The 143,001-nt window shown below is 48.7% G+C and overlaps 2 protein-coding genes, 1 long non-coding RNA gene and 1 other non-coding gene across 21 annotated transcripts in view; 3 read left to right on the top strand and 1 right to left on the bottom strand.

Moving 5' to 3' along the window:
- MAPKAP1 (MAPK associated protein 1) overlaps positions 1 to 31,159 on the top strand; it is a 211,318-nt gene extending 180,159 nt beyond the window's left edge. For 8 of the 9 annotated variants that reach the window (XM_036022232.1, XM_036022231.1, XM_036022230.1 and 5 more), the window contains 3 exons: positions 8,436 to 8,573; positions 26,605 to 26,702; positions 30,725 to 31,159. In XM_036022232.1, the coding sequence (XP_035878125.1) occupies positions 8,436 to 8,573; positions 26,605 to 26,702; positions 30,725 to 30,850 (362 nt within the window). In that variant the 3' untranslated portion in view covers positions 30,851 to 31,159. The remainder of the gene's footprint in view (positions 1 to 8,435; positions 8,574 to 26,604; positions 26,703 to 30,724) is intronic. The other variant, XM_036022234.1, reaches the window with a different exon arrangement.
- On the top strand, positions 19,544 to 19,670 carry LOC114514553. The gene has a single exon (XR_003686078.1). It is a non-coding gene; the product is annotated as a small nucleolar RNA SNORA38 (small nucleolar RNA).
- Positions 31,160 to 79,995: 48,836 nt separating the features above from the next.
- On the bottom strand, positions 79,996 to 142,680 carry GAPVD1 (GTPase activating protein and VPS9 domains 1). 10 transcript variants are annotated; one of them, XM_028505821.2, is made up of 28 exons: positions 142,504 to 142,653; positions 138,105 to 138,213; positions 120,435 to 120,652; positions 118,818 to 119,661; positions 116,330 to 116,416; positions 114,895 to 115,029; positions 114,561 to 114,750; positions 112,929 to 113,009; positions 111,549 to 111,709; positions 109,000 to 109,129; positions 107,588 to 107,713; positions 105,221 to 105,394; positions 103,018 to 103,158; positions 101,807 to 101,941; positions 101,223 to 101,342; positions 98,520 to 98,597; positions 97,692 to 98,062; positions 95,649 to 95,736; positions 94,581 to 94,661; positions 91,072 to 91,194; positions 89,896 to 90,025; positions 88,225 to 88,334; positions 87,804 to 87,963; positions 86,780 to 86,967; positions 86,087 to 86,300; positions 84,161 to 84,233; positions 83,142 to 83,339; positions 79,996 to 81,918 (listed from the first exon to the last, which is right to left on the bottom strand). In XM_028505821.2, the coding sequence occupies exons 3-28, from the start codon at positions 120,617 to 120,619 to the stop codon at positions 81,778 to 81,780; spliced, it is 4,464 nt and encodes a 1,487-aa protein (XP_028361622.1). In that variant the 5' UTR covers positions 120,620 to 120,652; positions 138,105 to 138,213; positions 142,504 to 142,653; the 3' UTR covers positions 79,996 to 81,777. The 10 variants fall into 10 exon arrangements, 9 of the variants coding, with proteins under 9 accessions (XP_028361622.1, XP_028361631.1, XP_028361642.1 ...); XM_028505830.2 differs by lacking the exon at positions 112,929 to 113,009 and having other exon boundaries at positions 142,504 to 142,680; XM_028505841.2 differs by lacking the exon at positions 112,929 to 113,009 and having other exon boundaries at positions 109,063 to 109,129; positions 142,504 to 142,651.
- LOC118499812 lies at positions 106,763 to 123,130 on the top strand. Its single transcript, XR_004902348.1, has 3 exons — positions 106,763 to 107,342; positions 117,944 to 117,953; positions 123,120 to 123,130. It is a non-coding gene; the product is annotated as an uncharacterized LOC118499812 (long non-coding RNA).
- Positions 142,681 to 143,001: the final 321 nt, after the last annotated feature.

The following is a 143,001-nucleotide window of genomic DNA, read 5'->3' as shown; positions in this document are numbered from 1 at the left end:
ATGCAGACTTAAACACGTGGACAGCACGGGACTACGAGGGTGAGAGCGAAGCTTGTGGCCTGGACCTGATGGCCCACCAGGCTCACTCCGATGCCGACCCCAGCTCTCCGCGGCCGTGTGAATGAAACAGCGCCCTGTTCCTTCCCGACGGGGTGTCTGTGGTGTGCAGTTCGTGTGACTACGTGACCTGGAAACGTGTGTTTCTGACAGGTGGACTGGTCTTCCTTCCACATTGCTGTTTCATTTTCTTTTCGAACACTAAGGAGCTAAGCCTCCTCTAGTCGAAGACACTGAAATGATCCTGAGACATGCATCGTGCTCCACTCCGAAATCCCTGGGACCGCTGAGTAGTTTGAGGATGGCAATTCCAGTATCAAATGACTGCTCTGTCCCTCTTGTGGCGACATTTTCTGGCCCAGGAGCTAGAATAGAACTTAAAAGGCAGTAATGAACTTGTGCGTACACGACAGGAGCTGCCGAGACTGCCTCCAGAAAACCCCCTCACCCTGTCAGTGATGGGTGCAGTGGCGGGGTTGCGAGGGGGAACCCCTCACTCGGGTGTCGGAACCCTGGGGGCTTTCCCCAGCTGTGCACTTTCCTCTAGCTGCCTGCTCCCAGGTCTGCTTTCTTGAGAATTCCCGATGACGACACGTCAGGGTCCTCGGGTGGCTGAGAGAGCACTGAGAATTGGAAGAAGCTGAGAACGGCCACCGTCGGGGAGTGAGTGGAATAGGATGTCTGAGAGGTGGTCAGGGTCCTGCCCACTCCCACCACTCCCTCGTCCTTGGCACTCGGGCTCCAGCAGTGCGCCTGCGCCTGGCGTGGGGGAGACCTGGGTTTCCCGCCCTGTGAGTGACGTTATAAATTACCTTAGGCAATGGCATTACTGCTTCCTAACTCACATTGTAAGCTCACCCAAGGTGTCTATGTACCAAGGCAATACTTCATTTGGGGCTCTAGCTGCCCCAGCACAAAATCTTTGTAACTGCCTTCTCTACAGAGAGAATTTAGCCCTCACCTGAGGACAGGTGTTACTGGAATTAAACCGTCCCAGGTCTCAGTCTGTAAGCTCCGCCCTTATGTTGAGGGCTGTGCAGGGCATCGCTGTATGTTCACGGCCTCACTCGTGTTCAGGCCATCCCTTAGTTTGCATCTAAGGACACTGGTCTGGTCCAGTACACCTAGATTTGTCACTGACCACACGTTGGGATTGGCAGCTTTTAGCTGGGTTCCCAAATGGTTCCGGATGCTTACCCCCTCGAACGGAGCCGGTGACCCTGGGCCCCAGTGTCTCACTTGATCGGAGGAATGTCAGGCTCTGCTGGGTTTCATTGTATCTGTGGCCCACAGTATGCCTTGGCCATCTATTTTGGGCTTGTAGATATTGCCAAGGCCGTGGTTTTTATACTGTGATGCATTTGATCACTGTGAATACACCCACTGTACAAACTGCACAGTGAGACAGGGGAGCCGGTCCGTTCAAGCCCTGGCCAGGGAGTGTGGGGACAGGAGTTACGTGTCCAGCTCTGTCCTCGGAGGGTGACATCACACAAGTCCTGTCCTTGCCCTGAGCCCCAGTGTCTCCGTACAGAGAAGGAAATCCCCGGGCGAGGTGATCGGGGAGGTCTCATTAAGCCCAGGCAGCCTGTGTGTCTGATCCTGTGTGTAAATTCAGACAAGTTTCAGAGGCTTCCCTGGCTGCGCCGTGGATGCTATTGATCGGCCATGCGGCTTCCGTGAAATCCACTCTGGCCAAGAGTCACTCAGTGGCACTCCCAGGGGGGCTTCTCCAGGCTTTCCTGGGCTCTGGGTAACCCAAAGACGAGAGATTGTGGAGTTGTATAAAAAGCTACTCCAGGATTTAACAACAGTGGGGATTTTGTGGTCTTAGATTCAGGGTGGTAGGAAATTGATGAATGAACCACAGCTCTCGAGGTCTGAGCAAATAGACAATAACTCAGGAGATACACTGAGGCATGGAATGTCATGTGCCCTAATTTCTGCCGGGCTGGTGTTTTAGCTTGCTCAAGGGGCGTTTTAAGTGTGTCTCACAGAAGCTGCGCCTCCTGAGAGTGAGGCAGGCCCCTCTGGGGCGCTAGGGAACAGGAGAGGGGTCGGCACACACCAGACCAGTCCGGGGGGGGGGGGGGGGGCTTCAGCCCCAGCTCTGCTGCCTACTAACTCAACTGACGCTGGGTAGAGGCGCTGTTTCACCTTTCTGAGGTCCATCGTCAGTAATAGTTTCCGGAATAACTGATGGAGCCCTTATTACATGCCAGGCACTCTCCCTAAATTTATTACAAGCTCTTGCCACTCCGTTTTCATGAGACCTCAGGCGCCGGTTGTGTCGTTGCCTGACTTTACAGAGGAGGAAGGTCGGGCTCCTCGAGGGAGAACACGGAAACATCGTGGGAGTGTGCAGGCAAAATCAGGACCTCCGAATCCATACCCAGGAGGCGCCGTGGGAGGGGCTCCCCTAGCACACGGGTCTGCACAGCTCCAGGTGCGGGAGCGCACCTCCTGCTGCTGACTCGAGCTCTTGCAGGTCACCGGAAGGAGGCATCCCCAGTGGCCCTGGTGACGGGAGGTTACTGTAAGGACTCAGGGATGTGAGGGCAGTGGTCTCCCAGCTGGACAGTCGTCGTGAGCCCCGGTCCTTCCCAGGCTGGGGTCTAGAACAGGCCCCAGGGAGACTTCCCCTCACCCCCGGTCTGGGGCCAGCAGGTCCCTTGTTCCCAGCCCTCCCGTGGCTGCCTGAGCTCTGCCAGTCTGGCCCTCAGCACGGAATCTGTGTCGCAGCCCAGTGCCTCCCTCTGGGTAACAGTCGTCATGAGAAGTAGCAGTACAGGTCACTAGCTGTGAGCTAGTCGCTCTTCCATGCACTTCCCAAGTCTTATTTCACTTAACCCTCACAACAAGCCCGTGAGGTCGGCACCGTGAGGCAGCACCATTTTACGGCAGGTCGGCCAGTCACGTAGTTAGGGGATGGGAAGGCCAACATTTGAACACAGAGCTCTTGGTCTCCAGAGCCCCTGCCCCTCACCCCTCTGCCCTGCTGCTGCCCTCAGGTCTGAACGGGCTCCCGCCCCCCCCCCCCCCCCACCGACAGGCTGCGGTAAGCTCTCAGCCAGCCTCTACACCCAGCGGCCCAGCCCTGGGGCCACTCGGAGGAGGACCGGTCCGTGCTAGCAGGAGACGACACACACAGCGCTCATTTCCGTGTATGGAAATCGCTGGGTTAGTTCCAACAGACGAGGGTCTCCTTGTGAACGCCGCAGCCCGGGACAGACCCTTCCCCGGGGAGCTGTGTGTGCATTAGAGCTGCGGTTTTGTTTGCTTTGAGCCGCCTTGTTAAGGAGGGATCGGTGTGCTGGCGGCGGTGCGGGACCGCGGTCAGGCGGGCTTTCCTGCCTCGGACAGGCGGCGCAGCCGGGCGCCGTGTCTGGGATCTGTCGGAGTGGGAGCATGAAAAGGTCATGACGGGTGGGCGTGGGTGAGGAGGGGTCGCGGGAGACCTGCAGAAGGAGACCAGTGGCCTCCCCCGTTTCCCAGGATCTTAGGCCAGCCCCCATGCTCTCCTTCTCCGGACGCGCAGCCGCTGGGTGCCACCGTGCAAGGGGCATTGGCAGGGGGTTGGGGCAGGGGCCCGGGGCCACCCCAGAGCCCTTCCCAGCAGCCCAGGCTCCTGGTCGCTTGGGCACTACTAGACGGACGCGACGTTCAGTTACGATGCCTTTTCGCGGTTATCCATTACAGAACTCAGCCATGCTAGATTCTGAAATAGAAACTGAAAAGGGAAAAAAAAGTCAACTTTTAAAAAGACTTGGATTTATTTGGGGTGAAGTGTTTATTTTGGAAAAATACAGAAAAGGGGAGGACACGGTCCCTCCAGCCACAGCTGACCACCGACCAGTTCGGAGTGTGTTCCTCTCGTCTCTTTTCTACAGATGTTTTTTTGTCCTTTTCACGAAACGTAAGAATTTTTCCAAGTCAAAGCCTTCCTCACACGTAATTCTTCATGGTCCTGCTGTGTTCCCTCATGGCTGGATTAACGAGTCCTCAGTTGTTTGGCCGTTTAAGTTGGAGAAAAGTAAACTTAACAAAAGCCAGCTTCCCTTGTCTCTGAAACGTGTGCTGATGACTTGAATTCCTGACGAATGGCGCCCGGTGACACGGTCAGCAGTGGGAGGAGCAGCGCTGTGCCACTGCGGGACGCGTCAGCAGTGCCTCTGCCTTGCTCTCGGGGCTTCCCACGAGAACTTTAGCCGGGGAGATTGAAACCGTGCTCAGTGGTCCAGAGATGATGAGGATGATGATGATGATGGTGATAGGATTTCATGCTCCAGTTTCCCATGTGTGAACACAAACAAGTGTGCCTGTATTGTCACACTTGCACGTCTGTTCCGTGTTGAAGACAGAGAGGAGGCTGAGGGCGGGGCGGGCAGGTTCCTCGCCAGGTCCTCTCCGATCAGCGGACGGAGTCTGAGCGGAGCAGAGCGGAGCAGAGCGGAGCCCAGCACCGTGTTTGGGGACCGGAGAGCTGTGGGCGTGGGAATGGCTCTTCCACTTAAAAGCTCTCCAGCCTTCGACAAGCACCTCACCTCTCCTGGGGCAAGTTACGGAAAACCCCAGCACAGCTCTGGCAGAGGAGCGTGGTGGCCGGGAGGCCGCACTCTGGAACCAGACTGCCTCGCTTTCTCAGATTCCAGCTTTGCCACTTTTTAGCTGTGTGATCTTGGGCAAGTCCCTTGACCTCCCTGTGTTTCCTTCCATTTCCTCATCTGTAAGATAGGGATAAACATAGTGACCAACTTGGTACGCCTGTGAGACTTGAACCGATGCACACAAAGGATCTCTAACCATGCTGGCACGTAGTTGGTGCCAGTTACCGTTCACTTCTCTTTGCCCTGGCCTGGCCTCGAGTGTGGTGCCAGCCTCCCGACTGGTCCCCTCTCCACCAGGCTGCCTCCTCCTCCCAGCCAGAAGGACGCCTCAGACTCCCAGGCCCGGGGCAGAAGAGGGCTCTGTTTGTTTCCAGGCTGGATTCTGTGGACTCTCGGTAGCAGCGGGGTCTGGGTGTGCCCCGGAACCTGGGCTCCTGCTGTGGACTGCTCCGCCAGCCCCCTGGACCAGAGGCGGGGGGCCGCCACTTCTCCAGGAAGAGCAAGTAGGGTCCTGGCGGGCCACGTGCCCTGCTTCAAGAAGCTGAGACTTACACGCATCTCAAGTAGGATGAGACTGTTTAATCTACAAAAGCAGTTTTCCCATCAGGACAGACTCCCCTACAGGCTCCTTTAAACAGTGACTCCTCTAGGCAGGCAAGTGTTGTACAGATCATTAACTATTTGACTGAAAGCCTGCAGGGCAGAGAAACTTAAAACTAAAGTGTTGAGGGCCCCTGCCAATTACAGATCAATCCAAAATGAAGATAAAGTATCTCTGGAACCAGAAGTCAGTGGGGAATGTGATTTGATTCAGAAAAAAATCTGATTTACGCGCAACTTTTTTGGAACACACCAGTCGTTTAAATGGCGTTCCACCTGCCCGCCCATCTCGAACCCAGTGCATCCATCTCCCCCGTCTTCGCCCCCACACCCCAGACTCGGGGTTCTCCTCAGCGCGCAGTGCCTGCACCGTCACCCCGGGAAAGGGCGTCATTGGGAAAGTGTACCTTTGGTGGTGCGGAGCTCAGGCAATTGATGTGGAGATACAGCCTGTAATTGATGAACTATACAGTAACAATTTGCAGATAAAAATAATAGAAGTTAAAGTGTACTTTACATGATAAAAGAAAGATGAAAGAGGACGAGAGTCTGTTACATCTGAGATGGCTACGAAAGTCCCGCTTTGTGGAGTAGGCTCTGTTGAAAAGATTGATGCAACGGGGAGTGACCTTGGCTTGGAGCAGGAGCTGGTGATGTATGTATGAGCATCCCTCTGCTAAATGGACCCAGATTTGTAGCACTAATATACATGGGAGCCCAGAACCAAACTCAGTACAGCAATAAATCAACAGCCACTTTGGGTGTCATTTCTGGTTTATATTCCACTGTTGTTCTATCACTTTAATTCATGTCACTATCATCTTTTCATCTGGAACAGTTTTATATAATTTTCCAGTGGAGTTACCTGACAAATCCTATCAAATTAACAAGGTACATTAACAATATTGACTGACTACGGCTTCAGGAGTCGCAGGGCCGTAGAACAAAATTTTAAAACCGTGTCTCTCTGGTGATGATTTTTTTCCCCCCTCTCTCGCTGAGAAAGAAATGTGGGCAGGATCTATTCCACATAAGAGATATGCACATTTATTTTGCTCTGCTCTTTCTGACTTTTATAAATGTCAAAATAAGAAGCAGAAAGAGAGGGGACCAAAAAAAAAAACCCCACTTGCTCCCAACAACCATGGCGTAAGTAATTTTCCTCTTTCAGGGAACTGTAGAAATGCCCAGACCTTTATCAATTAATGACCAAATTGGAGGGGAGAGTGTAACTGGGTGGTCGTAATCTATTTTAAGTGAAATGTAATAAAACTGGTCTCCTGATACATTCTCGCCCTCCTGAAATCGTCTAGCCCTGAATTTCCAGAGTCCATTGGACTTATGACATCATGCCTAATTGAAATATGGTGCTCCTGAAATATGTCTAATGACAAATTCCAGCATTCGATTAATAAAAAAAATACCAATTGTTCTTCTTTTCCGAAGACCACTGAGTAAGGACCAGGGTTAAGTAACCGAACTGCCTCGCCTCCTCCGCGTAGTCAGCCCGGCGTCCCCTGCCTTTGTCTGGCCGTGCGGGGATCCCTTTATTCGTACCACACAGTAGAACCAAGGGACGTGCGCGGCACACCTGATCACTAGAATTTTGTTTGTATGTGTTTTCTCTTTTAATTTTAAATTTGCTCACTGACTGTGGTTATGGTGGGGGCGCTGTGTTTTTGTTGTTGCTTTAAAGATTTTATGTATTTTTAGAGACAGGGGGAAGGAGGGAGGAAGAGAAGGAGAGAAATAATCAATGTATTTGAGTTGCTTCCCACACGCCCCCACCTGGGGACCTGGCCCGCAACCCAGGCATGTGCCCTGACTGGGGATCCAACCAACGACCTTTGGGTGCGCAGGCCGGCACTCGGTCCACTGAGCCACACCAGCCAGGGCTGCTGCTGCTGTTTTAATTGAGCTGTTTCTTTCATCTGCTTTTTCTTCTGGCCTACTAAGTTTTCCTACATCGTATTGAAAAATTTCTAAGGATGATCCATAGAATGAAATATATTAACTCTGATTGTCTTTTCTGTTACAGTGTGTGCAGTTGATTGTTTTATTTCTTATACTGCTACTTCATTTTGCTCTTTTCACTTTGACCCTGACCTTTAAACTATGGCCTGAAAATTAATTACTTTCAAGATTCCATCTGGGGCCCACTCTAGAAGGCGTATTGAAGGTTTTTGTCTCACTTTGTGAACAGAAATCCTCAATTTTCAGCAGGAGAGAAAAAAGAGAGCATGTAGCCGGGGACCTGTGTGTCGGGCTGAGCATGCACTGCCCCGGGGACACTGGGACGGCAGCGCGGTGCCCCGGCACAGGCATCCAGGCCACCTCCCTGCCGGGCGCTACCTTTGTTCCCCGGGCACCTTTGCTCCCAGTCACTGTGCCGTGTGTCAGTCTTTCAGAGTCCCGAAAAGGAAGCCCGAACGCCAGCATGCGGCATCCTGCCGCAGAGTCCTGGTATAAAGTCTCGGCTGCACGCAGCTCACACCCACTGCCGTCTCCCCTCCGTGGAGAAGTGACCCCCCAGCCGGAAGCCAGGCCCCAGGACTTCAGCTCCGGAGGTTCTGTGTGAAGGACTCTTTGATCCTCCAGTGGCCTCCTTTAAATATAGCCTGGGTTATTCTTTAATGTCAGAGAAGGGAAGACAGATTTTGCCTATTTTTAGTTTGTAAGATTTTTCTAGATCAGAAACTCTTCGTTGGTAGCTTGGCTTTTTAGGCACAGGTGGCATTACAGATTTACCTGTCCGACACAGATCTTGCCCTAAAGCAGCGACAACAAAAAGACCTCTGACCATAATTGGCTTTTAAATGAACCTTATGTTAGAGTTTATTTAATTATAATATAACGGTACTGTAGGATTAACACAATGTAGGTAAACTCTATATTGTATCTCTGTTATGTCTAAGAGGTGTATTTCTTAATATTTTTCTGGTTGTTCACCCCCTGACCTCGCCCGCCCGGGAAACCAGACCGTGTGACTTCTGCGTGCCATTCGGAGCCTCCTTATGTCGCTGTTAAGCCACGGCGTTCCCCCGAGCCCTGAGAAAGAGCTGATGCTCATCCAATTTATGATTTACAAAGCAGGTCAAATGATTACACTGAAATCACTTACACCTTCCACTTCTTGTGGCTTCTTTTTTTGTCCTCCCCTCGGCCTTACAGGTATCTCTGGAGACAAAGTAGAGATAGACCCTGTTACGAATCAGAAAGCCAGCACTAAGTTTTGGATTAAGCAGAAACCCATCTCAATCGATTCTGACCTGCTCTGTGCCTGTGACCTTGCGGAAGAAAAAAGCCCCAGTGAGTAGTCCCTTTTATTTATGTCTCCTTTCTCTCTCCCCCCTCTCCCCTTCTGTGTGCTGGGTGCCAAGAGAATATATTACCACCGTGTCCTTTTTTCCTTGGGTCTGTTTAATTCATTACCAGAAATTTCTTTTAATCAAAGGGGATTGTATTATGGTGCCCAGAGTCTGACATGGGGCCCCGTCCTGCTCAGTCTTGATGGCAGCAGGGAACCTCACAGCTCCTGACCCCAGCAGCCTCCCCAGGGGTCGGGGTGGGGGAGGGGCGGAGTGCTGCTGAGAATTTGCAGCCACCAGAGCCCTCACTTCACTCTGAGCTCCCTTCCTCCTCCCTCTTGTGGGGCTCGGCCAGTGAGAGGCCAGTGAGACCCGGACCTGCCTTCCTTCCATGCCAGACCAAGGGACGCCGGGGCGGGGGTGGTTCCCGTGTGGGCCGAAAACTAGATTTAGACATGCATCCCGCCGGAAGTGTCACCACCCTCCGGATTACTGGCAGTTGTTCGACCTGCCAGCTCGTAATCAAACTCCTGCCTGGTCCTGCAGAGGAGACCCCTGCAGATTGGCAGTCCTCTGCTTCAGTTATGAAAGTAGACACCGTCTGGTCGTATATTTTGGCATATTACATTTTTGCAGTTAAGTAATGGAGTGTAGTGGTTAGATCGATCATTTTTAGGACTTCAGTCACATCGAGGGAGAGGAAGGACACGGATCACACTGAAATCCCTCCGTGGAAGAAGAAAGTTTGAGCTGTATAAGGACCCGTTAGTCAACTAGAGAGGGCCGTGGGGCGGTGGTTCTCAGGGTTGGGTTCCTGTCAGCACTGCCTGCGGAGTTCATTGAACGTGCAGCTGCCCACGGCCCGGCCCAGTAGATTCTGATCTGGTAACTTGGAGTCCAACTTGAACATCTAACTTTTCTTAATCTGTTTTTTTTCCATTGTCCACTAATCGAGAACAAATGTTACAAGGAATGATAAAAGGTGTAAAGGCCAGCACGTGTTGAGAATATGGTTTAAGTTTTTGCGATCACATTGACTGAACGGGGCCTAAAGCAGCACAGAGCCCCAGAAGGAGGCCTACAGACTGGGCACAGGCCACACTGGCAAGGAGGGAGAGCTTGGAGATACAGGGGGAAAGAGGAAGGCCAAGTCCACCCACCTTCCCACCACTCCGGTCAGCCCAGTGAGGCCTCTGCTCTGCGAGGGCAGCCGGAAGGGGCTGGTGAGACTCCTGCCCGCTGCCCTGGGCCCCTGGCCCCAAGGCTGCCCAACTCCCTCGCCTTGAGATGAACACCTTCTTCCTAATCTCTCTCGCTCCAGCTTGTTGGTCAATAAAGATGTCATTGTTCTAGCATCCTTCTTCCCAAGAACTCAGGATGCATTGAAAAGTAACATCTTACAAATTCTCCAAGTGTCTGAGAAACGGAAGACAGCCACATACACGTTGGATACAGGGAGAAGCTGGAGTGGGAAGGGTAGGGAAAGAACCAGAAGCAGTACTCAGGTTTCCCGTGCACTCACCCCCACTCACTGTGCCAAGGAAGGCTGTGATTCGGGCCCTGGAAGGTGTGGGGAGTGAAGGAATGATGCACTACCACCACCACCCAGGGGTCATTCAGTCACGAAGTGGAGACGTCTCCATGAGTGAGGCCAGGTTCCAAGCATGGAGCTCCGGAGCGGACGTGGGCCCCACCATTTCAGACCTACCGGGTGGTTCTGTGTGAAACCTCACCGCAGGTCTTACAGAGGTCTCCCCCTCTCGTACTCTGGTCCAGAGACCCGGGACTTGTGATGCTTTCCTGGACAGAGAAGCACACTGCCGCAGGAAAGCCCTGCCTCAGCCCCTGGCGCCTGCCAGTGTGCCTTCCAAACCATCTTCCTCAGAGCTCCAGGCTCTCAGGGCCCTCATGGGCGTGTGTCCGTGCACATGTGCACGGTGGGGGGCACAGTGGGGCATTTAAGCCTCCCCTCCAACCAAAGAAGCTTTACTTTCTTCTGGTTGGGGATTCTGCGTTCAAAAAGTCAACTGATAAAAAACGATTTTTGAATCATCTTTTATTTTTCATTTACAGTTGACACACAGTATTGGTTTCAGGTGTACACCCCAGTGATTAGACATTATATAACTTACTAAGTGTGATCATCCTGGTAAATCGTGTACCCTCTGACACCAGACACAGTTATTAGAATGTTATTGACTATATTCCCTGTGCCATAGTTCTTAATCTGTTCGCCTTTCTCACCCACACCCCTAACCTCCCTCCCATCTGGCAGCCGTCAAAATGCTCTGTATCTGCAAGTCTGTTTCTGTTCTGCTTGTTTCTTTATTTTGGGTTTTAGATTCAGTTGCTGATAGATATGTATTTATTGCCATCTTATTACTCATATTTTTTATCTTTTTGTTTCCTTTCTTCTTAAAGAAGACCCTTTAACATTCCATGTAATACTGGCTTGGTGGTGATGAACTCCTGTAGCTTTTTCTTGTCCGGGAAGCTCTTCATCTGTCCTTTGATTCTAAACAATAGCTTTGCTGGGTAGAGTCATCTTGGCTGGAGGTCCTTCCTTTTCATCACTTTGAATATTTTTTGCCGGTCCCTTCTAGCCTGCAAAGTTTCTGCTGAGAAATTCACTGACAGTGTTACGGGAACTCACTTGTAGGTAACCACCTGCTTTTCTCTTGCTGCCTTTAAGATTCTCTTTTTGTCTTTAACCTTTTCCAATTTAGTTATGATTTGTCTTGGTGTGGGCCTCTTTGGGTTCTTCTTGTTTGGGACTCTCTGGCTTCCTGGACTTGCCTATCTATTTTCTTCAACAGATTAGGGTAGTTTTCTGTCATTTTCTTTTTCAAATAGGTTTTCAGTCTGTTGCTCTCTTCTCCTTCTGGCACTCCCACGATGTGAACATTGGTGCACTTAAAGTTGTCCCAGAGGCTCCTTACACTATCTTCATTTTTGGGGACTTTTTTCTTTGTGCTGTTCTGATTGGGTTGGGGTTTATTGTTGTTGTTTGTTTGTTTGTTTGCTTGCTTGCTTCCTTATATTCCAAATCACTAAACAAATTCTTGAGAGTTACAGGCTTACAGAATGAAATTCAGACTCCTCAACATAGCCTTTACAGACACTGACCACCCCAGGCTCATAGCCCACAACCTCCCTTTCTGAACTTGGCTGCAGTCACTGTGAACTGCTTGGATACAACATGCCGCAAATTCTGTGCTTCTGCCTGGAATACACCTTCACCCTGGTCGTCTAACTTATGGACACCTCCATTTTCCTGTGCCCAGTCACCCCTTTTTCAAGATCCAGCTCGTGTGTCAAGCCCCCCTCTGTAACGTTGCCCCCAGGAGTTTGCACACAGTGCCGTATTTATCTGTTTGGGGTTTGCCCCTCGCCCCTACGCCCTCTCCATGCCGAACTGATCAGCCAAGGACCTGGTTTCTGTAGCACAGTGCTGCCTCGAAATTGAGCCTAATGAAGCAGCATTTAGAAACCCGAAGTTACTCAGCATAATTTATGTTGTAAAGTGCCCAAACAAAGATGTATTAAATGAATCAGCTTGATGCTGGGTTTTTTTTTTTTATGATTTCCAGTATCTTCATCAAATTAATTCAGTGAGTTAATCTATAAAAAGTTCATCTTCAAGACCATCATCAGACCACAGAATTAATCTCCTGAGCTGCTGCTTTTTTTTTTTTTAAGGATTAATGGTAACCTTTTTATCTTTTGTGTCTGTTGAACCTTAGAAAAAAGTTATTTTAACAGCACTAAAAGAAATGAAGGTCACTATATTTCATAAGTTTAGCCTGTGATTTTTATCAGCATAGTGATGTATGTTTGTAGCTGTGTTTACATCAAAAATTATTCTTGGGGCCTTCTTGAATGAATTATGGCAAAGAGAGAGAACCTAGAAGTAGATAAGGTTTTTGATTTCTGCAATATATTTCCTTTTTCATGTTTTTATCTCTCGTAACACAAGTGTCTTGCTGAAGACTGGAACCTGTGACCAGCGAGAATAATTTAGCTGCAAAAACACAGCAAACGTTTATTAAACAGCCTTCTCTACAGAAGGCGTTAAGTGTTGGGAGGGTAATGAAGTTGTTCCCGGCTTACTTGCGACGTGTTTGTCAGAATTTTGAACAAAAAAAGAAATGGTTTTTAAAACCTTCGAATATGGCCAGTTTGCAGTGTTTATTGAGAAAGCTGCTGTCAGACCATTAATTTGGTCGTCATCAGGAACACACACAACTCGAGTTTAATTGATGCCGTATCCAGAAAGCACGCGAGCGGCTGACTTGGCAGTGGGACCGCGCAGTTACCCGTGCTGCGGAGTCAGAGCGACCCAGGCTCCGGAGCCAGGCTCCATAACTAGCAGGTCCGGGGCTCTTTCCTTCCCCAGCGTCTCCCTCGTAGGCCATGCTCTCAGGGGGAAGATTTATTGCCCTGGCCCTGTGAGTGTTTAAGAATCTGGAACTTAATGACTAAATAGATGCACGCCTTTAAAAAAAACTGGACATATAAATATGGACTCTTACAAGAGTTAGTGGAGAAAATCCGGGTATCAGAGGCCCTGAGAAGGTCAGAATAAATTCCGCCTTTCTAGATTTTTTTCTTAAAAGGCATACGCTGCCATTATTATTCAAATCAGTGATTTCTCAGTCTGGTTTTGCCACTCCTTAGGATATCTTTTGCTATTTTGAAGGATGTCACAAACCTCTAAAAGATGAATTAATTTTAATTCATTGTAACTGAACAAAGATGTTTATGGCACATACCAGAGGGAAATGTTTCCGTATCAGAAACGACGTGGTTAAATGGTCATAGAGAAATAACTCTCCATCATTACACAGGTCTAGACACAGGCTTTGAATGCGGTGGCCTCCCTTTTTAAGTGCTAGCCTCGAGTTCCAAGACTGAAACAAAGGCGAGGACTTTTCTGTGAAACTGGCGCCCATCAGAGACGCTCGGCTTTAAATAAAGTACCAGACCCAGCCCCGCCAGGTCTGGTTTTGTCGTAAGAAGTCTGTGCAGGTTTAGGGTCTTTGAAGGAAGCAGCCTATCATTAAGAAATCAGATTTAAACCTTAATAAAGTAGCTGTCGTCTTTATAGCTGAAAAAAGCTCTGTATCTCAATTAAGTATAGATAATATAAAATCTTAAGGAAGCAGCATAATAGAGGTAACCTGATTACATTCTCTTGCAATAGTATAATTTAAAGGAAATCTGATTTTGTTGATGCTGGTTATGTTGGTGGGGGATTGTTTGGGTTTTCTGTTTGTCTTTTGTTTGTTTGTTTTTGTCCAAAACACTGTTCGGACCCAGGACAGGGACTTGGGCTATGAGTTAACCCCCATCGTTCAGCCCTCCTCGTGAATAGCACCCACCGAACATTCGCAGTGGGAGTCCGTTCAGGTTGTGAGTTAAATTAGCTGGGCTTATTGGAGACCTCCCGCTTAAATGAATCTTTCTTTTCATAAGTACTTGACAAGATCTGTAAAGTAGTGTATTTAATTTACTAATTAAATTAAAGCTCCTGAATAATGATTTGTCCACATTGATTTAGCTTAAACGGGGAAGATCGGCATTGTTGCGATCTTCGGGAACCTTAATGGCCGCGCCAGAGAGACACAAAGGCCTCTTGTGTTTTATAGGTCAGAAGTACATAGGTAAGCCCGGGCTGTAATTGAATTGCCTGCACTGCACCCTGCAGTTGCAGATTTCCTGCGCCTTCCCATTCCATTGTTGCGCTGGGGCTTAAGAGAATGTTAACGCGGTAATAGGCACAGGGCCTTCCCCATTATACGTCTGGCTATCGAGCGGTTCTGCATGACTAGTTAAAGAAGATGGCAAGAAGATTAATGAAAGCAAGGCTAATACAGAAGGGGGTACTTTTGCAAGACTTCTGCTGAGGAGATATTAGAGCTGAACCAGAGCTTGGCTTTTTCTTTATCCTGTGACCTTTGAACCTGCCTTACTGTTGAGAGCTGCCAGGGAAGTCGACATTTTGATTGATGTTGGTACACGAGTCAGTCTTTCCCATTGAATTCCACATCTGCACGAAAATAGCTTTTCCAGCAGAATTCATACTGGCTAGAAGTGATAGCCAAATTGATGGCTGAAATGCTTTTATGTAGTTTTCATTTAAACCTAAAGCTATTTGATGTTTTAATTCAGTTTCCAGTTTTCATAGATTATAAGCATTCACTTATATGTCCTTAATGGGTTCGTCAGCTCGTCGAGAAAAGCCAGTATTCGGAGTGTTCAGAGGTTTGCGAACAGAGCTGCGAGGGGGCTTTAAGGGGGAGTAAAAGCACTCGTCAAACAACCCCTTCGGCATTCTTAAAGAGAAGAAAAATCAGACTGCCGAGAGCCCAGGCAAACCGACTTCAAGGTTTTTGTAAATAAAGCAAAGCGTCTGTTTCTGGACAACTGTAGACGAGGAACTCTGAAATCTCACCTGTATCCCCGACCTGAGCCCCAGCTCAGAAGTTCCCTTGATCTACCCAGATGCTGGGTTCCCTAACCTTGACCTTGGGACACTGGCATTCCATCTGAAAGAGATTGTCATGGTCTGCTTGTGAGACAGCCCTGTGTCCTCACTAATTCCATTACCTTGTTTGTGGAGCTGCGGGCCCTCAGTGTGTGTGCCTGTGTATGCATCCTCTGCCCCTCTCCCGGCAAAGAGTGGCAGAGGGACTCGGGTTTTGTGACTGAAGTTGACTTGGGTACACCCCAGCCCAGGCATCGAATTTTTTGACCATCCAATTTCTCTCCTCCCTGCTTGACAAGGGTAGTTCTACCAGGGAGAACACACACGTGCACACACTGATGTGACAGGTGTTCCAGGTCCTGAAAGGGGAGGTGCCCAGGAATGTATTCTCGAAGTGTTCGTGAAAATGTGTGAGAGGGAAATGAGGGCGATGGCAGCCACCGCGGGGTGAAAGAGCTACACCAGCGGTGGGTGGCCACGGCCATGTCGTCAGACTGTGGACCCAGGAAGCAGGGCACTTGCATTTATGCTCACAGGGACCTGTAGCCCAGAGGGGCGCAGCCCATCCTCGGGGACTGTCGCTTCCCAGGACATCCAGACACTTCTAACCCTAGGTGGGCAAGCTCTGTCGCGTCTTTATGCCCTGACAAGGACTTACTGCATAGGTTCCAGATCAAATACGGTAAGTACTGCCCGACTACAGAGCACAGCGGACTCTAACATATTAAATGCCCCAGTTATTGAATTGCCTTTTCATAAGAGTACTCTGGAGCACAATCAGGAGCAGGCAGTGCCTCATCCTTTTAACAGATATGTTTCCTAGCCCTATTAAAAGGGGTCTTCATCTATCCTGTCAAAGAGAGTCTGCTGGGGTTTTTTAGTTTAATTACACTATCCAATTAAAACTCCTTGCTGCATTTGGATGCGCCTCTCCTTGGGCCTGAGTGGATATGACATTTACAAGGCTCGCCTTTCAAGCAGACAATAGTGTGATTGATGAGGTGCACGTTCAGTGAAGGAGGCGAGTGCCTGTGGAAGTGCTGCTTAGTGCATTTTGATTTATTTATCATCTTCTTCCAAAACAAGGGAGCTGCCGGGAGATGGGTTTAGGCAACCGGGGGGACCACCTCAGTTTTTCCAAGTGTGTGGGAGGGAGAGACCCTCAGCGCGCCACCGGATAGCGGTGAGAAACACCACAAACATGGGGCCACCTTGTGTCGGCCGATGCCAGCCTGCGTGCTTAAGTGTTTTGACTCAGTCGGGTTGCCAGTGACCTCCAGCTGCAGTCTGCTGTTAAACAGCCTATCTCTGTGTTTCCAGGAGCATTTCTCTGGGGCTAGATACCGTTGGCCAGGCCCCTGAAAACTTAGCCTGTGGGGGCCAGCCCTGCATGTGTCCCATTGACCTGGGACCTGGTCACTAACTGGTGGCACCTGACGTTTGCACCAGGCGTGCCTCTTTGTGCTCCCAGCAGCTTCCTCCAGCAGTCCGGCAGCTTCTGTCCAGGGGCTGCGGTCAGTGCTCGACAACCCTCTAACTCTGCCTGGGCGCTCTGAGCACTTGAAAGTTGCTTCTGGAATTTGGAATCGGCCATGAGCAAGTGAGGCTCTTCAACAAAGAAATACGGAGGGACAGTGGAGAACTTTTCAAGGTTATAGCGAGAAGATGAACCAGCCTCTTATTCTTAACCTATCATTGCTGTCTACCCTCAGCATGTGACAGGTGGGGCCAGTGTGTTTGTCTCCGTAGTTCCTGGAAAAGAGGTGTTTCGGTAGTGCATGGCGTCTTCGGAAGGGTCAACACGCTGAATGGAGAAGGCAGGAGACTCTTCGCTGAGCCCCATCCAGAGGATAAGAACATGGCACCTCTTGTGTTCATTGTCAGGCTCTACGGCTGCTCCTGGGGGCATGTTCTCTGACTGTGAAACATGTAAGAAGGTGTTTGTGATCAAAATTGGCTAGTGGGTTTTCTTACATTTCCTGTAGACTTTCTTCATTTTTCCATAGGACTTACTAATAAACAAGAAAGAATTTACTTGCCTTGCACAAAATATTGGTATTTGTTAGAGCAGAAAACATTTGGAGGGTACCAACTCTTTTTTCCCCCCTCAGAGAAGCATTCTTTTTGCTATTAAGTTGTCCCTTCACTGTTGACCTGGACCTATGGACCCATAATAACAAAACAGTTATCCAGGGATAATGAAAAATGTGATGCATTTGCATTTTTCTAGATTTACATCACCATTTCCTCAAATTCTTTCTCTTGATTTTAGCATCAGAAGAGATCCTAGTTGAGAAGAGGATAAGGGTAGGGGCTGTTTTCCACTGAAAAACTCTGTATGAAAGATTTCTCAGCTGGATAAATGATGGGGAAAAGCTGTTTCCCTTGCCTCCTGCCAAGCTCCAAATTGTGTTTTCATAATAAATAAATGGAGTGCTTAGATTTTAAGTTATTCTTATAGACATGGAAAAAGTAAGCCATCCTTTCATTAAAATCAAAGTGTGTATTGCTTACAAGACTCCCATAGGCTACTTCCAGGACAGGGTAACTGCTAACAGATTAGCCCTGCTATCATAAATGACTGGCAAGCTGCACAGGATAAAAGAAACTGTTTTCGAACCCTGGCAAACAGGCAGTACAAGACTATGAGCCCTGAGAGAAAGGAAACAAATGAGGTGAGACCTACTATCACTTCAGCTTTCTTCCAGGGCTTCCCAGGGAGAGTGCAGCCGTCTCAGTGAGCGGGGAGGCAGAGACCAGAGCCGGAGGAGGCTGCAGCTGCTGAAATTTGCACAGTCAAGTTTGTGGAGGAGGGGCCCGCACCGAGAAGGAGCTGCAGAAAGAGGCCCTTGAACCTGTTGCTGTGAACTGAATTCTGCATGCCCAGGGCGGGGCCTCACGAGGCCAGTCAGAGAGCAGCTGCTCGGGCACGCTGAAATTGAGTTCTGGCCAACCAGAGGGGCGCATCCAGAGCATTTAGTAGTGACCCCAGAAAGGCTGCATCTCAGGAACATGGCTAAATTGGCGCTGTATTAAAGACTGCTCTAATCTTGGCCTAGTAAAGCTGTAGAAAGAGCAGACTGGCCCAGAAGTAAATTAACTACCTGACAGAACAAAGCTCAATATTCTTTAAAGGAAGGCAACACAATACAGACACCACACAATGTAATGTTTATAGTGTCCAGCATCCAATCAGAAATTACTACACATGCAAAGAAGCGGGAAGATGTGTCCTATAACCAGGAAAAACATCATCAGTAGAAACAGAGCCAGACACGGCACAGGTGATAGAATTAGCAGATAAGTACACCAAGTCTTCAATTAGTGTTGTCAGCAGGCTCTCGGAAACTGCAGCTTTAAGCAGAATGGTACATAACGAAAGCAGTTTTACCGTGGGCTAATTGATATAAACAAGCATTGTTACTACAGCATATTTCTGGTCACAGAAATATCAGCAAACTTCTCAATAAAGACCCAAAACACTTCTAATACTAAACATTGAAGTAATTGTGAACTATACATACATTTAAGAAAGATTAACAAAAACAGGTAAGATAATTATTTCCCAGTCCATTTATTCCAGTCCACTCTCAAAGGTGGCCAGAACCTGTCCTGGCAACTCAGGGCTCAAGGCGGAATCCAGCCCTGGACAGGACGCCCTCCCGCTGCAGGGCTCACTCACGTGCCCACACCCAGACAGTTAGACACCCAGGAGACCTGTGCGCACACCTTTCACATGCGGGGGCGAAGCAGAGGACCTGGAAAAGCCGGTGCGAGCATAGGGAGAACATGCAAACTCCACACAGACAGGGGCCTCCGCCAGGAATCAATTTTGTGTCTCATTAGCATTAATGAAAGAGTGTTGAGCAAAATGCTATTATTCAATGACTTGATGTACTTTAAAATAGCTATTATAAATATGTTCAAAGATTTAAAGGAAAACAACTCAAAAAGAAAAATGGAAACCATTAAAAAAAGAATCAAATGAAAATTCTAGAGCGGAGAAATACAATACCTGAATCAAATAATTCAGTGTTGGGAACAGATTAGGAATATTAGTTAAAAAGATCTGTGTGTTTTCTCTTGTTGCATAATAAATTACCCCAAAACTCGGTGCCTTAAAACAACAACAACATTTGTTATCTCCCAGTTCTGTGGTCAGGAATGCAGCACAGCTTAGCTGGACACCCTCACTCAGGGTCTCCCACAAGACTGCAGTCGAGGTGCCGCCCAGGGCAGGACCTGCCTCCAAGCCCACTGGGTGGCTCCTGGCAGCGTTTACTTCCTCGTGGGCACCCTTAGCTCCTGGCCACCTGGGCCTTTCTGTAGGGAAGCTCATCAGGTGGCGAACAGCTGGCTTCATCAGAGTAGCCAAGAGCAAGAGGGTACCGGCAAGGAAGAAGTCACAGTTGTTTGTAACCTCGTCTCAGAAGTAACATCCCAACAGTTTGGCTGTGTTTTATTCATGAGAAGTAAGTCTCTAACCCTTCCACAAAGAATGTCTGGTTCCCTGTCTTGGGCCATGTAAGAATTGGAGGCAAAGAGAGGTCGACTTGGAGAAGTCTGGGGCCAGTTGTTCCTTGCAGGCTGAGGATCAGCTGTCCTGCCTAGGAGAAAAAGAAAGAAGTCTCTAGGTCTTACCCAGAAAAAGGTTACTCAAGGGTGTGAAAAGCAGGAGGTGGGGTCACTGGAAGTCATTTTAGAATGTGCCTACACAGTCAGTGAACTTGAAGACAGGACATAGAAACTGTTCAGACTGAAGCACACAGAGAAAAAATGGATGAAAAGAACAGACACTATAGAATAGTATCAGTTGTTCTAACATATATATAACTGACTTCTCGGGGCTGGAAGAGAAAGCTTCCGAATTTGATTAAAAATACTAATTCACTAATCTTGGAAGCCAAGTGAAGGCTAAACAGGATACATATAGAGAAAACCACATCAAGGTGCATTGTAATCAACTTGCTGAAAACCAAGGATAAAGAGAGAAATCTTGAAAGTGGCAGGAGAAGCCAAGGTAAGAATGATTGCTGACTTCTCATCAGAAATGATGCAACCCAGAAGACAATGGAGTGACATCTCTAACGTGCTAAAAGAAAACCTGTCAGCCCAGAATTCTGTACTCAGTGAAGACATCCTTCAGAAACGAAGACGAAATAAAGACATTGCCAGACATTGAAAAATAAAAGAATTTGTTGCTATTAAACCTTCACTATAAGAAATGTTCAAGGCTACAGGGGGGAAAATACCAGATAGAAATGTGGATCTACAAAAAGAAATGAAGAACACTCAAAATGTCACCACTAGCAACTGTGTGGAATGAACCAAGAAGAAGGGAATAAGCAAGAGAGACCCCTTACTGGGGACCAGCAAACTGGGGCCCTCAGGTTCAGGCCAGCCCGCCTCCTGCTTTTGTATGGCCTGTGAGCTAAGAACTGTTTTTACAGGTGAACGCTTGCCATTGGCTTGGCGATCGAGGACACCAATTTTGAATTTCATTTAAGTGAAATATTATCTCCCCCCACCAAAAAAAAATCTATCTTTCTCATTAGTAGACCTGTATTTCCCCCACCAAAAAAAATGCATTTGACTACTACATTTTTAATTTTGTCAATTAAAAATGTGGAAAATTTCCCCCCTAGCTATATAAGTATCTGTAAAATATTTTAAATTTTGCCTCTTGGCTTGCAAAGCCTAAAATATTTCTGTTGGGTCCCTTATCCAGGAAAAGTGCGCTTGTCTTAGAGAACGGAGGGAAAAGACAAAGAGGCTGCCGCAGGCCAGGCAGCGCCCCGAGGGCCCTGTGCGCACTGCCAGGCTCTCCCAGCAGCTCCGTGGGGTGTATATGCACGTGTCCTAGAGTTGCAGGGCGGTTGGTTCTCTCCCAGCACCGACTCCATGAGGCTGGCACTAGTCCCATGTTATAAAGGGGAAGCTGGGGCTCAGAGAAGTTAGGTGACTCGTCCAGAGTTACATAGAGATGATGGCAGAGCTTTTCATTTGTCTCTCCGCCCCTGGCATGAGGCCAAGGCCCTTAAACTGCTTCTTTTGATGGAAGAGTATCCCCATCCCTGACTCAGAGTCTACAAAGGCTTTTAACAAATGTCAGCCGTGCCTGGTTATCTGGTTTCTCTTCCTAAAGGATATTAAATGCAGAAAATGGGAACAGAGGCGGGAGAATGATAGAACTTAATAAAGGCAGTGGGACGTGAAAACTGACAGAAGTTGACCAAAGATGAAAGAAAACAAAGCAAAGACTATGAAAAGGAGGTCTAAGAACTCAGTAGGCACGGTAGTGTGGCCGAGTGCAACTATTTTGTGGCAGCAACAGGAAACCACGACACACTCGTGCTGCGCACGGGAGCAGAGGCCTCGTCCCTGGGAAGGCACTTGTGTGAGTGTCAGAGTCGCAAGCCGAACCAGCCCTTCACCTCATGGGCCACCGCTTCTGCTCGGGAGGACAGGTGACAAGCTGCGGTGGCTGAAAATGAAGGAAGCGAGCCTATCGCTTCAAGAAAAACAAGTGATCATATTTGATCCCAGTGGTGAAATTCAAGCTTTTGGGTGACAGACTTTTGGGGAACTTGTATCCAGCACTGCGAGATTGGCTTCTCCTGGCGTACTTTTCTGATGAGATCAGTCGTGATATTAATGACCGTGATTTTTTTTTTTCATATCATGTAATGAAATGTGCGAACATTTGGAAGACCTGCACAACTCAGTGAACCAGCGTTTCCCAGACTGCTACACGGCGTGGCAAAACCGTGTGAGCATACAAGGTGCATTTAAAGTGCAAGACAGACCGATGGGTTTTACTGTAGATACAATACGTTTATGAATGTGGTTTTAGATCCCACATTACAAGTAATCTTTAGGAAACAAACCATTTATCAAGCTCAGTGTGGCGTCAAAGAGGGATGTTTGCAAAGAAGAGTTGAAAATGTACCTCCCTTTTCCAAACCGTCTCTCTGAGGCTGGCATTTCTTCATAATGCTCCAGCCAAACCACTGTATCACAGCAGGTCAGATACAGAAGCACATAGGATAGCCCGGCTGTTTTCGGTTAAGCCAAATATTACAGAGATCTCAAACATATAAAATAATGCCACCCTTCTCATAAAACTTCGGGGAAATATAAGGTTTTTCCATTAAAAAATCTTTCATGTTAACTTATATGGATTTATTAGCTTTAGTGAATTAATAACTATTTTTAAAAGTTCTCAGTATTAAGCCAAGAAGGCCCTAGACCAAGGTGGGCTGTAGGCCCCATCGGGAAGCCCCCACCCTGGCCGCTCAGTGCCAGCCGCCCAGGGCTGGCAGGTCATGTTCTCAGGGAGCCTCCTTCCAAAGAGCCACCTCCGTCCTGTTTGCAGTGCGAACCCGAGAGCGCGTCTGTCAGCAGGAGGGTGTCCGTTGCTGTCCCTCTTTGCCTGAGCTGTCCCGTCTTGTGGGGACAGCAGCTTCAGAACGGCCGCTCCGCTGGGTTGACCAGGGGAGCCTGTTTTTTCAGCGCAAGCTCTTGTTTAAGAGGGTAACTTAGAGTACAGACGCTGAGAGGTCTCCACTTCTGACATTTGTGCTGCTAATTAGTTTCCTCTGTGTTACATTCCGTCTTCTGTGTTTCACTTTGGGGAAAAAATGTGAGTGTGAATGCATTGTTACGTATCCCGACTGCTGTGTCGGCATTCAGAGCAGGCACGCAGTATCGGTGTCTGCCTTGGGCGGCTGACCAGGCGCCGGTGCTGCCTTTGAGACCCTGTCGAGTTGCATCCGCTCTGACAGCGCTGTGAAACGGGTGTGCCCAAAGGAGGCCCGGGTGAAAACAAAACCTTCAAAACAATGGTTTTACCTCCAAATATCAGCTCCCTCGCAGCTGTGAGAGTGATCACCTGCACCCACTGAGCCCCTGCTGTGTCCCAGCGCTGCGTGAGGCCCCCAGAGGTGCTGCCCCCTCCCTGAGCACCCGGCCAGCCCGGCCCGTGCAGGGCCCGCACTGAGCTCGGACCCGGCCAGGCTGGGGTCGCAGCCCGACCGGCCGTGGGCTCCTGCTGTCCCTGCAGGCACCCCAGGCTCTTGTGCCTTAACTTCCCAGCGAAGCGAGCAAAATCATTGGAACTGATTGGAATAACAGACCTAGCATTTCCTCTTAAATCATACTGGTATTTAATTCTTTTTCTCGGATGACATGTTTACAGAGACAGTTTGCCCCTGTGGCTCACCCTCCCTGTGAAAACTGCTGATGTTCTTTGAATTCAAGGGTGACCTGCCCACCTCTGATTCCCTCCGACCCCCAGGACCAGTGCCCTGTGGGCTGCAGCTGAGGGGTCGTTTGAGCCTCGTTCTGGTGCCTGAGGTGAGCCGTCAGGTGCCTGAGGCTAATGCGGGGTTTGGTAACGAGACTTTTCTTGTTCTGTGTTCTTACCCTGTTCAGCGGGCACGGAGATGCCGTGAGTCCTTCTTCCCAGACACCCGTGGTGCACCGCATAGTGTCAGTTACTCGTGTTTACTGGTAGATTTGTTTCCAGCAAGAGGTCAGTTAACTTGTTACACTTTCTTGTATAGGTTTGGGATCAGGTGAAATTATGCAGGTGTGAACTCTGCTTATTAGCGGATATTCTGCTGTGAAAGAGTCCCCAGGCCCTGCCAGGGTTCCCTTCTTCACCGTTCTCAGTCAGCCCCCTTCTCGGCATCCTTTCTGCTGCTGTTCAGGTCAAAACGCACCCAGTGCACTCCTACCTGGGTGACCGTGGCACGGGGGTCCCTGCCTCCGGGCCCTGGGGAGCCAGGGCGAACACCCAAAAGTACAGTATGACCGTTCACGTCACTGCCCGGCTCACAGCCAACCCACGGGTGGCCTCCTCAGCCCGCAGGTCTGGCAGTCCCATCCCTTTGTGCCTGCCCGTGTCACCCGGCCACCCGCTCACTGTACCTGACCCTGTCTGCCGCATGTGTCCCCACGCCACCCTGACCCTGTTGCATCCTCCCCCTCCCCCACCGCAACCCAGCTGACTGCCCTTCTGTCCACCAGCAGCACAGGGGTCCCCGGAGCGCACCGCCCCGTGTGCGGCGAAATGAGGCTGTTCACATGCCAGATGCAGGGCGTCCAACAACCCTCGGGCCGCACTCGGCCCAGGACGGCCTTGAATGCTGCCCGACGCAAAACCATGAATTTACTTAAAACCTTTTTTTTCTCATTGGTTTTTGTTAGTATTTGTGTATTGAATGTGTGGTCCACAGCTCTTCTTCCAGTGTGGCCCAGAGACGCCAAGAGGCTGGGCACCCCTGCCAGTGGAGCTTTCTCTGGAAATGCCCCCACGGAGCAGGCAGGGTGTCTGCCCTGGCCAGCCCGCCGCACCGCAGCCCGGTCACTGCCCACATCTGTGGCCCCGCGGCAGCACGGAAGGGCCGCTTCGCTGCCGTTCAGTTCAGGTGCTCCGCCTGACACTCTGTGCGCCCTCAGTGACGGGGCCACTTCCACCGGGAAGGACAGATAAGCCAGAGGCTGCGGAGGGATGGGGGGGGCTGCAACTCTCTCTTGTTCCTGCCCACTTCCCTTCCCCCAGGGGGCTCCGGGATGGGCCCTAGGGACAGGCAAAGGGCGCACACAGCCCCTCACACAGCAGGACACAGAAGGTGGCATGTTTGGGGCCCCCAGCCTACGTGTGCAGACTTTCGGGAGACTTGACTCAGGGTGATTCCTGCCCAGTTGTTCGCGTGACTGTCGTGCGGACCACGGGCCTCCCCCTGGGCCCGCAGTCGGCCCACTCCACTCCGTGCGGACGTGTCGAGGCCCCTTCCGAGGCTCCCAGGCCCGGGCGGGCGGGCTGCACACCACACGCACCACGCGCAGGCTGAGCTCTGACCGCAGAGCCCAGGAAGGGTTTTTCATGGAGTCTCATTGTTCAGGCGAAACATGCTCTTGAGCGTCTTGAGGTTTCGGTTTGTCAGTGACGAGTGGGAGCAGGTGGCAGAGACAGTCCAGGAGATCGCTTATCAGAGTGGTCAGTGAACCCCGAAGCTCCCGGGCCGCAGGCCTCCCCGAGACCTTCTGGTCCTCCTTAGCCCCAGGCCCCGGAGTCTGTGTCTGTCACGGCCAGGTGTCCGCAGTCAGGCCTCCTGGAGGGGCGTCTCCGTTTGTCCTTCACGGCCCCGCGACCTTCACGGATGGCTCTGCCTGCTCGCAGCGTGGCTGGCAGAGCCGCCCGCACGGTCCTGCCTGGCATGGAGTCTCCAGGGCTCCTGCACGGAGAGGCGCCCTGCGAAGGGAGGGGCCCGCACGCACACGCACACGCGTGCAGATGCGCCCGTGTGGGAGGCCCGCTGTCCCGTCCGAAACGGGCAGTTTGTGTGCTCACACAGCCACTCGCGTCCGGCTGAGGATTCTGACAGTTCAGTGCCACGATTTAGAACCAGGCTAGACTTGTCAAGGGACTGAAAGTGAGGTCTTTCAGAAATTATTAGCTAATTTTTTCAATATGGAATTTATAGTCACAATTAGCATAACATAATGATGTTTCCAGGATAAAATCCCAGCAGCTCAACTTTTCTGGCCACAGACGTACAACATATATCAGTTTATTTTCGGAGATCTGAAGAATTACCTACTGTAAATAAAGTTCCCGAGAAGATTTCTCCGGGAAGGAGGTGAACTTACAGTAATGTGGGTGATGTGTTGTTAATTAACGGCCGCGACCGGCCGGCGCTTCCGATGGAAGGCCGAGGGTGCGGAGGCCTCACGGGAAGGACGGGCCGAGCGTTAATCTTACGAGTGCTGGGGTCTGGTCCTTCCCAGGCCTCTGCAGGGGAGATGTTTTGAAGTAGCCTAAGGGGGGAAAGGGCTCTCGAACTAAGAATGAGGGGCCCCCGGGGTCTCCCAGAGCCCAAGGACAGCGTGTGCTCATGGGACAAAGGCAGCTCACACGGGACCCAGCCAGCTGGTGTCTCTGTCGCAGTGTAGAGGAGGGATCCAACTGGGTCTGCTTTGTGAGGCGCCAGCTTTCCGTGGCAGTCTTCAAAGCAGCCCTCTTCCCCACCCCCCAGCCCCCAATCTTTCCCACCTTCCCTGGTAGAGGGACCAGAGGCCTGGGGAGCAGCTTCCTTGCTGGCCAGGGCTCCCCCTCCCAGCAGGAGCTGGGGCCAAGGAGGAGGCTCATAGCATTACTGTCTGCCTTTCTCCCTTCTGTTGCTCATGTATTCGGCCTCAAGCACAGTTATTTTTGGAGTAATAATTTGGAATTAATTCACCTTCTACCTCAAAAATACCAAAAATGTAATTACTGTGAGCACGAGGTGTTCCTCAAAGCCTTCCCAGCGTGATGGTGCCCTGAACATACACACTCCAGGGTAAAATGGGGCCTCACTGGCCATTTGGCCGGATTTGCTTTTAGCTGTCCGTCTTCTCCCCGGCCGGTGATGAGAAAAATGAACCTCTGGGCAGGTAGTCCCGCACAGCCTCCACGTGCTTGCGCTCACGTTGGAACGCTAGGAGAATCGGGGGGCCTTCCCCACAGGCGCCCTCAGCCCTGCCTTTCCTCTCTCTCCAGGTCACGCCATATTTAAGCTCACGTATCTAAGCAATCACGACTACAAACACCTCTACTTTGAATCTGACTCTGCGACCGTCAGTGAAATCATGCTCAAGGTGAGTGTCCTTCTCGGCCCGGCACGGGGGTGAGCAGGGTGGGCGTCTGCGGGCCTGGGCCCCCCACGCTGATGAGGCTCTTGGCCGGCTGGCTCCGGGCTCCACAGACGAGGAGCGTAGCCGGTGAGTGCTGCGCCCCGGGCCGCGCCTCGGTCAGCTGTCCTGTCCCCGCTTCAGCCCAAGCAGGACCCCCTTCCGCTTCCTCCTAGCCCCCCAGGAATCCTGATTCTTTGTGTATTCATTATCCTTTTAGGCATCGGTTTTCTTTCCTTCCATCCATTGTCAGGAGCCCCCTGAGGCTCCTGGAACAGACTCTGAGGAAGTTGTTGTTGTTTGAAGACACCTTCGAGTGCCCGAGATAATTTGAGCAGCCTGTTCTAAACACCCAGCTTGATGGTGCTAGAGCTGTAGTTACCTCAACAGAGTTCACGGGGCACCTTCGTGAGCCAGGCCCCGTCCCTGCCCCCAGAGCTCCTCCTCTGTCAGAGGACACAGACACTAAACATTAAAACCATAAGCAGCCTATGAAGGGGCAGAGAGGCGGTTCCCAGCGCTGTGTGGCGGTGGGGGAGGGTCAGGGGCGGGGAGGCGGGCTGCAACAGGCCCTGGGGCTGGAGCAGAGCACGGCTGGAGGGGCCAGGCCCCCCAGAGTCTTGCCAAGTGGGGTGGGACTGGGAGGAGCTCCCCAGGGTCTTGCTGGTTCAGCAGGGCCCGAGATGCGCACCTCTGAGATGCGCCTAGGCCGAGGTCTGCCCCCTCGCTCTGCGCACCATGCTCTACACACCGCGGTCTGATGGCCCTGGAATAGTGGTTTCAAACTTCCAAACCGAGAATCCTTTCTTTAAACTGATTCCTATGTAGATGATCAGATAGAAAAAAAAAAAAAAAAACAGCTGCCTTGGCAGAGCAGGTCTTAGAGCCAGAGGGGCTCTGAGTTGCATGGTGCCGGCTGGGCACGTCACCTCTCAGGGCCTCAGTTTCTCTGCCTGTGCAATGGCAGCCCACTGCCCCCACCACCGCAGGCCTGTTAGAACACGAATCAAATGAGACGTATAGCCCCACTTAGGTGGTTACTCCCTCTCTCCTTGAGCGTGGAAGCCACCGAGTAATAGTGACAGACGGTGGCGAGGCCATGCCGAGGGCCGCACGGTGCAGGGCCTGGGCGGAGCAGGCCCTTCGCGTGCCCCATGTCGTGGAATCTCCCCAGCTCTAAGGTGCAGGGTCGTAGGGTTGTTCCCGTTTCCTGTGAAAACTGGGGCTCAGGGAAGAAGTGTCCCCAGGACCGTGCCTGCCAGAACCAGAACTTGCACCCGGCCAGGTTCAGCCGGTCCCGGCACGTGTGCTCCTGGCCCCTGGAGGGTGCGGACTTCAGGAGTTGAGTGGGGGATTCCAACAAAATGCAAGTGTCTTAACAGAAACGTTTTGAGGTCAAGTCCTCATGGCTGTGAAATACTTCTCATGGAGCAGGTGGGAATTGGAAAGACGGTGCGCCGGGAGGGCAGTCCGGAGCCGAGACCCAGGGCAGGGAAGGGGGTGGCTGGGCGCGGGTGTGCAGACCACCGGGGCCACAGGGCCGGTGTGCCCACCCAGAGCGCTCGAACCCAGCAAGCGAAGGGTTACGTGCGAAATCGTCACCAGGCGGCACAGGGAACTTGAGTGGCGTGCTCGGGGAGCAGGTAGAGAAATATTCCATCACCCCGTCAGGGGCTGGGCTCTTTTTTATAGCCAGCATTAAAATATTCAAGACCTGAGAAGGATTCTAGTAAAATTATAATCCTGTGTTTGACATCAAAATAATTTTCACAACAGCAGATTGATGACAGAAACACAGGTTTATGACTTCAGTATGAGGCTGTGGAAGAGCAAGTGCAGAGAAATCATTTTGCGGGACCAAATGCTCCCCCGAAGCAGATGCCTTCCTGCCAAGTCCCCGAGGCCCGCCGCCGCCCCTGAAATGTCTGTTTTCATATCAGAACGTTTGTAGAAATACTGCGTCGTGCACGAGACTCCGGGAGAGAGAGTCACAGTGTGCGCAGGCCTGATTTAGTCAGAGAGCTAACGGCCGTGGTCCTGATGGAAGATTAAATTCCACTCCTCCCACCTCTGAGTTTTACAGCAATTTAAATACTTGGCGTTATCCGCCATTCCCACGGTGTCTCTGATACCGAGTGACCGCGGCCCTGCCCGTGTCCGGGAGTCTGGCAGAAGTGTTTCCACCAGAGGCCCGTCGGGGGTCAGTCTTAGACTCAAGTCGTGCAGGCGGCAGGTCCAGAATCCAGGCGTCTTCCCCACAGTGCGGGCTCTGTGCTGAAGCTAGAGGAGAAATAAGGGCGAGGCTGGGGTCACAGAAACTGTGATGAACAGGCAACTCCATCAGGTTATTTCATCTCGTCGTGCTTTTCTCCACGTAGGAACATGAGTGTCTCCCACTTACTGAGCACCGCCTGCATGCAGGACATTTCAGACACCTCATTCTGCCCTCCCAGCTGTCCCGCGGTGGGGTCGTTCCCATCCCCATTCCACAGATGAGGAGGTGGAGGCCCAGCGTGTGTGAGGGTGGGGCATGGGCTGGAAGCCCGCCCCGAGGGGTCCCAGAGCCTCCCTTCCCGCCCCTCGATGGGATTGCACAGAGCTCTGGGTGGTCCCTAGGTCTGCAGGCTCGGAGAGGAATCTCAGAGGAATCACTGGTCTCTTCAAATCGGGTTCTTCTCGTGATCGAGTGATGGAAACTGTGGCTTTATTGGCCATGAAAACTCCCTATATTTTTATGCCTCGAGCTGTAAAACGCATTGGAAGTGAGACACTCTGTAGTGCATAAAATTGTGCAAGTTTTAAGCCACAGCATATTAACCAGCTAATGGCAGACCAAAGGGCGTTTTTATCTTTTGATTATTACATTAATCTTCCATTAAAATTATCTATGTGATTATCACAAAGCACTGAAGATAATAAATTTAGGAAATAGTTGGCTTGTTAAGGAACGTTTTTAAATCCTTTTGTCAAGTTACGTGTGCCAAAAATAAACTGAAAACACTGGGTTGGCCGAACGTGCAAACAGTATAATCCAGAGATGGCTCTCATTAGGAATGATGAAACCTCTTATTTTCCTACACCGTCTGCAGGGCCCCGAGTCGTCAGCTGGCCCCACGGCCCTTATGATTTATTGCTCTCAGCTGGTAACGTGGCGAGGCAGTGGGCCAAGCGTGTCCGGCCTTCTGTACGCACACACCAGCCTTTCGTGCCTGCTGGCGACTGTCAGAGCAGAAAGTTTGCAGGGGACAACACAGCATCGGAGCCTCGGCCCCTGTCGGGCGGGGCGTGCCGTCCCACCCTGCCGGCCCCGAGCACCGGCAGGTTCTTCCCCAGAGTCAGCGGGGCCTCCCCATTCTGGGGCAGGGCATGTGGCCCGGAGAGGAGAGTCGGCAGAGAGAGTGGCTGGTTTCTCCGGCCAGAAGTATTCAAGTTTCTAGCCATAACTCCGTGTATTGGAGAGTGAAGAGAAATGGTGTTTGCTCACCAAGGAGGAAAAAAGGGGCACCCAGAGAAGCTGGGGGCAGCAGGCTGCCGCTGTGTGAGGAGGTGGGGCCTGGAGAACTCGGAGGTCTGCCGGTCACAGCCGACCCCTCGTCCCGGTCCTGGCCCAGGCACTAGCTGTGGGAGCCCGAGTAGGTGGCGTTGCCATTCTGCGGTTTTCATTCCCACAACGTCCTCCTCTTTCCAACGAGGAAGGCGGGGCTCAGGGAGGCAGCTCGTGGGAGCAGAGCACAGGCCATGCAATCCGAAAAGGTGCCCCACTGGCCGGCAGGCCCAGCCCAGCACCTGCACTCTCCCAGCCTCCGGCCCCGTCCCAGAGCGGCCCCGTCCAGAGCGGCCCCGGCCCCAGCCGGCCAGGCTGTGGTGACCACTGGACTCCAGGCGCAGGACAGCGCCTGGCCCTGCTGCACCCAGCCCAGGTCCCCTCTGGTCACGGAGCAGAGAGTGGCTGCTGGCAAGTGACCTGGCTGTGTCCTCTTGCTTTCTAGGTCAACTACATCCTGGAATCACGAGCGAGCACTGCCCGGGCTGACTATTTTGCTCAAAAACAAAGAAAACTGAACAGACGCACAAGCTTCAGCTTCCAGAAGGAGAAGAAATCAGGGCAGCAGTGACGCTGGCCACCAGCCTCGCTCTGCTGCCGTAGCTCCGAGCCTACCTGCCGGGGCCGGGGCGCCTCGGGTCCCCACCCTCCGGCCATGGTCCTCGTGGGGAGGCCAGCGGCGGCCGTCCTGAGCAGTGCCCAGGGCCAGGCGACCCGGAGGAGCCTCCCGCTTCCTAGCCGGTCGCAGCCGGTCAGCCCCGCCCGGCGGTGTACATAGCCACGCCCAGACATTTCCTTGCAACTTGATCAAATTTCTTAAACGAAGAACAAAAATGTACATTTCTTTTTTCCTTTTAATAAACAGGTGTACTCTTTATCACGGTTGGTGTGACGGACCGTTCTTTGGGGCAGAGGATTGATCGTGTTGCTCACTTTAAAATCCGTTCCCACACTGAACAGGCAGATCAGGAAAGCTTGGGCTCGGCTTCTCAGAAGAGATGTTGAGGGCGTAGTCGATGGATTTAACCGTGCCGCCTGTGGAAGCGGGCGCAGCGCTTTGGGGCGGGCGGCACCTCAGTGAGGTTAGGACGCGGGTCCCAGGCGGGCCGGTTCCCCCGCAGCGGCCTCCCCCGGCGTCCCAGCACCTCTCATTGGGGAGCCGCCCACTGCACGGACAGCAGGGGGCGCGGGGAGGAGCGGGGCGGCTGGGTTTCCCGTCATGCCCAGCCCCCCCCCCCCCACGTCTGGGAACGGTCTCTTCCGCTCGTGAGTAGCAAGCGTCCACTTCACCTGGCAGTGAGCCCTGCGTGCGTGCGGGTCCTGCACGCTTCTCCGCTCTGCCGGCTTAGAAGGGGGGCCTCTGTTCCCCTTCTCCGTCGCCACCGTGCGGAGCCAGCCTCGCTGTCGGCCGACTGGACGCTGCTGCTTCCCACCGCGTCCGGGAGAACGGTGCGCAGACTCCCTGGGGCACCGGGAGACCGCGTCCTCCGGCACCACGCCTCCCGCCACACCGGTGGCCCCTGCGGTCCTCACCAGCCTCCAGGATCCTTTCCAGGGTGACGTCCTTTCACACTGTCCCTGGCCAGGGTCGGGGGCCAGACGCTTCACGGAGGACCTGCATTTCCAGCAGCTTTTTAAGTGGTTGCAGAGGAAGAGATGTGATGAAAACAGCATCTCATACTCGAGCGTATTTCTTCGCACAGGGGGTCATTTGAACCCGTTCCTTTCTCGTTCCAATCTCTGCCCGGTCGACAGCAGCACCCTTTCCCGGTGTCTTCCACCCCCACCCACCCAGAAACAGCCAAAGGAATATTATCTGTATGTAGCCTTGCTCTCTGTTTTTTGAATTTTTAGCAGTTTTATACTTAGATACCTCTGGAAAATGTAAATGACTAATTTGGTCACGAAGCCGGTGGCATATTCGGTATTAAAATAAAAGGCATATAAGTACCATCTTTTGCGTAGTGCTCTGAATTCTTGAAGTCCCAAGTACGTCACCCCGAAGACGGCAGCCCTGCGGTGAGCCGCTCTGGGTGGCCGTGGCCATGGTGCCGACGGCCGTGAGACGCCCCGGGGCCTCCCTAACCCGAGCCAGCCAGGACGGCCCCCTTCACCCCGCAGGCATCGGCTCCTCCAGTGACAGAATCCACACCCGCCCCGCAGGGTGTCCCGGTACACATGCAGTTCACGCGAGACGTGCGTCCGCCGAAGGAACCGCCACCCAGGTCCGCCAGGCGTCCGGGCTGCTGGGAGCCCCTCTCCTCGGCCCTCCCTCACTCCCCGCAGCGGGACTTGAGGACAAGACCGTGAGCTCCTCAAGGACAGGCTTTTCACAGGAGCAGGAGGTCAGCACCCGGGTTACCTTGAGGCGAGTCCACAGGCCCCACTTCCCCTTTCCAGCAGCTTCTCCCAACCTGGCTCTGGTGTGACCCCCGACCCGAGGGGGGTCACAACTAGGACTTCGCCAAGCGTGGGGGGCTGGCGGGCCTGGGCAGGGGTCCCTGGAGCCCCGGCCTCAGCCAGTCACTGGCACCGCCCCCACGGCTGTGTGCTGGCCCTTTATTAATAGGCCTGAGCCCCTGGAACCCCGCAGCCAACCTCTCACAGGGCCAGTCGTCACCTCCGAGGCAGAGGTGAGGGCTCAGGGCCTGGCAGGGCCTCCTCGCCTTTGGCCCAGGACACACTGTGGCTCTGGCCCCACGGCCAGGCCCTCAGCCGCTGGGCTCTGCCTCCACAGCTAGTGTCACTGTGGCCCTGAGCCTGGCACTGCCCCCTCGGGGCCTCCGCGTCCTCACCTGTAAATGGAGGTGCTGGAGTAGGCAGCAGAGAAGGTCTTAAATGTCTCTGAGTCCCAGCGAGCCCACTTCCTTCCCCGGTTTCAGTTTGCCAGGAGGCCTGCGGGGGCTTCTCTGCTCCTGACAGAATTCTCAGAGCGGAGAAATCCAGAGTGGGGCAAACTCGGGTTTACAGTTGTTCGGATGGTAAGTAACACAATAGTAAATAACAATACAGGAACACACGCACCCTGGCCCGTGTGGGTCACTGGGTTGGGCGCCATCCTGCAAAGCGAAAGGTCTCCGGTTCAGCTCCCCACCAGGGCGCACGCCTGGGTTGCGGGTTCAGTCCCGGTCCGAGCAGGTGTGAGAGGCAACCATTTATGTTTCTCACTCACATCAGTGTTTCTCTCCCTCTTTCTCACTCCCTTCCCCCCCCAAAAAGTAAATTAATTATAAAGAAAAGAAAAGGAATAAACTCTGTTCTGGCGCTCACAACTGTAAACCTACGTTTGCCCCACCCTGGATGGGGATATCATTAGTCCCGCCTCCCCTGCTGGGGAAGTAGCTGGTGTTCTCTCCCAGAGTCTTTGAGTCTCTGCTTGCACACCTCCAGCGACAGGGCGCTCAGCACCATTCAGATCATCATTTTCCTCACTGGCCCATGTGGTCACCCTGGCTGACCGCTGACGGCCCACCAGGTCCAGTCAGCACCGAGCTGCCAGCCTCTGCACGTCAGATTCCCCTTCCCGTGGTGAGAGGCGCCTCCTAGCGCCACACCTGCCTGAGCCCCAGGGGGACACAGGTGTCCCCACCACTCCCACGGCCCATCAGCTATTTGAAGACCCCCTTGACGTGCCTCTGAGACTTTTCTTCATGCGCTAAAAAGCTGGAAGATGGTCCCCACCCCTGTCGTGTCCCTGAAGACCTGCCAGCAGCTTAGAGTTCCTTGTTCCCCAAGGTCACTGATTGCAAACATCAGGGCCCAAGAGAGGCGCAGAGCCCCGACTCAGCTGGCAAGACACGCAGTGCTGAGGCCAGGAGGTGGGCAGGTGGCCCGCAGGACACTCCACAGAGAAGGCCAGGCAAGCCCTGCGGAGACCAGCCTGGGCCTGGAAGATGCCGGGCAGAGAGGGCGGGCGGGAGGAGGGAGCAGCGGGGCGGAGGCCTGGAGGCCTGAGCCGTGTGCTGCGGCAGCCAGCGCCCGCCGCGGAGCCGACAGTCACAGCTTCTCAGCGTTCCCCTGCACACGGAGTGGCCTTCCCCCTGTGGAGCTCCAGGACACCTGTGACGAGGGAAGGCGCTGAGCCAAGGCTGGGAGGTTGGGGCGACCAGGCTGCAGCCTCCGTGTGGGGGGCGAATAAGGGCCCACCCACTCCACATCCCGACTTGGGCCCAGCATCGACAGCATTTATTTCCCAGCCCAGTGAGGATGGGGGCTTCCGTGTGGGTGGGGGAGGGGCCCTGAGGTGGGGGAGGGGAGCCAGGCGTGAGGGGAAGGGTTTGTGCTTCTCTCTGAGCCAGCCCCACCCAGCTGCCTGCTCCCCATGCCCAGTGCCCACATCCTCGTGTGGCACGGGCTCCTGCCGCCTGACTTGCCAGGGCTGCCGTACGGTTCCCCCCTTCTGGGAGGGAGGGCCTGGAAAAGTAAGGAAGGAGCAGGGGCTTCCCCCACTTGAGCTCAGAGGGCCAGGGTGCAGCCCGGGGGTCAAACCCCAGCACCCCCAGCCCTGGCCTGTGAGCTCGAGCACATCACACGATGTTCCTGCCTCCCAGTTGGGGGTGAGCATGGGATCCACCCGACCGCCCCCATGGGCATCGGCAGCCAAGGGTCGGGGGAGCCTCAGGTTAAGTGTCCACTCCCAAATCCTCTGCTCACCAGCCTCACACCCTCCAGGTACGTGGTGGTCTTCTCCGTGCCTCAGTGCCCGTGTCTGTAAAATGGGACGAAATGCCCAGTTCTCACAGCCAGGGCCAGACTGAATGAGACCAGGTGTGCAAAGTGCCTGGTGCCTGAACACTGGATAAACGGCAGCATGACATTGACCTCTGTCCTCTCAGTCCCATTGCCTGGATGCCATGTGCTGCCCAGTAGTGCCCTCTCTGTAGGGGCCCAGCTGCGCCGCCCTGTGCCCTCCTTGAGTTTCAGAGCCCCAAGAAGCCGCCCCTGGCAGCTGCCCAGACCAGCTTCCTCTGTGCCAGGACAGAAGGCACACGGGAGCCAGGCCTCGACCCTCTGCCTCAGGGACAAGGAGTTTGGGTGGGGCCATGGACCGTGGGCCTACACCTGGTCCAGAGCTGCCCTCTTGAAAAGCAGACCCTGGAGCAGGGCAGATGGCCTCAGAGTCCAGCTCTGCCTCCTCATTGGTGTGTCCTTGGACGAGCTACTTTGCATCTTTGAGCCTCAGTTTCTTCTTCTGTAAAATGGGGACAACAATACCTACCTCTAAGGGGCATGGTGAGGATTAGATGAATTGGCTAGTCAGGATGGGCTGCGTTCTGCTGCAGCAACAGACGGCCCCAAGGCCTCTCTGACTTAATATTTCTCTTCACACGTGGTCAGCTGTGGGTCCAGCCGTCCTTGGGCTCCTACAAAGGCTGGGGCAGGAACAGAGGGCTAGGGGAGGACAGCAAACATGAGATAAATGTGGTTCAAAAGTGACATGTCACTGCCCACTTTTACCCATGTTGCAGTGGCCAGAATTAGTCCCGTGGTGATGCCTACTTTCAGGGGGCTGCGGGCTGGGACTTCCCAGATCCACATCAGCGCCTGCCCCCAACTCTTTCTAAGCCCTCGAGTGGGGCTAATTACTCTTTTATTAGCCGTCTCCTCAGTCCCCCTAACCCTCATTGTACAGATGAGGAAACTGAGGCAAAGGGAAGCAAAGCCCCTCACCAGAGGCCCTGCAGGTGGGAAGTGGCAGAGCTGGCTCTCCCAACTCCCACCCGCCCCACCAGCTGTCCCCGGCCACTCAGGGCCCCCAGCTCGGCCGATGTGGCCCAGACACCCGAGACCCCGCAGGCCTGGCTGAGGCCCCGCTGGGAGGGCCCTGCTGTCCGGGCAGCAGCCGAGGAGCGGGAAAGGGTTAAGTCTGTCGTGCCGCGTTCCCACCGAACACTCCGCTTAAATGCCGAGTCCCAGTGGGGTGGCGGCGTTTGCTGCGAGCCCCTGAGAGGGATCTGTGAGCCCCGTAATCTCGTCAGAGTAATGGGATTATATTTCAAATCGCTGCGGCCTGTTCATTACCCGTTTAAACTCCTCTGACAGAGGAAAACTTCCATAAAACGCACTCGGCAGCCCTCGCCCGACTCCCCTACTCTCCTCCCTGGTTAGACAAACAGATGCTGAGGTCTGGAATGAAAAAATAATGTGCCCATTCATTCATTTTTCTGACAAGTCACAGTAGATTTTTAACTGCCAATGAATGACCTCCCAGAGGTGCCCGCCAGGCAGCGGGCAGCCATTTCCGCCAGCACGCCCCCCCTCCACCCCCTCACCCCCCCTACCCCCACCCCCCACCCCTGCCCCGGCCAGGCCTTCTCCTGGGACCATTGCTGGCGGCAGGCTGAGCCACTCTCCTCACTCTGGCCTGGCCCAAAGGGTGTGTGTGCCGGGGCTCTCCGAGGTCAACGCGCAGAGGGCTGGGGGCCTCCCTGGGCAACCAGGACTCGGTGGTGGTCCCGAGTCACACAGGCCTGGGTGGGAATCACCGCACTCGTCTAGCCAGGGGACAGACGAGGACTTCTGGAATCTCTCGGAGCCTCAGCTATCCCATCTGTGAAATGGAGAGAGAGAGCACACTCACTCCATGGTGAGGGCTCAGGGGCCTGGCTGGGCTGGCGCTGGGCTTAGTTCCCACTCCAGGTTCCCTGGGATGGCCGTGACCGGGAGGAAGCAGGACACCAAGTGCCAGGCCCCCTCTGCACCCTGACCTCGGTGCCCTTGGGCTCTGCAGATGGGCTGGTCCCTGGCTGGGTCACAGGGTCACAGAGCAGCAAGAGGAGGAGCCCCTCTGGCTGCCCCCCACATGTGCCCACATGTCCACCCTCCACCCCTCCTGGAGCCAGATCCCCTGACCGTGGAGACAGGCAGGGAGGGCGTCGGTGTAAGGGTCAGTGATCCCCCAGCGACCCCCTGTCAGGGCCAGCACACGCCTCACACTGTGGACACTTCCTGGGCGCACATGGGCTGGGCCCTCTCCCGGCCGGAGCTCAGGGGGCAGCCCGACACCCCAGGGAAGCCCCAGGGTCCAGCAGGGGGGCCTGCACCCTCCCTCTGGGGCCCCCACCGTCCCTTCTCTCGGGGACCCCCACCTGCCTCAGCCCTGTCGCCCCAGGCAGGGTTCCCATCTTCCTGCGTTGACACTATGAATACATAAGAAATACTGTGAGGCTAATTCTTTTTAAAATGATAAAATTTGTCTATATTATAGCACTCCAGCCCCCAGCTTCCTGAAAGCTAAAAATATTTTAATGTCATATTTCCATGTAAATTTTACTTTAGAATTTAATATCCTTTTAACATACATTAAATTTTTAGCATTCTTCAAGCCCTTGACTCTTCTAAGGGCCCAACCGATGAGCGTTGGAGGAAAGGACTGGGAGGCTGCGAATTAGCAGGGGGCATCCAGAAGCCAGGTTACCCCAAATCTCTGCGCCCCCCACACCTTGGGAGTTGCTCCTCCGGCTGGGGAGTGTCTGAGCCAAACCCCAGGCCCTGGGGAGGTGTCTGCAGTCTGGGCTTCCTTCCCCGAGGGCGGGGCTGTGGCTGGTGGCCTTACTGGGGCACCAGGGGTCCGCCACAGCAGCGGCCCAGGTCGGGGAGCCGGATGGCTAGCGGCCAAGAGCCTGGGCCCTGCAGCCAGGAGGCCCCGTCCAGGTTCTCCGTCGCCACTGCCGACAAGGGACCTCAGCATGCTTTCTGTGTTTCCTCATCCAAAAGTGAGGCCAAGGTCAGAGGTCATGGGCAGGTTATCAGCTCCGCAGAGGAGGGCAACCTCCTGGGTGACTTGACTGGCCTTGTCAGGGGTCCAGAGTGACGACGTAGATGAGCCAGATCATCTCACTGTGACGGATCTGTGCCCCGCACCGGTTCCCAGCGGGAGACCTCCGTCCCCCAGCAGCTCGGGGACTTTGCAAAGCCCCACGTGGGCCCAAGGGCTGCAGCCTCTCATTCGTTCTCGCCCTGGGGCTCGGCCAAGGGCAGTCTGGGGAAGACTCTGAACGTGGCAGGGAGGGGTCCACAGCAGCCTTTGGGGGAGAGTGGGGTGGCGGTCTCACGCCCCCCTGGGCTCACAAGGCCAAGATGTGGGGCCTGCCTGGGGCACTCGGCCCACCGGCCTCCAACTCTGGATGCTGGGGCTGAGCTGACCGGGGCCCACACCCCCTGTGTGAGTCCCCATGCCAGGGTCCTTGAGTGAATCCTCAGTCTCTCTGAGGGCCCAGAAACAGGGGCAGAACTAACCAATCCTCGTGGGGCTGCTGGCGGGGAGGGGCCGGCACGGGAGGGGTTGCTCTGAACCCGTGACGTGCCACAGAGCACTCGCCCGGCCGTCTGTCCAAGCAATCATTACCCGGTTTCAGAAATTTATAGGGTGGAGACATGAAATTCAGTGAGATGGACAGCTCTGCTTTCTAATCGTTTTCAGGGGATGGTATAATGCATCGATCGACAGCGAAGAAAGAGCCACCGTTTGGGCTCCGACCGGTGTCTGTGGCCAAAGCACAGACGTGTTAACTCAGATTTGCAGAGCACGTCTCCATCCTGCGACGGGAAGGCGTGGGTGGGAGGGAGCTGCTGTTGCCGTGAGATGCTGGGGGCACCTGGGGACCAGGGAGGGACCCCTCTGGAGCCTGCCCAGGAGAAGCCCACAGAATCCCTCCCAGGCAGCCGCTAAGACGATGAGAAGAGTTTCCCGATGGAGAGTGAGTTCCCGACTCTGGAGGAATGTAAGCACTCAGCATTCATTCAACGAGTACAGAAATGACCCGACTCAGAGCCTCATGGTCCGTGGGCCCAGACCCATTCTCTAGGGCTCAGACATCAGGTCAGATGTCTGTCACGGGAGCTGCTGTGCCTGGGGACTGCAAGCAGGCACCTCCTTCTCCCCACGTACCCGAGAACGTTCCTGGGTAAAGGCTCCCCCCGGCTCCGGTGGTTCTAACAGGAGGATGACAAGCTGGTGGGTGCCTGGGGAGGACAGATTCTGAGGCAACAGGGACCCTCAGAGCAGGAGGAGGGAGAGTGCCAGGCAAGGGCAGCCCCGAGGGAGGTGTGTGGGCTCGGGGGCCTCGCTGCGGAGCCGTGGCTGTGGTGCCACAGGGAGTGAGAGCTCAGGGGTCACAGGGACGTCTGCCCAATGGCTGTCTTCATCGTGACCCTGTAAACCCTCTGTGGAAAGGGGCCCCTGGTGGCTACTCCTGGATCACTGGCTTCTCCCACCCATGTAGGGGGAGGAGGGACTCACCCTGTCCCTGCCTAGGGTGCCGTGAGGGGCCCTCAGTGTTGGGAGGTATGTGTGTCGGCTGGGGCTGACACCAAGAACAGCCCTTCGTCAGTGCAAGTGTCGCTGGTGGACAGGAGTTCAGCAGCCACCCTACAGCACCCTCGCCACCCTCGGCCCTGCTGTCCCCCTTCTGCGCTCATTCTCTCCTTCTGAGAGGAGCGTCCCCCACATGGCCAGGGGGACACGGACAAGCCTTCAGAGCCTCGGGAGGGACTTCTCCCCCCAATACCATAGACGCATCCCAGGCCAGGTCTCTGATTGGCCTGGCAGGGGTCACGTGTCCGCCCCCGGGCCAATCCCTGAGGTGGGGCTGGACTACTGCGACTGGCAGCGCCTCCAGGCCGCGGGGCTCAGGGGAAGGGGCCCCAGTTCCCGGGGCCGCCGGAAAGGGGCGGGGGGCCAGTACAGTCAGCGGGCCTCTCAGCAGGGACCTGGTGCCAACCTCTGCGCTAACGCCCTTTTGTAGTTCCTCAAAATCGCCAAGAAGCTGCGGCCGATAGCGCCGTCCCACGGTAAGAAGGCTTAAAGGGTGAAGGGGCTTTGCCGGGCAAGGAGGGGGCAGTGGTGAGACGCAGACCTGCTTCTGACTCCAGACCCCCCAAGGGTCTGAGGGCCGCCCTTCGACCTCAGTGTGCCCCGGGAGCAACAGTGTGTGTGTGTGTGTGCGCGTGCATGTGTGTGTGTGTGCGCGCGCGCGTGCATGTGTGGGTGTGTGTATGTACGTGCACTAAGTATGTAGGGGTGGGTGTGTGTCATGTGTGTGTGTGTGCGCGTGTGTGTGAGTGTGTGGGCATGTACACGACCGCATGTGTGTGTGAGTTTAATCCGTGTGTGGCCGCTCGCCCCCTCCCGGGCAGGGGCACGCCCACCCGCTCACACACCTGCGCTCCAGGCGCGGCGTCTGCCCTCGGGGGAGGCCGTGCGTGGCCTCTGAGCAGCCGCCCCCGCGGCCGAACAGCTGGCCACCATCTCGGCCCGCGTTTCCCTGTCACATCCGATTTGCAGAGTCGCGTCTGCAACAGGCCCACGGGGGTGTCCAGTTAGGGCTTTTTCAGGTCGAGAAGTATTGTCCACAGAGTCTCTAGTTTTTCCGACAAAAAAGGGATGTGAACAGCCCTCCTGCTTCCCGTGGGGGGCTGACACTCACTGGGCGGCGTCTTCCTCAAGCTGCCCCAGTGAAGAACGCCTTAGGGGTCACCCTGAGGTCCTCTATTATCCCATTTCACAGATGAGGAAATCGAGGTTCGGGAGTGCTGTCATTTTCCCAGGATCACACAGCAGCACTAGGGTTTGAACAGGGCCTGTCCAGCCCCTAAGCTCCTGCTTGTCACCGTCCCAACCACCGCCTCCCTGCAGATGCCTGAGCCGCGCAGTGCCTGCTGGCCTGACCTCAGGACCTCCTCCTCCAGGAAGCCTGCAGGGCTAGCACAGCCCACCTGTGCCCCTCAGACTGTCTGCCACTGCTTTATGGAGCATCCAGGAGGGTACAGCACTGCGTGGCTTTGACCTCCCATGTCATCGTCTTAGCCAAAGCCCTTTGACTGTAGGAGGGGAAGCCTGCGATGGGTGGGGGCAAAGGGGCTCCTGTAACAAGCCGCCACCCTCGGCACAGCCAGGCCCTCCAGGACGAGCGACATTCCCTTCCTCAGAGGCCCGGGTTGTCAGTTACCTCTCCTCCTCATGTCCTTTTTGGTCCCCCAGGTGGAGAGGACACCTGTACCTCAGGTCCCCCCCACCACCACCCTCACTGTCGTCACCTCACCTTGGAGCACCATCTCCCAGGGGGCTGCAGGGGTCAGCAGTGCCAGCCCTGACTGGGCCAGGGAGCGGCTCCTGGGTGGGGCATGTCCCTCTGTCCACGGGAAGTCAGGAGCGCAGAGGTGGTGACCGCACAGCCACCTGTCCCCTCCTGCCCAGACACTCTTCCTTAGGGCGAGGCCGACTGTCGGCTTCCAGGACCACACCTGCTTTTCTTCACCAGTGCCTGGCACATAGTCCATGCTCAACAAGTACTTGTGAATGAGCGTTAAAAGGTGGCCTGGTCCCAAAAGGGTTCTGTGGATGCAGAGGTTCGGGAAGCACCGTGTTGACATGGCTAGGCGGGGTCCTCTCCGGCAGGACCCCTCAGAGCCTCCGACAGAGCCCTGTGCAGTGTGCTCCCGGACGGGGTCCCTTTGTGCCAAAGCGCGTGCTCACGTTTCCAGGGCTGGGGCAGCCGCGTCAGGCGCTGGCTGGGAGCGTGGTGTCTGGAGTCAAGCAAACCCGTCTGCCACCTGTTAGCTCTGTGACCTTGGGCAAGTCACTTCACCTCTCCACTCTCAGTGACCCCACACGCTTCCTCAGGGATCATCAGGGGCACTCCACCTTTGTCCAGGCTGCCATCCTCGCCCCCCTGGCCCACACAGCAACGGCCACCCCCCACTCTGGCCTCTCTGGCTCCCATCTGGCTCCTGCCCCCGAATATGAGCTCTGGGTCCGGAGGACATCTTGCTCCCCACCCACTGTGTCCCCAGCACCCAGAGCAGGCCTGGCACAAAATAACATTGTTGAACATATGTGTGAATGAATGAATGAATGAATGAGCATTCCTATGAGAACTCTCTGAGTTAGTCTGCAGCAGGCCTGGCTTGGCCCAGCAGCCCGTGGCCACCTCCACCCCCCTCCCTGTCCCTCCCCTATACCTCAGCCTGGCTCAAACCTAAAGGAAGCCTGAGTCCCGCCCGACAAACATGTATTCAATTCAAATAATTATGATATATCTTACTGGAAGTTGGCAGACAGCAAAAGATGATTGGATAAATCCTCATATGCACATAAAAACAATAGCCACCACCTCTAGAGGTCGCTAGAGGCTCCAGGCCTGGGCTCAGGACCCAGATGCATGAGCTCCTTGCCTCTATGCCACACCCGGTGGCAGCCTGTGCCCATTATACAGATGAGGAGAGTGAGGCTCAGAGTGCTCAGTGACTCACCCAAGGTCACACCACCAGGGAGAAGCAGGGCAGAAATCTCAACCCAGGCCCCACAGTCTTAACCCTTCACTGTTTGTTTGTTTGTTTGTTTGTTTGTTTCTTTGTTTGTTTAAGAGGCATGGGACCTTGGAAGAACACAGTTCTGGAATCTGGATTGAAATCCCAGTTCTGCCTCCCCTCCTGTGTGTGGCATCGGGCCAGTTTTCACCTCTGTGAGCCTCTGTTTCCTCACCTGTAAAATGGGGCTAGTAAACCCTTCTCTAGTAGGTGGGAGAGAGAGTTCTGAAGTTGAGCCAGTTTTGTGGCTGTGCATGTTCAGAGGGACAGAGAAACCTAAGAAGTAGCTGCCTTCAAGATGAAGCCCTGCCCTGACAGGTGTGGTTCAGTTGGTTGGAGCATCATTCCATAACCGAAAGGTTGCTGGTTCGATTCCCGGTCAGGGCACATGCTCAGGTTGCAGGTTCAATCCCCAGTCGTGCATGTGAGAGGCAACTGATCAATGTTCCTCTTTCACTCTGATGTTCCTCTCCCTCTCTCCCCCTTCACCTTTCTCTCAAATAAAAGAAACCTTAAAAAAGGGATGAAGCCCTTGGCTGAGCCTAAGGCATCAGGGCCCAACACAATGGCTGGCACATAGCAGGTGCTCGATAAACTTTTGTGGAACGAGTGATTGCCTTCTGCTTATGTCACCAACTGTCCTGGGACACAGAGAGAGGCACAGAGCTTGAACCGGGGTCCTCTTTGGACACACAATGAGAATACAGAGCATGCGCCCTGGCTGGTATGCCTCCGTGGTTTGCAAACTGAAAGGTCGCCAGTTCGGTTCCCGGTCAGGGCACGTGCCTGGGTTGTGCACCAGGCCCCCTCTTGGGGGCGGGCGAGAGGCAACCAATCAATGTATGTATCTCTCACACATTGATGTTTTTCTCCCTCTCTTTCTCCCTCCCTTCCCTTCTCTCTAGAAGTAAATAAATAAAATCTTTTATTTAAAAAAGAGGTAGAATACATAGGATGCAACGGAGCACTGAGTGATGTGGAGGCCCGGCCGGCCCAGACCTGTTCCCCAGGTTCAGGAGCTCTGTGTGGGCACGTGAGCCCTGGTCCATGCCTTCCGAGACAGCGGCCACACTGGGCAAGAAGGCAGCCCCGACAGTCGGGATTACCCCCACACAGTGGCCACGTCCACCCCCAAATCGGGGTGCCCTGGACACCAAAAGCCCCACTGCGATTGGTTTCAAAACAGAACAAATTAATTGTTAAATTGTCACCCGACTCCAAATGGAGTGAGTCGAAACCCCGGGCCGCCTAAATTCTCAAGAAGAAATAGCCCATCTCCATGCCCCTGAGAATGCTGGGTAATTACTTCTTCTCCTTTGTCTTGTTTTATTTTAGCAGAACCACCAAGAAGCAGCCACAAAAATCAGTTAAAGCTTCCAAAGTGCTTCTTCCCACCAAAATCTTTTATAAAAGGTAAAAAGATTTACAAGACCTGGAGAGCAAACCAAGCGGGATAATTGTTTTTGGACTGACCCCAATATTTTCACCCCGGCGACCCTGGCTGAGCACCTCGCCCCATATTTACGATTCCTGGTCCTCCGCACACCCCGGGCGACCTTTCTGAGCCTCCCCCTGCGAGCCCCCAGCCCCTTATCGAGCCTGTAACTCACCCTGACGTTATCTCTCGGGAGGGTTTTATGCCCTTTAATTTAACTCCCCTCATCATTATTTCCCGGACTTCAAGGTTTTCTCTTTCGAGCTGCCCTTCCTGGGACAAGCATAATCTGTTTGCCATGGAGCCCAATAAATATGTTTGTGCGGGAGACGGAACCACCGGGGAGAGTGGCTCAGACCCGGGAAGAGCTCCGCTCTCAGCCCCTGGGGGGCGGCGAGGGGCGGCTGTGTGTCCTTGAGCCCCTGTCCCCGTGGGAGCCACAGACTCGGTTCCAGGCCGGGTGCCGGGATCCAGCAAATGAAAATACAGGATACCCAGTTACATCTGAATCTCAGTAAACAATGAAGTTTTCTTAGTATACTAAGTACGTCCCATTCCATATATGCTCACAAACGATTTGTTTACCTGAAATTCCAATGTAACTGTGTGTATCTTGTGTGTTTTATCCGGTACCTGCTCCTGGGGGGCCGTCCCACTTGCTCCCCCAAATACACCAGAGAGCATATCAGTCTGCTCAGGCAGCCGTAACAAAGTACCATAAACTGGGTGTCCCTCACATTCTGGAGGCTGGAAGTGCAAGGTCAAGGTGCCGGCCAGGTTGGTGTATTCTGAAGTCCCTGTCCTTGGCGTGTAGAGGCTGCCTGCCATCTTGCTGTGTCCTCACACGGCCTTTCCTCTGCGTGTCCTCATTTCCTCTTCTGACAAGGACATCAGCCATGCTGGATTAGGGCCCCCATTGAACTTAACCCCCTCTTTGAAGATCTCCTCTCCAAACATAGTCCCACTCTGAGCTGCGAGGGTTAAGACTTCAACATGGGAATCGGGGGGAACAGCTTCCGCCTGTAGCAAGGAGTGTCCCACCCTCTCCCGCCAGAAAGTCCCAGCATCTGGGGCTTACGTGAGGACAGCCCTGTGAAGACAAGGTCCCTGATTGTCCGGTGACCATTGAACTTGGTCAAACGACCCGACCCTAAACTCGCCTTCCATGCGGTGCCCATGCCCTCCCACAATGAAGGTTCTTTGGGCTCTGCCCAGAACGGGGCCTGTGGGTATTTGTTTGTTTGTTGTTTGTGTTGTTCTTAATGTATTTTATTGATTATGCTATTACAGTTGTCCCATTTCCCCCCCTTATTCCCCTCTGCCCTGCACACCCCCTCCCATCTGAGTTCCTCTCCACCCCCATAGTTCACGTTCATGGGTCGTACATATAAGTTCTTTGACTTCTACATTTCCTATGCTGTTCTTAACCTCCCCCTGTCTATTTTGTACCTACCATTTATGCTTTTTATACCCTGTACCTTTTCCCTATTTTCCCCTCCCCCCCTCCCCGCTGCTAACCCTCCATGTGATCTCCATTTCTGTGATTCTGTTCCTCTTCTGGTTGTTTGCTTAGTTTGGTTTTGGTTTTGGTTTTTCTAGGTTCAGTTGTTGATAGTTGTAGTTTGTTGTCATTTTACTGTTCATATTTTTGATCTTCTTCTTTTTCTTAGATAAGTCCCTTTGACATTTCATATAATAAGGGCTTGGTAATGATGAACTAATTTAACTTGACCTTATCTGGGAAGCACTTTCTCTGCTCTTCTATTCTAAATGAAAGCTTTGCTGGATAGAGTAATCTTGGATGTAGGTCCTTGCCTCTCATGATTTGGGATACTTCTTTCCAGTCCCTTCTTGCCTGCAAGATTTCTTTTGAGAAATCAGCTGATTGATGGGAACTCCTTTGTAGGCAACTGTCTCCTTTTCTCTTGCTGCTTTTAAGATTCTCTCCTTATCTTTAATCTTGGTAATGTAATTATGAGGTACCTTGGTGTGTGCTTCCTTGGGTCCAACTTCTTTGGGACTCTCTGAGCTTCCTGGACTTCCTGGAAGTCTATTTCCTTTGCCAGATTAGGAAAGTTCTCCTTCATTATTTTTTCAAATAAGTTTTCAATTTTTTACTCTTACCCTTCTCCTTCTGGCACCCCTATGATTCAGATATTAGAATGTTTAAAGTTGTCCTGGAGGTTCCTAAGCCTCTCCTCATTTTTTTGAATTCTGGTTTCTTCATTCTGTTCTAGTTAAATGTTTATTCCTTCTGGTCCAAACCATTGATTTGAGTCCTGGTTTCCTTCCTTTCACTGTTGGTTCCCTTTATTTCACTTTGCATAGCCTTCACTTCTTCCTCTGTTGTACAATCATACTCAACCAATTCTGTGAGCATCCTGATCACCAGTGTTTTGAACTGTGCATCTGATAGGTTGGCTATCTCTTTGCTGCTTAGTTGTATTTTTTCTGGAGCTTTGATTTGTTCTTTCATTTGAGCCTTTTTTTTTTTTTTTTTTTTTTTAGTCTCACCTGGCCTGTTACATAGTAAGGGGCAGAGCCTTAGGTATTTATCAGGGGGAGGCAACTCACTTTGCTGGTTGTGGTGGTGTATGTGGGAGAGGGGTCCGAGAGGGAACAGTGCCGCTTGCTCAGCTCTCTACTGGCTTCCAGTCCCCTCTGCCGCCTCCCACAATCAAATTGGGCCCTTCTGGTGCTGATTCCCAGGTGGGTGGTTTGTGTATATTCTAGGACTCTGTGGGTCTCTCCAACGAACTCTCCTGTGAGGTTTTCTCCTGTGAGAGTTTCTCCCACTGCTGCAACCCCCACAGGTTTTTCCACTCAGGTTTTAAGGTTTTAGTTCCCCCAGCTGGAACCCTGGGTTGCGCCTGATCTGTCTCGCTCCCCAATTGCTCCTCCCGGTTTATCCACACGTGAAATATGGGACCGCCTGCCCTGGTCCTACTGCCGCTGCCACCTTGTCACGAGTCCTCTCTGCCCGGCTGCCCGCCTCCGCACCTACTACTGGTCTGATGACTGTTTCTTCTTTAACTCCTTGGTTGTTGGACTTGCATACCATTTGATTTTCTGTCAGTTCTGACTGTTCTTTGTTTTTAAATTTGTTGTTGTCCTTCTTTCAGTTGTGCGAGGAGGCACAGGGCTTCTACCTACGCCTCCACATTGGTCAGAAGTTGCACTGGTTGAATGAATGCAATCAGCACAGATTGTCCAACTGCATCCGTGCCAGCCACAAAGTGACCCCCTGCACCCTGACCACAGGTGCCCCTGACGACGGCCCAGACTTCACCCTCCAAAAGAAGGCAGACTCAGGAGAGCACAGACTGGGACGTGAAGTTCAAGAACAGGTACGTCTACTCCAGGGCGCCAGAGGTCGGAGCGGTGGTGCCTCCTGGGGCGTGCGCACACATGAGCACCGCAGCTCTGGGCACCCGACACCACGCAAGTTACACCTCAACTCAGCAGTCAGGGGAAAGCGAGATCACTGTAAAGTGTGTCTGAGTCACACGAGTGTGCACACATAGGATTAAATTGCATAAAAACACAGACCAGAAACGAGAGGGTGTAAGAGCTGGTGAGATCTGAGTTGGCCTGCGTTTCGGTAACAGGGCTGGACCGGTGTGATTTCCTGGCTCTGACTCCGTATCAGAGCCCCGCAAAAGCTCACCTTCATGGGGAACGTCGCTCAAACTCTCCACCCGCGGTCTGTGCAGCTTCCTGTACGTCTAGAATTAACTTCAAAACAAAAGTTGTTTTTAAGAATGTAAACCGGAGAAATGTGTTCGGGAAGTCAGAACCAAATCTTCACTTACGTAAGGTATTACAGACCCGAGGGGAGAATACAGAACAATCATCCAGGTTGAACTCTGAGAGATAAGGTAGACGTGATTTATAAACTCCAAGAACTTAGTCCCTGTGGGAGAGTTATTAATACATAACAAGGTTAACCGACGCCCATGTGAAGAGGCATGGCGGAAAGAATAATAGGGGGAGAAACATAAATGTTGCATGAAGTAGTAATTTCGTGTCTCCGAGCTGTCTGACTTGCCCTCCCCACCCCAAGACTGACGGATTTTCATGATCCTGATCCGGTCGTGCGCCCCTGGGAGGTGCAGGCTTGTTTTTACTTATTTTCAGAAGACTCTGTCGGCTTCTAACGTTTCTAAACAGTATTAATTAATCTCTTGGCTTCTGTGCTGGATATTCCAAACGAAATAAACCCCAAATGGGAAAAGTAGGCCGGAATCAGAGAAAACGGTACAACCGCAGGAAAGTCGGGTGATTGAGTAAGAGGAAGGCTTGCATCTGTCTGTCCGGCCGTCAGTCCGTCCGCCTGTCCCCTCAGCCCCCACTCCCGAGCCTGGCGCAGGGCAGGCACGCGGCCTGTGCTTGTTCGGTGAGTGACGTCTCGGTCGGACTTCCGCGCATGGCCCCACTGGCTGGCGAGGCTCCCCGCGCTGGGCGCCCTAAGCCTGGCACCCACAAGTAAAGGTGTTGCCGCTGCACCCCCACGGAGGCCCTGGCCCGTGCCCGGGAGCCGGGGGCAGGCCCCGCCCACCCCTTCTGGGCCCTGCCCCGCAGCAGCAGGGAAGGGTGCTGCGGAGGGAAGCGAGCGCCCCGCTGGCTCCAGAGGCCTGGCCTGGGCGCCGCTGCTCGGGGCGGCCTCGGGCCTGTAAGACACCGCGCTTCCGCGAGGGTCTCCTGATACAATAAAAGATTATCAGCTAAATAAAACAAGAAGTGACTGGGGCCACTATGCCCTGTTGGATTGAAATCGTGTGAGCAAAGTGGTTTTCTCCGAGAGATTTATTTCCCGCGCCGGCTTCAGGCAGCCAGCCCAGTGGCAAAAAGAACAGGGCCGCTCTCCCTCCGTTTGGGGGAGGGGCGCGGGCTTTTATTTAATCTTCCAATGAGCTGGAACTGGGAAGACAGCGTGAATGGACATTAATTCTGAAACAAATTATTAAAGCGCGATCTGGGATTCCGGGAAAGCCATCTACCCCCTGCCTCTCTGCCACCTCCCCTCACCGAAGCAGTAAAATCCCTCCTCTCCACTTGAAACCCAGTGTCAGGCTGGCTGGGGCTCGCTTTCTGGCTGGGGAGAAAGGCCTGGAATGGACCCACATGTGGGGCCTGGCTGTGCTGCCCACGCCCTCAGGCCGGGGCCATCTGCCCACCTGGACTTTGACCCCCTAGAAGGACCCCCACGTTTCTTGTTCCCTCATTACCTACAGTTGCGCTCAAGGACGGCCTAGGCAAACATGGATACCGCCTCGCACGTGGGCTTGACCGCCATCCGCCTGCACCGCAGGCACCTTCGCCACCTTGGACCTCCCAGCCCCTTCCTCACACCCAGCCCAGCCCAGGCCAGTGTGGAGGTGGCTGCTCCCCTGAGCTGTCCGGCACCCCCACACCCCACTTCCAGGTCCTTCTCTTCCTGAGCCAGCCCTGGCCCTGCTCCTCTGAGGGGAGAGAGATCTGGAATTCAAGTGGCGACCCGGAAAGCACGGTCTGGGGGTTCTGGGGCCTCTGGCCCGGCCTGGCCACATGGAGAAAGGTCAGACCCAGCAGCCCTGCAGGCCAGTCTGGGACAGGGAGACAGCCCTTGGGGAGTGACTGTGGTAGGGAGGGTGCACCGGGCCTGGGGTGGCACACAAAGGGACCAACCGAGTCAGCTGGGTGCCGCAGTGAGCTTGGGGGGCTTCCAGATAAGACCCCTGACGTGGGCATTGAAGGAAGAGGAGGGTACACCAGCTGGCCCAGGGCATTCTGGGTGGAGGAAATAGCATTTGCAAAGGTCTGCCGCTCGAACATTTACTGGTACATCTGAAATCTGTAGTGACAGTAACTGTTCCCGTTTACTGAGCACACACGGTGTGCCGTGCCCCGTACTCCACACCTGTCCTCTCACTTCAGTCTTTCCAACAACCCTACAAGGAGGCAGGAATGACCGTTATTCACACTCTACAGATGAGGAGACTGAGGCTCACAGAGGCCCAGTTGCTCAACACAGAGCCAGCCTTTCTGTGGGAGAGTCAGGATTTGAACCCAGGTCTCTCTGACTGGAGAGACAATGCTCTCTGGCCTCCCCTGGACCGGACCCCGGCTTCCCCGACGGGCCCATGTGGTGCAGGACCAGCAGGCTTCGAATCCAGGTCTGCTCTGCTGACCAAGACGCTAGGGAGCCCGGGGCCCAGCAAAACCACCTAACCTGGTCCCCTCTTCTTCCCTGGTCCTGTCTGGTCCCTCTGAGGACACAGCCCACATTCCTTCCTGTGGCCCGGGGTCCTGCACGCTGTCTCCTGCAGGCCTCACCTGCCTGTGTCCCCACCACTCACCCCCTCTCACCACGGCCTGCCTCCCGCTCCTCAAAAATGGCATCCTTCCTGCTTCAGGGCCTGCACCTGCCCAGCTGGTCCCTCTGTCTAAACTGTCCCTTTGGACCCCACATTGGTTCACCCTCGAAGTCCCAGTTCCAGCACACCCAGTGGAGATCAGGCCCTGCTATGAGCTCTTGAACTTCTTAAAGTCAAATAATGTGTGATGGGAGTCCAGCCCATGGTAGACTTGGGGTCCCCCGGAGGCAGGGCCCTGGCGCTCAGCACAGACCCCAGAAACAGCAGGTGCTCAATAAGTGCCTGTTGTAGCAAAAAGAAAAGCACAAGCCCCCAGCCCTCCAATGTCCCTCAAATGCTCCCCACATCTGTCCTCTGCGCCCAGACCCGCTGGAGGGGGAGGGGCCAGGGGAAGAACCAGCAGACCTGTGCCCCCAGAATCTGATGGAGGGTGGGGTGAGACAGGCCAGGAGAGGGGAAGGCTCCAGGGAAAGGGGTAGGGGCTTGCGCCCTCCCCCCACCCCCCTCCATAGCTTCCCAGAAGCAGCAACATCGGCCAGTTGCCAGCGACGGGATCACAGACAGGGTGAGAACCAGGCACGCGGTAAACAGAAGTCATCCTTCTCCTGTTCTCTGATGGGGAGGAAGTCCATGTTTCTTCAAACTAGGCAGTAAAAACAATGGAAACAACAAGCGTTTGGAAAGAATTGGACGTAATCAAGTCGCCTGTCTCCAGGTGGCAGGGTGCTCGCCTCCCTGCCCCAGCAGTTTGCTCAGGTCAAATTTTGCCTCATCAGGACTCGGACGTCTTCCTCCCTCTGTCCAGGACAGAACTCAGTCTTTCCTGGTCGCTGCGATTATCTGAAAACTGTGGGTGAAAAGGGGGCCACACGCTAAACCCGACAAGATCTGGGGAGGCCTGTGTGGTGGGCTTTACAAGCTCAGAGACTGACGTGACCACACAGGATGGTCTGAACACACACACCCCATAACTAGAACTGAGCGATGGCGGGCGGGCACATCCTAGGCCTGTAGTTTCCCTAACAAAGGTCAGTCTCTACCCGGAGTGAGCCTGTCTATTATCTTTTTGCATCTAGGATAACACACCTTTGAAATGTCACAGTAGCCCTGGCTGGTGTGTCTCAATGGATTGAGTGCCAGCCTGCAAACCAAAGGGTCTCTAGTTCGATTCCCAATCAAGGCACATGCCTGGGTTGAGGGCCAGGTCCCCTGTAGGGGGCGCATGAGTGCAATCACACATTGATGTTTCCTTCTCTCTCCCTCCCCCTCTATCTGAAAATAAATAAATAAAATCTTCAAAAAAAAGAAAAAAGAAAGAAATGTCTCAGTAATCCCCCTTTCCCAGACCCCTCAGGGCACAGCCCCCTCCAGAGCCCCGGCCACGGAGCCCCTCATTGGTATCTAGATCCCCGAGTGCTATTCCCATCTGCTGTAAAGGTTCAGTGTTAACTATCTGTACCCACCAACATAGAACAAGTGTGTGTCTCTCTATTTCGCCTTTTTGTCCAAGCCCAGAAGGGTCTCCCTCCCCCTTATTCTACCGCCCACAGGTTTCATGTAAGTCTCCTAAGGTCTCCTCGTTTGATTCTAATGTATGAAAATAAGCGGCAAAACTGCCGTTCTCCGGAGCATTTTCTCAACCCGTTGATTTTGTTTCCTGGCAGTTGTGGTCAGTTTGGCTCAAATAAACTCTTATAAGACTTTTTTTAGACTGGATGCTCTTTCATGAACAAAAGGATGACAAAATTCCGGTGTCCCTTTATTCTTCGGTTCCTTCCCCAGGCTCTCTTCCCCCAGGTCCGGGTAGGCCCCGCCCCGCCCCTGGGTCAGAGCACGTGGGAAGGGTTGTTGGAGACCCGGCAGCACCAGCGGGCCGTGGCGGCGATGACAGCCCCACTCCAAAGACATTGGTCTTTCCATTGCTCATCCCTGAGGGATGAGCAAGCGGGTAGGCCAGTCTTGTGGGGGGAGCTGAGCAGAGCTTCCCGGAGAGTGGGGTCGAGGCCGGATGGGACTCCCTGAACTGGCACTGATGATAAAACCGGGGCTGACGGGGCCTGGCCCTGGCTCCTTGTCCCCTGGCTGGAGGAGGGGGCTGTGCACCCACCGGGGAAACTGCAGTCCCCCACACTGATCTGGGTGAGGCGAGAGTGGGGATCCCCCCCCTCTGCCACGGCCCTCCTTCCCTCCTGCAGCCCCTCACTGTGTGGGGGTTGCGGGGGAGAGTTCTTCTGGTCCCTGAAAATAGGGAGAAAATCCAAATTTCCTTTTTTCTGGCGTTGAGGACCCCCAAGCTCTGGCTCCTGCGAGGCAATCCCTCCCCACTTCCTCCTCTGAGCGCATCCCTCCCCCAGGTGCAGCCATTTTGTCCTGCCTGCTCTGCTGGGCCGGCACACCTGACCCAGGTGCTGCTTGCTTCTCTCTAACCCCTCTCCCATCCCCCACCCCTCCTAGGGCAGAGCAGGCAGATAGGAAATGTGCGGATTCTGGGAAGAGCTGGAAAGGACCTGAAAGTTCCCAGGCTAGAGAACCTTCAGCTAATAAACAGTCACCGCCTCCAAGGCCCTTTCTTCAGTTGCAGATTTGGGGTGAGTCAATCCCCCGCCCCCCCTCACACACACCCCTGGAGGGGGCCCCAGGCCTCTCTGGGCTTGGAGTCAGGAAAGCCCTGGAGACTGGAGGCCCAGTGCATGGTTCAAGAGGATGCCAAACAAAGACACACGTGCACACGTGCGCACACGCACTCACACTCCTTCATTCCCGTCAACTAGGGATGGGGACCATCTCCCGTTCAGAGGGCCCGGAGGTGGGAAGTTGATGGGGAAGTGACACCCCCACAGCTCTGCCCGCCCTTGTCCACTGCCCCGGCCTGCAGCTCCTGCCCGGGTCCTTCCCTGCTCGTCCCACCGGCCCGCAGGGGAGGAGGGGCAGGAACAAAGGAAGTCCCCAGCCCAGCCACACACGCGAGCCGGCACTCGCCCCACCTCCCACAGCCACACACACCACAGGCAGGTCTCCCTGCTGACACACAGTCCAAAGCAAGCCCCTGCTCCCGCCCTTGGCCGCTCTCACGTCGCAAGTGGATCTGCACTCGCGGACACACAGCCGCCGGGACCCCCGTGCACACCCGCAGAGCCGCGCACTGGAAGGCCCACGGGTGCCTTCATCAGCACTTTCTGCAGCACTCATCGCCAAGACGCTGCGGTGGTGGCCGCTGCGGGGACGGTGTACTGCGGGGGGAGGAGGAGGAGGTGGTCCGGGCGCTCGAAGGTCTGCCTCTCTGATGCCCACGTGTCCGTGTGGGCCTGGGCCTCGGCCTGAGCAGGCCGGGGTGAGACACCCCCAAGCCCCAAACACGTGCGGGGGGGTCTCCGCTGACTGTGGGATCCACAGCCGCGGTGACGGACACCCCGGACGGAGAACAGCCAGGACACCCCGCCGCGGTGCCCGCACCCCTCGCGCTCCCGCCCCGCGCCGCCCGAAGGCCCGGCCACAGGAGCCGCCAGGGAGCTCCAACCGCAGCCTCGTGGCGCCACCTGCGGTCCGGATCGCGCAGGCTGCCCGGCCCAGGGCGTCGAGGGAGCAGCTCCGGGCGGATCTGAATGTCTCTGGCGTTATCCGTCTCTTCCTCTCCCCGGGGTGCCTTGAGGGACACCGTTCTGCCCTGCCATCCCCAGTCACAGCCGACAGCCCTCCAGAGTCCCTGCGCCCCTCCCGGGACTCACCCCGGTGTTAAGGCACAAGGTTTTAAGGAAGGGTAGGAGTTTGTCATCGGCAAACGCAGGCAGGGGTATTCCGGGGGGGAGATACGGGGCTTGCGGGCCTGGGGGACCAGGGCTAGCTCCCTCCCACCTTGGTCCTTAAGAATACAGATCAGACACTCCAGAGGCTCGGGTCCCAGTCCCAGCCCTCTGTGTGACCTCTGGCAGGTGACGTGACCTTTCTGACCCTCCCTTTCCTTATCTGTAAAATGAGGGGTGATGCTCTCCTGACATAGGGCACTTTCAGGGCCGACACAGGGCGGGACATGCGGGTGACGGGGAGGGAAGACCAGGCTATTGATAAGGAGCAGTTGGGGATAAGAGCAAAGAATGACACGGTTGGGCAGGTCATGGGAGGTCGGACAGACTGCGGAGGGACCTTAAACGTCAAGCTTAGGAACTGCTTTATGCTGAGGGTGGTAGGAGGGAAGGAACGGCTTGGAGCCAAGTTCCAAGTGTGACCCATGTTTTAGAAGGCGCCCCCTGGGCAGGGGCTGTGGGGCCCCTGAGGTGGATGGGGGGGTGATGCCCCATCTCTCATCCCAGCTGCATCCCTGCCCCTGCACCGCCCACTCGCAGCACCTTCTCTGTGAGGCTGGGACGCTGCCCTGATGCTGAGGCTGAGCCAGGGCTGGGGAGGGGCTGGCTGCAGCCCCTTCTCCCGCCGCCCCAGACACAGCAGGCCCACGCACCCGCACCCCCGTGACCCGGCCTCTGTTCCCCTCAAAGCCACCCTTTCCCCAACCACACGCACAGACACCCTCCACAGTCCCTGTTACTGAGCGGGGACAGACGGGGCCGCTGTCATTTCTACTCCCTGCTAAATGGATGCTCCCCGACCTGCTCCCACAAAACCAATTAGAGCAGCAGTCCCCCACCCCCGGGACACGGCCTGTTGGGAACCTGGCAGCAAGCAAAGCTCACCTGAGCTCTGCTTCTGACCCCCCAGTCCCCACCTCCCCCACCCCCGCCCCTAGTCTTCCACAAAACAGGTCTGTGTGCCAAAAAGGTTGGGAACTGCTAAATTAAAGCACCTGCCGGGGACCGGGCTTTGTCAGCAAATTATTTCCAGCCTCCGAGGCCCAGGAATAAATCTCGGAAGGAAGGATGCAGTGGATTGGATGAGGAGGGGAGCTGGAGGTACCCCCCTAGCAGGTGGGGGGAGGGTCATGTTTGGGTCCAGGCAGCTGCAGGCCGGCCCCCCAGACCGCTAGCTCAGACCCCAGCCCCAGGCCCACCATTCTGCCAGAGAGCTGTCTCCAAGGGGGGGCGGGGGGGGGGGGTTCCATGTCCTGGCTCCATGCCAGGAATTCACCAGGAAGCTGCTTGAAAAGGGCTTCCAGGGCCATGGGGCCGGGGGCAGGGAGACGGTGGCCTGGGTGTCTCCTAGTCCTTGTCCCTACGGCCAGTCTGACCTTCAGTCCTTGGAGGCTTCCCCACCACGCAGACAGCCCGTGTGGATCAGGACTAGGGGTCCTCACTCACCCGTGGGACCTTCCTTGCTCTGAGCCTCCTCCATGTGTCTCTCCGTAAAAGGGGGTGTGTGGGAGCTTGGCCAGCCCTCCCTGCTCCACAGTTTGAGGCGCCTGTGAAACTCTGTAAGGCCTCCTGGTGCAGGCGCAGGCTGGCCTTCCACAATGCCCATGGACACTCGCCTTGGGCAGCTAAGGGAGAGGGGCCGGGTGGAGTCCCACTCAGAACGGCCATCGCTCCCCCCAGGAGCTCACGGCCTCACAGAGGGGAGGAAAGGGCTGAGGGAGCCCTGGGCAGGGAAGTGGGCAGTGACTCCGCACAGAGGGGAGAGGCTTCCTGGGGAGGGATCACTGGAGCTGGGCTTTGAAGGATGAGTAGGAGTTCACTGAGCTGCGGTGTCATTCTCCCAAAGCAGAAACGAGCCTGGTTCACATGGCATCCCTGTGCGAATGAGGAACAGCCACTCTGACTTCACTCTGCTCCCATCTTTCAGAAAACTGTCCTGACATCGGAGAACCTGCCGTGGTGATAATATGAACAGTGCGCCCCCAGGGTCGTGAGGAGCATGACTCCATTAATCACCCTGTGGCTCTGGGAAAATCAAGCCAGGAGGGGCAAGGAGCTGCCCACCCCGCCAGCCTGGAGAGGGACAGAAGCAGGCCAAGGGGGCCTCCCGCCAGCAGAGGGCTGCGAGGGGACTGTCCCCAGGGGTGCCATTAGACCTGCCACATCCCCAAACACTGTGGATTCAGAACTTTCAAATGTACCGCCAGGGACCCCCACCTTGGACCACGACCCTCAAGGACAGACTGACACGGTCGTGAGTCCTCACCCAACCCAGCGACAGGGTGCAGTGGGAGAAACTGAGGCCACTAGACACTGTCACAGAGGGACTCTGTGCCATGCTTGGGGTCAGCCCAGCCTGGGTTCCGGTACCTGCTTGTCAACTCAGTGCGTGAGCTTTGACGTGGGACAGTCAGCCGGCGTCTGGCACTTAGCTCACGCCTGCCCGTGGTGAGGGCTCCGTGATAAATGTGGCTGTTCGTGCCCCCGCCCTGGACCGCCAGGTCCCTCCTCTCCAGGCCGCGTCCATAGCGCCTCACCGCCACCCAGCCAGGCCCGGCCAGGGGCTCAGTAAGGACTTCATTGCATGGCTAAGCCCTCCAGGTAAGTACCACTGCCATCGCCATCGTATACCTGAGGAGACTGAGGCTCAGAGAGGTTTAGCCCTGTGCCCAGAGTCACACAGCTCCTATACAACGGGACGGAATTTGCACCCAGGTCCCTCTGATGCCAGAACACAGGCCTCCAATCAGGTAAGGCCTGAGCAGAGGGGCTGCCGGGCCCCAGAGGTAGAAGGTCACCAGGGAGTCAGGAGCCCGCCGACTCCCCCAGACCAGAGGCCGCTCAGGAATGCCCCAGCGTGCCTGTGTCAGCAGCCCGGGCTTGTTCCTGTCTGCAGTCTCCTGATCCACTTCTCCAGATTTCCATGCCTCAGCACTAGGGTGGCAGCTCCACAGCAGTGAGGGGCCACAATTGTCCCATTTTATAGGTATGGAAACTGAGGCTCAGAGAGACGTCACTTGTGCAGTGTCACGCAGCTAGCAGATGACGAGGCATAGCTTGCACCCAGCCCCCACTGCTACTGCCTGGTGGCAGGGACAGCCTCCTAGGAGTGCTTTCCCCTTCAGTTGTGACACATGTCATTTCCCACGTGTCTGAGAAGGTACAACCAGACCTTCTTCAACCCCAATGGTTCATAGATATTAAAAATAAACATTTTTTTTGAAGCAAGAAAACCCATAAGTAAATGAGAACAGGGGGACCTGGTCGTGGACCTCGGAGGGAGGGAGGTGGGTCAGTGCAGCACCCAGGCCGCCCTCCTCTCCACTTACACACGGGCGGCCGGGCCCCCAGAGCCCGGGACACTGGCCAAGACCTGAGCAGCTCCCTGGGTGTGACTCCACGCCAGGCTGCCTGCGGGCACATTGACACCATGCTGCCTGAGGCACGTTCATGCCAGGCCCCGTGGGGAGCCAGACACACACTCTAGGAACCCACCTTCTAGATGTGACTTCTCTCCTGTGACAGAGGAGAGACGTGGTCTCAGAGAGGCGAGGCCACGTGCCTGGGTGCTCTCAGCCAGGAAGCTGAGGGCTGGGACTACAGGACCCGCCACCCCCCACCCCCCAACCTCCATCCTGGGTTCTGGGCTTGCCCGAGGACGTTTCCCAGGCCTTCCGGTGGCCCAGAGCCTTCCCATCAGTCCTGCAATTGCAGGGCGGTCAGGGGGTGGGGGTGGATCTGGAGGTGAGGAACTATTTTGGTTTCTGTTTTCAGAAAGTCGTTTAACTGCAGAGGTGCTCACAAAAGGCAGTACAGCGTGGTGTAATAATAAGGGCTCGACGATCTGCTGGCCTTTGACAAGCTGTGTGACTCCAGGGCACATCACCACCTTCCTCATTTACAAAGTGGGGGTTCCAGTGCCCCCATTCAGAGGGGCATTTAGAGGATAGATGAAATGATGGATGTGTATCCATCAGCGCTCAACCAGGAAAACAGTATTTAAACTGGGCGCAGCTGACCCAGGAATAAAGTACCCAGGTGACAGGAGAGCCGAGAGGCCAACTGGGTGAGGCAGCAACCCAGGGATTACAGTGGCAGGAAGCCACCTCCCGCTGGGCCTGGGGCACAAAGGGAGGAGACGGGGTTCGCAGGGGCCACCTGGTGGAAGCTGGAACCAGGGAGGGCCAGCTGCAGAGGGCACACTGCCACCGACCGAGGCTGCCCATGGCACCGCCACAGGGAGAGAGAGACCCTGGTTTCTCCCGTCTCCCACCCTCCTGTTTCCACCGGTGCCTCCCATTGGCTGTTTGAGGAACCTGGGAAACGCAGCTGCAGGCGGGCCCTGAGACACAGGGCAGGGGCGAACAGCCAGGGATGGATGCACCTGGGTGTGTCTGCACCGCCACGGCCACGGCACAGCCCAAGGTGACCAGTCAGTGGCTGTGACTCCTGTTCTTTCCCTTCCCGTTATTAAAACAATACATGCTCAACACATTAGGACTAATTTTGGTTGTAACAAAAACTCGCTCAAACCAGGCTAAACATGAAAAAAAGGGGGGGGGGGGGAGTAACAAAACGATGCAGGGAAGTCTCCTGAAATGCAAGGACAAGATCAGGGCCTGGAAGCGGAAGCAGGAAAGGTTTCGGGTACCCCCAGCGCTCCCCCTCTGTCTCTTGCTTCTCTCCACGTGTCTGCGCTACACTTTTCATGGCAAACGCGTTCCTTCGATGGCTTCCAGTTCAGACTGAGTCTGAGGTTCCTCAGTCTATCTTTCCAGATTCCTGGAGAAGGCCTTCTGATTGGTCCGGCTTGGGTCCTTGTGCCAGTCCTCATCCAATCAGCTATGGCCAAGGGGGCGGGGTCACAGGGCCGCGGACCCTACGCCTCTGGACCTGTGGGCTGAGCAGGCTCTGCAATGTAGAAATAACAGAAATGTGAAACTATTGTTTGAATTGTGAATGAATGTTGACACTTCGGATTTTTCTATTTTGGTTGCCCCTACTGTTAATTTTAACATAAATGCTGCAACAAGCGGCCCTCCCTCCAGGTGGCTTGGTTTAAAGTGCACGGGCCACGCTGATGGGCCCCTTTACTGCGCCCCACGACGTGCGTAAATGGGCAACAGCTGGTGGGATTTTCTTAAATGATTGTTCTTTACAAAGAGCCAAAATTGAGGGTTTGAGAAACAAAATGCAGGTGGGCCCCATGGTGGACCAGCCCTTCTGTGGCTGGCTTCCTTTTTTTGCGTTTTACATATTTATCTGATTATGACTCCAGACTCCAGCGGTCCGTAATGCAGACTCATACAGACAAAGGCTGGGCTTCATTAAGTGGACCTTTGACCTCAGTAGAGAGAAAGGTGTTTACTTAACGAGAAGGTAAAGCAGTTCGTGGCAGCTAGTGGGAGTGAGCTCTTTTCTCCCCAATTTTTATTATAAGATTTTTCGAAACAGGAGAGTTGGAAAATCGCACGATGAGCACTTGCCTAGCCTCCGTCTGGATGCCACAGTGGATCGCACTTCGCCCATCGTCCCCTTTGTTGCTGGTGTGTCTGTTTCTCACTGTGTGTGTGTCTGTGTCTCCGTGTGTATATTCTGTTATGTCACATTTTATACATACAAATATATGACCTTTGTCTGAGCCACTTGGGCATGGCAGACACCATAACCCTTCTACCTCTGGCTTCCCGTCACCACCCAATAAGGACATTCTTCTACACAACGACACTGCCATTATTACACCTCAGAAAATTAGCAGTGATTCTAGGCTTCCATTAAACATTTCAGAGGGATTAATTCAAATTTCAGGGAGACTAATTCAGATTTCAGGGAGACTAATAGCTGTTAATAAGCCATTCCAGGGAATAAATAACATATGGAAAGGCGCCCCGCGCCGAGCCTGGCACACCCCGTAGGAACTTGGTGACTGTCAGCGTGCCCCCACCCCCATCCACGACCGCCACGTTTAACGGCCCTAATTCCAAAGGGCTTGGCTGGGTGTGAGGTCACGTCCAAGTGGCGTGGGGTCAGCCCACCAGGGCTGCAGATGGGGCTCCCCCAACTCTCCCCTGCAGCCCCAAGAGCAGACACTGAAGGCTAGAGGAAAATTGCTGGAAACAGAAGACAGAGTCACAGGGCACTGAACTTGGCCTCACCAGCCTCCCGGTAATGGCGCCAGGGAGGGCGTCCGTGCCAGCCAGGGCTGCTCAGCCGCGGTGTGGCAGGCAGAGCTGGGCTCCTGGCCGGGGTCCCTCCATTTACCAGGGCAAGAGCGGGGCTTTTTTTTTTTTTAATTGTTTTCAAAACAGATTTCATGTGGTCCCAAAATGAGACCATGATTGTAAATTAAAGTGTAATTAGCCTTTACGCTTTTATATTCATTAACTCTTCTCTGTTAATGATGCTAGGCTGGAGCAGAAACCCTGCATTATGAAACCACATCCAGGAAATAAAATAGTGATTTAGATAATGGCCACAATGTATTGCTACTTACACATAATTAAACAAATGCTCCATTTAAACTTGGAAACATGACTGAATGTTGATTAACCCTCGCCCAGCAATCCGGCTCGGAACTGGGGAAGGGGAGGCACGGTGAGCCGGTCCGTAACAAAGCGTCTGGGCCCGCCTCGTTAGCCCGCCTCGTCCGCCGCCGCGTCCAGTGGCCACACCTGCGTGGAGCGGGGCGGGTCTCGGGCCAGGGCGTGTGGCCACAGGTGGCAGTGGCCAGCAGGGTTATTATCCTGGGACCTCTTGAGAAACCATCACACTAAGTGAAATAAGCCAGACACAAAATTACAATTACTGTATGATTCCACTTATCGAAGGTACTTAGAGTGGTCAAATTCACAGAGACAGAGCAGAGGGGTGGCTGACGGGGGCAGGGGGAGGGGGAAGTGGCGAGTCAGTGTGTAATGGGGGCAGGATTTCAGCCTGGGGTGATGAAGAGGTTCCGGAGACAGGTGGTGGCGATGATAGCCCGGCAGCGTGGGTGTACGTAATGTCACTGAGCTGCGTGCTTAAAAACAGTTAAAAAGGTCAAATTTATGCATATTTTACCACAGTTGTTTCGGTTTATTTAAAGCATAAAAAGAGAGAGCAACAGAGAGCCCTGACCAGGGCTCAGGGGTTGGGCATTGTTCTGCGAACCACGAAGGTCGCAGGTTCCATTCCTGGTCAGGGCACATGCCTGGGGTTCAGGCCGGGCTCCGGTTGGGGGTGTGTGAGAGGCGAACACACACTGATGTTTTTCTTCCCATCTCTCTCTCTCTCCCCCTCTCTCTAAAAATAAAGGAAATCTTTTAAAAATAAATAAAATAAAGAAACAATAATTACTTGTTACCTCTCGTGATTTCTGAGGGTGAGGCATGCAAACAGGCATGACCTCTCGGCTCCACAGGCCTGGGGCCTCGGGTGGAAAACCCACAGGCCAGCTGGAACCACCACACAGTGGGTGGTTGGTGCTGGTTGTCCACTGGGGGCTTACCCGGGGCTGTCAGCTCAGCCCCCCACATCTGCCCTCCCCAGGTGGTCTGGGTTCCCGAAACACAATGGTTAGGTTCCAAGAGCAAGCAGAGAGAGAGAGGAAGAGAGAACACCAGGTGGAAAGGTGGAAACCATATTGCCTGTAATGACCAGCCTCAGAAGTCATGTAGCATCACTTTGCCATCAGATATGAAGATCTGCCCAAGTTCAAGGAAGAAGATCAATGACTCAGAGTAACAAAAGCGTGTGAGGAAATACACTTGGCCACAGTTACCAGGCAAGGTACACCTGTAGGCAAGGTACACCTGTAGGCAATTGGAACTCAGTTCCACTAGCAGCCTCTAGGAGGCAGTCTGCCACACTATTGAGCATTCACTAGAGGCCAGGGGCTGTGCTAAGGGCACAGATACACCATTTACTATGCTGCAGCTACTACTGCTGCCCCCATTCTAAAGATGAGGAAACTGAGGCTTAGAGAGTAACAGGGCAGAGACAGCCCGTCCATCCCCCCAAACCCATCTTTCCCTCTCCCATACACACAGCTAGACTGCATTCCCCAGGCTCCTGGCCACTGGGTGTGGCCACACACTCTCTCTCAGTGGTCATAAGACCTCCCACACGCTCCTGCCTGCTCTCCTCCCTGCAGGGCAGCTGGGACGATGTTTGAAAAACGCCTGTGGACAAGGTCAGGTGCTTCCTCAGCCTGGGTCCCTGAATCACCTGTGGGAAGAGAGCTCTTCCCCTTTGTTTATCTCCTCCCCCAGAAAAGTTTGGGTCTGTTTGTTACTATAAATCCATCTGCTCTAAGGCAAGTGCATGGTATTAGATTGAATCACCTGAAACTTTCATTTTGCCACCTTGTAAGTCAGAAACGGTCATTCTAGCAATGTCAGATGACCCATCCTAATACACACAACTTGTTCTCACCCCCAGACGGTGAGCCATTTGCGGATGTACCAGAACCTAGTGGACTACCTCCCCTTTTAGATGAACATACCTTGTTTCCAACTTTGTGCCCTTATAAACTCGGCTGCAATAAACACTCTTAACTACAGGGCCGGGCAAAAGTAGGTTTACAGTGGTTTCTACTGTTTTCCTGCATGGAAAAAGGCACGCAGTTTACGATTACTACAATAGCTTTATTTTTTTAAGAGTTTATTTATTTATTTTTAGAGAGACGGGAAGGGAGGAAGAAAGAGAGGGAGAGAAATATCAGTGTGTGGTTGCCTCTCACGCACCCCCTTCTGGGGACCTGGCCTGCAACCCAGGGATATGCCCTGACTGGGAATTGAACTGGTGACTCTTTGGTTTGCAGTCCAGCACTCAATCCACTGAGCCACACCAGCCAGGGCTACAATAGCTTTATTAACTCGAAAGAATGTCGCAGTGCAAATGTCAACCTACTTTTGCCCACCCGTGCTTGTCATTATGAGTTTGTACGTGTGTCTCTCTAGATTCCAAACACTGGACTGCCGAATCGGTGCTGCTTGTTTAAAAATGTGATATGTGCTACTCGAGTTACTCTCAAACAGTTTTTGACAATTGTGTGTGTGTGTGCTTAAACAAATGTTGACATAGGACTTAGACTGTGCCGGGCACTGTTCCATGTTCTCTACAAATGTTAATTTACTTGATCTTCACAGCAAGGCTGTATGGTAGGTACTATTATGATCCCCATTTACCGATGGGAAGACTGAGGCCGAGAGAGTAACTTGCCCAGGGTCGTGCAGCCAGGGAGTGGAGGAGGGCGGGGCTGGGATTTGAGCCGGAGTCCATGTTCGTGACCCGCAGGTCCCGCCACCGCAGAAAGGCCCCCACCGATGACAGTGTGGCCGCTAGACCGCCCTGGAGCGGGCTCTCCTCCCTTTCCGGAGAAGCGAACAGAGAGTCGTGGGGTCACTGCCATTGTGGTGAGGGCCGTGCATGCTTCATAAAATACCCTTAAAAAAAGAATCACGTGAGCGGCTGGTGTGACTCAGTGGGCTGAGTGCCGGCCTGCGAACCTAAAGAAAAGGCTCTGGTCCCGTTCCCCACGCCTGGGCTGGGGGCCAGGTCCCCTGCTGGGGGCGTGCGAGAGGCAACCAATCGATGTATTTCTCATGCATCGATGCTTCTCTCCCTCCCTTTCTCCCTTCCTTCTCCTCTCTCTAAAAGTAAATAAATTAGATCTTAAAAAAAAAAAAAAAACAGTCACTTGCATGAGTTTTCTCCCCGACTTCTTGTTCTTCCTCAGTCTCCTGGCTCCACTGGCTCGTAGGTCCCTGGGGTCAGACCGAGCTGGGCGCAAACTCGGGCCCTGCCGCCGGCAGCCCCGCGCCCCGGCCAAGGCCGCGTTCTTCTGTCCGAGAACCGGGGAGAGCACCGGGGCCTGACTCCGAGGATGCAAGGGCGCCGTGAGAGTGAGGCCAGGGAAAGCGCTACGGTGTCAGCCGTTCACGCAAGAATTTCTCGAGCCCCTACCGTGTGCCCTTCGCCCCCTCTAACCCTGTGGCTGGCCGTTCTGGCAATTTTCAGTTCTTCACGAGCGCCACCAGCCCCAACGCCGGAGGAACATCCTTGTGCACATTCTGTGCAAATTACTGATGAATAATTTCTAGCCGTGGAACTGCTGGGTCCCTGGGCGCGGCCATGTTTAAGGCCCAGGAGGAGCCCCGCCCACTGCCCCCGGGAAGCAGCTCTGAAGGGCAGGACCTGCTGGCTTCTCTGATCTGTCTTACGGTGGACACCAGGTGGGACCGTTGTCCACCTCCCCAGCCAGGTTCCAAACCGCACCCGTCACAGGAGGGCTGTCCCCAGCACCGAGCAAAGGAAATCCCCAAGTCAGGAGTGACCCAGAGGGAAGGCCTGGCCCTGAGAGGTGGCCCCCAGCTATCGCCCCTCCCCCATGGTGTGAAGCCCCCCACCAGCCAGTCCCACCAGGCTACAGGGACTGGCCCCGGACAGGCTGGAGCGGTCTGCGGAGGTAACTGGTGGGGGGGGGGGGGGTCTCCCGTCCCGCCAAGCCTGAGGAGCAGTGAGCTGGGGAGTGGAGAGGACCCTGGCCCAGGCCAGCGGCGGGAGAGGTCGCTCTGGATAGGCAGCATTTCAGGGGTGAAGAGGGCGTGGGCAGAGGGAGCCGCCTGCGGGAGGGCCCAGCGTTGAGAAAGAAGGGCACCCAGGCCCCTGCAGTCGTATTAGGGAGGCTGGGCCACGTCCCCAGGGTAATGGGGGGCCGTGGGGGATGAGAGGCAGCCCGCCCGCCACCTGGTGGAGCACGGCGGGCCGGAGGGAGGGGCTGAGTCTGGAGGCCGGAGGGAGCTCAGACCTAGGTCTCTGTTTGCGTCTCCTGTTTGCACCACGAAGACTAAACCTTTCTTTTTATGAGTATAGGTTCTTCTTTAAATGTATTGGGGTGACACTGGTTAATAAGTCTACACAGGTTTTAGGGGGACGTGTCTATGATACGTGATCTGCACGTTGCCTTGTGTGCCCACCACCAAAGTCAGATCACCTCCCGTCCCCACACACCTGAGCCCCTGTCCGCGTCACTGCCCCCCACACCCCTTCCCTCTGGAAACCGCGTCCTGTCGTCCTGTCGTGTGTGAGTTTTTGTTGGTTTTTCTTGTTTGCTCACTTGTTACTTTGTTTTATATCCCACAGATGAATGAAACCATATGGTCCTTAACTTTTTCTGATTTATTTCTCTTAGCATGACACTCTCAAGGTCCACCCATATTATCACAAATGGCAGTATTCCATTTTTTGGAATTCCATTTTTTCGGCCTTCCTGGCCGAACCTCACCGGTTACAGTGATTGGGGTGGCGATGCTTCTGGGTTGCAGAACCTTAGGGATGAGAAGCTGGCATTGGTGCTCAGATCTGCGTAGATTAGAGGCATTAAGGGCACTGTGGTCATAAGTAAAGGGGACACTGGTGGTCCATGGCATGCAATAGTGAAGCAGCCTCTTAAATTATCACCTTTAGAGCCACAGCCGGCATGGCTCAGTGGCTTGGGCATCATCCCCAAAAGTGGAAGGTCGCTGGTTCTGTTCCTGGTTGTAGGCCGGATCCCTAGTTCGGGGCATGCAAGGGGCAACTGACCCCTGTTTCCCTTCCTCTCTTTCTCCTTCCTTTCTCATTTCTCTGAAAAAAAAATCTTAAAAAAAATGATCACCTTCAGGGCCCTGGAGCCAAGGGCTGTGGAAGGGAGACTGTAACTGAACAGCTACTGCTCTAGCCCGGTGACAGGGGAAACGGCCCTGGCGGGGTGGCTGTGCAGGGACGGTCACCCCACACACAGATGAGGAAGCTGGGCTCAGGGAGGCGCGTAACCATCGGAGGTGCCACAGGAAGCCAGGGGCGGAGGCCGGCAAGGCAGTGCGCTGGGTGGGCGTTAGTTTCCCTCCCGGGGCTGTAACAAAGCACTGGCAACTGGGTGGCGTGAAGAATTGAAATTCACGGTCCCACAGCTGTGGGGGCAACTTGCTAAAGGCAAGACGTGGGCTGATGTGAGGTTCAAACAACCCCTCTGAGCTGCAGATGCAGGAGAGTCCCCCCCACTTGCAGGCTCTGCTCGTGGACCTCCCCCAGTCGGGGGCAGGGCAGGCGGCCTCCTGCAGTCACTGTGGGGAAGGCACGAGGCCCGCTCCCTCCTTTCCACGCTCCCCTGTGGCACAAGAGCCTTAAGCGTCTGAGAGCAGGGTGGGAAAGGCCCTCCAGGTACAGGCGAAGACCCACTGCAGCCCAGGGACCAAACAGCAAAACCCTCTCGCTCTGGGGAAGGGTAGAAATGCACCCCGGGCCCAGTGCGTTAAACCTCCCCTGCCCCTGGGGGTGGCAGGACCCCCAGGACCCAGCTCCTGCCTAAAACAGCTGAATCTGAACTGAGAATGCCCCTGAGTACAAGCAACAGGTAACAAGTTCTGCTTGAGGGACAGGAAGCACTGAGGGCGACCACAGCAGCAAAACCCAAACCCAGCTTAGCTCCCAACTGGACTGGTTGAACTCACTCCCCAGATCCAAGGCCCCACGAAAGAAGTGCGCCCCTTCCCAGGTACAAATACCACTGACCAGCTCAACAGCGGCCGTGGAAAGGAGAAGACGGTGGAGTATAACCTGAAAATTATCTGGGAAGATGATTTGCCACCTGGAATGTCACACCCAGCCAGCCTATCAATCACACAGGTGCAGAGAAGAAGGCCATTTTTGGGCGTGCAAGATCTCACAGGTGAGGCTGCGGTCTGCCAGGTGGGACGGGGTGTCAGGAGGTCTGGAGAGCAGGAAGCCTGAGGGTCGAGGGGCCCCGGGGCAGCAGCTGTGAGGACGGTCTCTAGAGCAACTTGCCTGGTCTGGAGCAGGACAGGGGTCCCCAGGAGAAGGTCACCATGGTGAGGGAAATCAACAAGGTGCTTTTAGATCATCTGCAAAAGAGACCTCAGAAAGTTCTACAGTTCTGTTGGAGAGTGGGACGGGAATTAACAATTAGGACACGGAAAACAAATGGAATGAAAACGACGAAGATCCAAGAACTTCACGTTTCCAGGACTGGAAACGTGATGGAAACTTCCTCCGCGGCTCTGTGTGAACAGCACATACACAGATGCCACACACACTGTCTGATTCCACAGACACTGTCGCTCAGCTACCTCGTCAGCTCGGGAAAGGGGAAGCTGAGGTGAGCTAGCCCAAGAACTAAATTTTCATGTCCTGTTGAGGAAGTCAGTAGACAGTGCCTAAGCTGATGCGCTGAGAAATGGTTGTATAGCTCTGGCCGGTGTGGCTCAGTGGACTGAGCGCTGGCCTGAGAACTGAAAGGTCGAGAGTTCGACTCCCAGTCAGGACACATGTCTGGGCTGCAAGACAGGTCCCCAGTGGGGGGGGGGGGGGGGGGGGCGCACGAGAGGCAACTGATTGGTGTTTCTCTCCCTCCCTTCCTCCCCCTCTCTCTATAAATGAATAAAATCTAAAAAATTATTTTAAAAAATAACGGTAGGAACATATCACTGACAAATACGGAGGAAGTGACTGCCTTTGGGGAGAGGAACTCAGGAAGGAGGCGAGGAGGGTCTCCTGGGGAGGAAAGTGAATACTTGAATTACAATAAAGAAGAGGAGACGGCTGAACTGATTGGTCTCAGAAAGCCTTTCCAGACCTGCCCGTCTGCGGTGCCACCGCTGCCGCCATGGGAAACGGGACAGTGAGGCCCCCGACTCAGGCCAGCCCCAGGCACTTCCTCGCGGTGCGGCCCACACCTCACCCCCGAGAGCCAAGGCACGGAGCCTGCCAATTGCTTAGTCTGTGCTGCGTGTTACCTTCAACACTTGAATTACCCGGATAGACTTCAGGTGTTATGGATGACGCTGCATGCATCCTTTAGATTACAGGGGTGTCAAACTCATTGTCACCGGGGGCCACATCAGCCTGGCGGCTGCCTTCCAAGGGCCGGATGTAACTTTAGGACTGTGTAAATGTGACTGCTCCTTCACAGTTAAGCGAGAGCTTGGTGCTGCCGCCGGGTAGAAGCAAGGTGCAGGGCAGGATGAAACAAGGTGCAGGGCTGGGTTCGGCCCACGGGCCTCGTGTTTGCTGCCCGTGCTTTAGAGAGATACGCTGAAGTCCTAACCCCCCGCACCTGGGAATGTGGCCGTGTGTGGAAATAGGGTCTTTACCAGGGGAATCGAGTTAAGAGGACAGCGTCAGGGCAGGTTCTAATCCAGTATGGCTGGTGTCCCTGGGAAAACGAGGAGAGAGACACAGAGAGGAGACAGCCGGGGGGCAGCTGGGGCGGGGGCCGGGGTAAGGCAGCTGCAAATCAGGAAGCACCGAGGATCCACGGCCACCACCAGATGCTAAGAAGCAAGAAGAATCGTCCCCAGAATCTCAGAGGGAGCGTGACCCTACTGACACCTTGACTCTGGACTTGCAGCCTCCAAAACTGTGGGCAGATAAGTTTCTGCTATTCTCAGCCACCCAGCCCTAGGGAACCAGGGCAGAAGGGATGACCTTGCCTTTGAACCTTATATCTCGGTAGAAAGACGGCGTTGTTATAACCACGTTTGTACTGTCTGCCCCACCCCCGCCACCCAACCTGTGGAAGTGGGTCAGCTTCCTGCCTTCCCACCCGGGGCCTGGCAACTGAGCCGCGGACCCTCTGCCACAGGTAGCCACCACCCTCGGCTCCCTCCAGACCCCTGCAGAGGCGCCACAGACTCGCCCCTCCTGCCTCAGGGTGGGGCTGCTGCAGGGTGGGGGCCTGCTCCCCCAGCGGAAATCAGGACAAAGGCCAAGAGGGAGCCGGCTCCTCTGTGGTCCAAGCTCCACTCTGGGCAGTTTCCAGGTGACATGCGAAGTTCAATGGGCTGTGAGTGTGACAGAGTTGGGGGGCAGGTATTACCGGACGTTCTCAGGGACTGTCTCCCCCACAGATGGAGGGAGCTGACCTGAAGTAGAAAAGCACCCCTGGGTGCCTGGAGATGCCCTGGAGGGAGCACCCCTCACAGAGGGTCCTGCACAGGCTTCCCTTTGAAGAGGCCTCTGGTCCCTCGCCCTGCCCCCACTCTGCTCTCTCTCTCCCCCTCCCCGCCCCCATCCCCCCAGTGTCTTCCGGCTCAGTGCCGCTGATTCTGTCAAATGAGCTCATCAATCTGGAAGGCAGGTTCATGGAGAGCTCCAGGGCTGGGACCGGCCTGGAAGGGTGTCCATGCCAGTAGGAACATGGGGCCCGAGGTCAACAGGCTGGGCTGTCTAGAACTCAGGTGCACGCCTGTGTGTGTGCACGAGTCTTGTGTGCACATGTGTGAGTGGTTATGCATGTGTGTGCATGTGTCCAGGTGCATGCATGCGCACACACATGACCATGTGCGTGTGTGCGAGTGTGTATTGGACTGAAGCAGAGGAGTTCTATGCATCCACCTAGGCCCACCCCAGATGGCTTTCCACCCGAACTCTGCCCAGGAAACCCACTGAAACGCTGTGCCGCCTCCCTCCTGCCCCCAGCCACCGTCGGTCACAGGGACCCAGCTCCGGTCCTCTGCTCGGGAAGTCTCTTTCAGCCTGGTGCTCACCAGCTCATGTCCAACTTCCAGGTAGAGTAAAGGATTAAATGGAAGGCACAATAAGAAGTGAAACAATTAGAATTTCTGCCTCATTATCATGGTAATCTTATCAGTCGGATAATGAGGTATTAATGGAGATTTAATGTGCATCTCATAACAGAATCCCTTGGAGAAAACACACAGGGAAATTGCTGTAAATCCACTTAATGATGGAGAAGTCCCAAAACACCATATTCCAAAGGATGAAAAATGCAGGATGCAAATGAGAAAGAATCAAGGTCAATAACACCACGGGGACAGGCCTAATGGCAGATTTGGAGATATATGTAATAAAAATTGCATGTTGCTTTTAAACCTCACCCTCTGTTGTTTTCAAATGTGCATCCCTCGTAATGAAACACAGAGCGCAGCCGGAATGATTTGTATGTTTTAGAAACCATAGGGGGGATGGAAACATGTCTCCAAACCCATCAGGCCCCCTGCGGGGAGCCGTGGGGACCAGGGTGTTTTACCAAGAGGCCTCCAAGGGAATGGGGGGCAGAGGAAACGTGAGCACGGTGGTTGGTGGAGGAGGAAGCAGCTCATCCGAGTTCAAGGTCATTTGGGAAACACCAGCAGGAGACTGATGCATTTACTTCCGCTCCTCCGTGCAACCGACATTTGTTGCCGGGCGCCTGCCGCGTGGATGACCGCAGACAACTCCAAACAGTGAAGGGCACCCACAGATACGGCCGAAAACAAAAGCTCTAATTCAGAGAGCACCTACTGTGTGCCATGCTAGGCAGTACTGAAACGCCTTACGTGGAGGATCTCCTGTAATTTCAACAGTGATGCCAGGACGTAGAAACCATTAAGATCCCCATTTTTCGGGTGAGAAACTGAGGCTTAGCGAGATTCAGTTGACCCACGTCGCGTGGATGGTGGCCTGAACTTCACCACGACTATGGTAGGTTGAACCATATGAAATTGCTGATATTCAGCAGTTTGGAAACTACAAAAGGGAGAATTTCATATGGTCCAAGCTAATATGTTAATATTTTATTATGTCCTGGGTAGGGAGCCTTCCTACATATGGACCCCGCTAACAGAGACAGGAGAAGGGGACAGGAATCATGCACAAAGGGGAGGGACACAGAATGCAAGGAGCAGCTTCATGGCCTCCCAGAGGACGAGGGACAGGAGCCCGCCGAAGCTACTGTACCCCGGTTTCACACCAGCTCTGGGGCTCAGTCTGGGGATGCTGAGAAAAGGAAAAAAAAAGCCCCCAAACACTCATCCTGTATGTGAAAAGTACTTTGTGACTTGGAGAATGCTAAGCAAATGTTGTCTGTTTCGTTCTTATACATTACTGATGGTAATACATAACCCTTGAGCCTCCCAGGTGTTTACAAGGATCGAGGGTAAAGTTAGTTCTATTTTGAGTTTCCATCAGGGAACTTAGAAGAGGGGAGTGTCGTGGCGCTCTGGTTGCAGAGTGACTAACTATCCCGGTTTCATTCCTGAAAATCCAACACCCTAGTTAGCTCCTCAGTCCTGGGCAAATGGAGACGATCGGTCCCCATCTCGAGCGGAGACCTGACCTGCAGGGTCGTGGATAGGAGACAGCAGGCCTGTCCCACCCGGCGCCGGGCATGCCGGGCCTGCGTGCTGGGCTCTGTGCCAGCCCCCAGGGCAGCAGAGAACAAAGCTGTTTCCTGTCAAAGGCCATGGAGGGGACCACGGGGCCTCTGTTGCAGTGGCAGTCCATGGCGGGCAAGGACAGAGGAGGAGGGCAGAGGACAAGCCTTCACCACACAGCTCCTGGCCGGATCCTGGAACAGCCGCCGAACAGCGGTGGCCTGCCTCCCTTGTCTCAGGGACACCCCGGAGGCCAGAGGTGCGCGGACCCACTTTACAGAGGAGGAAGCTGAGACGCGGGCTGGGGAAGGGACTTGCCCAAAGTCACGAGCAGCCGGTGAGCACCTGGAGGCAGAAAAATGATGACCGGACCCTGCGTGAGGCTGGCAGTGGCCCCTGGAGGAGGGGTCAGTCGGAACCAGGAGAAAGGCGGATCCGAGACAACGTTTCTGGAGTCTTGCAGCTGTGTTCCGTTTAATCACAGACTGCAAATTGAATGAAGTTAAGACAGTGTTGCCTCTTTGAATTTCCCCCAGGCCCTGTTTAATGAATAAATAGGCATGATTTGTAATTAGCTTATCCATTGTGCGAGCGCTTCTCGAGCACCTGAAGTGAGTTAAACATGCCCCCTGCAATCTCACCGACAATATTAATTCGCTCGGCAAACCTTTCTTCCTGGGCCACGGTGCCTGCGACCGGATGATCACGTACTGCTCCGCCGAGGACATATTGAGAAAAATTGGGGGTTTTCGTCCTGGAAAGATGAAGACGCAGTGTCGTCATCACTCCCGCTTCCCGGTGTGGGATTTGGAAGCTACAAGTTCGTTTTGTTTTCATCAGCAAACGCTAAATAACCCACCAAACAGTCTCCTCCGTCCTCTCTCAGCCAACCTTTAAAAATCCCACAGGTGCTCACGGGAAAGGCTCCTGGTCATTACTGCCACCTCACCGAGGGGCCCACGGCTGGAGACAGGGGTCCCCACCGATCCGAGCTGCCTTTCTTTCGTGCAAGCTGTCGTGTGTGTTCGCGGGGCTGCCTGATACCTGCCCGCAGCCGCCGTTCGAGCCCACTAGTTCCTGCCAAGCCGACGGGCGTCCTGTATCATTTATCCTGTAATTGGGGCTGCTTATCACGAGTTTTCGCCCGGGTCCCGGGCTAGCCATGTGGCGGCGGCTGGATTCCGAACCCTAACATTTCCCTGCTCCGAGCTGGTGGGAGGGCCCGTCAACACGGGCAGCCGTCTTGATTGCCTCCACGGTTTCCAGCAGAGGGGTTTCCATTCATCTTCATCATGGGCTCAATCTGTGCACGGAGAGGAGGCGGCTGCCCCCGTGGGGCCTCTCCACCCAGTCACCTGGAGGCTCTCTCTCATCTGTTCCTCCGTGTTCGCCGCCGCATTTATATTCCTCCCGCCCTGCTGCTTTCTCATGGGGCCTGGGAGGGATCTCCGGCAGCCAGGCCCTCTCCCCCCGGCCCCCCACAGGAGTCCAGGTGCCAGCCTATTACAGCAAAGGAGGAAGAGAAGGTCACCCCGTCTTCTGAACGAGGTGAATCGGGGAGGTGGAGGCTGTCCGTCTATCCTTGCCGTGGCCTTAACCTGAGGAAGTAGACATGGACCTTGGCCGGGGAGTGGGGAAGTGGACTCTCCCCACTCCAGAGACTCAAATTTGGCCTGACCTGCTGATGCCCAGTGTGTGCCAGGTTCCGTGCCGGCCCCGGGGGAGGACACAGGTGTCCCGCCCTGTCCCCAACGGACTCACAGGCCCGAGGGGAGGCACTCACCAGGATCAGGATAACAACGAGCCGTCAGGGGCACTGGCCTCTACTGTTCTCAAAGCTCCTTCCACTCCCAGGGTCCCTACAATCGTGTGGGGCTGATATTTTGTGGAGGAGCAGACAATCCCACTGCGGCTGCAACGAAGGACTTGTCCTCTGGACCCGGGTCAGATCTGGGCCTGCCACGCATTGTCTGTGTGGCTTCGGGTAAACCACCTCACCTCCCTGAGCCGCAAACTCCCCATGTCTGGAGTGGGACACGCCCTGCCACACCGCTCACAGGGGGAGGCCCCGAGGGGGCCTGTGGACTCAGCTCCGTGCGGCGCTCACGGAAATGGTCTCGGAGCTCCAGGCCTTATCGGGACTTTTACCCTTGGAAGCACCTCCCTGGATTTGTACCTGTCTTGGCCACAAGATGTCACCCAAGGAACAGCAAAGCGGGGCCTGCAGGGACCCTGAACCGCCTAGACCTTCACCCAGGTAACCGCGAACTCCAGCCACACAGCCCTCTCCCGCCCCCCACTCCACCCCCGCCTCCCACGGTCTTTGGGACGCTCCAGGGACGAGCCCCCACCCGCAGGCAGGCAGGCGTGCTGCGATGGGTTGGAATCCCAGATTTCCCTGCGGAACACGCCACTGTGTCCCCACAGGACACGGGCTAGAGACCCCGCCTAAAGTAATAAATAAATACGCACAATAATCCTGCCTTCACAGAGCAGATTAAACCGTGCCGCGGAGGAGGCGGGGCGGGGGTGGGTGCAGACCGACGACCCCACTTGGCGAGACTTGGGCTGCAGCGGGGACCTGAGAGCCTCCTCCCTGCTCTGCCCGATCGGGGTGGGGAGTAGAGGCCGGGGGAGCGACACGGGAGTAGCCTCTGCCCCTGGGGCGGCCCCAGACGGCCCTTACAAACTCTTCGCGGGGCGGCCACCTGGCGCCTGATCTGGACCAGGAAGCGGGGCGACGAAGGGCCGACCCTGGCCCTGGTCCCCCATCCAACCCGGTGTCAGGGGTTGGGGTCTAACAGCTCGGGCTCCAGGGAGGTGACCGCTTTGTAGACGAGTGTACGGGGTGGGGATGAGGCCCGGGGCCTCCGCGGGGCCGAGGAGCAGGCAGGGGCAGGCGGCGGAACCGGAGGGGTCGGCCCGCAAGGCTCAGAGGCCGCAAAGCATGGCTTTCTCTGGGGTAAAGCGGAGAGTTTTGAGCGGCGGCAGAGGAAGGAGAAGGGACAGAAGCCTAAGGCCGAAAAGCAAGTAGGAACCAAACTAGAAAAGAGCTGGGACAGAAGAGGAGTCTGATCAGGCCTGACGAGTTCTGCGCGGAAGCGGTCGGGGGTGGGGGGCGGGTGTGATGGGGCGCAGGGCGGTGGGAGCACCGGCGCTGGTGGGAGAGGCGCGCTCAGGGGTCGCTCCTTCCGCCGAGTCTCCCCGAGGTCGCGGTGATCCGCCGACTGGGGGCCGGAAGGAAGAGGGGCGGGGAGGGGTGGGCGCTTAAGGGTCGCAGCATCCAAATCCGGAGCGTTGAAGGTTTTGGAAACTGTCTTGTTGAAACTTATTCATGACCACAGCAGGGCAGAACTTAAGTCCACGATGACAGAGCCTTTTAGTTAAAAGTGGGTGGAGCCTGGCTGGGTGCTCAGTTGGTGCAGCGGCGGCTGGTGCACCGATAGGTGTCAGGTTCGATCCCAGGTCCGGAGTACACGGCAGGCAACCAATGGAAGCTCCTCTCTCACATTCATGTTACTCTGTCCCCTCCACCCTCCCTCTCTCTCTAAAATCAATACACATCCTCCGGGGAGGATTTTAAAAAAGAAAGGGTGGAGTGATTTCTGTGCCGGCAGGCTGTTCACCTGTTCCCAGTGTTTCTAGAGGCGTGGCCAGGGCCGCCCCCCAGTGTGGCTCTGCTGGCTGATGTTGGAGGGGAGGGCCTCTCCAGGATTTCCTTACCAGTCACAGTTCAAGTGCATTGCACCAGGTTGGAAAGTAGCTTTGGGGGCGCCTAAATTTGTGTTCACTGGCCAGAATCTCAAGTCCCCTCTTGAGTCAGCTCAGTGGGCAGCCTCTTCTACTAGGGGCTCCCACGGCCCCGGTACTTCTGGCTCCCTCCACAGCGTCCCCCGCAGTCAAGCCACACCCTCAGTGGAATGCTGGCGTGGGAGAAAGATTTTAAGAGTATGTATATGAAGTATACATATGACAAGACCAGAGATTGAAAGGGGTCATTGGGGTAAACTAGCCCAACTCAGGAAGGACCCGTCCGAGTTGTCACTTGCCTTAGATCTGGTTAGAGGCAGAGCTAAGATTGGAAGGAGTATCTCCAGGCTCCCAGACCCAGCAGTGCAACCACACCATACTCGAAACCTGTGGCTTTTCCATAAGTAGCAAGCGTGATGCACGGAGAGGAGAAAGAACATCCCCTGGCTCCCCAGTGTGGTCCGGCTTCGCTGTGAGGAGGCACCTGCCCGTGGATACTCCTGACGCTGTGCTCTCAGGAGGCGCGTACCCCCTTCCCTTCCCTTCCCTTCCCATCACCTGTCGCTTGTGCATCACCGCCTCCCGCCTCCTCTCCAGCAGGCTGGCTCACTCCCTGTGTGCTACCCCAGAGCTGCAGCAGCCACAGCCTCCCTTGTCCTATCTGGCTACAGGAGAAGAAAAACAGGGCTGTTGGTGGTCAGAAGTGAGGAGGGCCCGAGGGAGGGAAGTAAATCCAGGAGTTGGAATCCACCCGTCAGCTGAGGGGCCCGGAAGTCGGGGAGGGCAGCAAAGGTGCTCACTGGCTGCAGAGGAAGCTCGGGCTGCCCTCTGGGAGCAAAGGCCCGGTCAGACGCCAGGGCCTGGGGGAACCCATGCCATGCTTTTCCGTGGGACGTGGGTGACAAATAGAAACAAACCACAGCAGAAATGGAATGCCGTTATGAAAGCCAAAACGATGAGGGAGATTAGACAAATGAGAAGGAATTTTTCATACAGGAATGTGAACTCTGTGAGAATCTGGAGATGTTTGGCAATTTGAGGTTTGGGGAAGAGTTGTTTTTTTTTTTAAGATTTTATTTATTTATATTAGAAAAGGGGAAGGGAAGGGGAGGGGGGGAGAAACAAACAAGACCGGGGACCTGCCACGACCCGGGAATCCAGCCAGCGACCTCTCACTCTGGGACGACACTCAACAAGCTGAGCCACGGCGGCCAGGGGTTTGAATCAACAGCTCTGGTTACAGGTTTTGTCAAACTACACATTAGGAGGCCTCAGGAAGGCTGAAATGAAAGTGTCCTATTTTTAAAAATCACATTGGATACTCTTTTTCACGGGAGCATACAAGTTAACGGTCTTGGCCGCTAGCCATGTAAGACCCCTGGTTAACAGAAGCACCATGACCATGGTCTCCTGTTCCAGGTCCACGGCAGGCTCAGGACTCGGAACTGAGTGCACTTCCCGCTCGGCACAGAGGTGGCAGATTTTTCTTGGAGGCCCACAACCTCTTTCTTTGGCTTTTAAGTCTATGCACTGCAGTCTGGAACCCTAAGCAAACAGACAAGGACTCTTCTGGCACGCCATGACTGGAGAGGAAGCTCCTCCACGAATACTTCAATCTCTAGGTAGAGGACACCTTTACTCAAGAGGAGCTTCTGACCTGATGCCACTTTCCAGGATCGTGACAAATGCACAGACAGGGCTGCAGGGAGACCTCGCTCGGCATGCACTCCCTCTGGGGAAAGCTGCAGAGCCACCCTCTTGGACAAAGGGTGGAGCGGGCACATGTAACAGGCGTCAAAGAGCCAGGTTCTTCCAAGTTGGCAGGGCAAGTTGTGTTCTATTCTCAGTTCTAGGCAACTCCTGGCACTTGTTTCAACACTGAACAGACTGCGCGGAAACTGAACCCTAGCCCGGGTCGGTGTGGCTCAGTTGGTTGAAGCGGGTTCAATTCGGTCAGGGCACACACCCAGGTTGTGGATTCGATTCCCAATCAGGGCGCATATAAGAAGACAGTCGATGTTTCTCTGTCCCTCTATTCCTCTTTCTTTAAAAGCAATGGGGGGAAATGTCAAGTGAGGATAAAAAAATTAAAAAAAAAACCTGAGCCCTAATCACATGTCTAAATGTTTCCTTCTAAATGAAGTGCAATCCATGCAGCGAAAGCACTTCCCACCAGCGAGGGAGGCCCAGAGGGTGAGCCCGCTGGGGTACACGGGCTCCTTGCCCAACAGCAACCCCTCAGCTGAAACGAGTCAAGGCTTTGGGGAAAACCGTGGTTGGAAGCTTTGATCTCAGAACACAGCTGATGCATAGTTTACCCAATGCAGGGGTCAGCTAGGAGCTGTGTTAAAACAGTCAATGTTCACCCTCTTGTGGGTAACCGCCAGCTCATTCTCATTCCTTCCTGCACCGCACCTAATACCCTCAGATGTTCGGATGGAAGAGACAAATGTGAAGTCATGGAGAACGTGAGTCCTATTTGAGAAGCCACAGAAATTTTCAGAAATGCTTCTGAGGACAGCACAGACGATGGGAACATGAAACCCACTGAATTCAACTGCTCTCCCCTTTTCATCAGTTTCAGAGCATTACATGTCAGTAATCACACCAGGAGACAGGACGGGTTTCCTGTGCGAGATTGTGCACGCTCACTCACTGCGGCTCAGAAAGGGCGTCAGCCGTTTTGACAGGAGAGGCAGGACAAAGCTTTTTCACGCAGGTGAGGCTCAGGAAGGCAAGGCAGAGGGTCAGCTCAGCAGGAGTTCTGAGGGGGCGTGGCCCCTGCCGCACTGCCTCACAGCGACCAGGAGCAGTGGACCCCTCTCTCGGGAACGTAATCTTTGCTGTGCACAGGCCCAAGGGACACAGCAGCTGCACAGTGGCTCCACGGCTCCACCACACCAACCCTGACACTGGTGTCGGCTCTACCTCCCTTTGTCTAAGTGTTCTCTGGAGTTAAAAATCAGTTCCTGGTCATCCTGCTTCTCGGGTGACCCACATCCTAACCTGCAGCCCATGGGCCGCATGTACTCAGGACGGCTGTGAGTGCGGCCCAACACAAAAGTGTAAATCTACTTAAAATTTCATGAGATTTTTTTGTGATTACATGTCGCAAAGGATTAATGTGTGGCCCAAGACAACTCTTCTTCCAGTGTGGCCCAGGGAGGCCAGCAGGGTGCCACCCCTGTAGGGTATATTAAGTAACAACATGACAAAGTTGTCAAGCATTTTGGGGTTCACAATTCCTTAAATATCGCTAGTCATTGACTTAAGCCTTCTTTGAACTTTAAAATTGTTTGATTCCCCCGTTATGGCAATTGCATACTGCATAAATCCACTAGACATACATATATATATAGAAAAGCCTGGACTTTTTTCTGCTAATACAGGTATTTTAGATATGAACTGAAGGATGGATCCAAAAGCTTCAGAAAGAAGACAGCAAAAAGATCTAGTGCGATTTTCGTATCATATAGCTTCAGCTGATTTAAAACAAAGGCCTTACACTAAGTTTTGATTTCTTTATTGAAATAAGCCAAAAGCATGTGTAAACCTTTTTTTTTTTTTTTTTTTTTAATTAAAAGAAAAAGTGGAGCAGAATGGCGTGGGAGGGAGAGCAGGCCGGGGCCACGCCCCCACCACGTCCCTGCCCCCACTAACAACTCTTGAGCGAGCGCGCCTGCGCTCCCTCGCCCGCACTCCCTCGCACACCGGGTCCGGGTCCCACCAGAGAAGGGGGTTTCTAAACACCTCACTCCTTTAAAACCCCGAGTTGGCCTTGACTCCGCCAACTGGACTCCCAGGGCAGGCGCTCCACCACTCGGCTGGATTCTGGCCGCTGGATCCTGTCTGGGCGGGTTCTCTCTCACCTCCGGGCAGCTCAGGAACGCATTGATGGGAAGTCCTCTTAGCCAAGGGCTTCCCGGGACAACGGGGCAGAAAAACCACGTATCGCCCCCACGGCCCATCCCTCCCACGGCCCACCCCTCCCACGGCCCAGTTCTCTTACTACAGTGATGTAGCCTCTGTATAACAAAGGCTTTCAAGAGCAGGTTTTTAAAAAGAAAAAGTGACTAGAGATTTTACCTAAAGAATGTTTACCAGTTAAAAAAATTAATAATTTTACAAGGAAAGACTACCTTAAATCTGTATTTCTATTACACCTCCAAAAGCAGAGTATTAACACCAAGTATGAACTACAAGGTTCATTTAATTCTGGAAGATTTCAGTGAACCGAGCCACTGGCTCTGCATTTACATCGGGCAGCTCTGTAAACTCCAGGCGCGCCTCGGTGGCTGCCGTGTTTCTCAGGGCGACCTGGTGCCTCTGCACTGACACTGTGTGTGAAAGCAGCGCTGGGGGTCCGTGCAGTGAGAAACACGCACAGCACCCTTCCCGACAGAGCCCAGGCAAACCCCTCCCTGCCTCACACCCCAGCCCTGCCGTGCGGGCAGTCACCCATCCCCAGATTCCCCAGATTCCAAGTCAACGCTAAAATAAATCCTGTCGTGAAGTCAGACCAGTGATGGCAGGTGCCGAGCGGTCCTTGCTCCAGAAGGTTCCTTGCTCCCAAAGGTTCCAGCAGGACCCTCCACTGCCCCCTCAACAGCTGGGCTGTGCGTCTCCGCCAGCACCTGAGTCCAGCCAAGCACAAGCCTCCGACTCAGAGGTGTAACCCCGATGCCCAACCTCAGGGGCTCTGCTCTGACTGTGGGCTCACGCCCCACAGAGCCCGGCCTCTGGTGCAGCCCCGCAGCCCGAGCTCCACCCCTGCTCCACAGAAAAGGGCCCTGTGCGGTGACCACATCGTCCTATTTATTTCCACGGTGATAACACGGAGTAGGTTCAGCAACCACTGTGGAGGAGCAAGCAAGCCTCTCATTGACTTGTGAGTTACATCCCGTAACAATGAATTTCAACTGTTCCAAGTCTTCTGTTGACTTAACATTTATTGAATCAAATGCTGAAGAAAATGGACTCCCTTTTAGATCTTAGCATGTTAGACAGTTATCTTGTAAAGTATTTGCGATGGGATCTGACTTCTAATACCTGGGCAAGTTTGACAGTCACAGCCCCACAAAGCACATGACACATTCAGAAGGCCATTCTGTAGTACTACTGTAATGCTGATCTCTCCCCAAAAGGCAGAAACCACACCCCACACTCCTCTGCAACTCCAAATCCCAGCGTTTTACAGTAAGTGGAGGAGAGGCGGGGCGTAGAGAACACCCAGCCTGCTTGGGCACAAGGAGACGCAGAGACCTCGGAGAGGGGAAGACGTCCTTGGTGCTCACCTGCTCAAGGTGTCTGTCACAGCCCCTGACGAAGGCCTGGAGGTGCTGTCCGCACCGAGGGACTCAAGGGACGGATGGAGCACACTGCAGAAGGGAGCTGAGCGCGACCGGGAAACAGACAGAGTGGGGCTGGTCAGCGGTGACCACGTGCGAGGCTTGTGCCTGAGGCTTCAACGTGCCTCCCTGGCCGATTCTCAGACGCCCGAACTGACTCCTGATTAGTTATCCATATATAATAAAACGAAATACTGAAACACATACTTTTCTTCGGAAGAGGGAAATAAAGGCACAGAAATCTGACAAAATAGATTTCTTTTTCCGTAAGAATAGTATGGTTGGTTAAAATAGTTTTCACTAATAAAACTTGTATCACTAGAGCAGGCAGTACAAATTAGTTTTTTTTAAAAAATGACATTCACTGAATTCCTGGTCTGTGCATTCAATGTGAATCATCAAAAATATATTACAATTACAAGGTTGTAAGGAGCTCTGTTGGTGGTTTCTACACCGCATTTAGTATTTCAGATTAAGTACCACAAAAAAGCATTAGGGATCTACTGTTCTTCCGTGGGCAATGTGTGGCGACTGACGACCTCTCCCCGCTACAGGCTCAGAGAGTTCACAGTGAGAAACGCCCAGTGGCTTACTCACGGCTTTCACACCTCTCAGCAGCTAAGGCAGCCCTGGGCGTCACACTCCACACTAGAGAGTTCAACCAACTGTATTACACTTTCATAAGTATTTCTGTGCACTTTTTTGTTTTCCGATTGTAAGCTCAGCTTAAACTTTGTCAAGGAAACCATTTCACAAGAGGGTACATCACAATCCACTCCCAGCAATATCCCTTGTTTATTAGAATCTGAAGGTGTCCATATTACATCAAATATAAATATATATTATATTTACATTTCCTTCGTAGCTTTTCGACTTGGGTGAGTGTGTATATAGGTAATGCCACGAATGCCCCCGCCGCCACAGCCCTCAGTGCACACCGCGCTCCCCGTCCCCCAGACGTCCGCGGGTTCGAGCGCATCTTCAGAGAGATACACACTGTTCTGTTTTGTTAAATAAAAGGAAAGAACGGCTATCCGTGAATGGAGATCTAGAAATTTTCTAGGAGATTTTGCTTAGTTTTTTTAGTATTTCAAATACCTGAAAAATGTGGTCCCTTTTTGCAATGCTATTCTCTACTCGGGGACGAGAAAATAAAATATGCAACTCAGAAAGGAAAGGAGCCCGAAGAAAAGAGAACCTGCGTGTTAGTTCATTAACCTGTTTAGTAAAGACCTGTTTTAAAATGTCTGGATGCTGTACAACATTATACAAAACAATCTTCAGCCTTCGGAGCAGCTGGTACATTTTCCTAGAGACCCGCCCGCCCGCCTAACAGTCTGCTGTCCCGGCGGGCCTGCGTCTCGGTCACTTCCGGTCATCAATGGTCTTAATGAACTCCACTGCCGCGGTGAACTGCATCCACCAGTACGACTCCTCGCCAGTCAGGCAGCTGGCATAGAAGCTGCTGATATACTGAACGGTGGACAGCAAGCAGGGCGGGTTTGCCTAGAAAAATGAAAAAATAACAGTCAGTTAGTTAGATGTATATCTCTGCAAACATCATTTAAAGTGAACATCTCCAAATGTTTTCCTCTAAAGAAATACCCGTCCTTTTGTAGATAATCCCCAAATTCCCTGTTTGGAACTACTGTGTAAACCATGGTTACCACGAGCAACAGTATACCGGAAAGGCGAGTCAGGCTGTAATCCTCGCTGAACCACCTGGAGCTTTCTCTGCCTGCAAGGCACCGGACCCCACCGGTCCCGCACAAGGCTGGACCAACCCGGTGCACTTGCTCAGCACCTCAGGGCTCCAGGACGTTAGGTGAGGAAATAAATGCTGAAGGCCAACTGGATTATAACTGGTTAGTAAGTGCAGGCAGAATGAGCTGACAAACAAAACTAAAAAAGACAGCATGTCCTCTGTTGCAAGAGGTAACACAGAACATCTGCCTTTCCACTTTCTTCACCTGGCAAGAAAGGAGACAGGTGTGTTAAGCGGTCAGGAAGACAAGCCAAGGTTTGTCCCTTAAAACAAGCTAGACCTGGTGTGCCCCCGGCAGAACAGAGAAGACCAGGCAACGGGAGTTACAAAGGCTGGTCACGCACTGATCCTACGGGTTTCTGACTCAGGAGCCCAGGTTGTAGGAATGCTGCAGCATTAAGAATTAGTGAGGCATGTGTCACAGGTACCCTAGGCCTCAACAAATGGACCACATGAGTGACGCAACCGAAGCACAGGGTCCCCTCCAGAATGTTCAAAATACAGCATTTAGATGATGAAATTTCAATTCTAAAGACAAAAAAGGACTAAATAGGTCAGTACTTTTAAAAATAGTAAGGTACAATTACAAAATGTGAGGCCAAAGGAGGAGAGAGACAATTGGCAAATGTAGTAGTTTATGTGATGGGCACTGTGAAGAATTCAATGTTAAAAGAAGATGGTAAAAGCACATTTATTCTTTCACTCACTAGTTACATACTGAGCCCCAACCAAAGAACTTCAGGCACCACTTTAAAAGCTGAAAATGTTCGCTAGGAATCTGGTCCCCCCATTCCTCCTTTCGAAACCCCTAACTTCCGGACAGAAAACACTCGACATCAGACACTTTGTTGCTGGGTAACGCAGAGCTTGAGGCTCGGGGAAAAGCCAAGGTCTCCACCACCGTGCACCGCCCCGCTCGGAATGCCAAATAAACTCTCATCCCCGGCAGCGCTGCAGGGCCCACCTTTATCAACACGAACACCAGAACAGGGACAAAGTCATCCGCCCCTGGGACGGAGTCCTCGTTGGCCAGGCTCAGCAGGTTCATGATGGTGGAGCACATGCGCAGGATGCACTGCACTTTGTCCCGGGGGGTCTTGTAAGCACTTATGGTCCTGATCTCCGACTGCGCCGACGGCCACGGTGCCTCCCGAAGGTAGACCTGAGAGAGACCGCACACAGGCAGACCCCGCTTGAACCTCGGGGCCACCACAGGCCTCGAGCGCAGCAGGCCTGCCGGGGGCGGGGGTCTCCCTTTCTTTGGTAAAACCAGACTGCAGTCCCTCTGCCCGCCGCTAAAGACTGAAGCTTAACTTTTAAGTAATTTGCTTTGAATTTTAAAATAAAGCAACCTAGGTCTCCACTGACAGAGAAAATTGCATACAATAATACAGAACCTAGAATTCATAAAATTTCAATCTTTCTTAAACAGCGAGAACAGAACTTCTCTGAGTACAGAAGCTGGTTCCACGAACCAGCACAAATAAGCTACTTGTAAAAGAAAATAATTTATAATTATGTGCATTTGCTGCAGTAGTTCTAAGAATAATAGATTCAAACAATCAAGGACAATCAAAAATTTTATGCTAATCAATGTTCCATTAGTGGGGGTTTTAATAAAACCACTAGAAAGTTCAAATACTTGTAATTCTCCTATTTTCTAAGAGCTGTATTTTATAAGAGGTAAAAACTCCATTACCAGCAACTAAAAGGTAATCTGGTGTCACATTCAGGTTCAGTTTCCTCTCCTGCACCGAGGGGTCAGCACTCCGAGGCCCTGCTGCACCGAGCAGTTGCAGGTAGGAGCTCCTCGGCCACCCCCTCCACCCAGTAAGCCCAGAAGGACCTTCCAGAACCTCAGGTGCACCGACACGGCTCTCCTGCAAACGGGTGGTGCGCCGTCCACACCACCTCCCTGAGAAAGCGGTGAGGCACCGGGCAGCCTCAGCCCGCACTGCTGCCCACGCGTGACACCCGCCTTACCTCGGGTATCTGAAGAGCTCGGTGGTTCGCAGTCACTACTTTAGACAACCTCTGAATGTGCTCGTGAAGGACCCTGCAAACCCCCAGAACAAACACGTAAATACCTATTTCAGAAAATAAGGTACACAAAGGGTCATGATGGATTTTTGAAAACATTTCGAACACTGCAGACTTATTTCTAGGTGCAGATCACAATTACAGTTCAGACTCTCAGCTGGAGGTGTTCCACCTTGTTAGAAGAGGCACACCCGGGATCCGCCTGGAACTGCTGAGCGAGCAGGGGTGCCGCCAGAGCGGGGAAGTCCTTCCTTCCCAGACCAGGACCGCACGCAAGGAGAAGCGAGAGGAGCCCTCAGCCGGCGAACTGCCTGGACACACCAGTCAGCAGACAGGCTGCCAGGAGTGGAGGACCAAAAGCCAGAAACCAAAGACACTTAGATGGAGAAGGGACTCAGAACGCACCACCTCTCCTTTCACTGGTGAAAATAATTCAGCTTCAACAGGTGAAAGTTTTGGCTAGGGCCACACAGGAGCTAAACCCAGCTTTCCTGGCTTCTGGTGTTCTTTCCAGAAGACTGTGTTAGCTCACCTCTACAAAACCTGCGGAAGTACTGTGGAGGAGAAGCAATAACCTGCCTCGAAGTGGCTCTGTGCAGTCTGAATGCCCCTCCCTATTCCATACCCCTCACCGGAAGCCAAGAGCTGGCTGGTGCTCCAGAGAGAAAACCGGCTGCACTTGGCGTATTAAGGACAGAGGCCTGGGGTGGGCCAGACAGGTGAGAGGCAGGTTGGATGGATCCTCACCATCCAGAGGAGAGTGAAGTCCCTCCGATGTGCACACCGTATCTTATAACTTCCATGCAAAACAGCCTAACCAAAGACACTCGTTACCCACGCGGAGATCCTACTACACGCCCCTGACACAGTAAGTCACTGTCCCGGCTGGGGGCACAGTGACCACCTCAACATGCTGGGAACAGAGACGGGGTTGTAAAGCAATGCTCAAGAAAATGCAGAAGAGGAAAAAGAAAAATGCTAAATTGTCCCCTCTCACTGCCCTCAGAAACCCACTGTTTCCCCTGCAGATATTAATTTCGTAAGATTAATCTTTAGGATTAGTTTCTAAAAACAACGTTACTGAGATGTAAGTTATATACCATACAATTCTAGATATTTTTTTGATATTCAAACATGTAACTTTTTGTTCCTAATGAACGATGAACATAACACCCCAGACGAGCCCTGTGCTCGAGGCCGTGACAGTGGCTGAGAGCAGGCGTCACACGCCTGTTCTCAGGGGGAGCGTCGGGGCACAGGGCACTCATCAGGGGGCCACGCAAACCAGAGCACAGGAGCAGGGGTGACTGTGCCCTCCAGCGGGCACTTGGCAGTGTCTGGAGACCTCTGTGGTTCTCACAACTGGTGCCGGATGACTGGCCCTCGAGTGTACAGCCCAGGGAGGCTGCTGAACTCCTCCAACGCACACGCCAGCCCCCACGTCTGAGAACTACCTGGCCCAAGTGTCAGTGGTGCCAGGCTGAGAGTCGTGACTCTAACAAATGTAAAGCTGCCACCGAGAAAGGTACACAGGCCCGAGAGCCCTGACAGGGAAGTGAACCTCATCGAAAAGGCTGGGAAGGTTTCCCCGACTCATGATCCAAAGGAAAGGCAGAGCCGAGGCACAGGCAGCAGCAGTGCCCTCCAAATGACCAATTCATACGCCCCTCTGCCTGATGCCCCCCGCCCCCCGTCCCTGAAAACAGGCTGACATCATCCCTCTCGATCTTGTAACTCCGGTGGGTGAAACGTGGTGACAACGCGCCTCCCTCTCAGACACCAAGGCTCACAGGCAGCTCGTCTAAAACACGGGGCTGCTGATGCACCCTTACGCGGTCCGACCCAGGCACCTGCCACAGAGGCACTCACTGGTCACGAAGCGTGTCCCCGTCCTGATTGGGGTAGAAAGCGAGCTTGAAAATCCGATTCATCACGCTCCGCTCGATGGCCAGCTGGGCGTCCTGCAGCTGCTCCTCACTCGCGTTTTGCCATATGACGTCCTGGGCCATCACGCCGTAGAGGTACTTCAGGAAGTCTTCCACCTGGGCGGTTTTATCATCGGCCGCTGTGAGCTTCTGGAAGTCTCCAATGCAAAATAGTAATTTTTAAAATATGCTCTCTGAATAATTTTAAAAAGAAAATTACAGGAATCATTTTAATCACTGGCTATGTAAACAGTATGCTCCTATGTCTGGATGTGGTTTATCTTAGGAGACTATGCAGCCAAATCACTACACTCAGGGGGAAGGTCAGAGAGAGAGAAAAGCTGAAGAGCAGCGGCTGTGTTATAAAAGCGATACACTTTGCTTTAAAAAGTGAGAAAAACTGTGTGGATCCGCAACTTTACCAATTTTGTCGATTTTTAAATAAACTACAGATATTCAACCCCAAACAAAATAAAACGGACTGTCTGACACCAAAGTTTAAGTGCGAGTCCCCACAGTGGTGGGAACTTAAGGAGCTGCTCTGGGACGCGCAGGCCCGCCGACTGGCAGAACCCAAGTTCCCCCTCTTCCCAGCGACACGCGGCGGAGGGACGCTCCATCGAAGGCCGCCGGTTACCTTGAATGAACTCCCTGATCTTCTTTTCTTTGCTCTCCAGCAGCAACCTCACACAGACGGTGGTGAAGTACCGATTGGCCACCTCCTTGTCCCGCAAAACCCTCTGCAGCAGCCTCTCCAGATGAGCCTGCGTGGTCTGCAGTCCTTGTCGACAGCGAGTGAGATAAGCAATATAGGGGGCCCTTTTCCTGAAAGGAAATATGCTTTGCAGGACACCAGATATATATACCTCATATGGTTCTCAAATTGACTGCTACAGAAAACTCCAGTAAGAACGAAATGCAGGTTCCTATACCACTGGACCATTCAACACACCACCATTTATCTGCGTACAGGCTAGATGAAACAATCACTAGAGCACCTGTGCCCTACGCCTCCAAGCCTCTTCACCTCCTAGGCATCTCCATTACGTTTTTCTCCTTAACTGTTAGCAAGGGACTGATCCTAGATAAAGGGTAGCAATTCCTAGGCCTATGCCTGCTTGTCCGGTCCAGAGACGTAGTCTTCCCTATCACCCCTAAAAAAAAGTGCAAATGAGCCCTGGCTGGTGTGGCTCAGTGGACTTAGCGCCAGCCGGTGAACCAAAGGATCACTGGTTCAATTCCCAGTCAAGGCACATGCCTGGGTTATGGGCCAGGTCCCCAGTAGGGGGCACACCAGAGGCAACCACACATTGATGTTTTTCTCCATGTCTTTCTCCCTCCCTTCCCCTTGCTCTAAAAATAAAAAAAAAATAAATAATCTTTAAACAAAAAACGTGAGAATGATATCCTATTCTGGCGTCACCTCTGCAAAAGCTCTTTTGTGCAATGCTTACGTAAGGGGCACTTCTCTGTTTGTAAGGGCTGCTCATTTACGACCACATTTCCAAGGCTAAATAGCCAATGTGCTCCTCGGGCATCTACAGCCAGGTAAACGTAGCCAAGCACCTTGCAGTGAGCCTAGGTTCATTTCTAAAACAAGGACCGAGAAGAACACGCTTCCCGCTGGGACGGGTCTGCAGGCGAGCGGCCGGGCGTGCTACCTGTAGTCCTCGGCGATGGAGGCCAGCAGTTTCCTGCACGTCCTGTTGTCGAAGCGGCACACACAGCGCATTGTTTCTTGCAGCTGAGCCATTAAGTTCTTATCTTGTAAATTAATGGCCTCAGCTATTTGAACTTTTAAGAAGCACACAATTTCATTGTCTAAACAAAAAAAATAAGAATTCTGTTACTGTTGAGAAAATCCACGTGCTTACGTAAACCGTGTTAGATCTCAGCTGACCCGCCGATCTCCATGGGAGAACACTACAGTAATCCAAGTGCCCTTAGCTGACCCTAATGTCAGTGCATTAAGCTGGACCACATGGAATTGCTGTAAAGCTTCAGTACAGTTGAACACTGGCAATTTCATATGGTTCAACCTACAAATGTAGGAAAAAAACAAATGATCACACAGCTACTCACCTTCTGGGTCCGTGTGGTCGGGCAGACCGTTCCGTGTGGAATGAGTGAGCACTGGGAAAGCCACAGAGTCCGCAGAGCAAAGAGCCAGCCTCAGTTTCTTTTTCGCATCTCTGAAAATGAGTTGGAAGTTCATCCATTTCTATGTCCAGATATGGCCACATTTCACAAACATTTACTATGTGAACTAACATATGGCATGTTACTTCATGCTACCTCAGGACTCAAATGTCTCAAGTGGTCAAAAATAAAAAGGTGATCTTAAACCTACTGACACCTCACTTAGAGGAACAGGCTTCCCAGTTACCCGAGGAGCAAGGATGTAAAAGTGCTCTGGGCAAGAGCCATTCTGTAAAGTCACCAAAATCAAACAAGTGACTTCTGCCCTGCTAGCACATGTTGAGGACTAGGACAGGCACCCACAAGACCTCGCCCTATAGCTCTTAACAAGTGTTGACCCAGCCACTGGACAAGCTCGCCATCAGACAAGAAGCCCTTTCCTACTGCTCTAGTGCTGGACACCTTCTTGGCTGAGCCAGACCGGCTTCTCTGCAACTTCCAGCTACTGAAGCACCTACCAGCACCCAGGGTAGAGCGCCCTTCAGTAACCTGTCACCCACCACACCAGTGCAGCTCTCTTCACGCTGAGAGATGCCACCGACATTCTTTTTCTTTTGTAATTTAATCTTTATTGTATTTTTCCCCATTATCATTCAGTCCCCTTACACCCCTCTCCCCAGCAGTCACCACACTGTTGTCCTTGTCCATGAGTCCTTTTTCCTTTTTGCTCAGTCCCTCCACCCCCGCTCCCCCCCACCCCATAGCCATAAACATTCTTTTATCTGGAGTGGACATGGCCCTTTCTGGTCCTGCAGGGCACGGACCAGAGCTTCTTCAGAAGCTGCCACCCAAAGCAAAAAGCTGGAACACCTCCGAGAACGGGCAAAGTCTGCTCCCCTGCAGGACTGCCACTTGTCTGCCTCACCTGACTAGCTCTGAGCCCTTCCCTATTGGCTTGTTTCCCATACAGCGAGTAACTTACAGACCAAGCCTATCAAAGGTAATATTCACCCACTTTGCAAAGACTCATAAAATATATAATGATCAAGTCATGGCCAAAAAATAAAAGTTGTTTGTTACTCCAATTTTACTGCAGTAGAAAAACAGAACACTTTGTAATATTTATAAATAAAATGATGTACTAGTTGGAGCTTTCTTTAAACTAATGGGGAGAGTAAATATGAACAATACTGGCCATGTACTGGGGACTGATGAATCTGGGGAGCAAGGACGGTGACAAACTAAGGGGCGTGAGCCAGTCTACAGGGGACAGTGGGTTAGTCAATGATTCCGCAGCAGACCCCCCTCCCCCTCCCCCAACATTCCTCACTCATGCCGAAGCTTTTTGGGGACAGAGGCACTGCCACTTGTTTCATTTTAATTACTTCTGTGGTGCCTATGAGCATAGCGAGGTTTTCTTTTATCCCTGAATTAAAGTCTATGATGCTGGGCAGCTACACGTGAAGCAGAGCTTCTCAGTAAACAGCCATTGCATTCACTTATCCCTCTGCTTTACACATTTACGAAGAGACTCAATGCATCACGTGACCTGAGGTGCCTGCAACAGTGATGAAGAGCCCAACCCCAGGGCCCTGAAGCCTGCAGACGGAATACCTGTAGGAGAAAGCGGAGTCCTGAGGCTGGGCCGCTTGGCTCGCAGAGTCCGGCAGATCATCGGCTGAGATGTTTTGCAGTGTTTCATCTCGAGGAGAATCGTGTGCACTTTCCCCATCACCCATAACCTCTAAACAAAACCCACCCCCAAAAGGGTAATTAGGTTAATCTGGAATATTCTGGCACTAGCCGTTATTCTGAGCAACTCAGAGATAAGTTAGCACTGTGCTTTACAATAGGAATTCTTTGAAAAAGAAAACTTGAAACATTTAAACAAGATAATGGATAGGAATGATAATATATCAAGAGATCACTTATTGAGAAGGAGAATGGTTTTGCTTCTCATACCAATCCTAATTGAAAAAAATGAGTCATTATTAATTTAATAAAGATAATGCTCTGTGATCAGAATCACCAAACCACAGAACTGAAAGGGGCCTCCACATTGTTTTAAGTAACACCTAACACCTCATTTCGTGGGCATGGAACCCTGCCCCGGGACGCAGCTGCAAACCCCTCCACTAGCCATCGGCTGAGGGGGCCGTGCGCTCAGGCCCCCAGTCTCCTCCCCAGGGCTTCTGCCACTGCCAGGAAGGAGCTGGGGTGAGCTCACACATGCAGCCGGGGGTGCCGCGATAGCTTTATGTTTTTAACGAATCAATTTAGAAAAGACATGCATGTATAAAGTCAAGGGAATAAAACATTTCCTCGGTGTAATAAAGATACTGTGCATATACAAAAAATATTCTTAGGAGATAATTTCAAATGCTTCAGGAAAAACCAACTAGAGAGAAAAATGTGGGAAAATCTTAACAACTGATGTCTATTTAGGTAGAGGAAATATGGACCTTCATTGTACTATGTTTTCAACTTTTCTCAGAAAAAAAGGTGTGCTATTTTTTGAAAAAGTTCAACTTTTGTGTTATTTTCACCTCTCTCCGGGCTCCCCCTCTTGGTTTTCTCCCAGAGACACTCGGTACATGCACCAGCGTAACACATGCAGTACACAGGTTATGCTTTTACAGACTTTTGTTTCCTGTTCATTTACCTTGAGGACTGTACCGTATTTTTCACACAGCTATTCAAAAGTAGCTGAAGTAAGGCTACTTTTAATGCCAATCACCTCTATCACTGTGATACAAAAATCACTATTCAAATCCCAACCCCGGTCATCACCTGCAGTCTCGTAGTTGGCCAATGCTCCTTCACTGGGGCTGGTTCGTTTGATGGCATTCCTGTACTTGTCCAGAATGTCCTCAGCGGCCTGAGCCTGGGCACTGAGTCTAGGGCTGGGGTCGTCTGCAGGGAAAGGAGAGGGAGAGAATGAGCTCCCCTCGGTTTGGACCAACTCTGAGGTTAGTACGACACCAGGAGCATAATCCCAAAGGCCGATTAGGAGGTGAGACTTAAAAAGAGCACATATCTCAATGTTAAGAGGCACCATGCAGCTGCCTACTCCTCCCATTGCTAGGTCTGAGAGCCTTGCCAAAGCACGGAATTGGGAGGACTGGCTCCACTTTCTCATCATCGCCAGAATTCTGCATGACAGTGTCAATAAATCCAGTGCAGACTGAATGGATGATGGGTTTCTAAACGCTGACACTCAAACCACTGTTATTAGCAATTCATGCTAACAGAACTTCCAACAATGCATTTTCATATGCGGACTTCATTTATTCAGACATCTCCATGCTGAAGGAGAAAAAAAAGTAGCATTTAAACTGAGAATTAAAGCCTTTTAAATAACAATAAAAACTGCCTTCCTCCATCCCCACTTCCTGGATTTCTCTCTCTACACCAGATTTGAAAACGTCCAATTTTCATATTCTGTCTCGCTGGCTTGCACCCTGACGCGCAGCCGCTGGAGCAGCGCGCTTCTGTGCATGCCACGGTGTCGGAGGGACTCCTAGAGAAGCTGGACGTTGCTAGGGAGATCTGGGGTTGTACCTGGGGTGCACGGGGGGGGGGGGGGGGGGGGGGGGGAAGCTATCACGATCACAGAGGCAGCACTGCTTACTGGCAGGGCCGCTCTCCTGTCAGCAACATCAGCACATCGAGATGTTTTCCTGCCGTCGAGTTGATTAACAATTAATAAAGCAAAGACGGCTACAGATCTATGGGATACGATAAAGTTCTCTAGTGAAAGTTAAACTCCTGGGGTGGATCTAGGCCAGGCAGGTAACTACCATAAATGCCCACATTCTGGTAGAATCCCATTTTTTAAAAAGTCAAAAAATCACATAAAAATCACTAGAATTTGTATGTGTGTGTTAATAGCAGCTAATATTAATAGCAGCTAACATTTATTGAGCACGCACCCCGTGCCAGGACTTGTGCTAAGCATCTGACACAGGTGACCCACTTCATCACTGCGCCGAACCCGCAGGGAGGCGCTCCTGTCGCCCCCGCTTTACAGAAGACGAAGCCGAGGTGTATGCGAGTTTAGGTATTTACGTTCACAGGCTCTCCTTTTGTTTCTATACAAAATACTCATTATTTTTGTCTCCATAAAGTTGTAGTAAACTTTGGAGAGAAAGGATTTCCATAGTAATTTAATCTTTCCGCTATAATGGCATTTGCATGCATGATAAGAACTGTAATCTGATCTCTTCAAAATGTAAACCGATAAAACCTTTATCATTACAAAAAAAATTTTTGGAGAGGGCATACTTTATGCTATTGGTTTTGAGTGCTGTTGAGGCTCTTTTGAAAAAAGGACAACAGAATTTGGCTAAACATAGTAAAAGCCATAATGCTGCTCGTAAACTTTAATTCTATAATGCCATTCTTAAAAATTTTATCCCAGGAAAATAATAAAAACAAACAAAAACTGCTACACATATGAAACTGTGAACAGTATTTTCATAGTAAAAGTTAGGTTCACTGTAACTATCCAAAAGCAAGAGAAGGCTGGCACTGCAGTAAAATCACGTGATACGTCATCTTAGAACCAATGAAAATGAACAAACCAGCTGTGTGTAGTAGAGACTGGGAGAGGGTTTATGAAATAACACGTGGTAAAAGAATGCACTTAAATACATGCTCTGATTCAGTCATGAGAAGCCGTGAACAAATATGAAAACACTGGGAGAAAACATGGAAAAAAAGAATGCTTAGGATGGTGGGATTATGGGCAGACTGTTAAGAAATTTCCTTTTATAGCTTTTTATAATAGATTTAATGACAATTTTCAATGGGTCATTAGTCAGGACTGTGTAGAAGTTTCTGCACCAGTAGAGAAGTTAAATGGCTTGAATTAAACACACAGAAAATGAAATACTTTACGAAAAAAATTTATTCTACTCTATGTAGCCTCCCACTTAAGAGCCAAGAATGCAGAAAAATGTATTGCCCAAAGAAAAGTAAATTCTCCAAAATTATCAATTCCATATTATCAAACCATGAGGTTTCATGAAGAGCATTCCATTCTGTGAACACTGGTCGTGTCCTACCACCAGAAACATGGTAGGGAAACCTAAGTACCTTGCCAAAAGCACGCCTTTGCCACTCTGCCCGGTCAGCCTGTGAGTTCCCGAAGAATGGGATCGTGTGTGATTTGACTTAACACCTACAACACCTAGCACAGTGCCCGGCATGAGTCCGATGTTCAACAAATATTGGCTGATTCGATGAGATGGGCTTGACTGCTCTCAGCGGGGACCCGTGGCCGAGCAGCACGGCTCCTGCGGTTTGGAACCCTTTATTCCGGGAAGGGCATGCATCCAAGCAGGGCGTATGCTGGGACAAGGAGCTACATCTAAACAGAACTAGACATCAGAGTAGCATGCATTAAAATGGGATTCTACCTGTGCTATGATGAGCTTTGAGGAGGATGTTCTTTCGAAATCTATCTCATTTTTAAATAAAACCCTTCATTTTAACTTAGCAGAACATAATTTAAAATCAAGGTAAGAAAAAATGAGGTGAGAAATTAATTCCCCACTCTGTAGTCATTGCAAATAGTACACAGCTACCAAACTCAAAGCCGTGTCAGTAACACTACTTCTCACACTCTTTCCTTTCAGGGTACTCGTTCAAAATGTGCCAAAAAGAAGCTGTAAAAACAGAAATGCCGAATAAGGTAAGAACCCAACTCCTAGCTGTATTTTCCTTGGGTCAGATAGCAATGCTAAAATGATTCAAGCTGTAAAAAATTAGTAAAGTTTATAAATTTATGATATTGTTTGAACACACACTTTATCACAAAAAAAGGAAATTAGGTAGAACAGAATTTCACTGTGATCCTGAATAATCAAGCGCTACAGACGGAAATCAATTTAGAATGCTACGATCAGCGTTAGAGAAAAGGTTAGAGAGGACTGCTTAATCACGGGCCCGAAGGCATGGCATGCAGAGCGCTGAAACCAGCACCACACGCTCCTACAAGGCACTACGCGTCATCCTCCCGCTAAGCTGTCGAGTTGCAGGGTGTGTCTAGAGGCCTCATCATAAACGGAAGCTATGATAATGAGGATGGTGATGGTGGTGGCGGTCTGCAGGAAGAGCACACTGAGGTTCACTGTGGCCACCAACTGGAAACCACAAAGCTACGAAGAACATACTCCCCACTGTACACACACAGACACACTCTTCTAAAGAGGCAACGCTTATGGCACCCAAGAAAAAGTGTTATGAAATATGTGCTCTGGGAATGAAGGAGCCAGGAAGTCCATGGGTCTACAAACCTGTGAGTGTTGAGAATCTGTCAGGCCCCAGATCATCTTTGTCTTTTTCTTGTTTTTCTTTCTTTCTAAATGGTATAGGAGCTGGAAATTAAATAAAGTCAGTAGTGTGACACATAACATACTGCGCTACTCGGAAGACAGCAGTCATTTTGGGTTAACTGGCGTGCCAACATTTCTAAGTGAGAGGAAGGTGAAAAGTTTAAAAGCTAAGAAATCCCAAGTGTCAACTGATAATAGTTTTTAAAATAGCATTGAGGGTTCTTAAAGAAGCTTTCGGAGTCGTCTGCCACAGGAAGAATGAATTAACAGGAATCCACTGGGACTAAATCAAAACCACTGCCTCTGCACCTCTGCTCAAAAACACACATTCAAAGCTCTGAGCCTCCCTCGGCCCTCCTCCTCAGCAGAACTGAGTGCGGCGCCACGGCTGTGCTCCTCAGCTCCTGAGCACCACGGGGCGGGGCAGAGAAGAGGCCTTCGGAAGCAGTCCCTAGCTTTAATCCTGGGTGATCTCTCCATTCAGGAAGAGATGCTTTGCAAACTCAAATCCCAGTATCTACTGGGATGATGCCAGGCTATGCACAAAAAAAGCAAACAATTTTATACAACTACCTCTCCAAATTAGACACTCACTAATAGGGTATAAATATTCTCAAAGAACATAAACGTTAAAAGCTGAAGTTTATTCCAGGAATGTCAAGGACGAATTTCAAATTTTCAGTTTAATTCCTGATAGCATCCCTTTCTCCTGCAATAATTATTGGCAATTCGTATGTCGTAAATCCTACACGTCTACCATCAGTGGCATATGATATTTAAACAACTGTGACTTGCATGACTTCCATTTATGAAACCACTACCACCTCCTGCAAAGAACAACAACTGCTACTTCTAAAGCTCTTCCTTAGCATTCACCTGCGAGAAACCATGTTCTTTACCCTGAAAAGAGCTAGAAACAAGCCCAGCAAGCCTCAGAGAGAGAGGAGTTGAGGTACTGGCTCTCTGAAAAAGATTTTGGGGCTTTGCTTCTTATTGCTAACACGGCATTCTAATATTTTATAAAATTACCTTTAGGCATGGCAGAAACAAAACGTTTTCTCCACCAAGGTCTGTTCCTGTCTGATTTCTCATCATCGCTATCTTTGCGTTCTTCAGTCTGTAGGAAGAGTTTGATGCTTTATTTGTAGGTGGGCAGCAGGACAAATGACTATGAAAAGGATTTAATTTAGTCTTTGAAACACAAATACCACTCAGGTTTGTCTTAAAAGCAAAACTGTTCTTATTGCTGTATAGGAAACTTCTGAAACATGGGAGTGCGCCCTTCAAGCACCAGACAATGATCTGCTTGAGGGCAGGCCCTGTCTCATCACCGTTAGTAAATGCGGAGCCTAGCATAGCGTGGGCACTTAATACGTTCTTACAGAGTCAATACAATGCAAGCAACGTCTAGAGGGGCAGCAGAGACGGTGGCAGTAGCATTGATAATAACACCGAGTCTAGACTGTGTGCCGAACACTGAGTGTAAGGGTATGTATTATCTCATTTAAACCTCACAGTATTTAGGAGATAAACACTGAGTGTAAGGACATATATTATCTCATTTAAACCTCACAGTATTTAGGAGATAAACACTGAGTGTAAGGACATGTATTATCTCATTTAAACCTCACAGTAGCCTTAGGAGATAAATACTAATATTAAGCCCTTCTTATAGATGAGAGGTTATCATACTCATCTTCCCCAGAGTCACACGGTCTGTATGTGGCACAGCTGGGACTCAAACTTAGATCTGACCAACTTCAACGTTCAAGTTTTGATCACCAATTATGCTGAGCTGTCATCAGGACCACATGTCAAAGGACGGCAACTACAATTCCTTGACCAGCCCATCACGTGACCTTAGACAAGTCATTTAATCTCTGTTTCTACAAAACTGGAACTAAAAATATCTTCTCTAAGAGCACTCATGTAGAGGGGGCTCCCTGAGGCCAAACCAGGACAAAAATAAATGATAGTAACAAACCCACTGATTAAAATAGAAAACCACGGGCCTGCAGATATAATTAATAAGTGAGTAAATACGTCTGACAAAGACCGGGATATTCACATATATTCGAAGTACCCCCTCCCCCACAAAATACTCCTTAATTACGAAGGAAAGCAGTAACTTTACAGTGGGGAAGCCTGGCAGACCACACCTTCATCAAATGGGCAGCACAGGCAGGGAAAGGGACACATTGTCACGTCAGTGACGTTCCTGCCGAGGATGAGTAAGCTCGTTTTTTTCAAAATAAAAGCTTTATTTTTCAAAATAAAAAATAATACCTCATTGGAAAAAAACTGGTCATGAGAAAACATCAAACAAGCCCCAATTCTAGAAATGGGCCTGCAGTTTTTAAGTGTGTGAAGATTACGAAAGCCAAGGACAAACTGAGAAAATGTTCTGGACTGAGACTAAAGGACATGACGACTGAATATGAGATCCAATCCTGCACGGGCCCTTTAGCGAGCGTCACTGGGACAACCGGGGGCACACTCACGAACGGGGCGTGAGCGTCGGAGGGGCAGACGCAGTGGCATGCCAGTCCTCTCCCGGTGCCCACGGCTGCAGCACGCGCAGGGGAAGGCGCCGCACGCGGGAGGCTCCGCACTAAAGCGGTCACAGGCGAGGAGCGCGGCAGCATCGGGCTGGCCACGCACTCTCACATGGCTGGGCGTGGGGCTTTCTCTACTTCCAACTTCTGTGTAATTGTTTCAAAATAAAAAATAATACTTCATTGGGGGAAAAAAAAGAAAATAGCTAGCTAGCTAATCATCTCGGAAGAAAACTGTGAGGTTTAAATGAAATTAAATATAAAATTACTTGATGAAAGTCTAAAAGTGTTATAAAAAATGCAAGCTTTATTACTACAAAACCAAAGTACCACAGTACTTCTAATGGGTTATATGGTTGTGAATTTACTAGAATGACAGACCATCTTTAATTACGACTACTGCCCATCCTTAGTCCTAGATGGATATAACCTATGCCAATTTCAGATACCAAGAGCACCAGGCAGACAGAACATGAAAGCTGACCACAAATTCTGTAGCGTGGCCTGTGTCCCCTACCTCTCCTCTCGAGGAGTCCTTGCTCGGGGATGAAGATGAGGAATGAGGTGCAGCCACCAAAGAAGTAGCACCAATGGCTGCGGCTGGAGGGAGCTCTCGCTCTTCATTCCCTGGGCGTCGGTTCCAGCTGGGGTCACTCATGGGTCTCCGGACAGAAGACACTATATCAGAGCTCCGGCTGCGAACTAATCTCTCGGGGTAGGAATGCCTTTGCCTGAACGCCTCCATTTCAGCCGGCGTTAAGACGTGGGAGCCAATGTTCGGCAGCCTGGCCTCATTTCCTCCCACAGCTCCTTCCAGGATCGGGGGGTCTGGTGGTGGGTGTGACGGCCTGGCATAGTGAACCTTGGGCCTTACCACAGCAGAAGCCCCTGGAACACAGGGAAAAAAGTTTGCAGCTGAGACACAACTGATCCAACCAAGGCATTAACAGAGGGTTTTGGTCGCGTGCCTTTGTCCGTGACAAGACGAGAGTGAAATGCTTACTTGATGGCCTGGCCTGTGTGGCTCAGTTGGCTGAGTGCCATCCCGCCAACCAAAAGATGGCAAGTTTGGCTCCTGGTCAGGGTGTATGCCTAGATTGCAGGCCTGGGCCCAGCCAGTCGGGGCACGTACGAAGGGCAACCCGATTGATGTTTCTCCCCCTTTTTCTCCCTCCCTTCCCCTCACTTTAAAAAAATAAATAAATATTCTTTTTTAAAAAAGCTCCCTTGATGATTGTTTCACCATATACACAAATACTCAATCATCTTACTGTATACCTGAAATATAATGCTATGTCAATTGTATCTCATTTTTTTTTAAAAAAAGTTCCTCTGACTAGTTTACCTTCATGGGAAGACAGCGGGTCGAACATGGCGAGCAGAGACTCCGACTGGGAAGGCGGGGAGGTCAGCGGGTGGGCGCCTAAACCAAACAGCGAGGCCGGTCAGAACGCGTGACTCAGCGCGCATTTCAACACGGTGAAAATGGTTCTGACATTTTCCTGGTTTTCAAACTGTTTTAGTCAATTAGAACTTGGGGGCATTTCAGGAAAAAAAGAATCGACTCAAGGTCAAATTCTTATTACTCCAAATTCCTACTATGCTTTTTTGCTACATACATGGGTTTTAATGACACTGAAGTGGTCTGTCATCCACAGGCCTGTGACTTCTAAGAGCCAAACTGGGTCACAGGCAATGCAAAGGTCACAGAGCCAGAGGATGGGAGTCACCAAAACCTTCACAATGTCAGGCCTCCCTGAGTCTCACCTCCCATCTGTGGAAACAGGGGCGATGCTGCCCACAGAAGGAGTGTAACTAAAACATCGTACAACTGGAAATTCTAAACTGCTCTCAGCAAATGATAATTTCTTTAAAAACTCATACTAAAATGAACACCACATTATACCATAAAAGAAATTCAAGCTTCTAAAGTGCACTGTTTTAAGCTACAGAGTGAAAGACGCTCCTCTGAGCATGTCTAAACAATCAAAATCAGAAACATTAAAATAGGTGAGTGTGCAGAGGCTAACACTTCCAAATACATCAAAACTGTTACTCTGGACTTTTTGAAACTGAACTTTTTTGATAATGAATTAGTGGTGTGTGCCTTTTCATTTTTCCTTGTTTTCCATCTTATACTTATCTCCCTTTTTAAAAATTATAGAAATAGTGTATCATTATGGAAGACAGCTTGAAACATGAGTTCTCAAAATTATGATCTTAGAACGCCTCTACATTCTTTAAAATTACTGATTATATGTATTGATAGTTAATTAGAAATTAAAACTGAAAAGAGATATTTACATGTGTATACACTAAAATATATCCATTAAATGGTAATACAAATAACCCTTTATAATGAAAAATAGCTACATTTTCCAAAATAAAAAATAAGAGTGACATTGTTTTACATTTTTACAAATTACTATATGGTTAGAAAGAACACAGCTGGATTCTCATATCTGCTTGTTTTGAATCGGTAGCAATATGACATTTTGGTTAAAGACTGTAAAGGAAAACTGGCCTCACACATGCAGTTGGAAAGGGGATGATATTTTAGTAGCTTTTCAGTAATTGTGGATATTTTCTTTGGTACTGTATCAAATCTTAACGAGTAGTTTTTTAAAGGTTAGGTATAACGTGGAATCTGAAAGCTAGTCAGTGAACTTTCTATTCTCTGTTACATTAAAATTAACTGGACTGTCTTGCATTTTAAATGGATCTTTTACTCATGTAAGAGTTGTAACATTATGCATTGATCACCTGGAAAATACTAGGTTCAATTAGATATGCTAATCTTCTAAACGTTGACACATTTCAACATATGAATTTGGAAAATTACATTCTTATTATCACCGCCAATCTCACCAGGAAAGTCTTTAAGTAGTGGGAAACCGTGAAGCTCACAGAAGTGGACACAAGTTTTCCAAAATTCTAACTTTTATCTGAAAGCTGGAGTGTTATCATTGACAACAAATTCTACTCTGTCGGGAAGTGACAGGCTCATTCTGTTCATTTTCAAGACATGTCTGACAAATACCCAAGTGTGAACAAAGACAGTTTGTCTGTCGGTCTTTCTTTCAAGTGAAAATGGTGTTTCGTGAAAAACAAACAAGAAAAGAACAGGTAGTTAAGCTCACAACTCAGTCACAGAAGGGCTTTTCCATTGTCCCTCTTATCTCTTCACATCGAATATTAGAAAGATGTGTGCTCAAGGGCTGAGATGTAATTAAATAACCTTTACTGCTTCACCACAGACACTATTTCCTTTATTTTAATGGTGAGAGAAGAGCACAATGACCAGGAGCACAGTTTGTGCCACTGCCCTGCTTTGTGCTAAAGGCCCCGGCAAGTTTACCCACCGCAACTGGTGCACCATCGGTGCAGGTGTCAGTACAGTGGAAAGGACAATAACCTTTTATTGCTATGAATTTAGTCTGCTCTCATGCTCTCCACCCCCAAAAAGCTCTTAAGGACCCTCAGCGGTCCATGAAGAGTACAGTTTGAAAGTTGCATGTTTAGGACAGTGGCTCTCAGCTGGGGCTATTCTGCCCCCCAAGAGATCACATGCCAGTGTCTGCAAACATTGCTGGTTGTCTCAACTGCAGGGGAGGGACGTGGGGGGCATGCTCCTGGTAGAGGCCAGCCGCCCACACAATAAAAAAATTACCTGACCCCAATGTCAATAGTACTAACAATGAGAAACCTTGGTTTAGAACAAACAAAAATGTAAAAAGGTATTTCCCTATTCTTTAAAGCATTTAAAAAATAACTGCATAAATTCTAATAAGTGGTTATATCAAAATTCATTTAGCCGTTCTATTTTTCAATGATTAGACTATATCTAAATTTTGCAAATATTAATGTTATGAAGAGCATCTTTCTGCGTAAGACTTCCTTATGACCGATTTCAGGACTAACTATATGTATTGGCGAATTATGTCCCAAAGGGCTGTAACAATGGATATTATCACTAGCAATGGTAAGTCTGCCAGTTTCACCACGAATGTGATTGTTTTAAAAAGTCACCCTCATTTCCCCTTCTTACCATGAGTTACTTCGTCCATGTCTGGACTAGTGACAGAATCTTTACCCCCAAAGTCAGAGCTGCACTCAGATCTCAGGTCTTCAATCTTATTGGGAATATCCTCAGAGGTTGCACTTATGCCTTAAAAAAAGAAAGCAAAAATAAACAGCAAGAACAAAATAACCACACAAAAAGTATGAGTTTTGGAGAAATGTAAACATTCTCAATTTTTCTGTGACTTGGTTCTATACATGTGAGTCGTTCGGTGTTATATCTTTTATTGTACTATTGCTTAAATGCATTTCCCTTGATTTGTACAATATAACCAGAATTACCAGGTGATATCTAAGTGCAGTAGGCAGCGGCTAGCGAGAACAGACAGAGTTATAGAAGGAACACGTACAGACCGTTTGCCAGTTACTCCAACATGCTCTATAAAAGCCACACATTAAATTCTCACAGATTTAAGGTCCCATAGAAATAATTTCATTTCCTGGAAATTACTCAGCTCTTAAATAAAACACATCTCTTTGCGATCAACTTTATAAATGGAAAGGTGGGAACACACCTTCAAGTCCTTATTCCTTAAAACAAGACAGACATACCCGACACAACACTGAGGCCTGGTGTGCTGGGGCGGGAACTGACCTCCCTGACATCCGTATCATCAGATGTGCTGCCCAGTCCAGAGCAGCTCTCGAGCTCCTGCAGACGCTCCTCCTGCTTTAGGTCTGGGGCCTCTAGATAGAAGACGTGAGGTGTCGCGTTAGTGATTCTGCTAGCATGCCCCAGCTTCAGCTTGTGACCCAGGTGATGAAAGCTCCCAGGGCATGAATGAAATCAGTGTAAATAGATTTCTGAGTCTGGGCCAGGTAGCAAAGTTAGTTGGATCAAGTGTTAAAAAAAAGTCAAGGCTGTGATTTTCATCCCAATTGAGGCCAGTTCGTTGTGCAAAGATGAAAACTGACTCCAGGTCACCTTTGGATGTGCTCTTGGTTAGCAATTGAACTGAACAAAAGAATATGAAATAACTTAGCATTAAACAAACCACTTTTTAAAAAATAACTTCTACGGATGCTCAAAAGAGTGAGGGAACCCTGCTGTCTCCTTATGGAAAGGTCGGCATGTCTGAATGTGTTAACGTTATACAACACACACCAGGATCACTTCATTATTCTTGTGCCAAGTACATCAGAGAGAATGGAATTCAGACACACAGTTATTTTTACTTGCATTCTGGTAGTTGACATTTAGTTGAAGGCAAAGATTTATCTTCGTAATTAGAAAAAAAGTAGAAATGCAATACATAAAAAAAAGAAAGTACAAAATACTTCATATACATTTATAATAACTCTGCACAAAAAATTCTCAGTGCTCCAGAGTCTCAATTTCAGTGCATTTCAAAAAATACATTAGGTACATTTAAAGGGTCAAGTTCTACTCTGGGATAAATCTAAACATGCTTACCAGGCATCCGACCACGCGGGGTTCCTGTTCTGTGACGAGTGAGTGGGAAACACTGGACTCAGTGCCCCACACAGAACCCTGATGAGTTACTGACAGCTGCCTCCAAAATAACTGAACACAGAGTCAGAAGGCACCTGCCACCTCAGCCTATGCCATCCAACACGGCATTTTTTCTCGATGAACAGAAAATAACCTCACTAATTTCCCATTTGAAATTCTTAGCAATAAGATTGCCTCGCAACACTTGTCAAATGTATACCTGAAAAAATGCCCGTCATATAGAAATTGGAATACCTTACATTTATAACTTCTGTGCAAATCAAAATGCAGAGAGTGACAGCATACTAACCTGAGTCACTTGGCAAAACCTCTACACTCCAAGCTTCGCTTGTTGTCTCTGATATGGTAGAACCAGTGCAGTGGTCAAGAAGTACTGACCCTGAACCTGGCAGGCACAGTAAACTGCCTAACATGTTCTCTGCTGCTGCACCTGTATAACCAGTGGGGAGCAAAAGGTTAACAAAGATCCTGAATGGGAAGAGCAGAGATCATGGAAAAAAGCCAAACACTAAGCTAACAAGATCTCTCTACTCTAGCCACAAGAAATAAGCCAAGGTAAGAGTAATTTCAATCAATACCACCACTAAAAACTCAAATTTCCCATTTTGGTCACAATGACACAAGCTCTTTTTCACCCACTGCGTCCTGCTCCCCTTGGACTCTCCACAGAGAGAACACATGGTTAGGGCAAGTCATTTCAACTCGCTTTCAGCTTGGTCTTCCGGTAAATTTTACGTGTCTGTGCCTAACAGCTCTCTAAAGTTTACAGCTCCACAAGGATTAAAAACAGTCAAGAGACATTTAACCACATCAAGTTATACTGGCTGAAAATGTTTTCTTCTGGCACATTAGCCACATACTCAGTCAATAAAATATCTTTGTAGGAAAATGCATCTTGCCTCTGTAGCACTCACTCAACTGCAGATACAGCTTACTGCTCAAACAGAGCTGACTGCGAGAAAAAAACGCTAAATACTTTAGCATTTGGAACAAAATAATGCAAAAATCAATTAAGAAATCTATTTACACTACCCCAAAATGCAAACAGAAACGATTCAATATTATTGTACAACTGTGTTAAACATATTCAAGTTCAGAATGTTCTACTATTTTTGATTAACCTATTAAAAGAACAATTCTACTTCAGTGCATGAAAAAAACTTTTGGCCCTGGATAGTGTGGGCTTAGTTGGTTGGAGCGCCTTCCCATAACCAAAGGACTGCAGGTTCAATGCCCAGTCAGGGCACATTCCTAGGTTGAGGGTTTGATCCCCAGTCCAGAAGTGTACAGGAAGGCAATCAACTGATGCTTCTTTCTCCCATCAATGTTTCTTTCTCTCCCTTCCTTTCTCTCTAAATGGAATGAAATAAAAAATGTCCTCAGGTGAAGATTAAAAAAAACAAACAAACAGAAATAACTCTTAGAAAAAGGTTACTGGTAAAGTGACCTTTTAAAGATATGTCATGACATAATTAAAAATGAAATAATGTCCAGCCCTGACTGGTGTGGCTCAGTGGACTGAGTGCCAGTCTGCAAACCAAAAGGTTACTGGTTCGATTCCCAGTCAGGGCACATGCCTGGGTTGCGTGCCAGGTCCCCAGTTGGGCATGTGCAAGAGGCAACCTCTCGATGTATCTCTCATACATCGATGTTTCTCTCCCTCCTTTTCTCCCTCCCTTCCTCCCTCTCTAAAAGTAAAGAAATCAAAAATATTAAAAAATTAAATAATGTCTGGAACCTGCCTGAACACAATGGGGGAAGGGGAGGAAGGGTAGTGGATGGGAGAAGAGATGAAACAACTGGCCACATGTATGTGTGACTGTCGAGGCTGAGTGACAGCTACACGGAGTTCATTATACTATTCTCTCGTATTTTCTTAAAATGTTCCATAATTTGTAAAGAAAACGAAGATGGTGGTTACAAGACAATATGAATCTTTTAGAACTCGCAGAACAGTCTCTTAAGAAGAGTGAATTTTAATGTTTATAATTATACATCAATAAACTTGATATGGAAAAAAGAAAAAGAAAAAACTGGTTACTTTTTGGAAATGAATTAATCCTTTCAGAAGTAAACTCAATTTTTAAGAGACTCTCAGTATCATATTATTCCAAAAGATTTCATAGCTATAATCTGTCAGAATTTCATTTTAAGGTAAGGTACAACATTTAGTCTCTAAAGAACATCCTAATCACAGACTAAGAACATATACTATATTCTACAAACCAGACTTGATGAGAAGCTAATTCAAAAGGCTGGTTTTTCTTTTTGGGGGAGGTGGAGAGTGGAGCTAAATGTAGTCGGGGAAAACATACCCGTATTTACAGTAAGTAAAGAAAAAACACACAAATGCCTTGTTATGTGCAGTCACCTCAGTTGCCCAGGTAAAAGGCCACACCCACATGTCTGTGAGAGCACCGACGTCCCCTCCCCCAAAGGGCGGTGGACAGAACCACTCAACAGCAGCCTTCCAGACATTAAACAGCAGTTACCTGCAATCTCTTGCAAGCGATCTTCATCAATGTTAGGGTCAAAATCACTTCCCAGGACATCCGTACTCCAGGTCTCACTCACTGTTTCTGATATATCCCTATCATCTGTCAGTCCCATCATGTCACGGATTTCAAACTTCCTCAGCTTATCATCAAGATTATCTTGTGTTGTGGCTATCAAAAACAAAATTAAGCACTTAAAAAATGGTAGCACAGCTATGATTTCTTAATCAGATATGAGGAACTTTATGTCTTTGATCTTCACTTTACACATTTTATAATTAACACTGAGCACAGAGTACCAAAACACTAAATTATTACCTCATGGATGCAGTCTTTTGCTCTCTGAACTCAGCTCAGTATCCGGACTTCCCCTTCTGGCAGATTAAGTGGGGCCACTGATGCCATTAATTGTTTCCCTCCATCCACAACCTCTGCAGCGTGACTCTGATCAAGAATCAGGGTATATCCCCCCTCTTTGAATTTGCACAGGCCTTGTTACTTGCTTTGGCCGAAAGGGTAAGGAGGAAGTGTGCCCGCTGCCAGGCTACACATCAAGAGACATTATAAACTTCTGCTCTCTCTCACCCTTGCTCCTCTCAAGAGAACAAGCTTAAGCTAGCCAGCTGGAGGGTGAGGGACGGCACTGGAGCAAAGCAAAGGTCATTCTAGGCCAGCCAACTCCCCACGGACCAAAAGACCGCCAGCTAAGATTAGCAGAGCTCCCTACTTGTCCACTGGTGATCGTAGGTGCATGAGTGAGCCCAGTCCAAATCGGAGAACCACCCACCTGACCCACAGACTTGAGAACAAAAAGAAATGTTTACTGTTTTAAGTCACTAGGTTTTGAGGTGGTTTGTTACATAATATTGTAGCAATAATTAAATGATAAATCTATACTAAAAAAATATTTTTTTGCCATGGCTGGTGTGGCTCAGTGGATTGAGTGCCGGCCTCAAAACTGAAAGTCGGTGGTTCAATTCCCAGTCAGGGTACATGCCTGGGTTGTAGGACAGGTCCCCAGTTGGGGGTGTGCAAGAGCCAACTGATCAATGTATCTCTCCCACACTGATATTTCTATTTCCCTCCCTTTCCCTCTCTCTAAAAATAAATAAAATCTTTAGATGTAATCTGTATGCACCCGTAATGATGCCATGGCATTTTCAAACAGAATTCTGTCCTCTGCTGAGACATAATTAAAAAATAATAATTTTTATATGACTTGGATACACCCCCCTAATTCTAGAGTTTTCTCTCTTCCCTGACTAATGAGAAGCAGTCTGCAATGTGCCTCAGCTCATGTCTTAATCTAGTGTCCACAAACCATAGAATGCCAGCCACCTACACCAACAGGGCCTCGAGGGCTTGTTAAGGAAATAACACCTTTCAAAAACTTGTGTCTTGAGCTACTAATATTTTGTTTTTCTGTTATTTATAGAAAATTTCATCCTAATTGATACAATGACAAATCGATCAAGTAAAATATACCATTACTTTTATTCAATATACACATACCCCAACTGACAATGACCTTTTCCTCTCTAAAATGGAATGAACCAGGATTTCTAAAAATGAGACAGGGGAAATGGCTTTTTCTTTTTATCTCCCAACTAATTTTTATGTGCACTAAAGTCTAAGAATCACTGCCTCAAACCCAGTTGAGGGCCAGTGCCCTCAACACTCCCTTGAAGGTCACCCAATGATCTTTAAATGCATAAATCCAAAGACCCTAAAGACCCTTTTCAAATTAACCTTCCTAAAGCATAACAAGGACCCTGCTGTTTTCCAGTCCTTACCTCCTGCTATTCCTGTAGTTGGTAGTTCCTGCAGAAGGCCTGGGTGGCTTCCCGCCTCTCTGACTGCCTAACACTACTTCTTTCCCCAGAAGGCTCAATCCCCAGTTTCTGCCAATGCAATGCCAGCCAGGCTTTAAGGCTAGTGCTTTCTTCCAATAAGCGTCTCCCTACACTTTTATCCACTGTATTACTCACACAGAATGGCCAATGCACTCTTATGATACTTTTAATCATTTGTGTACCATTCTCTCCCTCTTGTAGGTTCCTTGAGCCCTGAGGTTTTATGTTTGCATTTCTTAAAACTTTAATGTTACAGAATTCACACAGTTCATTTTAATTATTCTATATAATTTAAGTCTAAAGAATTCACTTACCAACTAAACACATCTTTAAGAAATGAAGGAGCTATGAATAAGTGCAAGTTTAACAGTTATGATATAATCAACTGTGTTGGCTGTGTTCAGTAATTTATTCTTACTGAACACAGCCAACGTACATGGAAACACACTGTTTATCCTGCAACCTGGTAACTTCTTTGCTGCTTGCCCAGCTATGTTCCACTCCACCTTACCTTGCTCATGCTCCAACAGCTGCAGAGCTTCGACTCCATTACTCCCAGAAGGTCCTGCTCCAAGTTCTGATACAGACTCTCCTTCCAGGTCTAGAGAGGACACTGAATTGGAACGATTTGAAGGACCTAAAAAAATGTTTCTACTGTGAGTGAGCTTAAACAGTCATGAGCCATCATGCAGGTAATTTTTCATGCCTTGATAAGGGACTAAAGACTAAATAAAGTGTTTTTAATATTGTGTATATTTCTTAAAAATATATATGCCCAATGCAACTTCCAGGGAATTATCCTAAGGAACAATTCAAAAATTCATCACAGGTTGCCTGTATCAGGTGGAAAGTGAAAGCAATCTACATGTCTAATCATAGAAGAATGTTTAAATAAATTATGAAAGAAAACAGCCATTACAAACCATGTTATTTAAGAATGTTAAATTTTCAAGGGAAATGCTACTGTTATATTGTTAAACAAAAAAAGTTTTCAAAACAGCATAAACCTAATCTTGCTCTAAATAAACCAAAATGTTAACTGTTATTAACAGATTGGTGAGATTACAGATGATTCTATTTCTTTCCAGCATTTTCTAGAATAAATGTATACTACTTATGTTTTTAAAAATTAGAGGAAAAAGCCCTGGCTGGTATGGCTCACTGGATTGAACACCAGCCTACAAACCAAAGGTTGTTGGTTTGATTCCCAATCAGGGTATATGCCTGCTTTGCAAGCCAGGTCCTCAGCAGGGGGCGTGTGAGAGGCAGCCACACACTGGTGTTTCTCTCCCTCTCTTTCTCCCCTTCTTCCCCTCTTTAAAAATAAATAAAATCTTTAAAAAAAATTAGTGGAGAAGTTATTATATGTTTATTTTAATGTTAGTAAACAAACTTTTTCATTAAAAAGTTTGTCCTAGTACACAGAATGACAGTCTCACTTCATAATCTTGCCTTTAAACTTATTTATTCCTATTTCCAGTGTATCCTTTGCTTCATAAAAGGTGTATGTGAATATACAGAATGTTAAAAGTACACACAACACCCCAAAATACTAGTGAGTCTATTTTTTCCATTTAGCCATGCATTATATCCCTCTAAAGGAGCTCTATAAGCTTAGAGAAATAAAAGTTCAACGTTAGAGAAATAAAAGTTGGTATTATTCAAGTCTCGGTAAAGACTTGTATCTTCTCCATTTTATATGACCATGGGTCTCCTAAAATCTTTCATTTTTTTTCTTGCAACCTTAATTTTATTCAACGAACAATTGTTCAGCCAACTGTTGACGATCTTTAGAGGAAAACTTCATTACTCTCCTCAGTCAGGGGCACAGACGGTATTAGTGTAATTTATAAGGCTCCTTTAAAGAACACAAACAAAAGACTACTTCAATCACACAACTCCTTGAATGAAGTAACCCTTCACCTTCAGATATTCCTTCCAGATTATCACTGCAGAGGGAAAAGCGCAAGGTTTTATCAGGTTTACCGTGGAGTTTGTTTTCATCGACAGGGACATCTCCTTGTCCTCCATCCGAAAGCTGCATGTTTAGGACCTAAAAAATAAAATGCCATTGGTTTGTCACAACGGAAAGAAAACAAACTATAGCAAATGCGTATTTAAGTTTTTAAAATCTTAAATTATCATTTTAAACTAAAAAGCAACCCACAAGGTCCTACTCAAGCTTTCAAGTACCCCGAGAAGAAAAGCGTGGCAGAAGAACTGAAGCTATGCGCTTCCATCGCCCTGCCGGGGCCAGAGCTTGAACAGGCAATGGGACAGCGGATGAGCAGTGGTCAGGGTTGTAAGAATCAGAAGACTTTGGGGCAGCGGGCCGGTCCTCCTGGTTCTGCCATGCGCTGGCTATATAACCTTGGGTAAGTTATTTAAACTCCCTAAACCTCAGTTTCTTCATCTCTAAAATGGCGATAACAGTGTGTATGCTATGGAGTTGTTGAGGATTAAATAAAAAGGTGCACGTAAAGCGTTTGGCATAGTTAAGTGACATTAAATTCACAGTACAGTTTTTCAAACGTTAATTAAGTTAGCAGGAAGAAAACATATACACAAATTATCTTGCAAGCACCAGAACTGAATCAGTCTAGTTTGAACCTCCACTTGATCACCATATACACGTGGCCATAAAAGTCCATACCAGAAGCTGATGTAACTTCCAGCCATCTCCAGCTTAGAGCTGATGGCCTTTTATAATGTTTTCTGTTTGTCAGATGGTTCCAAACAATATAACTACTTCTCACTCTCCATAAGCCTCATAACTCAGCTTTGTGTGTATCTCCAACTTAATGAAGAACTGAATGCTTCTTTGGAAAACTGTGTTTTAAGCACACCTGGAACTTGAACTCACAGTCATTGGGTTCCTAGGCTGTTGCTGGGAAATGAAGAAGAGTATCCTTACTTAAAAAGAAAAAAACAAAACAAAAACTAACACCAAAAAACCCTGGAGCTGCTGTGTAGGACTTGCACTTAAATGAGTAGATTAAAGGTTTTTTTAAATGGTTCTATATATTGTATAATAACATTAAAGACAATTTTTTTTCTATTTGCTTGAAATTAAATGCAGACATAAAAATTTTACATTCTGTATGTTTAAGATAACTCAGACCTTTAAACTCACAGTAAGTGATGTGCGATGAATGTAGATCAGGCAAAACCTATCTAAAGGCCTAGAGAGTGGTATGAATTAATGAATCAAAGGCATCAGACCTTTGATGCCTTTGTGCTGTGCAGACATCTCCCTGCGGAGGGACACAGACTGCCGTCTTCGAGGCTGCCACTGAGCTGGGGCTTGGGGACAGTTAGCAGGTAAGGTAAATACCACAGAGCTCTCTGACTGCCACATTCAGCTGCTTTTTCCCCTTATTAAGCACCCCCCTCGTTGTTGTAAGTTTTTTGTTACATTCCAAAGTTCCTAAAAAGTTGATCTTGACAGCTGTTTCCATCTCATTCATTTTTTTTTGTGGGTGCAGTGGGACCGAGTTTGGGAGTTGGACAGACCTCTTTCCTACGAGTAATGCCGCAGTTCCAAACACAGCCAACCACCAGCTTCACTTTGTCAACCTCTGTAACTGGTCCCTAATTCTCAAGCCAGGACTAGGTGTCCTTGAATAGTAAGCCGTCACTGTTGAACGTTAAGATGCTGCTGCTTTTGAGGAGCAGCTCCTACCTTTACAGAGTCAAGATTTCTTCTTTCCTTTTGCCCGTCCCAAACTCTTGTTTACAACTATTTTAAATCTGATTCCCATACCCCCGATCTCATTTCTTCAAAATATTTTTTTAGTTTTCTTTTCACAATTATTGCTTCCATTTCTTCCTAACAGGCCAAAGAAAGTATTTCTTTTTTTTTAAGATTTTACTATTTATTTTTAGAGAGGGAAGGGAGGAAGAAAGAGAGAGAGAGAGAGAAAACATCAATGTGTGGTTGCTGGGGGCTGTGGCCTGCGACCTAGGCATGTACCCTGACTGGGAATCGAACCTGTGATGCTTTGGTTCGCAGCCCGAGCTCAATCCATTGAGCTACACCAGCCAGGGAAAAGGAAGTATTTCTAAAGAATGTATGGCTCTTTGAAAGCAGATACGCCACTGGTATATCATTAAAGAGGAAAGTAACATAAAACACTTCCTATAAGCCACTGGAAAAGTCTCTTCAATTTCCATACCACGATTTCCTGGCTTTCTGCCTCTTCTACTACTAGGAAAATTCCTTCCGGTAGGGACCTGGTCACCAGCTGCAGGGCCACAGATGCACTACTGTGAAGGGCCTGCAGAACTGTTCACAGGAAGTTTAGCATCTGCTGGTGAGTCATGGCGGGCCCACTGAAGATAATGAAAAATGTTCACTTAATGCATACTGAGCGCATTAAGTGCTTTACAGAAGCAAGTGACTATGAATGGGAATAGAATCTAAATTTCTTAACATTAGTGGCTACAAGTTAAATGTAACAACACACTCATACCTCATTTTCTGACATCATCCCTGGAGTCAGCTGGGGACCTGTCCCTAAGGAAATGACCAACACTTCTTCTGGCTGCACTTCCTGGATGGTTTCTTGAGATGATCCTTCATGGTCCATATGTAAGTCCATCAGTACATTGGTACGGCTTCTGCTTCGAGTCGCTAATAAAATAATTTAAATAAGAAATTTAGAGAAAAAGAGAAAATGAAGAAAATGGAACACTAAATACAAAAATATATTTTCTATTAATGTAGAACATTTGCGCATGCACAAGAAAAGTGGTGAGAATATGAATAAGACAGAAAAAAAAAACCTGTATCTTCCCAGTTACTCTACTGATGACTAATACAGATCCCTCCTTCAAAACTGACAATCAGAAATAATGACCCACGTTCACCTGACAGAGAGTGACAAACAGATGACCACACCTGCAGAACAGCAAACACGTCCCAATCAATTTAAGACGGGATGACAGGAAAAGCATTACCCTATTTCTTATCTGTTCAAGACACCTTCTACTATTTCTCCTATGAAAGTATTGAACTGTCACCAGCCTCCCACATTCATAACTCATAAGCACTAGAAAATTTAACATAGAAATCTGGTAGCTATACAAAATAATATACATTAATTAGGCAACTGTTGACAAAACCTAATCAATTTTTGAAAATACACTGTTTTCCCTGAAATGTATTAACCTCTTTCCAAAGATGGAGGAGAGATTTCCCGATGTTTGATTACAAGTTTCCTTTCTGCTTACTGGAAACGTTCTAAATTAATAAAGGATATAATTATTTGGGGATGTTTTCCCCTATGTAATACTTTCTTTCTAAAATAGTCCATCCTATAGAACTTCTGAAAGATCTGGACAGTTGGTAATAATTTCTCGATGAGTTTTAGTCTTCTGTGATTGAGTTTCAATTTTCTTTCAGAGGTCAGTAAAATTCAATACAACCAGAATACTAACTAGAAATTCTATTTCAGTGCAAAATTATCAAAAGCATAGAGCAAAACACTCCATAGTAACAAGTCTTTCAACTTCACTTTGAGTGAAAAACACAGAAATATAAACAACCATCTTCTCTCCCCAGTGCTGTAGATGTATTCATTAATCACTCTTACTTTCAAAATTCAGGGCACACAACAACTTTGAAAAGTCAGGTTCACCTCACTATCTTCTACTGAATTGTGAACGTAAATTCAACTTCATGAACTACATGAATCTTAAGGAACTAACTTCATCATTTATAAAAATGCAAGTAATCAAAATTCATGTAACAATTTACACAAAGCAAAAGCAACATGCACATGGAACACACTCTTATAAGCTATTTCTTATGAGAAGTTATACAAGTAGAGGAAGAACAGCCTATTACCCACCAAACGGGGCTACTAGAGTAATATGAGCAGAGAGATTGGTGGCTGAGGGGTCCCAGGCAGCGATGGCTGCTAACTGTTGTCCTGGGTTGCGAAAGCATTAAACAGAAAGAAAATCAACCCTCTGAATAACGGACACATTTTTTAAAATATGAAATAAATTCAATGACCAGGTCTCATGACTATATAAACTAATACTGGGCCAACATGTAAAGTTTACTTCCCATTACATCCATATTTAATGATACTTCTGGATGATAAGAAATGAAAGAACTAAAGCACAGGAGTGAATAGGGAGGACAAAAATCTCTAATTTACCAAAATTCATTTATTCCTTCATGTTAAAATAGTACAAATAGCCTATAATATTAAAAATCAAGTGTCAAGCTTTACTTTTTTGTTTTTAATTCTGAAAAATGACACTTTGGGATGATGACAGCCAAAGCCTTGAAGAACACGATGCCATATTCCTGCTGATGATATTACCCCATACTGTGTTAAATGTAAGGTAGGTTAATGTTAAGAAACTGACCGTTCTTAACACATCAGCTCATGGAAGTTTAAATGTGAAATTCCATTCTTCAAAATGTGTAAGATACAGTAACTATTCATGTTCCCTATCGCCGAGCTCCTCATTATCACTAAAAAACTGGCACTAAACTACTCTGCTTCCTTGGCCCAATATTATTTTACTCTTTCCCTGTCTTGTTTACTGTGTGTAGCTCCCTTTCATCCCTCAAGAGAAAGTGCAGGCTCCCCCCCTCCATGGTCACCTTCTCTAGGCGTCCTTGTAATTCTGGATGCTCATGTCCATCAAACACTTGGTGCCCTGAAGGGCACTGCTCTCTTCTTGTTTTCCCCAACCGGACTACCAGCAGCTCACTTAGAGCAAGGGCACGCATGTCCCAGGGTCTTTGTGTCTCCAGCGTCTAACACAGTACCCAACCTGCAGGATCGTGATTGTAATACCTACTCTTTCAGTGTGGGTTTTTTGCTAAAATGGATTAAATGAAACAACATTTATGAAGTGCTTACTCAATGTCTGGTAACAGAGTATATGCTCAATTTTTTGTTGAGTATCTATAAATAACAAATGTTTACTAAGTGAATAAAACTTAACCTAACTCATAAATAAATGAATAAATGACTAAGTAAAATGGAACTTTTGTTTATTTTATAAAATAATTAGATAGCTCAGCTGATAAAAGACTAGTCATTAATAACAATAATGGAAAAATAGTACCTATGTAGTTTCAACTTTACTGACAGAAACTTCTAATATTATTTTACTATATTATTTACAACTTTGTAGGCAAGACAAGGCTACATAATTCAAATAATGACTCCTTGTAATAAATGACACTTTCAAAATTTTGCAAGAGACACTAAAATACAAAGTATACCATAGGAGGCATGATTTCAATAATTTATGAAAAATATGTCTAAAGGGAAAGCCTGCTGCTAAACCTTAATTAATCCAGTGCAATTACAAAAAACTGAATTACTATCAGTATACATGGAGACAGATGTTTCCAAATTATTTAAAACTATATTTCAAAACACTGAGCAATAACAAAGGCTAATAAAGAAATATTAAATTTAAGGTAAAGCCCCAATATGAGAAAGTCTCTTTACCTATAGGCAATCGATTCTTTTTATTCGCCGGAGTGGTTGCTGGAGACAGCTGAGGGGTACTGTAGGGAGTCATTTCCAAACTGCTGCTCTTCCACGGCTTTGCCTGGGGTAGGTTTGCCAATAAATTGTCGAGAGCCATTCTATCTTCTCTCAGTTGATCTCCAGACATCACACTCTTCATAAAATTCACCTGGCAAAAATAAAAGGACATTAGCTAGTGGAATCAATTTTTCAAACACAATATATATTTCTCACACAAGGTACTCATCTATGGCTCTGCCACGTGTAGATAAATGACTTCTGGGGAAATCCCATTAAAGAATAAAGCCATTACCAGAGTAATAAGTTGACTGTAGGTTATATAAACCACAGTTCTGCTCAACCCTTCCAGGAGATTAACAGGGGACATTGGAGGGGTCTCCACTGCCCGGCCCCCAATCACAACATCAAGGAAAGCAGCAACACAGCTCTGTTAAAACAGGAAAAGATCAGAGTGAAATATCTCCTCTTTAAAAAAAGGAAACAAAATTGCTGGTTAAGGTGGACAGGCAATGCAAAAATTTTGTCAAAACTTTTCTTCTTAAAAATTATATTAAACCCACCATTAAAAAATTTAAACTCTCTATGAATTCATATAGAATAATCGCCAAGGTTCTCTGGTACATGAAACAAACATGATACAGAACAGTGCACGCTGCCCTGTCCAGGTAGCTCGGTTGTAGCATCGTCACAATACTTCAAGGTTGCCAGTTTGATCCCCAGTCAGGGCACATACAAGAAAGAATCAACCAATGAATATATAAATAAGTGGAACAAATCAATGTTCCCCCTCTCTTTGTCTGTCTCCTTTCCTCTTGCTCTCTAAAAACCAAGAACAGGCTCTGGCTGGTGTGGCTCAGTAGACTGAACGCATGCTGCAAACCAAAGGGTTGCCAGTCCCATTCCCAGTCAGGGCACATGCCTGGACTGCCAGCCAGGTCCCCAGTATGGGGCATGAGAGAGGCAACCACACATTGATTGATATTTCTCTCCCTCTCTCTTTCTCTTCCTGTCTCTTTCTTAAAAAAAAAAAAGAGTAAATAAAAATCAAGAACAAACAGTGCATGCTGTCATACCATTTGTGAAAAGGGAGGGGTAAGTGACTAGGAAAATATATGTAGGAATTTGCTTGTGTGTCTCTGTGTGTGTGTGTGTACACGGGTACACACATACACACACACACACACACCCCTCTTGAAGCATACACAAAAGACATAATATCAAAAACCTCTTGGGGAGGAAATAAAGGCTACAGATCAGGGGTGGAAGGGAAATTTTACTGAGTAACTTATGCATTTTAAAATAGGGTGAATGTTGCCTACTCAAATATGATTAACTAAAATTTTATTTAATTAAACTAAATGGACAAGGCCATGCATATTAACTCAGGAAATATACTTAAAATTATACAGTTATTGCAGATTTGATTTAATGACAATTTTTAAAAATTAATCTTAAAATAATCTTAATAGCTCCTTGGTTCTTATTACAACAGGATCTCTTCAACACTTCTATAAGCGACAATTAGTAATCTTTAGTGACATTTTCCTTTAAATGCTGCTGATCCATCATTATATGCACTATAGCTATACCAGAGTCATGGAAAGAATATTTAATCCTTTATCCACCACCTAAGAACAAGATTTAAGAAAGAGAATAGTCAAATTCACTAATACTTGGGCAGGATTTTCTATAAACACTATTTCCCACAACATAGTACTCATTCTTACTTTGTCAAATTTTCCAAGGCTGCTCTTTGTCCGGGGATCTCCCTCTTCCGAGCCAGTCATTGCTAATTGTTGCAAAAGGCGGCCAACCTGCAACCCAGAGCAGAGGTAGGGAGACACAGGCTATAGACACAACACCCTCTCTCTCTGAAAACACTTCCATTCCATTCTAAAAATCTGCTTCATAATAATATCCATACCACCTGATCAACATACAAAATAGGGTCCCAATTCTGTATCTTTTCTTTTGTGTATCAGGTTGTATTATACTTAGAATTAAACAGAATACATAGAACATTTTGCTTTAACCTCTCCTTAAACATATTATACCAACATTAGGAAATAAAAATACAACACCTTTCTTTCTGACATTGTACTTTTCATGTGCTCATAAATTTTAGAATTAACTTGTAAAAGCTGACTCAAACGACTTAAAGTTACTTGTTCGGTACCTTTCCCTACACAGCTCACAAAGTAGATTTCCCCCCTAGATTTAAAAGGAAACAATTTTTAGAAAGCATATGCTGTTTGGAAAGTAAACATGAATTCAGAGAGCAAGTTCCCTATTGCCAAAAGTGAACTGTTAATTCACTCTCTTTAAAGAAACTTTGCAAGCCCTGGCTGGTGTAGCTCAATGGACTGCATGCTGGCCTGTGAACCAAAGGTCGCTGGCTCGATTCCTGGTCAGGGCACATACCTGGTCCTCGATGTTTCTTTCTCCCCGTTTCTGTCTAATTTATTTATTTCTGTCTAAAAATAAATAAAATCCTTAAAAAAATAAAAACACTTTGCTGAAAGTTAGTATCGTATAGCATCATCTAGTTAATATCTGGGACAATCCTCGTCCCTTACTACTCATTTTGAAAATATATGATTCAATCTCTGTTGAAATGACAAAAATAAAAACTACAACTACATTGTCCTAAGAATAAATATTTCACAGATGAAAAAAATTTTTTAAGTTTTTATTTATTTTTAGAGTGGGGGAAGGGAGGAAGAAAGAGAGGAAGTGAAACATCAATGTGCGGTTGCCTCTCACATGTGCCCCCTACCCCCACCAGGAACCCTGCCTGCAACCCAGGCATGTGCCCTGATTGGGAATTGAACCAGTAACCCTTTGTTTCACAGACTGGCATTCTATCCACTGAGCCACACCAGCCAGGGCAAAAATTTTTTATTTTATTTCATGGATTCCAATATACTTAATTGACCAACACCCCATTATGATAGAATTGATCATGAAAAAAAGATTATTATTTTTTAAAAAAACTCATCCAAAGATTCCATTCCAAATAAACTCAATCTCTTCTTCACAGTATTTCTAGGTAATAAGATATGACTAAAAAATTCCCTTAAGAAATAATAACATGATTTCGGTACTTCAGATAATTAGGGGAAAAAAGTGCTAATACAGGTCCAAAAATCCTTTCTGAAACTCTTAGGTTCAGAAGACTTTCATATTTCAAAATCTGGAGATTTTAGGAAGATTGGTCAGTATATATATGTAACATGTCCAGTATTTAGGGTATCATCCCATAATCAAACACATTGACATTTTTGCAGCAAAAAATGAGTATTTGTTAGCACTAAATGGAATAATGAACAATTACAAAACAGCCTCATCTTAGTTCAGACTAGGTTTTGCTACCAAATGAAGTATAAAAGGCTCAGTTTTCAATCATTCTGGATTTTGAAATCATGGGAAGTGGGCTTGTGAAAATTCAATCAAGTATACGTTCATATGTGTGAAGATGCCATTTAAAGACACAAAATGTTTTATGAAAACAATATTTTTAAATCCCAATATGATTGCTTCTGTGTCTTAATAAGAAAGTATGGCCCTGGCCAGGTAGCTCAATTGGTTAAAGTGTTGTCCTGATACACCAGGGTTGCAGGCTCAGTCCCAATCAGGGCACATACCTATGTTGAGGGTTCTGTCCCTGGTCAGGAGTGTATGGAGGCAACCAACAGACATTTTTCTCTCACACTGATGTTTCTCTCTTTCCCTCTCTCAAAACAATGAAAAATGTCCTTAATGAGGATAAAAAAAGAATCTGCCTGGGTGGTGTAGCTCAGTGGACTAAACACTGGCTTTTGAACCACAGAGTCACCGGTTCAATTCCCAGTCAGGGCACATACCTGAATTGTGGGCCAGGTACCCAGTAGGGGGCCCCTGAGGGGCAACCACACATTGATGTTTCTCTCCCTCTCTTTCTCCTTCCCTTTCCCTCTGTCTAAAATAAGTAAATAAAATCTAAAAAAAAAAAAAGAATTAACCAATGTTGATTACATAAATAAGTGGAACAAGTCAACGTTTCTCTCTTCTCTCTCTCAAGTCAATAAAAAAAGGAGCAAATATTTAGGACGGTCTAAGGAAAAAGAATGGTAAGAATCTATGAATACTGTCATCACATTTTCTGTTCCCATCCCCACTGCCGAATCAACTGATTTTAACCTGAATGCCACATTAATAATAATAGCAAAAGCATACCTGCATCAGATTGAATCTTGCCACCTCATTAATAGGAGCATCAGAAATGATTCCGTACTGCTCTGGATTGACAACTGCGGGACAGATGAAGTAGGCCAGCAGGAGATCAGTGCACATTGCCCTGACCTCCCCGACCTCCAGTCTGTCTACACAGGAGAGGGTTTTATACATCTGCGACACAATCCACCTCAAACTGTGTGGGAAGCAGTATGTGTTCTGTTTGAGATAACCAATGAATTTGTTCACCAAGGCCACTAGTTTGGCCTCGTTGGAATCCACCATCTCTTGAACCTTTTGCCTGAATCGATCCGAGCCTTTCTCTCCAAAGAGTTTTTCCTGTTGAGACGGGGAGAACCTCTCAATTAGCTTATTTGGGTCGGTTTCCAGATGATCTTCATCTTCCACGAGCAGCTGCATGATAGGCTCATGTAAAGTAGCTGTGAGGAAAAGTTTGGCAGAAAACAGTCCTTCAGAGAAAAGTTTAAATAAGATGCTGAAGGCACAAGTTCCTCTCCTCAAAAGTCGCCTGGGGTTGTCACTTTCTTTAAGTTCAAATTCAATCAAGTATCTCAAAACCTGAAGGAGGTAGCTTTCATCTTCTTGCATTATGCAGTTGCCATAGAGGGAGGTAAAAACTGTGTAAATAACACTTTGTGTGTTCTCCTGATTAAGTTTCTCTCCAGCAACCAGAGAGGAGGCAATAAGACGAGGATTTTCCCTTAATCGACTCAAGAATTCTCCATAAGCAGTCTCCTGAAATCCCAATTGCTTGTACCCATCAACAAACTGTGTATCTTCCAAAATCTTGGCATGTTGGCAACATTCAGCAGGGGAAGCTTCAGCACTAAAAAATGGGCAAACCAACAAAATAATAAAATTAACAACAACAATAACACATGTACTATACCGAAACATGGAATGTGAGTTGATTATAGTTCCAGCAATGCGATCACTCTGAATTGCTAAAATCCTTTAGACCGCCAGCACCTAAAGGTGTAAAGACAGAAAGAAAAAAGGACAAACAAGAACAAATTCCTCACATTAAAACAGGTTCAATGAAAAGCACCAGGAAGTAACCGTTATCCTGAGCTCTTTCATCAAAAATTAGGCCTGCCTCATTTTGAACTTCCCTTAAATGGATCCATACAGAGTGTGTACTGTTCTGCATCTGGCTTCTTTTCCCAACATTACACCTAGTACTGCTATTCTCAGAGGTAGAAACTGCTCTTTGGAAAACAGAACATGAGGTGTTAACACAGTAAAAAACAAGGCTTCTAAAACTGAAAAGTAGATATACAATAGTGAAATACGGAAATGTACATATTAAAATGTTAGGAAAAAAGTAGAAACAAGACAATTTACTCTCTACACTAATAAAATGTGTATGTACAAAGATTCAAACTTCACTGGTGTGGTATAAAATATTAATGCTTAAGTAATAATTCTCTATAACAGTGCTTAAGGGACTTAATAAACAAAATAAGCAAAAACCTTAATGTTGATTTAAACCCTCTGAAACCAAGTACTTGTTGGAAATAGATTCTTTATTTGCAGTTAGTAGTTAACACAGAGCCAGAGTGGTTTATAAAGTGTAAGACCTCAAAATCTTTTCTTTACCTGGTTATGATAAGCCGATCCAAGTTAATTCTCTGTTGTTTAGCAATCCATGCTGTGCGATACAACTTTTCCGCTGTCTTGAGTACATCTGCATTGAGCCTCTGAATGAGCTGTTTCTCAGAGTTTACATACAAGCGTTCCTGCTTGAGGTGATGGGCCAGGGTATGAATATCTAACTTCACCATCTTCAAATGTGGAAAAGGTACAACAGCTGATCACTAAGGGTAAAAAGACAAATTTTAAAACATCAGGTTACTGAAACTGTTTTCTAAAGCAAAAGGGATTGAATATATTAAGAATAAAGCAAGCCCTGGCTGGCGTAGCTCAGTGGATTGAGCGCGGGCTGGGAACCAAAGTGTCCCAGGTTCGATTCCCAGCCAGGGTACATTCCTGGGTTGCAGGCCATAACCCCCAGCAACCGCACATTGATGTCTCTCTCTCTCTCTGTTTCTCTCTCTCTCTCTCTCTCTCTCCCCCCCCTTCCTTCCCTCCCTAAAAATAAATAAATAAAATCTTTAAAAAAAAAAAAGAATAAAGCTACATTTAGTAGCATGGTTAACTCTAATTTTAAAATAATCTATATAATTTTTATTATAGAAGCATTATGGGTTCAGTATAGAAAAACTGGTTAAGTACAGATAAGCAAAAAGAAACGCTCCTAATAAGGCCACTGCTCAGAGACAGCCACTGCAAAATCCCTGTGTATGTCCTTCAAGGCCAGTGTCTGCTTGTCAATGCTGTAGTTTCCCTGACTGCTCTTTCACACTGCAATCAACTGACATATTCTGTTGGCTCCATCTTCAAAACACGTCTCAAACATGACTGCTTCTCACCATCTTCATCACCTCTCCCCTGGAGCTCTATAACCACCACTTCCTAACTCATCTCCCTGCTTCCTTCCTTACATTCCTCGAGTCCATTCTCTCCACAGCATAGAGCAGGGGTGTCAGACTCATTTTCATCGGGGGCCATATCAGCCTCGAGGTTGCCTTCAAAGGGCCGGATGTAATTTTAGGACTGTATAAATATAACTACTCCTTAACAGTTAAGCGAGAGCTTGGCACTGCAGCCAGGTAGAAACAAGGTGCTGGGCTGGATAAAACATGGTGGAGGGCGGGATTTGGCCCACAGGCCTTGTGTTTGCCACCTGTGGCACAGAGTATCCTTTCAGCTTCAGTCAGATCATGCTATTTATTCCCCGACTAGGAATCACCCGAAGCCTCAGCATTTGCTGGTCCCTCCATCTCTGTCTGGGAGGCTAGTCCTCCAGATAGCTTTACAAGGTTGCCTCATTCAGGCCTTTCCTTCGTGCAGGTCTCTCTGCTCCAATGTCTATTTAAGAAGGCCATCTCGGATAACTCTTTCTAAAATAGAAAACATCACTTCCCATTCCTTCTTCTGGCCTCTTTAAAAGCACTTCCCCCTATCTAGAACTGTATTACAGGTGCCTACTTGCATGCTCAGCGTGCTTAGAGCATGGCTTCCCCACGGAACGTTAGGGCCACCAGGGCCAGGGCCCTATACTTACAGCTGCCCTGGTTTTGTTCACTTACAGCTGTACTTTTGGGGCTGAGGAGAGGGCCTGGTTCACAGCAGGAGTTGAATAAATATTTGCCAAAGGAAAGAATGATATCACACAATTCTTATTTATCCAGTAGCTAAATGAACTGATTAAAATAGCACACATATTTTAAAGCATTATTACTTAAGCTATGCCCTTGGACCTAGAATGCCTGCCAGACCACAAATGTTTTATATCAACAGCAGAAGTGCCCGTGGCCCAGAGAGCAGAATCCAACATTGTGTCCAGACAGCAGGCAGTCATTAAATTAGACAAGTACTTCTCATTAAGAATTAAACATTATGATTCTATATTCAAAAGTTGCTATGAAAATAGAGCTTTAATGTTTTCACCATAACAACACAACAAGAAAATGATAACTATGTGAGGTGGAGGATATACTGAATAAAGCTTACTGTGGTAAACATTTTACAATGCATATGTGTATCAAGTCATCACATTACATGCCTTAAATATGTTAAATTTCAATTACATCTCAATAGAGCTGGGGGGGAAATGTGGTCCCAGCCAATCAGATTCTTAAGTGACCTTAATGGATCTACTTGGAATTGATCAAATACAACTTATAATGAATTTAGATTCTAAAAGAGAAGATAACCTAGGCCACAGAACTCTCAATGTTTTTAGAGATCCAATGAAAACATATTCCTATATATAAAATAGATATTTTGGTGCTAAAATAAAAAAATTTAAACATGGCACCAGGTGAAAATATATTTAAAGCCAAATTATTTAAAGGATTTAACAACTTTCAAATAAGTTTGGTTTCAGAAATGTTTTAACTTTCTTTTATTTTAATGAACTATTGATGACTAGGAAAATTGCAGATATGACCATATAATCTGATTGCTATAATTTAATTGCTTTAAAAAAATACTTTCTTGTACCTTATCAATTCCCTACCAAACCATGCAAAGATGTTATTCCAAATCACCTATATGGTTAAAGCCCCCAACTGCTTTCCTCTTAAAAGGTGTGCGTGTCTGCTTCCCCAAGGCAATTAACTGTCAGTCACAAGGACATATGTGTACATCCAAAAAACTGGTGACATGCACACACATACATCTATAATCTTACCAACTCAGGCTACAGAAAACACATAGCAGAGTTCCACGTGGGAACCCTGAGATCCTCTAGGGGGCTCTAAGTCCATACACTAAGAACAGAATCATTGAACACATGATTATAATTACGACAAGTATTATAGGTAATGAACACAGTACTGAATCGGCCCTTAAACATCGGTATGCTTCATTAATCAGTTCTGTTACCTGCAGTACATAATGCAAATTCTCTGAACTCAAATTTTTTTCATCCAGAAAATGTGGACACGATCTCTGCATCAATTGTGTGCCTGGCACAAGCAACATATTAGGTACCAAGGACACAAACAGAGAATAGAAACCTGTCGTGCCTTCCAGGACTTTTAATTTAGTGGAATGAGGCACACCTGCACGCAAATGGCTGCCCAAAACGTTATGAGTATTATGCTACTACCAGTAAGACTACAATGTAGAGTAGGGACAAGAGAGAAGGAATGACTGAGGAGCTGGATACCTGCGACAAGCCTTAAAAGACAAGTGTCTGCCAGAAATAAAGAGGATGGTGGATGGGGGCAGAATTCTAGACAGAGGAAGCACAGCAGCAAAGGCACAGAGGTGTGTAACAAAGAATATATTGAGAGAACTATGCTAGTTTGGGGGCGCATGTGTTTGTGTGTGTTAAGAGTGAGGTGGGGGGAGGAAGTGTATAATGAGAGACAAGGCTACAGAGACAGAAGGTACAGAGAAACCAAAGTTAAGAAACTTGGACTGCAGGTGATGGGAAAAGTTTTAAAAGGAACTAACTTGATTAAACTTGTATTTCAGAACATAAACTCTGGCAGTAGGAAAAGGATGAGGAGGTGGGGATGGGACTGTGGAGCTGGAACAGAGGACGAGAGATTAAGAAATTGCTGATGGGCAGGATGTGTTGCAGTAGCAATGGAAAGAACAGGACAAATTTGGGAGATGTTAGGAGGCAGAAATGGGACTTGATGACACTACATATGGAGAAGGCGAGTAGAAGGTTTCCAACTAGGGGGACAACAGTGGGTGTGGTGTTCTTCGAGACAGTTGGGCACCACAAGAGAAAACACTTCATAAACTGAAAATTGTGCCTGGGATGGTTCTGAGAACTTTACACACTTAAACATAATAATATCCCCCTTAGATGGGTGCTGGAAGCTAAGGAAACTGAGGTCAGGGTGCACAGGCCACATAGGTGAAAGGTGACAGAGCTAGTACACTATTGTCATCACCCTGATCCCTACAAGAATGACTCAGAAATCCTGTGGTTAAACAAGAAAATATAGACCCCGGCCAGGTAGCTCAGTTGGTGAGAGAGCATCATTCCAATACACTGAGGCTGTGGGTTTGATCCCTGGTCAGGGCACATACAAGAAGCAACCAATGAAGGTACAATTGGAACAACAAATCGATGTTTCACTCCCTCTCTCCCGCTGTCCCCCTTCCCCTCTCTGAAGTTCGGCTTAAATATTTTTTAAAAAGCAGAAAAATATGTTCTTTTTAAGAGGTACATACACAAACACATAGAAATTGTTAGGATTTCTGTAACTTGTACATGGTTCAGAAAAACATGATTTAAAAATGCAGCAAAATGCAAACAACTGCTGAGTCTGGGTGGTGGGTATATGGTGATCACTATTATCCTTCAACAGCTTCTGAGTGCTGGAAATTTTTCATAAGGAGAAGATAGGAGAAAGTATTTTAGAAGTACTCAAACTGTGCCCTTCCTGCTGCTTTAATACAATTGAATTCAACAAAAAAATTATCGCGTTTTGCTGGTGCCTAGCCAGGTCCCCTAATCTCAAGGAGCTCATGGTCTAATTACAACCAATATACTGTTCAAGACAAGATAGAGAGGGCACATCACATGTTTCCAATGTCACAGCAAAATGGGAACCAATTTATGCAATTTAGAAAATAAAACCTCCAAATGTAGTTTCGGTTAAAAAAATTAACACTTGAAAGCTCCACCTAATCTAAACAAGAACTCACCTTCCAAACCCTTCAATAGTCCCAAATGTCTTCAAATACATTTTTGTAGAGACATTTTAAATATAAACCTAGAACACTAGACAAACTTGCAAAGAACTTTTTCTTTAATCTAGGTGAGAATTATAAGCTTTATTGCTTTCCTTTCTATAGTAAACTAGTCAACTGTTGTCAAATAACAGGTATTGGATTACCCTCCAAAACAATACTTAATTTTTTTTTAATTTATTGATTTTAGAAAGAGGGAGGAGAGAGGGAGAGAGCAAGCGAGCCATGAAGACAGAAACATCGATTTTTTGTTGTTCCACTTATTAATGCATTCATTAATTGGCCCTGACTGGGGATTGAACCCACAACCTTGGCACATCAGGACAACACTCTAACCAAGTTAGCTACCCAATGAGAGCCCAAAACAATACTTTCTTGGTAAAGATTTCATTTATTTTTATTTTTAGAGAGAGGGAAAGGGAGGGAGAAATAGAGAGAGAGAAACATCAGTGTGTGGCTGCCTCTCATGTAGCTCCCACCAGAGACCTGGCCTACAACCCAGGCATGAGCCCTGACTGGGAATCGAACCCCTGACCCTTTGGTTTGCAGCCCGCGCTCAATGCACTGAGCTACACCAACCAGGCAAAAACAATACTTTAAAAAAAATCATTGTATATACTTCCGGCCAAGATGGAGGCATAGGTAGACACACTGTACCTCCTTGCACAACCAAAATAAGGACAACAACAATTTAGAAACAAAATAAGAACCAGAACTGACAGAAAATTGAACTATACAGAAGTCCAATAACCAAGGAGTTAAAATAGACACATTCATTCAGACCAGTAGGAGGGGCGGAGTTGGGTGGCCAGGTAGAAAGGGGTCACAGCAAAAAAAGCAGTGGCACAGGGAGCACAAGGTGGCAGCGGGTAGACCCTGGGCACAGGGTGACAATGGGTAGACCCAGCGACATGGCGACTGTGAAGTGGGGCACAGCATGCAAAGTGGCTGGTTGACCCCGAGGTCCCACTTTTGAGTGGGCAGATAAACCAAATAAAACTGCAGAGCGAGACAGACCACGCAACCCAGGGCTCCAGTGCAAGGAAATAAAGCCTCACAACACCGAATGAAAACACCTGTGGGGGCTGAGGTGCCAGGAGACTCCCAGCCTCACAGGAGAGTTCCTTGCAGAGACCCACGGGGTCCTAGAACGTACACAGGCCCACCCACCTGGGAATCAGCACCAGAAGGGCCCAGTTTGCTTGGGGGAAGCGGCAGAAGGGACTGAAATCCAACAGAGCGAGGCAAACTCCCCTGTTCACTCTCGGACACCGCCCCCACAGAAGTGGCACAACCTAGCAGAGGTGGGTTGTCCCGCCTTGGTGAACACCTAAGGCTCCACCTCTCATACAAAACAGGCGTGAAAAGAAAAAACAAACAAACAAACAAAGGCCCAAATGGAAGAACAGATCAAAGCTCCACAGCAAATACAACTAAGCGACTAAGAGATAGCCAACCTATCAGAATCACAGTTCAAAGCACTAGTGATCAGGATGCTCACAGAATTGGTTGAATTTGGACATAAATTAGATGAAAAAATGAAGGCTACGCTAAGTGAAATGAAGGAAAATGCACAGGGAACCAATAGTGATGGGAAGAAAACTGGGACTCAAATCAATGGAGTGGACCAGAAGGAAGAAAGAAACAACCAAACAGAAAAGAATGAAGAAAGAAGAATTCAAAAAAAATGAGGAGAGACTTAGGAACCTCCAGGACATCTTTAAACCCTCCAACATCCAAATCACAGGGGTACCAGAAGGGGAAGAGGAAGAGCAACAAGTGGAAAAGTTATTTGAACAAATAATAAGGGAGAACTTCCCCATTCTGGCAAAGGAAATAGACTTTCAGGAAGTCCAGGAAGCTCAGAGAGTCCCAAACAAGTTGGACCCAAGGAGGAACACAGCGATGCACATCATAATTGCATTAGACAAGATTAAAATGAAGGAGAGAATCCAAAAAGCAGCAAGAGATAAGGAGACAGTAACCTACAAAGGAGTTCCCACCAGACTGTCAACTGATTTCTCAAAAGTGACCTGACAGACAAGAAGGGGCTGGAAAGAAGTATTCCAGTCATGAAGGGCAAGGACCTACATCCAAGATTGCTCTATCCAGCAAAGCTTTCATTTAGAATGGAAGGGCAGATAAAGTGCTTCTCAGATAAGGTCAAGTTAAAGGAGTTCATCATCACCAAGCCCTTATTATATAAAATGTTAAAGGGATTTATCAAAGAAGAAGAAGATGAAAAAATGTGTACAGTAAAATGACAACAAACTCACAATTATTAACAACCATGCCTAAAATAAAAAAATAAAAAAAAAAACTAAGCAAACAACTAGACCAGGAACAGAACCACAGAAATGGAGATCACATGGAGAGTTAGCAACAGAGGAGTGGGAAGAGGAGAGGGGGGGAAAGGTACAGAGAATAAGTAGCATAGATGGTAGGTAGAAAATAGACAGGGGGAGGGCAAGAATAGTATGGGAAATGTAGAAGCTAAAGAACTTGACACATGGACATGAACTAAAGAGTAGGAATGTGGGTGAGAGAGGGTGTGCAAGGTGGAGGGGAATGAAAGGGAGAAAATGGGACAACTGTAACAGCATAATCAATAAAATATATTTTTTAAAAAATCATTGTATGAATGTATAATCTTCTCATTGCCACATGCAGGAAAGTGTCATTAAACTACAGGGTAAAATGGAAGAGATTGAGTATGAATTATTAACTTTGACCTATATTTTTGCCCCCAGTTTACCTGAATTAAATTCATACTCTGAATATTACCATATACAACATGTAGCACATGCCAGAGTATAATATTGTATCTCTGTCTCTCCCATTAGATGGTAAACACTGAGGGAAAGAACTCACTCAGCTCTGCATCCTGGCATCGCTGATGGCAGGTAGGAGAAGCTCAAACATGTTAATTCAGGCAGCACCAGATTGACTGCCTCATACATTGAAACGAAGTAATACCACATACATAAATAATCATTTGTAACTGGTCACCACTTAAAAACAATGGTTGCAGAAAAGGGTTTGAGAATTTTAAAAGGTAGAGTTAGTCAAGTTTTCTCTTCTAAGGCACAAGAGAGATCAGCCACCAGGACTAGCTTAAATACACGTAAGCATGAGTAACCAAATGTGGGGAGATTTTACCATATCAGAGACAACAGAGAAGCACAAACACTGACAAATAAATTCACTGCCTGAAAAGTAATGATATGAAACTAACAACAACAATAACAATATTGAACCATCCTTTATTTAGGACTTTATTAGGACAGGCACTGCTGTTTTTTTTCCTCACCAAGTCCTCATTAATTCTGTGACAATTGTGCTCAGTGACAGTTGAGAAAAGTGTCTGCATACCTGGTAAGTAGCTACGTCAAAATCAAATCGACTCAGTTCTGACTCCACAGCAGCCCTTGCTCTCAGCCAACTAATCTAAACATTTTGTCAGTAACATCTACCTTAATTTCCAGTTCTGTTAATAAGTGACTGCTGAAAGTTCCTTTTATCTATTGGTTTTTATAGAACTCTACGTAGCTTCTAGTGATGTCTACTTCATTTGAGTTTATACTCAAACATCATTTAAAATACAGGTGCCCCCCGCCTGCACCTCTTGGTCAAGTTTAAATTCTTTATTTCCCCCACCTGCTAATCATCTTAGAATCAACGTACAATCTGATCACCCAAGATTCAAATCTCCACAGGCGAACCTAAACATTCGCATCCTATGGTGCAACACGCCTGCTCACGCCTCCTGTCTCATGCAACTGTCCCTGACCTCCCTGGCATGTTCTGTCGTGGCACACACACACTCTGAGTCTCAAAACAAGACTCCTCCCTTCCCTCAGCGTACTCTGCTCCAAATCCTCCTCTCTCTCTCTCTCTCTTTACCATTCTTTCTAATTCCTCTGCAAAACCCAAATTTAGTCCTGGGAAAACAGACAATGGAAAAAAATTCCTAATGTGTCTCTCTCTCCAATCTATCCTACACTGACAGGTTAGTATTTCCAAAGTATTACCAATTTGATACATGAAGTTGATCTGGAAAAAGTCAAGACATTATTAAAATAAAGAGAATGCTTTGCATGACATTGATGGAACCTGGCAGCCAAGGAGAGTGGACTGGAAAGTGCATGCATGAACAATGATGACTTCACAGTACGAGTTAGTGGGGGTGGTAGATGCTATTGAGTGATATGTGTACTGTGTGGCCATGGCATTCAAAATGACTGAGCAAGTAGAGCAATGAATCCACATCAAATTTTGCATTAAGCTTGAACATTCTCCACAGAAACTATCTGGATGATTCAGAAGGCTGCAGCTATGGGCAACTGGTGATTGGCAGCTTCATCACAACATGCCTGCTCATGTATCACACCTGGGGCAGAGGTTTCTGGCAAAACATCAAATGACCCCGGTGACTCAGCCCCTCTACAGCCCAGATTTGGCACCTGTGACTTCTGGCTTTTCCCAAAACTAAAATCACCTTTGAAGGGAAAGAGATTTCAAACCCTTGATGAGATTCAGGAAAATACGACATGGCAGCTGATGGCAACTGGAGATCTGTGTGAGGTCCCAAGGCGCCTACTTTGAATGGGACTGCGTCGTCGTCATTGTCCTATGTACAATGTTTCTTGTATCTTGTATCTTCTTCAATAAACATCTCTATTTCTCGTATTACATGGGTGGATACCATCTGAACAGACCTTGTAAACCTTCCCAATCCCTCCAAGTCCCTTTTAAAAGCCACAGACTTCCCTGTAGTGCCAGCATGTACTAACTCACCTGCGGAAGTCAGAAGGGAGCCTATGGGCTCGGTTAAGACCCTCCCCTGATTAATTCTCCAGGCTTCCAACAGCGGGAGTCAAAAATGGAAACCCCAGAAAATCCTGCATGTATGTGGGAAGCAGATCCTCTCCTCTTCCTTCCATCAACCTTTACAGCCAACTCCATCAAGATCTACCCTGGACCAGCGGGTCTTAATTTAGCCTGATGTGTATTTCTGTTCATGTCAATCACAACAAGAATTTGTTTCCTGAAATTTGCAAGCATTTTCCAAATTAGATAATTTCTTTTTGGAATGGTCAAAAATTAGACTTTGAAAATCTTTAATATTAAGTTGGGTTCTGCTTATCACATTTCTGCAAAAGTTACATCAGATTTTAAGCTTTGCAACTCATGTTATGAAGACAGCGGGAAGATTTTAGTTGAAGGAGTGAAGTACACTGGGTTTCTAAATCCTTTCACAATGGCAAACTAAGGCCTGTGAGCCAAATTCAACTTGCTGACTGTGTGTATATATAAAGTGGTACTGGAACAGAGTCCAATTTGTTTATATATTATCTCTAATTGCTTGCATGCTACAGTGGCAGAGTTGAACAGGTGCCAGAGTCCATATGGCCCACAACCCTAAAATATTTACTATCTGGCCCTTGACAGAAAAGGGTTGCCAACTCCTGATAAGCAAACATGCCTCCTCTAACACAGAGCACAGAAAGGAAGCACAGCTTGATAAGGTGAAATGTGTGAATTAGAAAACACATGAAAAGTTCCAAGGAGGATATGTACACATATTGTTGGGTTGACCAAAAAGATCACTTGGTTATTTTCTGTACCATGGCTCTGGTAGCACTTAGTTGTCTTTAACTTCATTCAAAACAATTTTGTTGGATTGTATTGTGACAGCTGCCATATCAACGTGGATTTTTTTAAAAGTTATCAAAATTGGTGAATTTTGGTGTACAATTTTAATATTGAAGATGGAGGAAAATAAGCAATGTTTCTGGCATATTATGCTTTATTATTTCCTTTTTAATGTTTTTTTAAACACCTTATTTATTTTTAGAGAGGTAAAAGGAAGAAGAAAGAAAGGGGGAGAAACATCAATGTGTTTCTTGTGTGGTTGCTTCTCATGTGCCCCCTACTGGGGACTTGGCCTGCAATCCAGGCATGTGCCCTGACTGGGAATTGAATCAATGACCCTTTGGTTGGCAGGCCAGCACTCAATCTACTGAACCACACCATATAGGGCTGCTTTATTATTTCAAGAAAGGTAAAAACACAACTGAAATGCAAAAAAAGATTTGTGCAGTGTATGGAGAAGGTGCTGTGACTGATTGAACGTGTCAAAAGTTTTTTGCAAAGTTTTGTGCTGGAAATTTCTTACTGGACAATGCTCCAGTAGGGCAGACAAACTGAAGTCGATAGTGATCAAATTGAGATAATAATTGAGAACAATCAACATTATACCATGCAGGAGATAGCCAACATACTCAAAATATCCCAATCAATATTCAAGTTATTGGTAAAACTGAAAAATGTGTCTTTTATTTTACAGAAAAAAAATTTATCTTTTTGGCCTATCCAATACAAATGTTAGCAACTATGCCTGAACAAACTCCCGTGACCCAAGAGAAGGACTCTAAGGTAGGACAAAATTATTTCAAATGTTTTATGGAATGAAAATCATGATTCATGTTTTCTTTGTTGAAAATGTCTAAAGGCATCCCAAGCTAATGATATATATCTTATAGTTCTAAACTCTAAGTAATAGCTAGACTTCAAATAAACAAAATAACCCGCCAAGATGCCGCCACAACTGCAGTCTGAAGCAGCTGAGACTGAGTTTTCACAACTACCAGCCACGTGCTCAGTGGCTAGTCACCTCACCTAAGTTTCCATTTCATCATCTTCAAAACTGGGATAATTTCCTCGTCAACCTTACTACTGAACCGTGCAGCTCACGTACAGTTCACGTGGGACAACTCTGACGTGTGAATGACTGTACCATGTAGGACGTCATTATTCTCCCCATGACACTAAAGAACACCAAATCACTAAGAGGCAAAGCCACTCCATTGAATCTCTTTCAGTCCTTCTGTTTACATCATGGAGAAAATCTAAGCAAAGTGCCAATCTGCCTTCAACATTTCCCTAACACTTGCTAATCTGCCCTTCTAATTAAAGCACCTTCCATGAACAGCAGCCAGTGAGGTTTTATAACATTGTTTTGTTTATACTATATTTAAGTTGCTTTCTACTTAGGGTAAGAAATGTTAGCCTTTTGTTCTAGTAGTAACATCAAGTTTCTTTCAAAATATTTTTAGAGTGTGTCCTTAAAAGAAGGCATTAAATAAATAATAGTATAAGTAATATGCGGATTTGGTGAAAATCATGATGTTACTCAAGGCAGAACTTTTACCTTGTCAATGATTTTTTTTGTTCATTATATAGGCAGTTTCCTCAGAGTATTTATAATATCCCGATTAATGTGATAGGACAAAAAAAAAGGACATGACTGCCATTTTTACCAGTGAACAACCTATTACAATGCTAGCTCCTGTATTTTATCAATCAAATGAGTTTAACTTGAAGATTTATATTACCCATCATTTTCTGGGATCTAGCCAATCCACTTAAGAGATGGTGGCCCTTGCACATATATTTTATAAACATAAATAATCGTGCTGAATTACAAGGGTTTGTCTGCATGTGTGCTCCCTTGTAAGACTAATCTCCTTCAGCGCAGGAACAGTTGCTTACCCGTTTTGTAATGTCCTATTAAGCCACATGACTTAAAAAGGGTCAGATATTAAAAATAACGAGCTCATTTCTTTTTCTTTTTTATTTTTAGATGGGGAGGGAGAAAGAGAGGGAGATAACATCAATATGTGGTTGCTTCTCACACGCCCCCTGTTGGGGACCTGGTCCACAACCAAGGCATGTGCCCTGACTGGGACTCAAACCAGCGACCCTTTGGTTCGAAGGCCAGCACTCAATCCACTGAGCCACACTAGCCAGGGCTGAGTTCCTTTCTTTCCAAAAAAATATGAACAGACAAGCACAGTAAACTTTATTTAACACAGTTCCTTCAACAAATGTTTATTAAACACCTTCTAGGTGCTAAGCACTGATGAATAAGACAGTTAAGGTCTGCTCTGGAGGGGCCTACATTCTCATGACATTGTCATGACAATTTCGAGTGGTTTTCACAGACCAGATTCCTATACATACTCTACTCCTGCCACTCCTTTCACTGGCCAGTTAAATCCCACTTAGGCTTCTGGGCCAACCTCAAACCGAGGAGCCATTACTGGTCACTCTCTCGACTCAGATTTTTTTCTTATTTGGGTTCATCTCTATCACAGCATTTTACACTGTTTGCAACAAAAGGTTATCTCAATAAACCGCCAACCTCCCTGAAGTGGGGACATAGTCCTCTTGGTATCCCCATTAGTTAGCAGAGGGACTAGCAGTTAGCAAGTGCTAAATAAATGTTTGAATTTATAAATAATTAATAAATGACTGAATGATAAAGAGCAATGCTCCAGTTAGCAATCAACCAATCTGCTGCTAATTCACTTCCAAAATAATTTAGGAATAACTAAATTTACATTGAAGATATTTACTAACTCTCCAATGAGCATGTTTGAAATATTAATGAACCAAAAAAAAAAGGATTTCCTCACAATTGAGAAACGGGTATCATTGTGAATAAAAATGGAAACAAGTGATACTTTAGTATCTTTAGTTGGTATATTTGAAACAAGAGTAAAATGTTGTAGAAGAAAGAATGGACTTAGTAACAACTGTTCCTGGCACAAGTACAGGAAATTGAAATGCTGACTACTCTGAAGATGCAAGTAATATAAAACCAGAATACCCAAAATTCAAATCAGCAGTACAGACTTCTTGTTATGACACCAAAATTCCAGACCCTAACAAAAGTAAGTAAGTAGTAAAATCCAAACAGATATTGATTTTACCACCAATACATGACTAATTTTCCAGCGCTAAAGAAGACAGGCTAATCACAAAAATAATGAGCCTGTGCTTAACAAATGGCTGTGGGTTAAGCCACATTAAACTATACAACTCAACTGAGAGAACAGCAAACATCTGGACAGTTAATATGCATTACTTAGCAAATACTATTCCAATTCACAAATCTTGACTTTTAAAAATATTCCTTGATTTGTATGCAACCACATAAAAATCACAAGTTCCCATCAATGTTTTATCTGTGTATTAAGACATATAAAGATACTTATAAATAAACCTATTTCATTTGAAAAAATATTTCTTGAAATCATTACCACTGGGATTGGTAATACTAAAGGAGACTGAGTTTGAAAGACACGAATGTAAGTTATGGTACACCCCTATTCTGGAATACTAAACGCAGGCAATTATTAAGAAGGTGGTGGAGGTACACGGAAAGATGTCCAGCACGTATCTCTAAGCAAAACATGCAAACCACAGCACCATATGCACGGTACGGTCCCAGAGGCATCACAGGGCTAAAACACAAACCCTGGAGCAAGACTACCTGGGCCCAAATCTCAGTGTTGCTGGAACTCAGGGTGTAACCTGTGGCTAGTTACCTCTCTATGCCTCACTTTCTTCATCTGCAAATGGACATAAAATAGAACTTACTTCATAGGGTATGTTCACAGGGTTGGGAGGGTTTAATGGGTTAATATGTGTAAAGCACTTAGCAAACACAAGCATTAAGTATAATTTTAGGAGAAAAAAAAAGGAAAAACCCAAAGCATATAGTATGTATATGTATATGTGAGGAAGAAAAGCCTTCATTTTTGCACTGTTTTTAGTTGTTTTTTAAATAAAGAATATTTATTATGCTAGTTAATTTAGGGGAAAAAAAAAAACATAAAAACTTGGCCCTAAGTTCTTCCCCACTGAAAGATCTGCTGATGCAATTACTTAAACACCCAGAGCCAGAAAAATTCTGTGAATAACAACATATTTAACATGAAATTTTTCATTCAATGAAAAGAATACAGTCCTTAATTTCTAGACATACTTCAACAATAGCAAGCTACACACCAATAAGCAGAATTACAAAGGCATCAAAATCATATCCCTTTACTTCCCAGAGGCAACACATGATACAAAAATATCCACCAAGTCAGGAAATGGGAATCAAGAACTTCCACAATTAGATAAATGTCCATTAATTGTATTAGTCTGTAATTAAATACCACCAATCTAATTTCCTGTTCAATACTCTCTAATGACAACTCATTCAGACATATATAAATCTGGAGATCAAGATAAACCAAATAACTAAAGAAAAACCTAAAACCCTTGGAACCCTCGGCAAACTTTTGAGAGGAAGAATTCACCACTCACATGCTTTGAGGAAGCTTCAGCTACATTTCTGCTGAGTTGTATTACTGGTAAAGCCTGTTTCAAAACCCAGAAGTCCACCCGAAAATTTAAGAGAAGCAGTGTCAACAGCAGGCTGTCAGGCCTATTCCGTCATGTTTACCAGACTGGTGATTCATAAAATTAAAATATCCATTATCCAATTTCAAATGAGATTACTACCATTGACTGTGTTTAACCTAAAAGGAACTTCCTGGACCACACACACACAAAATTACCTAGTTAGTTAAAATATTTTTTTCCAAAAGAAATAAACCATTAAGATGTCTCCACAGAATTATTAATATAGTAATTTTAAATAGATTATATAATGCCTAGAAAACAAAAAATAACTCAATAAATATTAGCTATTATTATCATTACTATTATGATGTTTTGAAATGATGGAATAAAAAAGCCTAATTAAGTCACTTTCCATCAGAATCCAAGTTGACCCATCATAATCTTGAATAGTTAGACATTAAAAGGCATTTTGTTTGAAAGGAATCAAAGATTCCTTGGGTTCTAAAGGAGGTGATAAAAATGAGATAATTTTTCAAAAAGAATCCATCTATTCTTTCCTAAGTTTTTCTGGTAAAAAAATCTGTATTTATAAACACACTGCAATTATGCCTTAAGTGCTATGACTTTTAGACCTAATGTATTCTTGTAAAGTAGTCAGGATTTATAAATAATGGAAGTAAAATTAAGAGATGGGTCACAGTCCTGTTATTAGAAAGTGAAAGCAGACAGTTCCAGTTCAAAGTGGGCTGAAAATAAATTAATTTAGCTTAAGTCTTAAAAACTTCAAAAATACACGTATTTGAATAAAATTAAGATTGCAGGCCCTGGTGAGGTAGCTCAGTTGGTTAGAGCATCATCCCAATACATCAAGGTTAAGGATTCGATCCCCAGTCAGGGAACATACAAGAATCAACCAATGAATGCATAAATAAGTGAAAAAACAAACTGATGTTTTTTCTCTTTCTCCTCTCTCTCTCCCCCTAAAATCCATTAAAAAAAAAAAGAACTGATGCTTTAAACTAAAAATTAAGATTGCCTGGGAAGAAAGTTTGATTCTGATCCTGAAAATATAGGAAAAAGGCTAACATCCCTTGACTAACTTCTTAATCTTTTAAAATTTCCAATAGGAAAACCATGATTTAATCATTTCAAATACTCATAGAAAATATATTGAAAACAAATTAGTAAGAAAAAAAAAAAAAGAACTGAACATGTTTGACGACATGCTTTCCACCAGTCTGCAGCGTGGGTGTACCAGCATTACATGGAGCAAGACCAAGCAAGCACCTTTAGGACAGTCATCTTAGATTAATGAGCAGACATCTTGCCTGTTTTCACACTTACAACAGTATGCTTACAGCCTTACATTTAAAAAGTGGCTTGTAAAAAAGGTGTATACATTGAAGTTTCATATTCAAACTTTGAAGGAAAAAAGACACTATGAAGACGCCTGGAAAAGCCCGTTTTTTATTTTTAAACATTTGCTCAACTATTCATTCATGTATATTAAATAAAAGAACCTGAAGTATCAAAAGATATTCACCACTTCTTTTGACCACTGTACTGCAAGTTCAAGACCCAGTTTCAGCTTAGGAACAATAAAAACCTGCCTTTCTAAAAATGTTTTTACAAAATCATTATACATAATAAGACATTCTGAAAAATTCAGAAAATGTAGGTATGCATAAAGAAGGAAACTTTGTCTATAATTTTAAAAAACAGAAATCAAGTCCCTAAAGCTTCTTCTAACATGTATTTATAATACAGAAATTATTGGTTCTAGTTCCTTTACAAATGAAAACATCTTGATCAGGATTACTTAGAGTTAAAACCTCAAATAATTCTATGCAAACACAAGTTTAGGCACTTCGAATGTGAAAAAAATGCTGAAATCCTTCTTGGCTAAGAAAAAATTAACTCCAGAGAAGAACACAGCCCTGGATGGTATGGCCCAGTGGATTAAGTGCTGGCCTGTGAACCAAAGGGTAGCTGGTTTGATTCCCAGTCAGGGCACATGCTTGGGTTGTGGACCAGGTCCCCAGTAGGGGGCATGCGAGGGGCAACCATACACTGATGCTTCTCTCCCTCTCTTCCTCCCTTCCCCTCTCTCTAAAAATAAAAAAATCTTTTTAAAAAAATAAAGAAAATATATGGGGTGAAAAAACAGAAAACTTGAAAGGGAAAAGAATTAATTAACCATTTCAGAAAATTGTTTTCAAGTACCGGTCTTTCCAACTACTGGCTTACCATTAGGATATATCCACTTTCCCTCTTCAATTTCATATAAATACGAGGGGTAATTTTTGCAAATAAAACTAATTTAAACTGAAGCATATCACATTCAAAGAGTGGCAAATATTGTAATGTGAACTGAGCCAAAAAAGAAGTTAATACATACTGTTACAATTTCCAGAATGATAACATCAGGCTACATCACCCCATAAGGTGGTAGGCACTATGTGCCATCACTGGAAAGCAGCTCACAAACTCATAGTGGGGCCAGCTGGGTGAAGTGGGAAGTGACAGCATCGTGACAGTGGCCAAGAAGGCACCAGAAGAGTAGGGCTTGTTTTAAGGTCAGGGATGTGGTACCAAGGTGGAAAAGGGAGAAAGCAGTCTGAGAGCTGGAGCACCAAATGATAACTAGCAATTACTGAGTGAAAGCCACACTGCTGGTGCTTTTCATACATGATTATTATTAGATTTAATCCTATGTGATAGGTATTTATCACTTTCATTTCACAGACGAGAAACCAGGTTTAGAAAAGTCACATAACTTACCACCTATTCATTCAGCTATTATGTGGAAGAGAAGGAATTCAAAACCCGATTTGTTTGCTCTCTGGTTCTTCTCCAGTATACTGACTCCCGATTCACCACGAGCTTTTCCCTGTAGAGGGAGGGAAAGAGAATGAGGGAGAAAGTGAAGGAGAGAGGAAAGACTCAAATGATCTCCAATTTAATTTACAAAACTGTCCTTGTCTTTGTTCAATGGTTCCCTTCACCTGGAGCCCTTCTCCAATATGCCTATAGCCAATTACATCTGTGATTGAAGGTCCAGTTCAAATCCCATCTCCTATATACATCCATTCCCTGATCTCCCACTCTCATTATTAGAAGTACCTCCAATCTAAATTTCCTTGACCCTTTATACTGGCATGTCTATTATCTACTCATGACTTTGAGAAAGTTTTTAAATTATCACTCCATAACTACTTATTAATTACAAAAGAAAAAGGGGTGCCTTTACAATAACGATCAAATTTTCATCAATAATGAAACTGACATCTCATGCCTCTATGTGATACACAGAAAGACACCTAAAATCACCTGCACAGCCAAAAATGTTAAACTTGAATCTGATCATCAAGAAGCGTTCAGACAAATCCAAATTGAGGGGCATCTTACAAAACCTGTCTGGATGCTTACCGTCATGAGACCCCAAAACAATAGGTGAAAAGTGACTTCAGATACAAGCAAGCAACTAAATACAAAATCCTTAATTGCACCTTGGGTTGAAAACAAAAACTGAGTAACTAAGGGCAATATTGGGACAACTGGAGAAATTTAGATATATACTATATATTAAATAATATTGCATCTATGTTAAATTTCTTGAGGGTGACAGTTGAATTGTAGATATGTAGAAGTCTTTGTTATTCGAAATACATCCTAAAGCATTTCCAGGAAAGGTGTGCTGATGGTACCTATACCTAACTGGCAGATGGTCCAGCAAAGTATGTCTGTTGTTTGTGAAACCAAACATGGCAAATGTTAACAACTATTGAATCTAGATGAAGAATGTATGTGTGTTTATTGAGCTACTCTTGTAACTCCTCTACAGGCTTATATTTTCTCAAAGAGTTGGGAAACATTTAAAAGTTATGGATTCCAAACCAAAATCAACAGAAAGATACAAAGAATGATTTACCACTTGGGTTCTGGCTCCCAGAAGTGACTGTTAACAAACACTGTCATAGTTGCTTCTGGTTTTTAAATAAAAGCTACAGGTATCATCCCCTCTGTCATCACCTCCCATTATTCTTACTGCCTTCCAGAAATTGTGAAATTAAATTACCAGGGAGGTGTGCCCATTTTCAACTTTTCTAAGCACTGCAAATATTGTCTCTCAAGGCAGCTGTACCAATGTAAACTTCAGCAGTTTCTAAATTACCATTTTCAACCACATTTCGCTAATATTTGATGCTATCAGACATTAAAAATTTTTATCCATCTGATGTGAAAAATTTGGAGTCACTTATACCAACCTAGGATCACATAAAGAGCCTCAACAAAATAAGAACTTCACCCACACCCTTCCTTTACATCCTTATAGCAAACTAAGAATAATAAACCTACCTGGCAGCATAACTAAGAATAATTAGTCCTACATGAAACCAAATGCCAACAAAAGCACCAAAAGGTGTTTGGAAAATAATTTCCTGTCTTTTAAAAAATGTAAGACTTAAAAATTATAAACTAAAAAATATAAAATAAAAAAGTTCAAATTCAATCAGCATTTACTAATTAAGTGCCAGCCACTAATCCTTTGAAGACAAAGTTCCTATTCTCACAGAGCTAACAGTCTAATGGGGAGACAAAAATTAGAATACTTAGTAGCCCTGGCTGGTGTGGCTCAGTGGATTGAGCACCAGCCTGGAAACCAAAGGGTCACTGGTTTGCTTCCCAGTCAGGGCACATGCCTGGGTTGCCAACCAGGTCCCCAGTGGGGGTGGCACAAGAGGCAACCACACACTGATGTTTCTCTCCCTTTCTCCCCCTTCCCTCTCTCTCTAAAAATAAATGAAATCTTTAAAAAATATATAAAAGAATACTAAATAAATATATAAAGTATATGATAGGAAGATGCTATAAATATAGGGACAGGGGACAAAGACTGACAACGGACACAGCAAAGTACCAGGCAAAACCTCTCCAAGGCAGTGATCTGTGAAATGGTGTGTTCAATACAACATAAACTACGATTTCAGCACCAACACCTGTCTCATAAAATACTCTTCACCCTTCCATATCCCTCCTTTATTTTTTTCCAGAAAAAGTGTGCAGCAGTGGTTTTCCATTATTACTATTATTTTAGAGGTGGAGAAAAAAATCTCATACCAGATGCTGACAGGCACTTTACAAACAGGTGCAAATTTCAAGTCACACCTACTCTAAAAAAAATGTTGAGTCATTTGTCAGTGAGAAGTCTGATGCAAAAATGAAGTTGAGCTGCAAGCATTTTAAATGGGCACGGATCAGTGTGGCTCAGTTGGCTGGGTGTCGTCTCACAAAGCAAAAGGCTGCCAGTTCGATTCCCGGTCAGAGCACATGCCTATGTTGTGGGTTCAGTGCCCAGTCAGGGTGCATACTAGAAGCAACAGATGGATGTCTCTCTCTCTCATACCTTCGTTTCTCTCCCTCTCTCTCTCACTCTCTTCCCCTCTCTCTAAAAGCAAATAAATATATCTTTCTTAAAAATTTTAATGGAATCTCAAAAAAAGATAAAAGAAAACCCTTACCAACTCTCCAACTCTATAATCTGCACATTTACTTTCTATCACATATGAGAAGAAGGTAAGAGCAATAGGAAAATACAGCTGAAGAGAGATCCTGGGGTTTTCACTTAAGGGTAGACAATTCTCTAAAAGCCACGCTATCCACATGATTGAAAGAAAACCAGCACCCACTAAAACTTCTTATCACAGGCTCACGCAATGGTCTGGAGGGCTTCATCACTCGGAAGTAGGAAGTGCATTAATACTAACATTTTAAAGCCAAAGTATTCTCTATTCTTTCCTCCTCTGATTATTTTGCTGATTCCCGAGGACCCTGAGTGAAACACCTGCGGTCTATTCTATCTTTCAAAACTCTTACTCTGATTGCAGCAAACGCTTTTCTTTTACCCCCTGATTACAAAATTCCCTCTTTTATCTACATTTATCATCTCATCTGCTTGTCTTCTTTCTCATCCAATGATTCAACTATTCTTCCAGGCAGACTTACAGATCCCAAAACACTTATTTCTACTTCAGGAGTTCTTAAATATTTACCATGAATCTCTTTGGCAGTCTGGTGGAGCCTATGGAACCCTTCTCAGATTGCTTTTAAATGCATAATTAAATACATGAGATTACAAAGGAAACCAATTACACTGAACTGTTAGCAAAACAATTTTTTAAAACCCTGACGTAGTAACATATGTGCAGGCTGACCATTACATTACACAACAAGGTTTAACACTGGGTCTAACAATACCATAAATCTGAAGAAATTAAAAGCGTAAATGATATTCTGAGCTATCTGCAATAACTGTAAAGGTGATACAATAATATCTGTAATTTTTACCGGTGACAAAGTCACAGGCATTGCTAATTCTACTGTGTTTTGTTGTCTACATTCATAACTGAGGAAAATAATAAATTACAGTTATCCCCTCCCCCCACCCGGTTCTATTCATCAACCACTGAATCTCGGGTTAAAAACCCTTCCTAGTTCAAAGCCTTGCTCAAACTAATTTTTGTCACCAATTTTAAAATAAAAACACTGAACTCTTCTTTGACCTACCTCTTCCCTGAACAAATCACCATGCCTCCCTATTTTTACGCAGATTTATACACAGAGCCCTGCTCATTTCTATGGTTTGCCTAGCCAGCACCCATTTAAATTCTGCCAGTCAACAGAAGGTGAGATTGAGGGAAAGGAGATGGAAGCAACCGACTGTCCCTCACTCCCATACCTCCAACAGCCGGTGGAGAGACACCAAGTAGAGTGTGTGTATATGGCAGGTGGGCTGCCCGCCAGACAGGTGAGTCCCGCTTGGCCAGAGTCCCCGGGGCACAACACCTTCATCGGCCGCACTCAAAAGACATTCCATTTCATTCTCGCCCCCAATACTCGGTTCCCTACCTGCTTCGCCTCGCATCCCATCCCCCACGCGACCCTCCTTCTCGCCCGCCCCAGGCCGCCTGGCGCCAGCGCTCCGCAACACTTCTCCCTTCGGTCTCGCCGAGTTTCTGCCCACCCCCACTTCCCCAGTCACTGGAGGGAAGGGCCCCGGGGTCAGCTGAACCCCGCGGCCCGGCCGTCAGGCGCAGGCTGCGGCCCAAGGCCGGAGCAGCCCGGTCGCCAGACAGGAAGCCGTGCACCCGGCGCGGGTTAACAGGGGGCCGACACTCACCAAGAAGATCGAGCAGGGGAAGGAACCTAGATCTCCACCCGATCGTCACTCGGCCTCGGAGCAGTCGCCCTCGCCGCGAACTGCCACCAGCGCCGCCGCCGCCGTCGCAGCCAGTCGCTAGCTGGCTTCTCTGCGTCCTGAGGTGGCGCTGCCGCCACGCCATCGCGCGTGCGCGGCGCCGCGGGGAGCACTGGGATCGGTAGTTCCGGCGGGCGGCCAGCGGGGGCCCTTCCTCTCTAGCGCGCCGACTGGGCTCCGCGCTGGAGCGGTCTTGGGCGACCGCAGTAGCGCGAAGCCCTTTCCGGGAAACTGGTCTTCACCAAATACAGACTCTCACTTCTGCTCACGGTACTGCTGGACGTGAAAAATGCACAAGTGTTTGTGTAAAGTGAAACAACTCAGAGCGCTTACGTTTTCGATAACAATCGTCACTTGCCCAGGACACATCATTCCAAACCCAAACCTTTGCCTCTCCTTTTCCCCCCTCTCCTCCTCCAC

This window comes from Phyllostomus discolor, chromosome 3 (genome assembly GCF_004126475.2).
Source record: "Phyllostomus discolor isolate MPI-MPIP mPhyDis1 chromosome 3, mPhyDis1.pri.v3, whole genome shotgun sequence".
Classification (NCBI taxonomy): domain Eukaryota; kingdom Metazoa; phylum Chordata; class Mammalia; order Chiroptera; family Phyllostomidae; genus Phyllostomus; species Phyllostomus discolor.
Note: the sequence above shows the minus strand (reverse complement) of the source record. Positions and strands in the feature narration are given on the sequence as shown.

What these genes read in the sequence shown, in the direction of transcription:
- GAPVD1 (XM_028505821.2), bottom strand. Translation starts at nt 120,619, where the DNA reads ATGGTGAAGTTAGATATTCATACCCTGGCCCATCACCTCAAGCAGGAA. An exon ending in ACAGTCAACTTATTACTCTG is followed by an intron (nt 114,751 to 114,894) that starts GTAATGGCTTTA and finishes TATTTTTGCCAG; the next exon opens with GTGAATTTTATGAAGAGTGT. An exon ending in GCTGTTGGAGCATGAGCAAG is followed by an intron (nt 105,395 to 107,587) that starts GTAAGGTGGAGT and finishes TGTTTTTGATAG; the next exon opens with CCACAACACAAGATAATCTT.